This window comes from Leguminivora glycinivorella, chromosome Z, assembly GCF_023078275.1.
Source record: "Leguminivora glycinivorella isolate SPB_JAAS2020 chromosome Z, LegGlyc_1.1, whole genome shotgun sequence".
Lineage (NCBI taxonomy): Eukaryota > Metazoa > Arthropoda > Insecta > Lepidoptera > Tortricidae > Leguminivora > Leguminivora glycinivorella.
The window spans coordinates 3,590,535-3,710,344 of record NC_062998.1 but is presented as its reverse complement, the minus strand read 5'-3'; the positions used below and the strand labels follow the sequence as shown (position 1 = coordinate 3,710,344).

At 39.6% G+C, this 119,810-nt stretch overlaps 7 protein-coding genes across 7 annotated transcripts in view; 3 read left to right on the top strand and 4 right to left on the bottom strand.

Moving 5' to 3' along the window:
- Positions 1-16,599: 16,599 nt before the first annotated feature.
- LOC125241433 (116 kDa U5 small nuclear ribonucleoprotein component) lies at positions 16,600-50,359 on the bottom strand. The gene is made up of 16 exons (XM_048149924.1): positions 50,052-50,359; positions 43,721-43,950; positions 40,745-40,996; positions 40,186-40,443; positions 38,812-39,053; positions 37,860-37,993; positions 35,074-35,260; positions 33,898-34,038; positions 31,901-32,113; positions 31,152-31,287; positions 30,335-30,533; positions 29,743-29,885; positions 28,796-28,932; positions 27,380-27,500; positions 26,824-27,016; positions 16,600-16,787 (listed from the first exon to the last, which is right to left on the bottom strand). Exons 1-16 carry the CDS (start codon positions 50,234-50,236, stop codon positions 16,634-16,636), a joined length of 2,925 nt encoding a protein of 974 aa, XP_048005881.1. The 5' UTR covers positions 50,237-50,359; the 3' UTR covers positions 16,600-16,633.
- Positions 50,360-51,163: 804 nt separating this feature from the next.
- Positions 51,164-75,410, bottom strand: LOC125241740 (pre-mRNA-splicing factor 38B). Its single transcript, XM_048150354.1, has 7 exons — positions 75,230-75,410; positions 75,034-75,159; positions 73,830-73,954; positions 69,794-69,929; positions 60,913-61,126; positions 51,900-52,025; positions 51,164-51,414 (listed from the first exon to the last, which is right to left on the bottom strand). The coding sequence occupies exons 1-7, from the start codon at positions 75,243-75,245 to the stop codon at positions 51,198-51,200; spliced, it is 960 nt and encodes a 319-aa protein (XP_048006311.1). The 5' UTR covers positions 75,246-75,410; the 3' UTR covers positions 51,164-51,197.
- A 1,679-nt stretch (positions 75,411-77,089) lies between these two features.
- Positions 77,090-78,087, bottom strand: LOC125241537 (ubiquitin-like protein 5). The gene is made up of 3 exons (XM_048150065.1): positions 77,959-78,087; positions 77,695-77,875; positions 77,090-77,230 (listed from the first exon to the last, which is right to left on the bottom strand). The coding sequence occupies exons 2-3, from the start codon at positions 77,870-77,872 to the stop codon at positions 77,187-77,189; spliced, it is 222 nt and encodes a 73-aa protein (XP_048006022.1). The 5' UTR covers positions 77,873-77,875; positions 77,959-78,087; the 3' UTR covers positions 77,090-77,186.
- Positions 78,088-78,528: 441 nt separating this feature from the next.
- Positions 78,529-96,628, top strand: LOC125240613 (surfeit locus protein 4 homolog). The gene is made up of 6 exons (XM_048148572.1): positions 78,529-78,681; positions 87,173-87,334; positions 88,816-88,917; positions 92,757-92,987; positions 93,974-94,153; positions 94,580-96,628. Exons 1-6 carry the CDS (start codon positions 78,631-78,633, stop codon positions 94,664-94,666), a joined length of 813 nt encoding a protein of 270 aa, XP_048004529.1. The 5' UTR covers positions 78,529-78,630; the 3' UTR covers positions 94,667-96,628.
- Positions 96,629-97,854: 1,226 nt separating this feature from the next.
- On the bottom strand, positions 97,855-106,302 carry LOC125240611 (iron-sulfur protein NUBPL). Its single transcript, XM_048148571.1, has 5 exons — positions 106,094-106,302; positions 103,251-103,422; positions 101,069-101,234; positions 98,761-98,945; positions 97,855-98,254 (listed from the first exon to the last, which is right to left on the bottom strand). The coding sequence occupies exons 1-5, from the start codon at positions 106,154-106,156 to the stop codon at positions 97,887-97,889; spliced, it is 954 nt and encodes a 317-aa protein (XP_048004528.1). The 5' UTR covers positions 106,157-106,302; the 3' UTR covers positions 97,855-97,886.
- A 230-nt stretch (positions 106,303-106,532) lies between these two features.
- LOC125240610 lies at positions 106,533-113,660 on the top strand. The gene is made up of 8 exons (XM_048148570.1): positions 106,533-106,759; positions 106,945-107,238; positions 107,790-107,939; positions 108,577-108,665; positions 109,175-109,294; positions 110,593-110,694; positions 112,133-112,202; positions 112,976-113,660. Exons 1-8 carry the CDS (start codon positions 106,637-106,639, stop codon positions 113,150-113,152), a joined length of 1,125 nt encoding a protein of 374 aa, XP_048004527.1. The 5' UTR covers positions 106,533-106,636; the 3' UTR covers positions 113,153-113,660.
- Positions 113,661-116,618: 2,958 nt separating this feature from the next.
- Positions 116,619-119,810, top strand: part of LOC125241359 (nucleolar complex protein 4 homolog) — an 18,526-nt gene continuing 15,334 nt past the window's right edge. The window contains exons 1-3 of the mRNA XM_048149803.1: positions 116,619-116,862; positions 116,931-117,039; positions 118,881-119,086. Coding sequence (XP_048005760.1) covers positions 116,719-116,862; positions 116,931-117,039; positions 118,881-119,086 — 459 coding nt within the window. The 5' untranslated portion in view covers positions 116,619-116,718. The remainder of the gene's footprint in view (positions 116,863-116,930; positions 117,040-118,880; positions 119,087-119,810) is intronic.

Below are 119,810 nucleotides of genomic sequence, written 5' to 3'. Positions count from 1 at the left end.
AGCTCAACTGGCTTTTACTATAAACATGTATACAATTTTGATGCGAAAATATGTACCACCGTCCACGCTTTTTAGCAGTTTTTGTTATTTTAAATCTTGCAATATTGTAAGAGGACTAAGAGGTACAAACATTGATTGATGATGGCCTTTGGGTGCCTGTTTGTTGTCTTTGGCGTTCAATGGGTAACCTTATGAACCCCATGGTTTTTTATACATCAATTTATGCATCGTAAATTTTATTGATTTATTATAAGGATATTGAATATATTTTAGTGTAACCGTGGACGCGTTTGACTTTCAAGTGTTGCCTTTGTATACATGTTTATGAACGTGACTATGCCTACGACTTCCGCAACCGCCTCTATCGAACTGATCTTATCAAAAAGAGATAAACAATGTCTGTCTCACAGCCAGTTGAGCAAGAATCGTTTCTTTTGAAACTTGGTCGTACGGCTAAGTTAGGAATTGCGAATATCAAACGAAGTATTTTATTGTCCAGGCGGTATGACGAGCAGTGTGCTGCTAACATTTTTTTTATAAGACGGAGAGAAACAAGAGTAATTGAAGTTTATTTTACTTTTTCAATTTTAGTTTACACATTTATTTAAAATGCAAAGGCTCCAGCTACTTATATCGAAGTCAATTATGATGGGAGCATCTTCTTCTTCCTCCTACCCTTATCCCACGTTATGTGGGGTCGGTACAACATGTCTTTCTCTTCCATTCTCCCCTATCTTTCGTCATCTCAACACTCACATCTTTCTTTCTCATGTCCTCTTTCACACAATCCATCCATCGTTGTTTGGGTTTACCCCTCCCTCTCCATCCATCAACATTCATCTCCAACATTCTTTTGCCTATATGACACTCATCCCTCCTCATTACATGACCGTACCACGCCAACCTGCCAGTCCTCATCTTTTCCGTTATAGGCGCAACTTTCAAACTTCCCCTAATATACTCATTCCTGATCCGATCCATTCTGGTCACTCCACACATCCATCTCAACATTCTCATTTCCGCTACGTGCAATCTCCTTTCATCCTCCACCTTTGTCGCCCAGCATTCAGATCCATACAATACAACAGGCCTCACAATCGTCTTATAGATTTTCCCCTTAAGTTTAAGGGGCATCCGTCGATCGCATGTTGTCCCTGAGACCTGTCGCCATTTCATCCATCCCGCATTTATTCTATTTTTCACGTCACGGTCGATGCTTCCGTCATTTTGGAATAATGACCCAAGGTACCGGAAGTCGGAGCAGACTGGTAGGTATACACCATCTAAGGCAATAGGGAAAAACTGGATAGACCACCGAAATCGCAGAACATCTGTTCAGTTTTGGTTCTGCTGATTTTCAGTCCCACACTTTCCAGTCTTTCTTGCCATTTTCCCAGTCTGCTCTGGACCTCAAGTGCATTTTCCCCAACAAGAACAATGTCATCGGCAAACAGCATACACCAGGGTGCTTCCTCCTGTATGTCCGATGTCAGAGCATCCATAACCAGGAGGAACAAATACGGACTTAAAGCCGACCCCTGGTGTAGACCTACCGCCACATTGAACTTGTCGGTGACTCCAGCTTCAGACCTGACGTGAGTACTAGCTCTATCATACATCGCCTGAACAAGCCGCACATACTTCTCTGGCACTCCCTTCTCTCTCATACACCACCACAGAACCTTACGCGGAACTCTATCGTATGCCTTTTCCAGATCCACGAACACCATGTGCAAGTTCTTTTTGGCTTTTCTGTATTTCTCGCATAGTTGGCGAAGTGCAAATATGGCGTCCGTGGTTCCCCGGCCCGGCATAAACCCAAATTGGTTCTGTGTTGCCTCACTCTCTTCTCTTATTCGTCTCGCTACCACTATTTCCCATATCTTCATACTATGTGACATGAGCTTTATTCCCCGGTAGTTGTTGCAATCCTGTACATCACCCTTATTCTTAAAAATGGGCACCAATGTACTGCTGCACCGTTCATCAGGGATCGCCTCTTCTTGCAACAACTTATTAAAGAATAAACTCAGCCACTTCCAACCATCCGCTTTCAGAACCTTCCATACTTCCACTGGTATATCATCTGGCCCTACCGCTTTCCCATTCTTCATACCTTGCACTGCCATTTTTACTTCTTCTACAGTAATTTCTTTCACCATACCTATGTTACTTTTAGCATCATCTAGCACACCTGTCCAGTCATTCTCTTCATTCATAAGTTTATTAAAATAGTTCTTCCAGCGTTCTCTTATGCTCTTGTCATCCGTCAAAATCTTTCCTGCTTCATCTTTCATACATTTCATGTGATTGATATCTCTTGCATTCCTCTCCCGCTCTCTTGCTATTCTATAAAGGTCTTTTTGGCCTTGTGGGCTTTCCAAATGGTTATAGAGCTTATCTTGGACCTTGGCCCTCGCGATTGCAACTGCTTTCTTGGCCTTCTTTTTACTTATTAGATAAGCTGACCTCTTGTTTTCCTTTTCTCTATCATTACCCTCTTCCACACTTTTCCATTCTTTAAAAGCATTCTTCTTTTCTTTCAAAATCATTTGCACATCATCATTCCACCACCATGTATCTTTATCAATCTTTCCTTTCCCCCTTGTTTCACCAAGTACATTCTTCGCCACACTTCTTAAACTTACAGCCATTTCATTCCAGCATTCATTCATCTCTGCCATATCATTCATTTTTATCATCTTATCGACCATTCTTTTCTTAAATTCATCAGCCAACTCCCTGTCACTCAATTTGTACCACTTCGTTTTAGGTGGGGGCTTTAGGTTATTATGCTTACGTGCTACTTTATGCTTCAACTCCAGAATCAGTAACCTATGCTGGGAAACTAAGCTCTCACTTGGTACAACTTTGCAGTCCTTAGCCGAAAGTATTTTACTCCTTCTCAAAAGAAAGTAATCAATTTGGGTAGAGTGTTGACCACTACGGTATGTGACAAGATGTTGATCTTTCTTTTGATAGTAGGTGTTAACTATAGCCAAGTCAAAGGCTAAGGCTGCTTCCAGTAGAGCTTCACCCTCCTGATTCCTGACTCCGTAACCACGCCCCCCATGCACTCTTTCATATCCATCATTCATCCTTCCCACATGTCCATTAAAATCCCCACCCACGTATATCTCCTCATATTCTGGTATTCCCATAATTAACAAATCCAAATCACTCCAGAATTTCTCTTTCAAACTATTATTACACCCAGTCTGCGGTGCATAAACACTTATTACATTCACAATCACGTTTTCTAGCAACAATTTCACGGCAATCATTCTATCATTCACTCTGTTTACATCCATCACCTTGTTCTTGAGTTCTCTATCCAGAACTACACCCACCCCATTTCTTTTCCCGTCACTTCCACAATAATAAAACTTGTAACCCGCCCCAATTTCTCTTGCTTTCTGTCCCTTCCACTTCGTCTCCTGCAGGCATGCTACATTTATTCGTCTTCTTTCCAAAACATCCGCTAACTCTCTTCCTCTCCCAGTCATCGTACCTACATTCCAGCTTGCAATCCTCAGTCTTACTTCCCGGACTAGCTTCTTACGCTGCCCCCGTCCCCGGTGCAGCAACCCTCGTCCACTTCCCACAGCCGCCGGGTGCTGCGCCTGCGCGTCGCCTGCGGGGTACGCCCTAGCATTATCACATATTCCATCCGTTGCACTAATACTCATGTTGTGTGGGATTTGGCATGTCTTTTTTACGATCGGCCGCCTGCCTGACATCAACCCTCCTTGGGAATTCTTCGCTTAGAAGTATAGAAAGATAAGATTAGGTAAGGAAAAGGAAAGGATATTAAGGGCAAGGGTTTGGGATACTAGGGTCACAGAGACAGAGGGGCGTGTGACACTAGCAGCTAGAGCAGTCCGGGGTCGCGTACCCGTAGTGATTCCATTCATTTACCGGACAGGTAACGTGATGGATCCACCCTCTGGACCACTAGTGGATAAAATGCGTTTTTACCCGCTGGTATTAAAGGACAAAACACGTGTTTCCGAGCTAGTGAGGGGAAAAAGTTATTTAATAATCATGAGTCTGGCAAAGATGTAGTTGTAACGGTTGTATGAAAATATAAATAAAATGTCTAAAGACTTCGAATACTACCAATACTAGAGTAAATAAAAAAAAATAAAAATTCAGTCGAATTGAGAACCTCCTCCTTTTTTTTGATGTAGCTTAAAAATGTATTACCTTTCTTAGATAATGTTGATCATTTCCTAAGTTGACGACTTTACGCATATGTTTTGGATCATATTTGTGCTCCTCAGCCTCCTCAAGTTTCAAAATGCAATCACAAATTATGCAATTTAATCTTCCGCCGTAATATGTCCTATCAAAACTGTGAAAATGGTCACTGTAAATACTTATTATTTCATTATTCATCATTATACGTATAACGTTTGATCTTTCATTGAACTCGAAGTAACATTTACTGTCGATAAGTTTGCGAAGTTCTTCTCCATAATCTTTTATATGATAGTTTACATTTGTTTCTACTGTTTTTGTTATCTTAACGGAGTCGTTGCTATTTTCTAACATAACTCTAGCTTCGACTGTCTCTACATCACTGTTAGTAATTAGATAGTTTGGATCGTATATTGATTGAGTACTGTCAGATTCCTCTGTGCTTGTATTGTTAACTTCGTTAATGTCATCATTCTCGACGCTCAACTTCTCTACTGTCTCTGGATCGGCATTAAGATTTTCTGAATGGCAATGAGGTTCACATTTTTGTTCTAATTGATTGATTACTGTGGGGCTATTTTTTATTCTGGTGCTGTCTTCTACAATGACGTCTTCATTGGCTTTTGTAGGAACGCTTCTAGTAAACAATCTTTTGCCGAATTTATGATAAAATAATTCTTTGTGGGTTGCCACGTCTATGTTTTCAATTTTCAAATTGCATAAAATACAGTGACTGTGTGTTTTGTTGATCTCTCTAATATAATGACCATCTTTTCCTAAGTTTGCAATTTTCCGCATATGTTTAGAATCAAATTTATGATTTTCGCCAAGTTTTTCATCGAAAACGGAATCGCAAACCATACATTTTATAGTACCTTCGTCGCTCAGTCTGTTGTAACCATGAAAACGATCACTGTACGTTTTCAAAATACTGTCGTTTATCTTTATTTGGGCCATGATATAAGTTTCTTTAAATTCGAAAGAGTCTTTGTCGTCTATATATTTGCGTAGTTCTTCTCCATATTGCTGTGAGTTATATTTCACAGTATTTTTGAATTCTATTCGTTTCTGTTTTTCCTTCGGTTTCAATATTTGATTTTCTATCTTTTCCATAATTTTGTTCGTGATGTTATCTGCTAATTTAGAAATTTCGTCATTGACTTGTATAGGTATATTTTTACTATAGTTGTGATGGTCGTCGCGGAGGGCGAGCCACACATATCCTTCAGCCTGAGGGGCCTTGTGAAGGTTTCCAAGCTAACTCAGGGTAGGGAGGATGAGCTGATAAGAAACACCACTTAAAAGTAACAAACTGGCGTCTTACGCGCCTTTTATTTATAAAGAACTCTTAGGTCTAATTACACTGGTTTCGCTCCAGACGGGAGCGAGCTATATCCAACTATATATATGAATATGATACGTATATGTGATAACCCGAGGTTTGGCAGCGTGCCCTGGAAATAGTGGATAACGGAACGTTCCCCGGGGAACAAGGTCGGGAATAAACTGTCCTGGCTAGCTACGCGGGCTTCCACGCGGCCGGGATAGGTCTACGGTGGGAACGGTACTGGGGATAACCACCCTGGCTGACTACGCGGGCTTCCACGCGGCCGGGAGAGGTTATACTACGGGGGAACGGTGCCGGGGATGACCACCCTGGCTGACTACGCGGGCTTCCACGCGGCCGGGAGAGGTTATACTACGGGGGGAAGTCTCCTGGCTAACTACGCGGGGCGCCACGCGGCCGGGAGACTTATACCTAGGGACACTTGGGGCGAACGCGGGCTTCCACGCCGCCACACCAAGCGGAGCAGCCGTTGTGCCTTGCTCGGGCTCAGCACACCGACTGACTACCGGTCCGCGCTGCGCGCGGTTATATAGGCGCGCGGTGTCGGCGGGGCACGGTGGGGTGTGTAGCCGGAGTAGGCCGCTCGTCGCGCGTCGCGCTACACCGCTCCGGATGCCGTCCGTTGTGACGATGCCGGGTCGTCACAGTGCCTCCCCCGACGAGGAGATTTTTTCCTGGGGTAAAAATCACCGTTAGTGAAACTGGTTCGGCCATACCTACCCTCCTTCAGTATTATTATTATTTTATTATTTGCTAATGCACAGGCAGCTTAAAGCTGATACGTGCACGTCAATGTCCTGATGCACTTGTGTTTTGTCCATTCAATAAATATTTGTCGAGTCTGTTTTTAAAAGAGTTTGAGAGTTTGTTTTTATTCCCTTTCTTATTAATATAGTTATTTGTTCGGGTTATCTAATGTCTTGTTATGTATTTACCTACGGACTAGGCATCATTGTTACGTTAGTTTTATGTGTTTGGGGTGTTATTTACTTAATAAACTCAACTGCATATTTTAAATGTATAATAAAAAAACAACAAAAACAAAAAACAAAAAAAATAAATACACAAGGTCTTTTCCTGTGCAAAAACAACAGAAGAAAAAAAACAACGAGAAAAAAAAAAAAAAAAAAAAAAAAAAACTGGGATAGATGCTAATTCTATCGGAATGTTGTGCGTAACTTATTTTCCCCCTCTCGGGTTTTGTTTTTTTCGGCGTGATCTCTTTAGCGCGTGACGTCGCTGTGTGGCATCCCGTTTCCTTTCCATCTTTATATCGGGAACTCGGGGTTGTTTTCCCTAAGATGTGGGTATTTCTTTACTAAGGTTTTATCGACTACCCTTATCTTTTATAATGCCCGGATTTATTTATTTTCAATATTTTGTACCTATCTCATTAGTAGGTATTCCTTAGTATATGTTTATAAGTAGTTATTTAGTTAGAATTTAGCTTTGTTTTATTTGTAAGGTTTTAACCTATGTGTTTTTATTATGTTTTAATTGTTACTTGTATATTTATATGAATAAAGGGTACATAAGGTCAATTATTCAATAGTATGGCCGATTCCTGGGTTCCTGTTTACCACCGTATCCCTCATGGAAATTTCCATCCACCATTGTTGTAGGTATGTGTCTTTCCACCTTTAGGTACTAGGCAATACGATAACAACCGCGCCGTGTAGGTATATCCGATACACGGGTGGCTTAAAAACAGTGGTTTTGTTAAAATCGTATGTTAGGGTTATTCTATTATGGTTGCACTTTTAGTGGGAATATTGTTTTAAGTCTTTAATGTGTGCTGTGACGGTTCGGCCGTTTTTATTGGTCTGGCGTAGTAGGTATACCACTGGTGATTTTTTTTCCTGGATTTTGTATGGTCCTACGAACTTTGGCGCTAACTTGGCGCAAAAGTTTTTATTTGCATCTGAAATTGCGTGGTTTCTTTTTAGTACTAGATCCCCTACCGCTGGTTCCCAGTGTTTCCTGTGTCTATCATAATATTGTTTTTGAGTTTCGGATGCTTTTTTCTGGTGAGCTCGTACTAATGTGTATATTTCCTGAAGTTTTTTCTTTTCCTTCAGTTGTGGCGTCGGGAATGTGTTCTTATCATTCGGGTTCCGTAGTTCCCGGCCGTAGAGTAGGAACGCTGGTGTGTACTTCGTTGATTCGTGTTCGGATGTATTCAACGCGAAATTAAATTCTGGTAAATATTTATCCCATTGTTTATGATTTTCGTTTATAAATGCGGCGATCATTGTTTCTAGGGTTCTGTTGACCCTTTCTGTGGGGTTGCACTGAGCTGAATACGGTGGGGTTAGTCTGTGTTGGGTTCCGTACCTTTCAAGGGTTTCTGTGAATATTTTACTCGTGTACTGTCTTCCGTTGTCACTCACGATTATTTGCGGGGTCCCATGTCGCAGTGCTACGGTTTGTTCGAACGCTCTTGCTATCGTGTTTGCCGTCGCGTTTCTTAAGGGTGATATTTCTGACCATTTGGTGAACTTATCGTGGAAAACAATGATCCAAGTATAACCTTTTGATGACCGCGGCAGCGGACCGATCAAATCTGTGGTTACAATTTCCCATGGTGCTTCGGCGTTTTTTATTTGCATTAACCCGTGCGTCTTTTGCTGTATTGCTTTATGTCTCTGGCATACGTCACATTTCTTTACGTAATCTATTATTTGGTTCCTCATGCCTGGCCAGTAGTGTCTTTGTGCTATCCTTTTCAGCGTTTTGGCTCTCCCTAAGTGGCCTGCACTTGGTACGTCGTGATTTTGTTGTATTACTTGTATTCTGTCTTGTTCCGGTACACATATTCTCCACTCGGAGCTGGGGTCCGTTTGGACGTGTGTGGATTTATGTATTTTCTTATACAGCTTGCCGTCCTTCACACAGTAATCTTGTGATTGATTCGGAGTATTTTCCACTTCTGTGCGTTTTTTGTTATACCAGCTGTTATCTTCGATCATACATATAGGGTTCCTGGATAGCTCGTCTGCGATATGGTTTTGTTTGCCGCTTCGGTACCTTATGTCAAACTGGTATTGCTGTAGTTCTAGGGCCCAACGTGCCAATCTGCCCGACGGGTTTTTTAATGTGTTGAGCCATTTGAGTGCTTGGTGGTCTGTTATTACGGTAAAGTGGTATCCCTCTATGAACGGCCTCATCTTCCGGATCCCCCAGACTATGGCAAGACATTCTTTCTCCGTCGTGGAGTATCTTGTCTCTGGTGGTGTTAGGGTTCTACTGGCGTACATTATAACCTTTGGTGTTCCATTGTCTTCCTGTATTAGTACTGCTCCCAATCCGACGTCACTGGCATCTGTTTGCAGTAGGAACGGTCTCGAAAAGTCCGCTCGGGTCAGTATTGGGTCTGTCGTCATTAACTTTTTTATGCTGTTCACGGCTTCTTCTTGTTCCTTGCCCCATACAAACTTTTCGTCCTTCTTAAGTAACTTTACCAGTGGTGCCGTTAATTCCGCGTATTTAGGTATGAACTTCCTGTACCACGATGTCATTCCTAATAGTGTGCGTATCTCCTTTATGTTTCTTGGTGATTTAATACTAGTTATCGCTGTAATTTTTGCTTCATTCATTTTTATACCTTCTCTGGTGACGGTGTGTCCTAAATATTCTATCTCTGTTTTTGCGAATTCGCACTTATCTTTGTTTATTTGCAAGCCAGCCTGTCGTATTCTCCTGAAAATTTCCTGCAGGTGCTGTATATGCTCGTCGAAGGTGGCGCTGCACACGATGATGTCGTCTAAGTACACGTACGCGTTTGGCTCCAGTTCTGGGCCTATTACCTATCCAGTAGTCTTTGGAATGTGGCCCCGCTCGAGTGGAGGCCGAATGGCATGACCTTGAACTGAAATAAGCCTCTGCCCGGTACCGTAAACGCCGTGGCTGGTCTACTAGCCTCTTCTAGTTTTACATTCCAGTACCCGTTTTTCAGGTCAAACTTCGAGAAGTATTGCGCCTTTCTCAGTTTCTCTAATGTATCATCTATCTGCGGTAAAGGGTACGCGTCCTTCTCTGATATTTCGTTAATTTTTCTGAAGTCGATGCAGAACCTGTGTTTCCCATTTTCCTTTTTTACTAACACGACCGGTGAGCTGTACGGGCTATCGGACTTCTCGATTATACCTTGTTCCAGCATCTCTTGAACCTGTGCATCTATAATTTGTTGTTGTTTAGGGTTTCTTGGAAAATATTTCTGCTTAATGGGTTCCCTGTGTTTTAATTTAATTTTATGTTCAACCCATGTATTTCCTTTGGGTGACCCCTCGCATTGTTCAAACTCTCGCTGGAGTAGCTTGTTTAATTCTTTTTGTTGTGACGCTGTTATTTGGATCGGTGTTTCCCTTTTTGGACTTTCCGGCGCGGCTCGACCTTCATCGTGTTCGTCGGTGTTTTGTGCTCCTAGCGCGCCTTCTGTGTTTGTCCTGCTTTGTGTGTCTTTGTTTCCGCCAGTGCCCCCGTCCTCTCTATGGGAATCGACCGCGGCCCATGCGATGGTCATCCCGACCCGTCGTAGGATATCCATGCCTATAATTATCCACGAGGCTGAGGGTAACACCCGTACCCAATGTTTTATTCGTATTCCTTTTATTTGTACGTCGACTAGTACTTTAAATTTTATCTGCGCCCTTTCACCGTTTGCAAGAGTTACTTCCCGGTGAACCTCCTCCTGCACTGCGCCGTTCTCCAGGCACTCCCTGTATGTTTGTTGATCTATGTATGTATTTGTAGAACCCGTATCTACCAGGCAGCGGTATTCCTTTCCCATGAACTTGGCTCGTTCGTAAATACGGTTGTCCTCTCGGTCTTCTGCGGCTCCTGCTGACTCATTCTTTCCCCAACGTCCTTTTTTGCAGCAGTTCTTACTGAGTACCCCTAGTTTCCCGCATACGCTGCAGAATAGCCTCCCTTTTGATCGACATTCCTTCGCAGCATGTCCCGGTTTCCCACAAGACCAGCAACACGTCTCCGTGTCGTACCTGGGGTGTACTTTCTCCCCTTGTTCTTGTTCACTCCCCTTCCTATTCGGTCGTGACGTGTTTGTGTGACGTTCTGTCGGACGTGACATCCCGGGCTCTACGTGGGCACTCGTTGTTTCCTGATTTTCTCCCTTATTGAACCATCTATTATTCCCTGATGTTATATTTTCATACTCTGAGGTGAGTTGTAGTAAACCTGGTAGGTCCTCGAAGTCCTGTTTCTTTATGTAAAGTTTATAATTTTTCTGCATGTTCTCATATATTCTATGTAACTTTTCCTTTTGTGAGAGGCTTCCATAGCGTCTCATTAACGTTTGTAAATCAGTTAGGTAATCTATGAAGCTTTCCTTATACCTCTGTTTCCTCGCTGCGATGCTCGCGATCAAGTTTTCCTCGTAATTGGCGGGCACATAGTACAGTTTAAATAACGCTATGAACTCCTCCCACGTGTCCCATGTGTCCGCGTTGTTTCTGTACCACAGCAAGGCCTTCCCTTGCAGTATCCGGGGCAATGCGAGCAGGACATCCTCCTTTGCTATGTCACTAGCCGAGATTAGTTCTTCTATCCTTTCTATGAATTCGACTGCACTGTACCCGGGTTTGAAAGTGAGGTTCCACTCCTTTATTATCTTTCCTATGTTCTTCGGTCGGTCCATCCTTCCAAGTTGGTCCAACTCTGCGGTATGCTTTCTCTCCGGTGTGATGAGGTCGACGCGTCGGGATACTTAGGTCCTTCAGACCAGTGTTTTCGCTCGACTCTCGGTATCGGTACGGACGGATTAACTTTCTGCGGTTGCCGGCGTAATGCGGCTAAGTCTCGGTATTAATGTTTCTAAGCGGGTGGGTGGGACGCGTCGAGTGCACGCCCTAGCCTATCAAAATCCTCCTGAGCTAACGAAATTCCTAGTGAGTTTTAAAGTTGGGCGCCAAATGTGATGGTCGTCGCGGAGGGCGAGCCACACATATCCTTCAGCCTGAGGGGCCTTGTGAAGGTTTCCAAGCTAACTCAGGGTAGGGAGGATGAGCTGATAAGAAACACCACTTAAAAGTAACAAACTGGCGTCTTACGCGCCTTTTATTTATAAAGAACTCTTAGGTCTAATTACACTGGTTTCGCTCCAGACGGGAGCGAGCTATATCCAACTATATATATGAATATGATACGTATATGTGATAACCCGAGGTTTGGCAGCGTGCCCTGGAAATAGTAGATAACGGAACGTTCCCCGGGGAACAAGGTCGGGAATAAACTGTCCTGGCTAGCTACGCGGGCTTCCACGCGGCCGGGATAGGTCTACGGTGGGAACGGTACTGGGGATAACCACCCTGGCTGACTACGCGGGCTTCCACGCGGCCGGGAGAGGTTATACTACGGGGGAACGGTGCCGGGGATGATCACCCTGGCTGACTACGCGGGCTTCCACGCGGCCGGGAGAGGTTATACTACGGGGGGAAGGAGGGGGGAAGTCTCCTGGCTAACTACGCGGGGCGCCACGCGGCCGGGAGACTTATACCTAGGGACACTTGGGGCGAACGCGGGCTTCCACGCCGCCACACCAAGCGGAGCAGCCGTTGTGCCTTGCTCGGGCTCAGCACACCGACTGACTACCGGTCCGCGCTGCGCGCGGTTATATAGGCGCGCGGTGTCGGCGGGGCACGGTGGGGTGTGTAGCCGGAGTAGGCCGCTCGTCGCGCGTCGCGCTACACCGCTCCGGATGCCGTCCGTTGTGACGATGCCGGGTCGTCACATAGTCTTTGCAGTTATCTTCGGATTCTTCATTTTCACTGTTTTCTTGCGAGTTGTCAACAGGTTCTCCTTCTATGTTACATTCATCAAGTGTATTATTGAGTTTGTATTTTTCTTTGTTTTCATTATCAAAGTTATGGGTAGGTTCTTCATTATCACTGTAGTCCTCTTCATTAACACCGTGTTCTTCGTCTTCACTATATTCTTCGGCACTTTCGTCAGGTTCTTCAACTTTGCTATATTCCTCATAGCTTAGCTCGGGTTCCTTGTGGTTCTCTAGTTTGGTGCTGAAATCTTTCATTTTCATAGTTTTCCTGTATTTTATGGCCGAAATTCTCATTTTCACTAGGGTCTTCATAATCTATGTAGTCCTGTTCATAATCTTCGTGTTCCTCATTTTTGTTATTTTCTTCAGCACTATCATCAGGTTCTTCATTTTTTATGTATTGCTTTAACTCAGGTTCTGTGCATTTCGATCGTTCGGGCTTGGGTTCGTTTTCATATGTTTTCTGTACTTCAACACAGGGTATCTTATTTTGACTGTGTTGCTCTAAGTCATCAGACTCTCCATCGTCACTTAATTCCTTGAATAAATATTTGAGTTCATTATTTTCAAAGTATTTTTCCATGCTGTCATTGGTTTCTTCGTTATCACTAAATGCCTCCGAGCCATCATCAACACTAACTATGAAATATTCATCAAAACTATAATGTTGATTACATTCATCATTATAGTCTATTTCTTCATTTTCACTGAGTTCTTCCAGTTTGACATTGCACACTTCGACTTTTTTTTGTTCCTTGACAATACCAGAACGAGTGTTAGTGTATAAATATTCTTTTACGTTGTGATTTGCAGATTGCGTGTGGGATTCCAGGTCTAGGTTTAGGATTTTTAGATTACAGAGAATACAATGACTGTAGTTTTCATTTATCTCTCTTATGTAATGACCATCGTCTCCTAGGCTAGCAACTCGACGCATATGATTCAAATCATATTTATGGTCTTCGGCGTCTTTATCACTGATAAAGCAATCGCACACTATGCAGTGTAAATTGCCATCGTCACACGTTCTGTCGTAGCTGTGATAATGATCACTATTAATGTTGTTTATAATATTATCGTTTAACTTGATACTTATTTTAACTAACTCCTTGTACTCAAATACATTTTTGTCATCTATAAATTTGCGCAACTCCTCGCCATAGTTTTTTGTTTCGCGTTTCAAAATATCTTGTTTATTTGTGTTTTCTTCATTTTTGTTGTTCATGTCGATATTCTCAGCGATGATATTTGCAATATCTTCACTACATCTCTCTGAACTATCATTGTCTTCACATTTTTTCTCAAGTAGAGTCTCCTCCTGTTCTATTATATTTTTATCTATCTCTTCTATGAGAATAGTTGGTTGACTGTTGTTTAAAGTCTTGTCAATTATATCGTTATTATTTTTGTCGTTCCCCTCTACTTGATTAATATTTGATATTGGAGAAATCCTCATAAAGATGGAAACCTTTTAACATTGTAGCCGCCTCAGTATAAATCTTTGGCAGTCATATATGTATAAAAATGAATGTATGCCTTGCACCGCTCGCCAGCCTGCTCCACTCGGTGCTAACATATACTAGCACAATTTTTATTTAGCTATTAGTTTACCCTGAATCCGTTCACTATCCGCACACAGCGGAATAGGTTATCATTAGCGTATCGGTACTTTAGCACTGTCTTCTGTGGTCACTTCCTCTACGGCCAAGAGCTTGGCTAGCAATTTCTTATACATCCTGCTTTTTAATGATTATATGAGTGAAAGTGATAGAATCTCATTTTGGATTCAGAATTCTAATTGCATAGGTAGATGGAGTCGTTAATGAAATGCGCGTCCAATATTTTCTTTCTATTTAAAATTTACCCTATTTATATTATGTGATGTAAAATATGGACGACAAATCCAAATGTGGCCTAAGGCGATAGTGCTACAGTTCCTACTTTTATTATGTTAGTCTCACTTCAATTAGATTTAGATCGGACTTGAATCCTAGCATTAAGTTGATGTGTTCTAAAACATTATATCTGAGACAGTATACGAATAACGACAAATTAAAAAAAATGTTTAAAATTTTCTGAGGTTCGATGTTTTGCAAGTGCGCCGCCGAGGCGGGGAGGCTCGCGACCCCGTCGCCTGTCGTTGTGATTGTGCAGTGCCGGGCATTATAGTTAAGATATAACTATTTTATCTTTATGTCTATACTATAACTACTATAGGATAGACTGTATACTTTGACTTTAGGGAGGCTATGGGCACATATGGATACCACGGAAAGCTGCCGGTCAGAAATTGAATAAACTATAGACTTTCACCATCCAAATGTGCCTGAGGTAGCCCTTAATAGCATATAGTTTTACTTTACGCCCAGTGTTTTTTATTTTATTTATTTTAGGTACAATACCCGACTGAGAGGGCACCACTTAAAACTACAGAAACTCTGCATGTCAAACAACAACCCACATAGACACTTCTTTGCTAACAGAGTAGTCACGCCTTGGAACAAGCTACCAGAGGAAGTAGTCTCAGCACCCAACATCAACAGTTTTAAGAACAAATTAGACAAACATAATAATATGAGATAAACCTAGAAAAAGATACCAGGATACAGGCCATATCAGTTGTTTTTTCAACTGCCTGCCTGAATTATATAAATAATAATAAATAATAAAGTACCTACATATGATTTTCACGCCCGGCACCGCTGCGTGTAATAATTAGACTACACCCTGTTTGAGGCGGCGCTACACCATGTATACGATGATAAGTTCAACGTTATTGTGACCATCAGATTTGATTCAAATACATTTTTGTGTAGTTTAGCCGGTTGTTTTAATTTGTTCCCTACATTCTTACAGTCCGTGGAGTTCAGAGAGGATTACTAATATAATATATGTATAGTGTGTGACCTACATCATTTATTAAAACAAATATTAGATCATACTCCTCAATTAAACGATGATAGGTTTTATTTATAAATGAAAGTAGCGAAAACAAGATTTATGTTATCATCACATTTATTCACAAGTAAAATACACTTATCTAATTGAGCTGATCTCTGACTCAAGCAACATAATTATATTGTCGAAGAATTTGTTGATGGTCACGTCTTCATTGAGGCCCTTGCGGGCTTTTGTAGGCCATAGTTGAGGAGTGTCTTTTCAAAAGGGCTTATTTCCATTTTTTCTTTTTTTTAAACTATGAATGCAGTTTTTTTAGTATAGAAAATTACGTGTTGTTTTGAGATTAAAGCTCGAAAAGTCTCGCCCTGATCTTTAAAAAAAAGAGTAACATCAAAGTTTAGAACACATTTTGAAAAATGTGTAATGATTATTTATGTGGATAAACCAATGTATGTAGTACAACAACATTGATATCAACTAACTTAATACAAAAACCAAAAATTAAATAAAACTATTTTAAAATAATAACGTTTACGCTACGAGGCCACAACAAAAGGGCTTAATTCCCAAAAGTTCGCATCAAAAGTGCTTAATTCTCAAAAACATATGGTAATTAAATATTTATTTAGGTACACATGTTACGTTTGATGTAATCATAGCATTAACGTCAACTTACAATATTACAATTTTGCAAATTAAATATCTTATACTTTTAAACGAGCAATTCTTGTATATTTATTTATTTATATATATATTTATTTACACTGACGATCTCGGAAACCGCTCTAACGATTTCGCAGAAATTTGTTATGTGGGGGTTTTTGGGGGTGAAAAATCGGTCTAACTTATCCTTAGGTCCCGGAAAACGCGAATTTTCGAGTTTTCATGCGTTTTTCTTCGCGCGCCATCTCGTGTGCAGTAGTTGTACTGTTAAGACAGAATTCTTTCGGTCGATGTAAGTACTATTTATTGCAAACACTAGATGGCGACACAGGTCAAGGCTAAAACGAATAAAAAATACACTATTTGAGTTTTTGTGGCGAAATGCGCGCCATCTCGTGTGGAGTAGTTGTGTTGTTAAGGCTGAGAATTCTTTCGCTCGATGTAGGTACTATTCATTTTTGAACTAGATGGCGACACATGTCAAGGATACAAAACAGAACCGAGCGAAGCTCGGTTGCCCAGATATTTAATTTCAAAATCAATACCGTGGAATTATGTTTTTCTCGATTTCCCAAAAAAAGTTCAAAGTGGAAATAAGCCCTTTTGAAAAGACACTCCTCAGTTATAATATTGGACTAAAGTTACTGGGTGGTTTGGCGGTAATGGTTAAGTTAAAACCAAGTAAAAAACCACATAATTTTCTCACATTTATTGACAAGTAAACTAAACTAATTAAACTGCACGTCCTGCCGCGCCAGCTCGAGCAACATAGGGTCGTCGAAGAATTTGTTGATGGACACGTCTTCGCTGAGGCCCTTGCGGCGGCGCGTCTTCACCATGAACTCGCGCGCGAGGTGCGTGGCGGGCTGCGGCTCCAGTGGCCTGCAAATATCATACAATAAGTACAGCCGAATGGCAATCGTCGACGCCAGACGCCGACGGAAATGCAGTCTGGCTCTGTCGCGCCAATACGCAAGAGCGATAGAAATAGATAGCTACGAAACAGGATATTATCGTGAGCGTTTGTGCATTTGGCTACGTACCCCGATCAACTCACAGGAGCTAACACGAATGAGCGATTGAAAAAGATATGTATGGCGATTTGCATTGAATACGCCTAGCTGTCGCATGTTATTGACACTTGTAGATGGACGTTCCTATTGGGCTATTGTGCAATGCACGCGCATCAATTCCATGTCTGTGTACATGCAAACGCCCAGAGAGTGTTATCACGCACCAACACAACGAGAACTACATATATATGTTCAATGAGCTAACAATTACGTTACTGCAAAATACTAACCTCCGTATTCATAAACGTGCTCTAAAGTTATCAAGCCGATAAAGTTCGTTTTCATCACACCCGCACTTTAAACGTGCTATTGCGGAGCGTGAGTTAAGGTGGCTCGCTTTCCATACAAAAAACATCTACCATTTATTTAGTCACCGCACACTACAACTAAATAAAAATATGCGCATACATCTACTATACATTATCCATCGTCGCAGTATTGAACGAAATACATTGTTTCATACAGAAATCATGGACAAATCCATGTGAATTTTTTATTAATTTTACGAAAATGTGCGTGCCAAATTTTGTGTACAGACACAGAGCCGTCATATTTCGCGCATTTTTAGTTGACATTGTCATCAGTGACACTTGGCTCTTGACAAGTAATTATTTAAAGATATTGGTTTACTTAACTCAAGCAGACTCAGAAATAATGACGCATTTTGTCAATAAAGATACATATCGTGTATTTCGACATTTTCGACACTGCTAGTGTAAATCGAAATGGCGTCTCGGTCAAACGCATTGACTATGAAGCAGAAGATCTCGAGTTCCATTCCGGGGTCTTTTTTAATCATTTGAACTTTTTTTGGATTTATTAAGTTTTTTTTATATTATTTGTGCCGTTTGTATATCCGAGGTCTTATATAGAGAGAGTACGTCGTAGACGTCGCATCGGACCGATAGATGGCGCCATCGTTCGTTGTAAGTCGCTCCGGCGTCACACCGCCGCGATGTTGGTAGTCCCGTTTTCCCCACCTGCAACATAAGGCTCCTACGCGCCCCGGCCCGCCACCAGCCACCCTCATTGTTTCGTCGAACGCCGAAGTGACCGGTTGTCGCGTATTCCGTTCGAACATTTTTACAGCATGGTGTCTCGAAATTAATCTTTTAGTTTCTATTTCCTTGTTACTCCTGGTCAAACCAGAGTTATTCGTGTTTTTATTTAAAAAGTGGCTTATAACGTTTCGGAATTATGACATTTTTCAATTTCAATTTTCACCGTCAATTCTTTCTTCCCTTTTAATTTACGCTCGTTCTTCTTGAATAATGAGATATATTATGCCTCGCTAGCGATCATTATTCGTCTTTCGGGGTTCTCACGATAGAAATGAACGAGCGGTGCTTTATGATTCTACCCACTTTTTTGTAAGAAAGTTCCATGCTGCAAAAATCGTTACCGTTAATCAGTTTTCTTTTTAAACTATTCGCATTTCCGAGACTAAAGTAGGAAGTGTTATCCGCGTATTAAAAGTTTCGCGCGAGAATATAAGCGGTAACGTAGGTAAGTTGCTCCGCCGGGGACCACGTGCTCCGGGGACCACGTGCTTCGCGACCGCGTGCTGCGCGACCTGCGGGCTGCTGCGGCGGCGGCGGCGGCGGCGGCGGCGGCGGCGGCGGCGGAGGGCGCGGTGGAGGAATACCGCGCTCCAAGGAGGTTTGAATTTCTCCGACGAATGGGTGAGCAGATTCATATTATTTTAGAAAGAACATGTTCGGTTTCCGATTCGGTGCGGAGGCCCCAAACCACGTGTCGGCGCCGGAACTTACTGTAGCGCTGCGATAGCGCCACTGACCGCGGCAGTGTTGTCCGCCGCGTCGGCGCCGCCGAAGTTGCGTAGAAGTTGCCTCCTCGTTAACGATGGCCATCTCTGCGGTGCCGCCGAACAACGTTGTGGCCGCCACATAGGCGTCGCGTGCGACGCTGTAAGTATGTCTGCTGCTGCCCCGACGCGAGCGCCGCGCCGTTAGTGATCTGTCGTCAATATGCAGGCTACCAGCGCGGCCACCTTCTGCCCCCGCCTACAACGCCGCGAGCCTGCTGAAGCTGTCCACCAATATCGCTGGCCGCCACGCTTATGCTGGCGCCTCGATGGTGATGCAGAGCGTTCGTCTGCCGTGACAACGCCGCGATCCTGCTGAAGCTGTCCACCAGTATCGCTGGCCGCCACGCTTATGCTGGCGCCTCGATGGTGATGCAGAGCGTGCGTCTGCCTTGACAACGCCGAGAGCCTGCTGAAGCTGTCCACCAATATCGCTGGCCGCCACGCTTATGCTGGCGCCTCGATGGTGATGCAGAGCGTTCGTCTGCCATGACAACGCCGCGATCCTGCTGAAGCTGTCCACCAGTATCGCTGGCCGCCACGCTTATGCTGGCGCCTCGATGGTAATGCAGAGCGTGCGTCTGCCTTGACAACGCCGCGAGCCTGCTGAAGCTGTCCACCAATATCGCTGGCCGCCACGCTTATGCTGGCGCCTCGATGGTGATGCAGAGCGTTCGTCTGCCGTGACAACGCCGCGATCCTGCTGAAGCTGTCCACCAGTATCGCTGGCCGCCACGCTTATGCTGGCGCCTCGATGGTGATGCAGAGCGTGCGTCTGCCTTGACAACGCCGAGAGCCTGCTGAAGCTGTCCACCAATATCGCTGGCCGCCACGCTTATGCTGGCGCCTCGATGGTGATGCAGAGCGTGCGTCTGCCTTGACAACGCCGCGAGCCTGCTGAAGCTGTCCACCAATATCGCTGGCCGCCACGCTTATGCTGGCGCCTCGATGGTGATGCAGAGCGTTCGTCTGCCGTGACAACGCCGCGATCCTGCTGACTGTCCACCAGTATCGCTGGCCGCCACGGTTATGCTGGCGCCTCGATGGTAATGCAGAGCGTGCGTAGCCCTGACAACGCCGCGATCCTGCTGTAGCTGTCCACCAGTATCGCTGGCCGCCACGCTTATGCTGGCGCCTCGATGGTGATGCAGCGAGCTCATCTGCCGTGACAACGCCGCGATCCTGCTGAAGCTGTCCACCAGTATCGCTGGCCGCCACGCTTATGCTGGCGCCTCGATGGTGATGCAGCGCGCTCACCTGCCGTGAAAACGCCGCGACCCTGCTGAAGCTGTCCACCAGTATCGCTGGCCGCCACGCTTATGCTGGCGCCTCGATGGTGATGCAGAGCGTTCGTCTGCCGTGACAAGCCTCAGTGGTGATGCGGAGCGTAATACTGTTAACCGCTGCACAGGCGTCGCAATCCTTCTGCTGCGTCTGCCGTGACATCGCCGCAAGCTACTTGAAGTTTTCCACCGGTGTCGTCGGCCGACACGCTGATGCTGGCGCCTTGATGTCGCCTCGATCGCACGAGGTAAGATTGCAGACGCGGCGACCTTCATCGCGCCACCGAGCGCAATACTGCGGCTGCCGCGAAGGCGTCGCTAATTTTCCTGCCGCGTCTGCCGTGACGACGCCGCGAACTCTGTTGATGCTGTTCACCGATGTAGCTGACTGTCATGCTGGCGCCGGTGCCTCCCGCGCTGACTGCGGCGACCTCGAGAGGGCCACCGAGCACGATACTGCGTGACGCGACAGGGGCATCGAAGACGCCTTTCGAGCTGACGACGGCCGTCTCAATCTCACCGCCGAACGTAACATCGTCTGCTGCAGTGACAAGCTGGTAAGATTGCTGATGTGGTCCCTTGGTACTGCTAGCCGCCACGCTGATAACGCCCGTCGCGCCTAAGATGTCACGCTCACCGCGAGCACTGTCTTCCCCTACAATGGTGCCACGACCATATCCGGGCTCCGTCTGCTACGGTATCGTTGCAGACTCTATTGCTGACCAGGCTGATACTGCCCTCCAATGTGACGCCGGGCGCCGCTATCAGCTGACATCCCGTACACTATGGTATCCACTCTTCTCTTTCCAGTTCCCGTGAATTTACACTCTATTTTGACCAATGACTCCTCCGTCGCCGAAGTGAGAACAGATAAATTCTAAAGATGCTACGTCCTAACGTGGCTTGGCCACCCATAGTTGAACGAGGTAAGACGTCAATAACCGGACGAGGAGCCGCACTGCTGCGAGGGTGTCCTGACGATGTTCGCGAGCTATCTAATCGGAGAGGCGCCTCGCGAGACGACCCTGTGATTCCTGTACGTCGCTCATTGTGTAGGTCAAAGACATCGTAAAGGTTTGCGGAATTAAAAAAAAAAAAAACTCTTTCAGAATGTCCAGATCTGAATTCGAGCCAGCGTGCTGCATCCTGAGCGTGCGTCTGTTTACCGGGCGGACACCAAAACCGATCGGTAATCTGGCCGCGGGGGTTCCAAGTACACGACGATTTCCCGGAGGCTTGTGGCGCCCCCTGTCCATTCGAGAGATTAACTTATTCGCCGAGCCTCTAATAAACAAATTGGGAAAAATAAACCCGCTTCGCCTTAGTGAACTTGAGATTCCAGCTCAAAGCGAAAGGGGCCAGGAACTCAGGAGGACTTCAGTAGTTATCATCTGGCTCGACTATACTGAATTAATATAGAGCTTGATTCGATCGTAGAACCTGATTTCATCAATTTCACAACTTTCGTAGTCTACAGAGGGAGGTTGGTTTCCAGCATTACCTCGTACAGCTGCCGATAGCTGTAGGCCAATCGCTCCTGTTTTGCTTGCATTTGCAGCCCGATAAGACCTTAAATAATCGGAATATTGTACAAAGTAAAGCTCTTCCGATGGAAAATAATCTTCAACAGGCGGTGGCGCTGGCGACTGAAGTGACATGCAGCCGGATTAAGGTTCGCATAGCACTATATGCTATGCACAGTTCGGTTGTATGTTATGTTATGCTGTACGATGGCAGGACTACATCTCTTCGGTTACGAGTAACTACGACAGTAACCATGCTGACTCCAACAGACTGTCGTACGAGGTCAGTATGCACCCCCTGGGAGCCAAGTAAGTGACCTTAGGTGACCTCGCCTTCTTCTGCTTCGCCCGTCATCGTACCTCTTCGTCTGCGAGAGCCCTGCATTACGCCGTACAACGGTACGTATTAAGCCTCCGCCACACATAAAGCGCATTCCGCTTCGCTAACGCTACGCTATCAGCGCGCTGAATGCGCGCGCATTCCGCTCGCGTCCCGCGCGCGTTGCGCTCGCAATCCGCGCTCGTTAGTTCCCGCTAGTGCCCACTGGGCGCAACGCCAGCGTTTGTGCGGTGCACCGCCATTATTGCGCTCCGCCTACGCTCTCAAAGCGCGCATGTGTGGCGGTGTTTTAATTCACCCCTTGACCTGCTACCACGACGTGTTCAGCAACCACCAGCGATGCGACACGGACGTCACCTCTCAGTCTACACTGTCGACCTTCATTGCACGAAGTAGAAATCCGTCGCATCGGGTTTTGGATTAGGTAATGGATTACCCTAAGAGTCAATGACTGACTTGAAGAAATCGACTGATACCTCCGTCCAGTGTAGTAGCAATCGACAGCGCTAGTACTTTTCATCTTCTAGGCTAGTTTTACCGAGCGATCAGTATCCTCAAATGCCCTCACTAAAAAGAGTTCAGAGTTCAGGAGTCTCGCTTGTAACCGCGCTCGCTTGACGCGAAATAGTCTGATCGAAAATACCAGTATCGTAACAAATAGCCCTCGGGCGCGTGAGTGATGACCTTTTTCTGTGTTTGATATGGACGTAAGACGTTGGACTTTAAATAGTCATATCAAAGCTAATATTGATTTAGATAATTTTTACGAAGGGTTGACAAAAGCAGTATCAATTACGTTACCCTGCTACAGTACAGATAGTTACACTACTTTTACAGTTAATTTCCACACTTTGTGTCTGAAATTGGGTTTATAATAACCTGATAAAATAACGTGTCTGTTAATAATAAAAGTGTATCTAAGGTCTTTGTATCTTGTTCAAGTCAGCCTCGCCTACAATGTATAATAATGTCATTTCTCTAACTATTCGCTGACTAAAGCTAAACGTCATCACGAAAATCTCTTTAGGCGTTTCTGGCACCGAGATATTCGCGGATCGAAGGCGATTTCGACTGATACATCTGTCAAATCGGTTCAACAACCGATTCACTTATTCTTCTATGCTATGCCAATAGGGCTACCAAAGGCTTGCGCGCCAGCTGACTCGCCACCAGGAGATAATAAACAGGTCTCTATATAAGACCTCGGATATACAAACGGCACAAATAATATAAAAATTTTACCTTCCAATAAAATTGTTATTATTTTGCCTGGTATATCCGAGGTCTGAGTGATGCCTTCCTGGTAGGCTTAATATACCGTCGGCACTTCTCCTCAACAATGAGGGTGGCTGGTGGCGGGCCGGGGCGCGTAGGAGCCTTATGTTGCAGGTGGGGAAAACGGGACTACCAACATCGCGGCGGTGTGACGCCGGAGCGACTTACAACGAACGATGGCGCCATCTATCGGTCCGATGCGACGTCTACGACGTACTCTCTCTATATAAGACCTCGGATATACCAGGCAAAATAATAACAATTTTATTGGAAGGTAAAATTTTTATATTTTTTAATAGAATAAATATTCTATTAAAAAAGACTCTTACTATATTTCTTTCCTATTTTTTATTTTCATACAAAAATACAATACAATCTTTATTGTGCCTTTGTTGATAAAATAAAATATTACACGTCAGGTCAGGTACATAGGTCATAGTGTGGGCATAGTATTAGTCACAGAACTTAATTTAGATAGAAGAAACAAATTCATAATATTTGTATAGGGGCCGAGCGTGTCAAATTTTGTACTGAAGTTGATTCTCGCCTGTAATTTTAAATATGTCTCAGGCTCTTGATTGTTCATAATTTTTGTGTTGTTGCAATTGAATATCACGTAACGAGGCATTTTTTATGTTTTGGTTGACTTCAACTTACAAAAATTGACGCCCGAAAGCTGCAAGCTGCGAGTAAAGACGGACAACTCAGTGGATTTCACTGAGTTCATTTGACACGCTAAGTAGATACGTTTGCTTGATCTATGGTATATATGACATCTGTGGTATTAGTAATGTGCTGACTTCCTTACATTTACTGAGCTAGTTGACCTATGTTATTGTTGTGTGAATGTTTTTCTTCAACAACTAAATAGTTATATATATGAATATGTATGGTAGGTATGTGGGTAGCTTTTGCACATTGTAATTTTTCCTCAGTCACCCGTTGAGCTCAGAGACCACGAACGCTGTAGTGTTCGAAACGTCGGGATGAATTGTAAATTCATTATACACGATTTAATTCGTTTTCATAGTTTTTATTTCATGAGTAACTATCGCGGTAACTGAAGACAATATTAACTATGGTTACAAATAATAATTATCATCAATATAATCAGGTCCAGGCAGGCAATTATGGTCGCGCGATAAATGCACGCACTTACTAATAGTGCGACAGGGACGGCCTGATATTTTATCGTCTATCGCGCGACCATGCTACCCGTGCTGTACTAGCTTTTGCCCGCGGCTTCGCTTGCGTTAGAAAGAGACAAAAGTAGCATATGTCACTCTCCATCCCTTCAACTATCTCCACTTAAAAAACATGTCAATCCGTCGCTTCGTTTGGCCGTGAAAGACGGACAAACAAACAAACAAACACACATTATCTTTGGTGAAACAACGAATTCTTCCACTTCAGATTATAGAGTAACCAGCTTTTCCCATTTATAATAAACTAGGTTTTGACCGCGGCTTCGCTCCCGTAAGAAAGAGACAAAAAGTAGCCTATGTCACTCTCCATCCCTTCAACTAAATCCCCTGAAATAATAATCACGTCAATTCCTCGCTCCGGTTTTGCCGTGAAAGACGGACAAACAAACAGACACACACCCATTCTTATTTGTAATTTTAGGATTTGACATTATTATTTATATTTAAATAATTATATACGTATAGCCTAATTTCGTCGGTAACAGCGTGTTATGTAATGGCGTCGTTGGTGGACAGTCGCCTGTCACGCCGTGAAACTGCGTTCGAATCCCGGGATTCTGAAAACTTTTTGTATTTTTTTTGGATATAAATTTCGTATTTTTTATTGACCGAGCAAGAATGGAGAGCCGAAGGTATCAATTTTATCTTAGAGAACATATTGATTTTTTTATTGTCATTTTGATTTTCTATTTATTAAGTTGAGATATAAAACACAACTTTTGATACCCTCGCAAATATAATATATTCTCGAAATTACTCCTTAGATAAAAAAAGTCCACTTGAGTTTTTAAAGCACTACGATACTCAGTTAACTATTGCATTTTCATTTACTAATTTAAGATTTCAAAAGCGATTTGAATACCCTTGCTCCATCGAAAATAAACAATTAGAAAAAAAAATCATTCGAATCGTACTTTAGAAACTAAAATTTATCTATACTTTTTGGAATTTTTTAAAATATCAGATTAGGATAATTATGTTAGAAATTCTGAGTTCGACGAACCCAAAAATTATTACCATATAAGAGAATAGTTTTTTAATCTTTTTTGTGGAAAACGCTCAGTAACTACTGTACGAGTACATATACATTTATGTATAATAATAAAACAAAAAATAGTGTCTCATAGTGTTGTGTTCCTGCCGGTGAGTAAGGCTGCCAGAGCTCAACGAGGGTGCGGGGTGCTGACGACGGGAGGACTTACGGGACTAATTTGTTCCGTCTATTGTCCTTTGAGTCGTCGGCAACCCAAACCATCTTTTGAACTTGTACACTCCTTTTTGCTGTGCACACACAGCAAAGGGGAGTGTACAAGTTTCTAATGGGGCGGCAACGCGCATGCGACACTCTTTGAGTTGCAGGCGTCCATAGGTTACGGTGACCGCTTTCCATCAGGCGGACCGTATGCTTGTTTGCCACCGACGTAGTATTAAAAAAAAAAAGAGAAAAAGTCCTGGATTCGAACCCAGTACTTCCATGCAAATCATGCGAAAACACGTATTTACCGCAAGGCTATTTAAACAAGCTGTCGCCGCGTGAAATTATCGACTAGAAGGAATACAAGAACACTGTTTATATGTGTGAGTGGTACTTAAAAATAGTGTAAAATAGTAAATTTATCTACATTAAGGGGATTAACGTTACAATGAGAAGTTGAATGTATGTTGTAATACGTCAATTTTAATATTAAATGTTCGCGAAGCATAATTGAAAGTATATAAATGCCTGTACGACTCCACAAAAAAAATAAGACCGTTAATTTGCAGATTAACGCCATCTAACGCAGCCCGAGCTTCGGGTAACCTAGGCGAGCCACCTTAAAGAAAAATCGTTCTCCCAAGGGAATAATGAAATTTCTTGTACCGTACTTAACTTTTTTACATCTATTTACATATTTTTTACATTGCGAGTGTGATGTAAAACATTGTGTGTAACTCGGGGAGTATGAATATTACAAACTCGAGTCTTTAAATCGCTCCGGCAAGCCGTCGCGATTTAACTTACTCTTACTAATATTCAACTTCACCCCTTGTTGCACAATGTACTATAGTCCCTTTCCGACGTATTGGTGTGATAGAAAAGGACAAACGAACTTTATCGGCTTGATAACTTTTAGAGTACGTTATGAATAAGGGAGTATAATACTATACACGGTGCTCGTGAGTATTGCGAGAGGTTTTAACAGCATATTCCTGATCCCATTTTAAGACTAAAATGTCACACATATTTTTCTGGATTATGCACAGTTTCAGAGTTATTACTTATTACCAATTGAAAAAAAAAATCTTATTGTTACTCGGTACAAAAGATTTTTTTAACGACATTGATGCCATTATGGAGAATGGTCTCACTATCCTCATTGACAGATATTTAGAGATATCCTAGTTCGTAGTTACCTGATGACTATGCTCTTGTCGAGCGGGTCTCCCGGCACGATCTGCCAGTGGTGGAACACTTGCAGACAGAAGGCCTGGCCCTGCGTGTGCGTCCGCAGATCCGTCTCGAAGCCGAACGAGTCTATAGCCGGTACGAACGCCTTGATCGTGTAGAGGGGCGAACCGGGTACTGGCGCGTCTTGGGTTACGTGACCTGAGGAAAGTGGTGTTATAAATATTGTATTTTGAGTAAGAATGGCGGTAATTCTGAAAGTTACATGTAATGTTATCGTATCGAAAATTATGAGTCAAGTTTATGGATAGCCAAAGAATGGTCAACGTTACTGTCAATGATTTACGGGAGATGTCGCTAGCGATTACACAGTGATTGCAGATGGACCAATTATCACTTCTGCATGCGATCAGATTAACCAGGACAAGCGGCGTACTAAGTGTGGGGCCAAGCGACTGGTATCTATGCTATCTACTAGTGTCTACGCTAAATCTTGGTATAAGTTGCCATAGCGTAGCCCCAGGCTATTACGAGGAGATAATAATTGATAATGCTTTAGTGTACCTCTCCGCTTGGCGAGCACTGTGTACACGGCGGAGACGCAGTCAGCGGGAGCCTGCACTTCCACGAACAGGTAGGGCTCCATGAGGCGCGGCGTCGCCATTAGGAACGCTGAGTACGCCACCTGAGTACAACACAAATTATTTGTAAACTATTTAATTACACTATGTATATAACCTAACCACAAAATTAAAATTTTGAAAAACCCCGACATAGTGGACCGATTTTCATGAATCATGGCTAAGAACGCTCCCGACTAATTCAGCTTTCAAACAAAAAAACCTAAATCAAAATCGGTTCATCCGTTCAGGAGCTACGATGCCACAGACAGACAGACACGTCAAACTTATAACACCCCGTCTTTTTTGCGTCGGGGGTTGAAAATGCGGTTCAAGTTACGTTCATTAGCCAACAAACTGTTCCGCAGTTTGGCGAAGTTTATTTTGTCTTACTTAGCAATAAATTATGTCTAATATATTAAAAAAAAGTATGTCTTAGTTCCGGAACAAATATCCTGAAAATATATGTTTTTAAATGCTGTGGCTCAAGTAGTAGTCTCGAAACGAAACTGATAGACATTTTCACACTTTTTATAAGGTGTACTTGTTTGATTCGGTCTTTACACATTATAGGGAAAAGGAGAAGGTATTACGAATGAATGGAAGGTGGGTGGACTGTGTGACAGATGATATGAAACGAAAGCAAGTTAACGACGAGATGACGTGGGATAGAGATGTATGGGAGAGGAACACATGCTGCGCCGACCAGTGACTGATGATGATGAGGGAAAAGGTGGAAGTAATAGGGAACTTGACTGTTCTTAAAATAAAATATTTTATACCATGCACGAAATAAAGCATCAGATAATTATTAGAAAAACATGGACAGAAGTTATTTTTAAATCGAATTTCTATTTAATAAGTCAGGTAGAAATATATAAAGTAACTGAATTGACCGTGACGTCACTCAATTAGATTTCATATTAATTCCACTTTAGCAAGTCGTTCAAATTCGTTTTGACAGTTCTTAAAAAGAAGCAGATTTGACTAGGAGGCAAGTAGCCTATGATTGGGAGTACAGAGGCGAGCGTACTGGCACAGTATAATAAAGAGTACTATCGTACAGTATGGCCACTACCACTCCCCGCTGAAAGTGCCGCCCACCCCCTCTCGGTTACCTCACAGTTACCGCATGTCAAAAACGCGAACAGTCGACCTGTGACCTGTGATCTCACTCACACAAGCATGGTACGCGTTCACCTACACGAGCTTAGAATGTGTGCTAGGAACGCGCTTCTTTCATATATTTGATCGCCAGTGACCGAGATGTGGTACTGGCTAGCAGCAACCACATGGACCAATCAATTGAATTACTTTTTCTGGGTTTGAGAACTAGAAAAATAAATAGAGAGGTACGAACTCTTCTAGCTGTGGGAATGATTTGTCCTCCTCCTCTGTGCAGTGGCTCCTGTGCTATGACGGCGTCTAGAATCTTGAACTTCACGTTGCGGATCGGCTCTTCGCACAGTGGGCCTTCTCGTGTGCCCCATTGGAAACCTGCGACACAATACAAAAATGTCAGTGACTATAAGTGTGCCGTAAGCGTACCGTTTGGTAAAAAAGAGTAGAAATTAAAAGTGGCAACATCGTCGTGTCGTCTCGTTTTCCCACACATTTTCATAATGGCCCCTGTACACACATGGCCAACGGTTCCACCAGCCCTTTGTGAAACCCCTTGGCCAAGATAAGAGCCGCTGTTTACACATTGGCGAACCAATCACTTGGCATTGGCTCTTCATGAAAGATGGACGTGGAATCTACACGATTATTGGCATAGATAAACTTATTATTTTCGTAAATATATCACTACTGTCCTCTCTGACGGCTGACGACCAACTGAATGAAGCGCCAACGTGTAAACGCAGTTGGCCATTGGCGCCAAGATCCTTTGATGTGTGGACAAAAAACCGACACGAATCGGTTGGCCGGCAAGCGCAAGCGCCAACTGCCAACTTACGGCCAAGTAGCCCTCTACACACATGGCCAAGGGGGTTGGTGGAACTGTTGGCCATGTGTGTACAGCGGCCATAAGAAAGGGAAAAACACGGCGATGTTGCCGCTTTTTCATTTCTAATACTACTGTCTACTTTCGTTAAAAATCACACGGAAACAAAACAAATTGCACTTGAATGGGTAAAATGTAGAGTTTACTTTATAGAAAAACAGTAACCCTGCGTATTACAACACATTGACTTTAGTATGAAACAGTTTGTGATATTTCAAGTTTTAAACAGAAGTATATTTTGTTTTACCCATAATATAGGGATGGGATAACATGTCTTCACTATAGGTATTGCTTTAAAATACCTTGCACTATGCTCTCTTTGACTGACGCCAGTAGATGCTTGTCGACCTCGGAGGGCAGCGTGTCGTCGACCAGAATGTTGGGGCCGGTCGCTGTTGGACCGAACGCCCAGATCGATCGGGCGGCCAGCAAATCCCAGTCGTACCTGAGACGGTAAAAAAATAACTGTTATAAATACGCCTGCTTTGTAGGCAAAGAAAGGCCTAAACAATTATGTGTATGTAGTATGTACATAACTTAAATATTTAAAAGAATTTGTTTAAATACAGTACAGTATTTTTTTATTATTATTGTGCGCGGCGCTGTCTTTGATGGTCAAAAAGCAAAGTTAACAAAATTAAATTGTAGTTTTGGCCTTGGCAGACATTTTCTACTTGATTTGAACTTTAAAGTACCACTACTAGGTTGGCGTGACGATAACAGTGACCCTTGGTTTCCAACACAAGAGCACGCCCATGCTCAGTGAAAAGTTTACATAACAGAAGTTGGCTTGAGCTTCAAGGGCCTTTCTTGTGGTTCGGCCTAGGAACGAAATCATAAAATACGCTATATTTTCGGGACTGAACGCATTACTCAGGTTTAAAAAGAACTGACTTGTTCTGGAAGAACTCTCCCAGCTTCCTCCGGTCCCAGGTGACGCAGACGGCGCCCGCCTCGATGTCCTCGGCGAGCCCGCGTTCTAAAGGCTCCGCTATCATGGTCAGCTTGTTGCGTTTGTTCGGAGTCTCGGCGAAACACTTGAGAGATGATGTCTCGACTACCGTCTCGCAGAAGGATACTACTGGGTCCGCGACTGAAATTAAAAGTGTATATTAAGGCCCTAATTTTATTGTATTAGTATTTAGTACCTATACGAAAGTGTGAAAGTTCAGAAAACGTCTTAAATTTTAGTGGATGACATCCGACTGAAAACTGTTGCCGAAACCAAAAGCGAAAGATGGGTTTTGACTGTAATTTCGGCCGAAAGTAAACTTGCGTTCATTGGGAGTCTCTCGACTCCTGTCTCGCCGAAGGATACTACTGGGTCTGCTGGAAATGGTTTCGTTAACGAAGTGTCTTAAATCCTTAAGAGTGACCGAATCGAATTCGGTACAATGGAAAGGTTCAGTAGTTTGCCAGAATCATTGGTTGAAACATGTTTTATGCCGAAAGCTACCGACACCGAAACTTTGATCGACCGCTTTAGACTTTGAACTTCTACTTTAAGTAGATTGTAGAGTACACGGCCTCCTAGCCGCCGCGAGCACTCATACCTGATTATGAGTCCCCATATTACTCGAAACATGTCACCGAGCACGATGTATTTACGCAAGTACATTCCGTATATTTGAGTACGTCTCACGATAATTTTAACGTCTATCTATTGCTGTGATTTTTACTGATTAAAAGTAGTACTAAATAAAGAAGGTACCTTTGATGTCTATTTCCGAATACATGTCCCGTAGGTCGTGCATGACGCAGTCGAGGTACAGCTCGCCCGTGCCCAGGATCACGTGTTCGCCGCTCTCTTCTACTCGCGTCGATAGCAGGGGGTAGGATTTGTTCACCTGCAAACATGAAGGAATACAAATCGATGTATCGATCGGTCGCTGACTGCGTGCGCTAAAACATTACAGCCGTTCACAATAAGACTACACGCACAAATCCTGCATGCACAGGCTTTAAGACTTCGCCGACCGTTCATTAAAGCTAATCCTTTTAATTTCTGTGTAATTCAATATATTTAAGAGAACACATAAAAACCGTGTAAACGTGTGTAGCTCCCTCTTCGTGTTGGCACTGACAAGTACAGATGTATAGTGCATAATAGTAGTACAGTCAGTACAGATGTCGATCTATCGATCGTGCTAGTTCGGTACTTCTTGTACTGGGACTGATTGAAATAGCATGCCACATTCGTGATTTTCGTGATGAAAATAAGAAGGAAAAACATTTCGCACCATCTGTCAATGTGAGCTAGTATGTTCGGGTACGACAACATCTTCTGTGTTGTGAAAGGCCAGACTCACCTTCCTTAGTCTATCCAACATCTTGGGCAGTTCAGAAGGGTTGACGGGCTCCACAGCTATCTTGACTACAGCCTGTCTGTCGAACCGCAGCGGCCGGAATGTGTGTAGCTCCTAGCAAGGTCAATCTATGAAGAAAACAGGCTTAACCCACCTTTCTCAACCCGTCCAACATTTTTGGTAGCTCCGAAGGGTTGACGGGCTCCACAGCTATCTTGACTACCGCCTGTGTGTCGAACCGCAGCGGCCTGAATGTGTGTAGCTCCTCCGTCTCGTCGGCGCCGACGAAAGTGCACGTCTTCACTATGGGCTGGTCGATGCCTTCGACCAGGGCCCAGCAGCCGGCAGGGACGCGATTTAACTCCACCTGACGAATAATAGAAATTTAGTAAGTGCCCCTATTACACACAAATCCCATTGTACTATATCCGTCATTAGTTTGTATAATTACGACAGATAAAAGCTATCGCGTACAGACGCTGTTTAAATCAGTTCCGATCCGTAAGCGTTTATACCAATATGAGTAATCCACTAAATAGTCTACCGTTGTCCTTTACAAACGTGAATTTTCTGCGAATCGGCTGGTGTAAGAGTAGGTATATTTTCCTAAGGCAATGTTCATAATTATGCACAGAAACATGATCGCCTGCTTTAAACTAGGGCTTGTGATATACGTGTTACACGCGGAACCGTAGCTACGTAGCCTTAGCACCGGCGGTGCTAAGATCCCGTACTACACGGTCACGTCAAAGATACGTATCCGTTTCTGGATTCGGCTACGTTCCCGCGAATCTCGGCTTCGGCTCCTCTCCGCTCGGTTGTTGAAAGAGAGCTTGTAAGTGTCGAACGGACCCTTCGCATTATGTGTTATACTCGTGGTCTTTGCATTGATTTGATTCCAGATGTTTTTTTAAGTAATTACATATTGGTATTATTCTGTTCTCTGATAACCAGACATTATGAGTTTGTACAAAAAAACCAGAGGTGGTATTGGTGGGATTTTTGAATCTCACCGGTGCCTTGTTTTGTATGCAGCCGATGACTATTTAGTACGAAATAAGCCACCCGATGAGAATCAAAAATCGCACCTCAGGTAGGTACTAGGTACTACTTGGCGATGTCGATGAATATGAAAGTCCATCCAAATAAATATATTAATATCTCTAATTAATATTTACTCCCTAGTAAGAAATGCTACAGGTAGGTAGACCAATGCAACAATTTAAAAGTATTTTAAGTGAAATAATAATATACACTGTTGTTCATAAATATTATTACTGTCTGGACAACCGTCTTTCGTCGGTGAAAATACTAAGAAATAGTTGCACGTGCAGATAAAGATAACAAACAATAGTGTGCGGGCCATTGATAATAATTACCTTCAAGTAGCTTTGGGATTTACCTGTTAAGTACCATGTGTTCCTATTGTTTGTGAAGTTAAGTGAAAGCAAAAATAACAAACTATTTGACTACTTCGGATACTACCAACTATAAGACGCTGACTGTACATGTTAGATTATTTAAAAAAAGTTGATTAATTATAGTCTGTGTCATGTGAATGAAAATTAGAATTTTACCTATTTTTTTATATGTTGATTATACGCGAATTCTTTTGATATAATACACATCTTTTACAATTTGTACTGGTCTATTATTTTTGCCTCCAACATAATATTTGCATCTTATTATTTTTGATCACTCTTAAAACTTTATTTAAAATGCAAAAATATGGAAACTGAAATTAAAAACTCGCCCCTTGCATTACATTCGGGGGTCTTAGTGACACGCATAAAATCTACACTAAACGCCACGGTCACGACTGGATCCGATCTACGTATAAATAAGATACGTAATCTCCGTGTACACGTAGCTACGTATCTTAATTACACGTAGCCGAATCACACGGAGCAAACGGAGCGGATCTCCGTTGCCGAGTAACACGGCAACGGAGATTCGGCTACGGGTACACGAAACACGGTCACGACCAGGAGCTCTACTTTAAACGTTGACAAAAGACATCGCAACACACGAAATATAAAGCGTTTGTACGGGACAGCCCAATAAGCGATGTCTTGGCCACGAAATGCGGCTCAATGCTGAGAGATCTAATTGTAATCCCATCATTCCTCCCAAATTATAGTATGTACATACCTTGTATCTGGCTTCGTATATCCAAAGTCGCCCCACGTTCATTATCCTCGAGTCTTCCTCGTCCTGTGTGCTGTAGTTCTCTCCCAACACTCGCACGGACTGCCCCGCGTACAGTGTGCCCGACATTATGCGCGCGAGAACCTGAAAAACGGTTTAGGTTATCCTCTTGATAGAAGACGACGTGGATCTTTATATTATAGTGGATGATTTAAGACATAACCACAAAATTAAAATTTTGAAAAAAACCCCGACTGCTACATAGTAGACCGATTTTTCATGAAACATGGCTAAGAACACTCCCGACTAACTCAGCTTTCAGACAAAAAAAAAACTAAACATAAATCTGTTCATCCGTTCAGGAGCAGCGATGCCACAGACAGACACACACACAGACAGACAGACAAACAGATAGACAGACGGACAGACAAACAGACAGACAGACATGTCAAAATTATAACACCCCGTCATTTTTGCGTCGGGGGTTAAAAAGAGACATCAACAATTTTTGCATTGGTCTCAAACACAACGTACAATTTTGAGGTGTTTCAGGATCAAATTAAAATTTTATGTGCAATTAAATATACAGTTTTTATGGGGCTATGATTATAATTAGTCTTGTCTCCTTAGATAATAAAATTAAATGTATTTATTTATTCGAAACAACACATCTTGGCAGTTATAAGTGTAATAACAGTGGTTAATGTGAATAATAATTGTCCCAAAGAGGATGCCACTCAGCATGTGTCGGAGCACTTAGTGCCACGACGATGATTTTGAATGGATTCTTAAATGTATATGTAACAGACATGTTCTTATACTTCCTATGATAATATCTCACCAAGCGCTGGTGGCCTAGCGGTAAGAGCGTGCGACTCACGATCCGGAGGTCGCGGGTTCGAACCCCGGCTCGTACCAATGAGTTTTTCGAAACTTATGTGCGAAATTATGTCATTTGATATTTGCCAGTCGCTTTTCGGTGAAGGAAAACATCGTGAGGAAACCGGACTAATTCCAATAAGGCCTAGTTACCCTTCGGGTTGGAAGGTCAGATGGCAGTCACTTTCGTAAAACTAGTGCCTACGCCAAATCTTGGGATGTCAAAGCGGACCCCAGGCTCCCATGAGCCGTGGCAAATGCCGGGATAATACAAGGAGGATGATGGTGATAATATCTCACCAGGAAGAAGCTGCAGTCGTCGGTGGGATACATCTTGGTGGTGTGCGCGACGAGCCGGCCCGACTGGTCGCAGGTGCGCATGTCCTCGAGCAGCGCGCCCTCGGCGCCGCGGTACGTGTGCGCCACTTTGCGAGGGGCCGCGTCGAGCGGAGACGGCACGTGACGGACCACCATCTCTACGAAACCTCTGGAAACGGAGATTTTATTTAGATAATGACTACTACAAATATACTGTAATATATATTGTCCATAGCAAGGATTATTTATATCGGATACATCATACTAAGAATCGTACCTCGAGTCTTTAGCGCCACCTATTAAATACTATCAAAACTACACTGATGATGCCTACACATTTATTTTTTTCAACATGTGTATTGACGTAATATCATGATTTTAAATTATTTTTTTCAACATGTGTATTGACGTAATATCATGATTTTAAAATAAAGAAATATGTCATTTATTCTTATAAAAAATAAAATCACGCAAAAATATTTGGGAAAAATATGATTTTGGCCACTTCCAGGCTGCAAAACAGCGCCATCTAGTTTTAAGTCTAAAAGGCCCATACATTTCAGGGGTACGCTTTTTTGTATGGGCTTTTTGTCCATAGTAAGCTCTTCCGAACTGGAGAGTGATAGGACCTCTATCGTACTTTTCGGCGGCTTTAGCCAAGCCTTTATTGACCATACACCAATCCGGATACTACTTATTCCTCTGGTAAAGCGGTGTGCATTGGCCTTCAATACGACTGCTCGCCAGAGATTCCGATCCTGCTGTTTCTCGCCAATTTTCAATCTAGAACACTAGCAGATCAGAGCCTACCGCATGGGCAACGGTACTTAGGTCAACCGGCCAGCTAACATACCTACTGTTGATTTTCCCAGTTTATTTCCCCAGCCTGCATGATAGATATATCCACTTAGCTGTGTTTGTTGTAAAAATGCTCTACGACGAGCCCTGCAAAATATGACGTACGATGATACAGAAAATTTACTTATGGTCGTAAAATAATAACCTACTGAATATTGATATGTAATAGTTCGGAACCTACTAAAATAAGTCTTGTGTTTATTTAAGTGAATAATTAAAAATAAATCACCAATTTAGTCCTTCCTTTGCCTTGAACACAAGAATTATCCTAGCTCAGGCATTTGTACAAAACATCTTTTATATGTATAACAATTCTTAGTCTTTAAGAACATTCACTGTACAATTACGTTTTTATTAATGAATTATTAGTATTTGTGTCTGTAAGTAACTGCGAGGCTAGATACCGGAAGTCCCCGAAGAGGCGGCTGCACACGAGCCGCAGCAGCGGGCGCACGTTGAGCTTGGACTCCTGCTTGGACAGCTTGCGTCCAGCTCGGAACACGCGTCTACATCCGGTTACTCGTGTAACGTACCGGAAGTCCCCGAAGAGGCGGCTGCACACGAGGCGCAGCAGCGGGCGCACGTTGAGCTTGGACTCCTGCTTGGACAGCTTGCGTCCAGCTCGGAACACGCGTCTACATCCGGTTACTCGTGTAACGTACCGGAAGTCCCCGAAGAGGCGGCTGCACACGAGGCGCAGCAGCGGGCGCACGTTGAGCTTGGACTCCTGCTTGGACAGCTTGCGTCCAGCTCGGAACACGCGTCTACATCCGGTTACTCGTGTAACGTACCGGAAGTCCCCGAAGAGGCGGCTGCACACGAGCCGCAGCAGCGGGCGCACGTTGAGCTTGGACAGCTTGCAGCTTGCGTCCAGCTCGGAACACGCGTCTACATCCGGTTACTCGTGTAACGTACCGGAAGTCCCCGAAGAGGCGGCTGCACACGAGCCGCAGCAGCGGGCGCACGTTGAGCTTGACTCCTGCTTGGACAGCTTGCGTCCAGCTCGGAACACGCGTCTACATCCGGTTACTCGTGTAACGTACCGGAAGTCCCCGAAGAGGCGGCTGCACACGAGCCGCAGCAGCGGGCGCACGTTGAGCTTGGACAGCTTCCGTCCAGCTCGGAACACGCGTCTACATCCGGTTACTCGTGTAACGTACCGGAAGTCCCCGAAGAGGCGGCTGCACACGAGCCGCAGCAGCGGGCGCACGTTGAGCTTGGACTCCTGCTTGGACAGCTTGCGTCCAGCTCGGAACACGCGTCTACATCCGGTTACTCGTGTAACGTACCGGAAGTCCCCGAAGAGGCGGCTGCACACGAGCCGCAGCAGCGGGCGCACGTTGAGCTTGGACAGCTTGCGTCCAGCTCGGAACACGCGTCTACATCCGGTTACTCGTGTAACGTACCGGAAGTCCCCGAAGAGGCGGCTGCACACGAGCCGCAGCAGCGGGCGCACGTTGAGCTTGGACAGCTTCCGTCCAGCTCGGAACACGCGTCTACATCCGGTTACTCGTGTAACGTACCGGAAGTCCCCGAAGAGGCGGCTGCACACGAGCCGCAGCAGCGGGCGCACGTTGAGCTTGGACTCCTGCTTGGACAGCTTGCGTCCAGCTCGGAACACGCGTCTACATCCGGTTACTCGTGTAACGTACCGGAAGTCCCCGAAGAGGCGGCTGCACACGAGGCGCAGCAGCGGGCGCACGTTGAGCTTGGACTCCTGCTTGGACAGCTTCCGTCCAGCTCGGAACACGCGTCTACATCCGGTTACTCGTGTAACGTACCGGAAGTCCCCGAAGAGGCGGCTGCACACGAGCCGCAGCAGCGGGCGCACGTTGAGCTTGGACTCCTGCTTGGACAGCTTGCGTCCAGCTCGGAACACGCGTCTACATCCGGTTACTCGTGTAACGTACCGGAAGTCCCCGAAGAGGCGGCTGCACACGAGCCGCAGCAGCGGGCGCACGTTGAGCTTGGACTCCTGCTTGGACAGCTTGATGTCCAGCTCGGCCAGCACGGCCGGCAGCGTGTCGTCCACGTCACCAACCACCTGCATTTATACATTAAAACCTATTTATTTCCTCATACACATTGCAATGACATGCATATTAAAATTATTTAGTAACCTTTATCCTCGTAAACCTCATTTTTCAGTTCATGTCTGGATAAACCCTGACCAGAAATATATGACTATGTTATTCTGATGTATGCGGTGACAGTTCAGTATAGTATAAAGAAAATAGTTCCAATGAAATTCCGCAACATGGCGCGTAGTCATATATTTCTGGTCAGGCTTTACATGGTACATGTGAATCAACTTTATAACCAACACAATTTGTCCACAACATTTAATCACCAATTTGGCTTTTTCATGTTTGCAGATTTAGGGTCCCAACTGTCAAACATAAAAAGCCCGATTCTTGGTAACTCTAGAGCCATTTTGGAATACTGTAAGATACACTTAAAATTCTTAAAACTGTCAGCGGCACGGAGCCCTAAAGTAGGGTGTGTTATATCTGAGCGAAGATCTTGTAGAGCGGCTTAAGGATAAACTCGAGGAAGCTTCGCTGCGAGGAGGAATGAGGCTGTTTTTTCGTAAATCTTCTTGTTTTCGTGTTGAACTAAACGTCGCCCCATTGCCAGCTAACCATGTCGGCAGCACGGATCCCTAAGATATGTGTTAATATCATGACATACCTGAGCGAAGGTCTTGTAGAGCGGCTCAAGAATGAACTCGACGAAGCTTCGCTGCGCTGACGAGTGTGGCTGCTTCTTAGTGAATCTCCTAGTCTTGGTATTGAAATATACGTCCCCTCATAGTCACGTGGCCATGTCGGCGGCAGCTACGCTAAAGGTGGGATGAGTTACCTGAGCGAAGATCTTGTAAAGTGGCTCAAGGATGAACTCGACGAAGCTTCGCTGCGCGGAAGCATGAGGCTGTTTCTTCGTAAATCTTCTAGTTTTCGTGTTGAAGTATACGTCGCCCCATAGCCACGTGGCCATGTCGCCGGCACGGAGGCCGGAGGTGGGGTGCGCGGCCGCGTACATGGCCGCGAAGGACTCCAGTGTGAAGCATACGTCGTAGAGCGATGACGCGAAGCAGACGTTGCCTGCGAAGTGGATATAAGTTTACTGTTTAATGTTTACTGACTGGGGATTTTTAAAGACATATGACATTTTAAAGAGACACGTCTGTTTAGATCAAAGAGTTCACCACGACCACACCACACTGGCGATCAAATTGTATACGAAAGCGTTTCTAGCACACAGTCTAAGCTCGTACTATGCTTGTATGAGTGAAATATGACAGGTCGACTGTTCGCGTTTTTGACAGGAGGTAATTGTGAGGTAACCGAGAGGGGGTGGGCGGCGCTTTCAGCGGGGAGTGGCCATACTGTACAATAGTACTCTTTATTATACTGTGCCACGACTATAATATGCCTGGAGGGATTATTTCGCCGCTATCCATCCTTGTCAGTACTAAAATTAGAAAAAGACGAGCAACCTAGGCAGCAGCGAGTTACTGTCGCGCCAATCATGCGCAAGCCTTACTTAGCTTGTGATAGGATATACTCGTAACATGAGCCGGCCTAATATATGGCTGATATGTCCTGCCTACCATGAACTACGGTGCCGAGACATGGAGGCTCACTAAGAAGGCTGTGCACATGGTACGAGTAGCACAGAGAGCCATGGAGCGCGCCATGCTCGGTATCAAGATGCAAGATCGACTGAGGAATACCGAGATCCGTCGTCGCGCTAAGGTGCAAAACGTGGGTTTCGTTATTACCAAACTAAAAAGGAGTTGGGCGGGACATGTTGCTAGGCAGAGTGATGGCAGGTGGACTAAAATGTTAACGGAATGGTGGCCGCTAACAAATGTAAAAAGTGCCTGGCATTGCGAGTCACAACTGGATGAGACTAGCCCAGGACCGGGAGAAGTGGCGTACTAGAAGAGCGGCATATGCTCAGCAGTGGGCGATAAAGGGCTGATATGATGATGATGATGGATAATATGTCTGAGCTTGTAATATCCGTCAGCAGGCGGTAGTTTGAGCTGAGACTGTAGATCTTGATGATGCTAATGATAGTTACTTCTACGGATTTTTACTTAAAACTTACCCAGTAAAGGAGAAAACACTGTAGAGGGCTCGTCCGGGTTATCTTGAGGCTGATTTGTTTCAATGAGTGTATTCAACTCGTCTAGAGACAGTTTCTTTAAAGGATTGACTAATAACTTACCCAGTAAAGGAGAGAAGACTGTAGCCGGCTCGTCCGGGTTGTCTTGAGGCTGATTTGTTTCGATCAACGAGTTCAATTCATCTATAATATGTCTCAGCTTGTAATACGCGTCAGCGGGCGGTAGTTTAAGCTCCAGCATGAGACGGTCGATCTTGTTGATGCAGATCGTGAGAGGCACCCGCTCTTGCACGGCGTGACGGAGGAGGCGCTCCGTGTTGAGCATTATGCCTTCGGCTGCGTCCACGAAGAGCACCGCGCCTGAGCAAAAATAAGTTATCTAACTTTTTGAACGGCAAGCTCATTGAGTGAGATGCAGTATAGTAAACCTTGCACGAAAGTATATGATCGGTTAGTAGGCGCGCACGTTAGTTGAAGAAGTCTTTTAAAAAGTGTTAAATACGAAAGAATATGATGATAATACCTTGAAAATTACGCACGAATTAGGCAGATAGACATCGAAATATTTTTTTTCACATATAATTAATATTCTAATCTTCTGAAAAAGCATCATTTGTAACTGATAATGTAGACTACAAAGTTTACACGTAAGGAGACTTACCATCAGATATCCTCAAAGCAGAAGTGACTTCATCGCTAAAATTCACATGGCCCGGGGTGTCCATGATATTCAGCAGATGAGACTTTCCCTTGATATTCTTAAGCATGAGCGTGACTGGCATGGCTTTTATGGACACCCCGCGCTCCTGCTCGACGAACAGGGTGTCTGTGTATCGCATCGGGATGGTGGTCTCATTGTTCACGGTGCTGGGGTGGGTTTGGCGGATGAGACAGTCCACGAACGAAGTTTTTCCTGGAAAAAAATATTATATTAGCAGGTGTACAGATGACTTCGGAAATAGCCAATAGACCAAAATGTTAACATCAGTGTCTTGGCGCGACACCGCTCAAGACCGAGCAAAGTGGCGTGCTACTCATTTCGGATTATCGCGCCAGCCAAGTTAGTGGTAAGTAAGTATTGTCTTAAGGAACATCTGACGTAATTACAACAAATTCAAATAAAACATAGGCCTCTCTGGAAAACAATGAGGTATTTTTTTTTTAATATTTCAATTACAAATTATGATACATTAGTGGCTGAGTAGTAAGCTCTTGCTATGTGCACACATCTTATATTTTAATCCATGTGAACATGTGAACTGAAATTCAATGCTAAAAGTTTATCATAAGTACTAATATAGTCAGAAACAGCCTAAAGAATAGGCTAGTTTCCTATACTTGAAATAAAATATTTTATGCAGTGCACGAAATAAAGCACCACATAATTAGAAGAAAAATTGGGGAAAATGCACTTGAGGTCCAGAGCAGACTGGGAAAATGGCAAGAAAGACTGGAAAGTGTGGGACTGAAAATCAGTAGAACCAAAACTGAACATATGTTCTGCGATTTCGGTGGTCTATCCAGTTTTTCCCCTATTGCCTTAGATGGTGTATACCTACCAGTCTGCTCCGACTTCCGGTATCTTGGGTCATTATTCCAAAATGACGGAAGCATCGACCGTGACGTGAAAAATAGAATAAATGCGGGATGGATGAAATGGCGACAGGTCTCAGGGACAACATGCGATCGACGGATGCCCCTTAAACTTAAGGGGAAAATCTACAAGACGATTGTGAGGCCTGTTGTATTGTATGGATCTGAATGCTGGGCGACAAAGGTGGAGGATGAAAGGAGAGTGCACGTAGCGGAAATGAGAATGTTGAGATGGATGTGTGGAGTGACCAGAATGGATCGGATCAGGAATGAGTATATTAGGGGAAGTTTGAAAGTTGCGCCTATAACGGAAAAGATGAGGAGTGGCAGGTTGGCGTGGTTCGGTCATGTAATAAGGAGGGATGAATGTCATATAGGCAAAAGAATGTTGGAGATGAAGGTTGATGGATGGAGAGGGAGGGGTAAACCCAAACAACGCTGGATGGATTGTGTGAAAGAGAATATGAGGAAGAAAGATGTGAGTGTTGAGATGACGAAAGATAGAGGAGAATGGAAGAGGAAGACTACTAGACTACTACAATAAGTCTCTTCTCGAGATTGACTTATTCTCAAAGTCCCGCGCCCAGTTCAAGACAGCAGTAACAAATTTGTATAAAAGCAGTAATACAAATATCTAGCAAAGCTTTTTTGTTATTCCCTACTAGCTAAATTAGTTTTAATTAAGCACATTTACAGAAGTCTCTCTTGCTTGTAACTTGTGAACCGCATGTTAGTTTTTAAGTTTAAAGTTAAGTGTTATTCTTTCATATGTTATTCGTGAGATACGTATATGGAAGCATCTGTGTCTATAAGGATTTTTGTTATTTTAAGACTTTTTATGTTCATGTCATGTATGTCCTCTGTGTTATCTCCTTAATAAATAAATAAATAAATAAATAAGACGTGTTGTACCGACCCCACATAACGTGGGATAGGGGTAGGAGGAAGAAGAAGAAGAATAGGCTACTAGACTCGTATCGAATTTAGCACATCAAGTTATTGTTTTCTGTAGTATTTGACTTAAGAAATCAATATTTATAGCTTGCGGGCATTAAAAGTGCGTGATGACTGCGTATTTTTAATTAAAGATGTGTGTATGTTTTTTTAAAATTATGGACTCCGAAAACGGTGTTGGCCAATGGAGTGACGTCACATAATTCAGATCAACTATGGAAATAAGAGGTAGTAATCTGATCTCCATAGAAGCAACCTCTATTGTATTAAAATTCATAGTCGTTGACGGGTGTGACAATGTGAAATATTTTTTCTAAATATACTGACGTCATGTCATAGATATTCTATAGATTAATATGGCTGATGTTGTTTTTGCCTGATCACGTAAAAGTAAACTTTAAATAATTTTTTTGCGGCTTTTTAAGTCGTAATAAAATATGGTACTATTTTTTTTCGTTTAATTAGACAGTAATTAATAATATAAGACATACTTTGAAAAAGGGTCAAGTAGCCTATTAGAAGAAAAATATGGACAGTAGTTAAATATGTATAAACATAATTTCTATTTAATAAGTCAAATAGAAAGATTTAAAGTAAATGAATTGACCGTGAAGTCACTCCTCAGTATTTCATAGTAATTCCACATTAGCAAATCGTTTTGACAGTTCATAAAAAGAAACTGATTTGCCTAGTACTAGTAGGAAACTAGCCCATGCAATTGTTACAACAGTGAGACAGTCACTCATCAAATGAATAATAACATCCCATGTTCCCAGTAATCCCAGTACTTATGCATGAGACTTCTGTAGAACCTTTGTCTTCTGTAAGACCTTTAAACAAATATTTGTGAGTATGCATGGGAAAACGTCCCACTTTGTCGATTGCTATAAAGCTTTGTCAGTTTATTCATATAAATAATGGAACCTTAATGGTAACCAACAAAGTGGGATGTTTTACTAAACACACTCACATTTATTTTATGCACATTAAAAGTATGAAAATGAAATGAAAAAGCAACAATATGTCATGAGATCTAGTTATCCAGAAAAGATCACAAGCCAAGCGCTTTTTAAGATTATTCAATGCTTACCATTATGCAGATGCCCCATAAGCGTAACATTCCTCATCAGATTCGTGTTGTCCAGCATATCGGCCAAGTACTCCATATCGTACGTGGTCTCCAGCAGCTCCTGCTGCTGCATCTGGAACTTCTTGTGCTTCACCGGCTCCACCAGCGGCTTGTCCAGCGCTTGGGTGTCTTCCTCCTGGACTACTGTCTCTACGTCCGGACCGTACACTTCTACAGCTTGTGGATAGTACCTGGATTACAACCCACATAGACACTTCTTTGCTAACAAAGTAGTCACGCCTTGGAACAAGCTACCAGAGGAAGTAGTCTCAGCACCCAACACAACATCACCAGTCTTAAGAACAAATTAGACAAACATAATAATGTGAGATAAACCTAGAAGATAGCAGGATACAGGAAATATCAGTTGTTTTTTTCAACTGCCTGCCTGAATTATATAAATAAATAATAGATTAGGTTTTTTATAATGTGTTTTAGCCTAGAGAATGAAAATAAATACCGAAAATATTAATAAAATAAAATACCATGTTCAGAAGAAGAGGCTATATAGATATAGATAGATAGGGATATAAAACATTTGGAACTGGTGATGAAAAAATCTTTCTTTCTTTTTTTTTTTGTATGGAAGTAGGTAGTTTACCAACTTACAAATTGTTATGCAATTGACTTCACATCTCAAGCAATTTCGTGTGGGTTATAAAAGTATTATAATATGACTCTACTGGCTTAGCTCAAGATTACTGATGTTGTGTGTTAAGAGTAGCTCAACTGCAAGATAGACTATTTATAAACACAAATGAATAAAGTTACTTATGAGATTTCATAACACCCCAACCAATTTTTCCGAATTTGAATTTAAAAGTTACTTTTACGTCTATAAGAGTTAAAAAATTTGTATTTGTACAAGTATGCTGGGACTTATGAAGTTAAAATAGGTGTAAAGTCTAACTAAGTGGCTCAGAACTCCAACCCAGCTAACAAAAACTGCCCATTATTGGTGCAACTCTTGGCAGTGATAAAAATGAGGTTAAAAATATTATAGGTATCTCTTAGAACAAATTAAATTATTCTCATTTGAAAATATTTTAATTTGTATTTTTAAGTAGTAACACTACTATTATACTATAAACATTAAATAAATGTCATATACAAAGAAAAAGTGACCAAGGCCTCCAAGTGTTCCGAGCTGGAATCGAACCAGCGTACTCCGTTAACCGGACGGATGCCTGTAAAACCACTCGGCCATCGGATCACGAAAGCAAGGGTCGAAATTTCCAAGTATATGACACAATTACCGAAGGCTTGGCGCCCCCCGCCATCTCTGAGGTAGAACCGAAACTAGTTCGACCTCCTAACTGAATCAACACATGTGATTACGAGCTAGCGAAGAGAGATGGCGCTGCCGTGCAAATCTTAGAACAAATTAAATTATTCTCATTTGAAAATATTTTAAGAGGGCATTCAACGAAAACGTTGTAATAATGTAAAATTGATAGTTTTAATCGGCAAAATGCTACACTTTCCGTCATCTAAAAGACTTATTAAGTTCAGGATTCGATTAGGACATCTTCTTAACTTACATGTTGTGAGACTGGATTTTTAAAAACTAACTCACTTAATTAATTATGATTTTTTTTCTGGTGCATGTTTAGGAAAACCCGCGAAAAGTGCTGACTTAGTCCGTCTAATTTGTAAAATTTGGATAGTTTTGAATGCTTCAAGTGGTAAATTTGTATTATGTATATCCTGTACTACAATCATCTGAGACTACTTCTTTGTCATAAGGCTTTAGAATAGAGTAAATGAGGATATGATGAATCCAATTTGTTTCAGAAATCACCTCAGAATAAGTGTCAATTTCTTCGAAAACTTACGTGTTTTTGAAGTAGTTTTAATATAAAAATAATCTGCAACGCTTACTCAAACAGATTTTATGCAAAAGTTTTCTATTAATTGCAATTTAATATTTTTGAAGATTTTTTAAAAATGCCTCCTTATTACCGGTTACGCGCGCTTGCGATGTCAGTACCGCAGCAGAGCTTGTAGAGGCAGGACGTATGTTAGTCCACTCCGCACGCGGCTCGACGATCGCGAAGTTATTTTGTCATTGTGTGCGGCACCCGCCGTGTCCAAAACCGCACTTGTGTGCGTGTTTGGCTGTACTGTTGCATGTATACTGCGACCGAAAACTTTGATCCTTGGGTTGACGACTTTGGTAACTAACTAATTAACTTGACTAATATTTTTAGTAAGTATTATTTATTATTGAATATCATTTGAGGTTACTGACTCGTCTCAACAAAATCTTTGACAATAGATGGTACTCAGGATCTGATGATGAAGTCAGATGGTAGTCATGAGTTCTCATCAACCAGGTCTTGAAACCATTTCGTGTTTGGGCTCGTTTGATTCGCCTCAACAAGATCTTTGACAAGAGGTGATGGTACCCAGGATCTGATGATGAAGCCGGAAGGTAGTCATGAGTTCTCATCAACCAGGTTTTGAAACCATTTCGTGTTTGGGCTCGTTTGATTTGCCTCAACAAGATCTTTGACAAGAGGTGATGGTACCCAGGATCTGATGATGAAGCCGGAAGGTAGTCATGAGTTCTCATCAACCAGGTCTTGAAACCATTTCGTGTTTGGGCTCGTTTGGTTCGTCTCAACAAGATCTTTGACAAGAGATGGTACCCAGGATCTGATGATGAAGCCGGAAGGTAGTCAAGAGTATTCAACGACCAGGTCTTGAAACTCTTCTGTGTTTGGGTTCGTTTGATTCGTCTCAACAAGATCTTTGACAAGAGATGGTAATCACTCTTTTATACTCTGGCGCATCCACTGTCTCAGTGTGTCAACAGTCAACTAAAGCAGGTAGGCGTAGCGTAGAGTTGTATTTCCTTACAAAAAACTAATTCATAGATGTGGACCTTCCTGTGCTCCATGCAATTAAAACAACATAATGTGCCTACACTGAGCGTGGCCCGACACGCTCTCGGCCGGTTTTTAAAGCCGCGTTGGTAAATAGCCACTCGGCTCTTCCGTAGTTTTCCATATTTTTCAAAAACTACAGAACCTATCAAGTTCAAAACAGTTTTCCTAGAAAGTTTATAAAGTTCTACTTTTGTGATTTTTAAATATATGGTTAAAAAGTTAGAGGGGGGGGACACACTTTTTTTTTCTTTAGGAGCGATTATTCCCGAAAATATTCATATTATCAAAAAAAAACCGGCCAAGAGCGTGTCGGGCCACGCTCAGTGTAGGGTTCCGTAGTTTTCCGTATTTTTCTCAAAAACTACTGAACCTATCAAGTTCAAAACAATTTTCCTAGAAAGTGTTTATAAAGTTCTACTTTTGTGATTTTTTTCATATTTTTTAAACATATGGTTCAAAAGTTAGAGGGGGGACGCACTTTTTTTCCTTTAGGAGCGATTATTTCCGAAAATATTAATATTATCAAAAAACTATTTTAGGAAATTTCAGTAATTCATTTTTAAATACCTATCCAACAATAAATCATACGTTAGGGTTAAAATGACAGAAAAAAAATCACTCCCTACTTTACGTGTAGGGGGTACTTTACCTAATAAAACATTTTTTCCACTTTTTATTTTTGCACTTTGTCGGCGTGACTGATATACATATTGGTACCAAATTTCAGCTCTCTAGTTCTAACGGTCACTGAGATTATCCGCGGACGGACGGACGAACGGAGGGACAGACAGACAGACATGGCGAAACTATAAGGGTTCCTAGTTGACTACAAAACCCTAAAAACACATTTTAAATATAAAAAAAAAACTACTTAAAATTAAAGAAAACCGATCTTAGTTCCATTATATACAGAGTGGGGCCTGTAACAAAGGCGAAGAATTGAACTGTAGGCTATTCTCCTTATACTGATCAACATTTATTCAGTGACTTTTAAAAATTATGAAGTCTTTAAATTTTTAATTTTTCATACAAAATAGCTTCAATGTACGCCATTATTGTTGTCATTGACGTTGTCTGTCACACTTTAGACTTAACAGAATTCGCAATACATTACCTCTTAGAAAAAACTTTCAAGGGTGATAAAAATCAAAATACAAGTTATTTTTAAAAGTCGCCGAACAAATGTTGATCAGTATAAGTGCGTTTTCACATTATCCGATCCGATATCGGATGTCGGACCGATATCCCATACATTACAGGCGCCATCTTGGATTTTTTCTATTGAAATGCTTCCGACATCCGATATCGGATAGTGTGAAAACGGCTTAAGGAGAATAGCCTAGAGTTCAATTCTTCGCCTTTGTTACAGGCCCCACTCTGTATATGTACCTAGAAAACATCATCATCTTCCTTGCGTTATCCCGGCACTTGCCACGGCTCATGGGAGCCTGCGGTCCACTTTGACAACTAATCCCAAGATTTGGCGTAGGCACTAGTTTTTACGAAAGCGACTGCCATCTGACCTTTCAACCCAAAGGGTAAACTAGACCTTATTGGAATAAGTCCGGTTTCCTCACGATGTTTTCCTTCATCGAAAAGAACCTAGAAAACATATCATATACAAAATGAAATAAAACTAAGAAAACGGATTATATTCATTATACGTGATATAATCTGATTCCATAAATTTATTTCATGAGTAACTATCGCGGTGACAGAAGACAATATTATATACACAATTTATTATATTATAAAAGTTTTTTAATTTATTTCTTCCAAGGCTACACACGTTTTAATAAAAAAAATTGTGATAAGTTTAATAATTAAACTAAAAGGTCAAGTATTTATGCACGAAATCATGTATGCAAATATGTAATATGGTGGTGTTTTTACGCAAGTATCAATAATGGTTAGTCCGCAACGCCACTGACGGCGTGGCGGTACCGACCATGAATGCTATCCCTTTCGCTCTAGCCGCACGTAAGGTTGGTTCGAAGAGGATCGCACGCTATGTCTGTACCGCAGGCTCCAATCGTTATGCTTCTGGTTATAGTGTGCGTCTGCACACAGGCGCACGCCAGCGCCGCCGGCGTCGAAATGCGAGCAAGCAGATTTTTTGAAAGCGCTCTTAATTTGTATTTTTAAGTAGTAACACTACTATATACTACTATTCGCTAGCTCGTAATCACATGTGTTGATTCAGTTAGGAGGTCGAACTAGTTTCGGTTCTACCTCAGAGATGGCGGGGGGGCGCCAAGCCTTCGGTAATTGTGTCATATACTTGGAAATTTCGACCCTTGCTTTCGTGATCCGATGGCCGAGTGGTTTTACAGGCATCCGTCCGGTTAACGGAGTACGCTGGTTCGTTTCCAGCTCAGAACACTTGGAGGCCTTAGTCACTTTTTCTTTGTATATGACATTTATTTAATGATTATAGGTATCTCTCAGATTTCAAAGTACATTCAAGGCCCACTTAATATTTGCTTGCAACCTCTAGATGCCCCTTATTAATAAACATTCACTAAAGTTATTGGTCCATGAAAGAGCAAATGAAGGGTGACTTCCCAATATCTTTAAAAAGAAAGCTCATGGACATGTGCATTCTCCCCATCCTGACCTACGGAGCACAGACTTGGTCTTTGACAAAAGTTCAGAAATCCGGCCTCAAGGTCTGTCAGCGTGCCATGGAGCGTAGTATACTCGGCGTGAAGTTGACCGATCGCATCAGAAACACTGTACTACGCTCCAAAACACGGATAACTGACGTGGCTGAAACAGCCGCCAAGCTTAAGTGGGACTGGGCAGGGCACGTTTGTCGTATGCCGGATGACCTGTGGGCTAAAGCGACAACCAATTGGGTCCCACCAAATCGAACCCGGGGTCGCGGAAAGCCTCGACGGCGTTGGCGAGATGTCCGTGACGCTTTTGATGAGAATTGGTGGGAAACGGGTCAGGACCGGGATACGTGGAAAGGGAAGAGGGAGGCCTTTGCCCAGCAGTGGGACACTCTAGGCTCATATAAATAATAAATAAATATAAAAGTTATCAAGCCGATAAAGTTTGTTTGTCCCTTTCTATCAACCAATGGGTCGGAAAGGAACAAACAAACTTTATCAGCTTGATAACTTTAGTGTACATTTATTAATAAGGGGGTAGAGTATAAGAACCCTTTTGGATTTGGGAAATGTTCCATTGGGAAGCATTCCATCAGTAATTTTTCGGTTTTTAGTATGCATATAAAGTTATTTAGACCAAATTAACTTCCCATAGCATCTGCAAACACAATTTCCATGAAAATGAAGACTTTCCCTCATTTTGGGACTTTATAGTCTTAATTTAAGCTGGTTGCAGAATAGACACCAAAAACATGGTTCATAACGCCCTTAACTTTTAACACTCACCGTTTGTCCTCGTGCAGCACGACCGACATGGGAGCAGCCTCCGGTTCCGCATCAGCGTCTTCATCATCGTCCATGGCATCCTCATCACCTTCACGGTTATCATAGACGCTCTGGTCATCGTCAGAATCCGAATCCAGATCCGGCCCTATGTAATTCCCGAACTCGTCGTACAAATCACCGTCCATCTCGACGACGATTAGTTTGTTATAACTGTATTAAAATTAAAACTAAACTCTTGCAAATTATGTAAAAACAACAATCAAAACAAAAGCCGCTGTGGATGGCGATTTTTTCAAGATAACCTAAAAATGTACAGCTCGTTGCGTTTAGTTTAGCGTCACTTGTGTTGACAGTGCCACAGATAAAACATAATCGGATTTACACGTAGCAATAACTAAACGCTTGTCATGCACAACCACAGATAATAAAATATTGATTATTTGCGCCATTGCGCAAACCGCTACAAAATTTAAGAAATGGGCAAAACAAATGTTTGTTTTGTTTCTCAAAACAAGTGCTTCATTAAAAATAGCACACATGTATAATAGCATTTCTTTAAAAATATTGATGTAAGTGAGAGCGAGAAAGAAGTATTTTTTTTGTCGCTCGCTTATGTGAAAAAACATTCCAAGGTCGTGGTGCAGTGCAATCGTTTGCTAGTCTGTTTGGAAAGAGAAGAGTCGTGAAATGTATGGGGCCCACGACTCCTCTTGGTAAGCGACAAAGTAGCCTTCGAGACAACTTCGGTGAAGAATCTAAACTACTCTCCACTCATTTCGGAATGAGACTGATAATCTGGGGATGCTAGGAAACCATAATTATATCAATTATTCTTTATTTATTCCCCTTGAGTTCCCATTGCCAAATCCATAGAAATGAAATCGTAGGTTATAGGAATTTGATCAACTGTTTATGATAGCCGGATCCACACAGAGCGAGGCAATTTCCTCGCGCAACGTGTTATGTAGACATCCCTCGGCTGTGGCTGTGCCTGCGCTTTGCTCAGCGGAGGTACGTCTACATTGGACGTTTGCCGCGCGAGCATATTGCCTTGCGACATCTGGATCCGGATTACAAGATTGAAATTGGGTTTGCGGCAGTAAAACAACAGGTAAAACATTATCAATTATCTTTATTAATTCCACGTTATCTATATCTGCGGTCGCGTGATCGCGACCGGTGCCGGTCGCGGTCTCTGCGGTCGCGGTCGCTGCGGTCCCGGTCGCGGCGGTCACGATCTCTGTCGCGGTCCCGCCGGTCACGGTCGCGATCACGATCCCGCTCTCGCTCGCGGTCGCGTGTGCGGTCGTGTTCGCGCGATCTGTCGTCGCGCTTTGGGGGGTCGCGTTGTCTGTCTTTTGATCTGAAACAAAGTATGGAAATTTATATATATGGATACCTATAATTTTTCAGGACACGTCTGCTGGACGTCCTGTGGGCCAAGACAGCCACGCGTGACGAGCTTGGCGCCTTTGACAAAGATTGGTGGGAGACTACAGGGAGGGATATGTAGAGGAAAATTTGAGGGAGGGTAAATTTGGTTTCGCCAGTAAACCCTCGATATGGGCTCATAAGCCATACTAATATTATAAATGGGAAAATGTGTGTGCGTCTGTTTGTTTGTCCGTCTTTCACGGCAAAACGGAGCAACGAATTGACGTGATTTTTTAAGTGGAGATAGTCGAAGGAATGGAGAGTGACATAGGCTATTTTTTGTCTCTTTTCTTACCCTTCATTTCCTTAAAAATGGGGGAAAGAAGTTTGTATAGAGCATTGCGCAATTTTCCAATTTAACGCGACCGAAGCCGCGGGCAAAAGCTAGTGAATAATAAATTAAGAATGTGTGACCTGTCGTCGCCATAATCTCTGCGGTCGCGGTCGTCGTGGTCGCGGCGGTCGGGCTCCGCCCTGCCCGGGTTGTACGCTCGCGCCACCGGCTTAGCTGGCGCTGTGTTTCTGTTGTGCTCTCCTAACCTGTACAGAAATAAGTTATTACGAGTATGTAGTAGTAGTATACAATACAGTTCTACCGTAGGTATGAAAACCTATGCATTATAAAAAAAAAATACAAAAACGTTATACATTTATTATAAAAATAAAAGGCTGGGTCGACTATGTTTAGTCAGGTAGCGATAGCTTTTGAGGTTTCGATAATATTCACGTTGCTTCTTTTTTGCATATAGTTTTTACACTATTGATCAAATATAAAAATAATATTTTGGGTCGTCCTAGGTACCTGCTTAGCTCGAAATTTAGGTATTTCTATTTTTAAGCAGTGTTCAGTCAAAGAAATATTCGAGAAGAAATTATTTGTATCTATATAAAAACAACGTGGTTGCCGATGTACATATGCATTTTGGGTCATTTTCATCCATGGGTTTAATGATATTTTAAAAATGTCTAATATTGGCCCTAAAACACCTAACAAAATATTAGAGTTGGTAAGTGAAGTCTTATACCATTCAGGACATTATTATATATATATTTTGTTAAAGTGTGTCACATTTTATCCATTGCTTATATATAAAAAAAATTTTTTTTAATAAAAACCCTGTCAAAGCCTGAAAAAAAAATTCATGTTAATAAGTTGACGTCTATATTATTATAAAATGATATCAAGTCATCATTTTTAATTTGGGTCACTTTCATCCATGGGTTTTCAATATTTGGCAGAATAAAACGCAACGTAATAGAGTAGTATTTTAAATTTTTGCGCTGTGTGGCGCGCAACCGATAGCCAATCAGGTTGGCGCATGCCGCTGGCGCGACGCCGCGCTGTGACACGAGGCGTAGGTACCTACTTCTCGTGCGCAGTCATACATAATTTAAGATTGCCAGAGGGTCGGGCTTTGGCGGGATTCTCCCGATTTTTTTGTAAGTCTTCCCAATTAAAACTTATACATAGTAGGTAACCTTAAGAACTTTATTACATTAGTAACGAAAACAGACCAATTATAAATGTCGAAAACACGTAAAGGTCTACTATCCAAAATAAACGAAGTAAACTAGCTAAACTATCGTAAATTTTTATTATGGTGCATTAGGGTAATTCCGAATGACAAAAATGCTCTGGTAATTCCGAAGAGGGAATCTTGATATGATGGAAATAATGGTGATTTTTATGTGACTTTCGTAATTAGACGACTTTCGGAATTACCCTAATGCACTATTATTTTACATTTCCCTACGAAATCCTCGAAACTCCAGAACCTTTTGTCCCGATATTGAAGTACCTAATTCGATCCGGCGCTCCTATTCATACACCGTGATTATATTATTGTAACTATTGATTTCAGTTTTTAGTTCCACAATACAGGGTGTAATTTTTATGACGGGAAATATTTATGGATGCAAATGGATACAAAACCCAAAAACAATAAATTGTAACTTGAATATTATTTCCTATATTTTCCTTAATTTTCATTTATAATGAACACGAAGCGCACGGCGGCATAATATATCTGTACACCTTATAAAACAAAGTCCCCCGCCGCGTGTGTCTCTGTGCGCGCGCGTGTGTGCAAACACAGGTGGTGAGACTGCGGTAGCCATTATTGTAATTATTCTCATTATATGGCATTAGTATCCTTTTTACAGATTTTCGACATTACCTCAATTGGTTTCGAATTTAACCCTACCTTAGAAAAATGGTAATCAAAATACGTATGTATTTTTTTTACTTACATTTATCTATCCATACTAATATTATAAATGCGAAAGTATGTCTGTTTGTTTCTCCGTCTTTCACGGAAAAACGGAGCGACGAATTGACGTGATTTTTTAAAGTGGAGATAGTTGAAAGGATGGAGAGTGACATAGGCTACTTTTTGTCTCATTCTAACGCGAGCGTCGCCGCGTGCAAAAGCTAGTGTAATATAAAGCTGCAACACGACTGACATTTTTCAAAAAACAGCCAGAAGGAGGTTCCGCCGGTGGCAGTGTTTGGTGTGGCCGTATAGAGGTTTGTCCTGCAACCCTGTAAAAATCCGACCGTCGGTCTACCTGTTCCAGGTAAAAAAATGTTGGACGACCTGACCAAACGGCGGGAAATAGCCAAGGGGTGTTCGACCAAATGTCATAGAGGACCCTGGGTTGTTTTTGACGCTGCCATTTTTTTTCAAAATGACCGTCTTTTTTAGACGATTTTTCAAGTTTGTCGTAGAGCACTCTAATTTTGGTCGTAGAATCTCCAAGCAGCCTTGATTAGAATGAAATAAAAAAAAATTGAAAAATGCGACAAATGTGAGAAAACTGGCTACTTTTGTTTTGTATGGCAACTTTTAAATCGTAAGAGATAGCCGGGGGTGCTCGACCAAATGTCATACAGATCTCGGAGTAGAAAAAAGTTGTATTAAAAAAATTCAAAATGGCCGACTTTTTTTTAAATTTCAAAATGGTCCTAGCGCGCTGAGATTTGGCACACGAGTGGACGGCCGACGGATTAGTATTCAAAAAGAATATTATTGAAAAATTTCAAATGGCGGCCTTTGTGGGCAAATTGAAATTTGTATGGAAGATTTTTTTAATAACCATATCTCCGTAACGGTAGGAAAAAGGTCAAAAAAGCTTGAACTACACAATTTCAAAATGACCGACTTTGATTTTGGGAAATTTGACTTTGTCCCCTCTCGCCGCCGTTTTTGACTTTTCCAAAAAAAAATTCTCATTCCTATTTTTGGCCCCCGTTTTTACCACGTGCCAAATTTTACCGCGCTCGGACCGAAGATAAAAAAAAATAATTCAAAGTCGGCCATTTTGAAATTTTGTAAATGCTATTCGATGGACCTAAGATAACTGTACAACATTAGTTCAAGCACTTTAACCTTTTTCCTACCGTTACGGAGCTATGGCGATTAAAAAAAACCTCCATACAAATTTCAATTGGCGTTCAAAGGCAGCCATTTTGAATTTTTAGAAATTTTCTTTTTATATACTAATCTTGGGGCGGCTATCCACCCGTGTTGCGACGTACAGACTTGCAATTTTGAGTTTTAAGTATGTTATTATAGCTTACTAGACGACGAAAATTTCTGCGTTCCGGTTCTCAAATAGGGGCCTGAAAATGCGGCGAAATGGTTCCAGTAAAGGATGGTACGGCAGTGTTGGCTTCGTGCTCGACTTGGCGGGGGTACTGCCGTGCCCCCAGATTAAATTATAAGATAGTTAAGTTTAATGAAAATGTTTATCTATTTGTATTCTTTTGCAGCAGCGTCTCAGCGAATCACAATGAGTTGTCTTGCCTTCGGCCGACCAATCGTATTAGTCTCTCGTACTATTCTCGTATTAGTCTAAGTACTATTTAACGATGTTATTATAGCTTACTAGACGACGAAAATTTCTGCGTTCCGGTTCTCAAATAGGGGCCTGAAAATGCGGCGAAATGGTTCCAGTAAAGGATGGTACGGCAGTGTTGGCTTCGTGCTCGACTTGGCGGGGGTACCTACTGCCGTGCCCCCAGATTAAATTATAAGATAGTTAAGTTTAATGAAAATGTTTATCTATTTGTATTCTTTTGCAGCAGCGTCTCAGCGAATCACAATGAGTTGTCTTGCCTTCGGCCGACCAATCGTATTAGTCTCTCGTACTATTCTCGTATTAGTCTAAGTACTATTTAACGAGAGCTGTGATAGGCCTGTTTAAAATTATGGATATATATTAAAATCATAGTTCAAAACGATGGTTTTTGCCATACCTTTAACAGGCTTTAACACTGGCGTGTTTATTTTTGATAGGGGATGATTTTATTATTTCATAGTATAATTCCTCAATAAGGAAATGATGTATCTATTATTTTCGAGATACCTACAGTATCAACCATTTCAAAAGCTTTAACTGTTGTTTTGTGAAAACTTTTTATATAGTACTTTGGAGACTAGTTTCGAAGTCGTGACAGTTTTCAGACGTCCGTGACTGGCATCGCCTCGGCCATTTTGTACAACCGCGTTAAGAGCAAACGTCACCCAGCGTAAAAATCAACAAAACAAATCATGCAGTGATATCATAAAGAGATACCCAAAAACGCTGGCTACGCTAACAGGACTCAGGGTTCAGCATGAGCTAAAGCTTAGGTACTACTTTCCCAAGCGCTTATCATGATGAGTCGTACCAAAACAGCGTGTCTTTATATAATCTCTATATTGTACCAAACCTGAGTTCTACTAGGTACAGCCGAGCCAGTGTCAGCTCAGTGTCAGCTCTATCTTGGATACTGCTCACCCACGAACTCACCGTGACGATTTCTTTAATTACGATGATAATTTGTTTGTTATTTTTCGAAATACATTAACTTTAATGACAATTGGCGTTCATTAATTTTTAATGGTTAATGACAATTAACCTTTTGACTGTGTAATTTTTGTTAATTACCGTTCGGCCAATACTCCTAGGCATTTCTTGCAGCCAATCAATAAATAATATCCTAAAACATCTGGACGACCGAGCTTCGCTCGGTTCTATTTTATTATATCACGTCTTTAGAAAAAAAAACTTATAAATACAAGAACAAAAAAAAAAACAAAACAAAAAATTAAAACTTAATTTCTGGCCGGGATTCGAAACCCTGACACCTGCAATCTGTCTGCGAACATTAGACCGACCTCGTACGACTAAGCTAAGCGCAGCCGATGTGCGCGGGGCGAAATTAACGACCATATTTAACGTTTACTAACGCGAAAGAAAAACTCATTAAAACTCCATAATTCGCCGTTTTCCGGGACCTAAGGCTACGCTAGATCGATTTTCCAACCCCGAGAACCCCTACATAACAAATTTCAGCGAAGCTAATCTTCGGGTGGCCGTCCACCCGTGTGACAAATCTCAGCGCGCTAGGACCATTTTGAAATTTTTCAAAAAAAAAGTCAGCCATATTGATTTTTTTAATGAAACTTTTTTCTACTTAAAACCCTGTATGACATTTGGTCGAGCAGCCCCGGCTATCTCTTACCGTTTAAAAGTTGCCATACAAAACAAAAGTGGCCAGTTTTCTCACATTTGTAGTATTTTTCAATTTTTTTTATTTCATTCCAATCAAGGCCTCTTGGAGATTCTACAACAAAAATTTGAGCACTCTACGACAAACTTGAAAAATCTTCAAAAAAAAGTCAGCCATTTTGAAAAAAAAAATGGCGGCGTCAAAAACTGCCCAGGGTCCTCTATGACATTTTGGTCGAGCACCCCCCGGCTATCTCCTGCCGTTTGGCCAGACCGTTCAACATTTTTTTACCCGGAACCGGTAGACCGACGGTCGGATTTTTCCGGGGTCGCAAGATCAACTTCTATACTACCACAGCCACACCAAATACTGCCACCTGCAAAATCTCCTGGCTATTTTTGGAAAAATGTCAGTCGGGTTGCAGCTTTATATTATATAGAAAAATAGAATAGAATATAGAATTGATAAATAAATGAATATACAAGAATTGCTCATTTAAAAGTATATGATATTCTTAAAGAAAATATATAAGTTATATTTAACCAAATTAACATGCAAAGAACTAAGTTATTTTATTTCATCTTTGTTTAAACGACAGGTAGGATAGGATAAGATTGGCTTAATAGTAATTTGAGGAAAGATTTCGTGTAGGTGTAAAAACTACTGAACCTATCAAGTTCAAAACAATTTTCCTAGAAAGTCTTTATAAAAATTTTTTTCATATTTTTTAAACATATGGTTCAAAAGTTAGAGGGGGGGGACGCACTTTTTTTTCCTTTAGGAGCGATTATTTCCGAAAATATTAATATTATCAAAAAACGATCTTAGTAAACCCTTATTCATTTTTAAATACCTATCCAACAATATATCACACGTTGGGGTTGGAATGAAAAAAATATCAGCCCCCACTTTACATGTAGGGGGGGGGGGGGGGTACCCTAACAAAACATTTTTTTCCATTTTTTATTTTTGCACTTTGTTGGCGTGATTGATATACATATTGGTACCAAATTTCAGCTTTCTAGCGCTTACGGTTACTGAGATTATCCGCGGACGGACGGACGGACGGACGGACGGACGGACGGACGGACGGACAGACAGACATGGCGAAACTATAAGGGTTCCTAGTTGACTACGGAACCCTAAAAACACTACGTGACGTCACGCGAGGCAAGTCCATTGGGCGTTTAGTGTTTTGTATTCGATATCAGTTATATGACTTCACCACGTTAAATATTGCCGGTTATAAAAAGTACATCCTGTATTTTGCTTTATAATCCTGTATTTTTAACCGACTTCAAAAAAGGAGGAGGTTCTCAATTCGACTGAATGTTTTTTTTTTTTTTTTTTTTTTTTTTTTTATTTTTTTTTTTGTATGTATGTTACTCGATATCTCCGAGAATCGTGGACCGATTTTCAAAATATTTTTTTTGATCGAACCGGTATAACCCCGAGATGGTCCCATTGGCACCAAGTCGGGGTCTGATGATGGGATCCTGGAGAAATCGAGGGAACTCTTCAAATGTTATAGGCACATGTAATGTTTTTAGTCTATTTTTCAAAGGTACACCAGTATTTACGTCTGATGGTAATAATTTTATGTGGCTGAGCTGATGATGGAAGGTCAACTCCTCAATGGTTAGGAGTTTAAGGATAATTCTTTCACTACTGTACATGTATTCGGACTGATACATATAATATCACTAGGAACCACTAAAAATCAACTGAGCTGATGATGGAAGGTCAACTCCTCAATGGTTAGGAGTTAAAGGATAATTCTTTCACTACTGTACATGTATTCGGACTGATACATATAATATCACTAGGAACCACTAAAAATCAACAAATAAATAAACTTTTTAACAAAAAATAAAACCGCCTTCAAAAATAAGCGCGTTACAAAACACGGAGAAACTAAAAAGCCAAAAATAATAAACCTTTCAATTCAGATTTCTTATCGTATTGCAATAAGCTAAACATCCAAATTATAAACAAATCAATTATTTTTGGAGTCGGTACCAGCCTGTGTATGGTTGGGTGGGGCAAACAGGCAATAGCAAGGCGACGAACAGGTCTGGTACCGACTACAAAAATAATTGATTTGTTTATAATTTGGATGTTTAGCTTATTGCAATACGATAAGAAATCTGAATTGAAAGGTTTATTATTTTTGGCTTTTTAGTTTTTCTACATATAAATTCCTCACCATTTTACGATATAATATGATCTCGTACCAACGTCGATCCCCACATGTACTTCAAAATAAAATATGAATAATCGGCGGCGCGTGTGTTAGCTCATTGAATTATATATATTTTATGTATGTGGATTCATATTGAAAGATAAGCGCTCAGCTACCTGCATAGTGAGTGACACGCTTAAATATAAGTCTAAAGTACTTAGATGATAAATCGCATTATTTTATTTGGCAGTAGTAGTAGTAGATTCCACGATGTATACTAAATTTATTATTTCTAATTAAATTATTTACTGACGCATGTGGAAAATAGGTATATTAAGTTAAAATTGTTACTCTAGTAGTCTTATCAAATACAACCCTTTCAGGCTTAGCATTAAATAGCGTGATGCGCACAGTTGAAATAAATTTTGGCGTTTTGTACACAACGTGCGGTTTGTCGAATGTCGAGATTCATTGCCTTTCCCCGCTGCCGCGCCACGGCCGCGCGGTCGGTATCATAATACCTACACTACCCGCGCCACTGCGCTCGCTTGACTTGATCGAACGCAAATATTAATACCGTATTATTTTTCGAAGCATTCTATTAAACTTACCCAAATTCACGTATCTTATTTATCTTGTCTTTTTAGTTAATAAGATAAGAACTCTAGTAACTTTAATATTTTTTTGGAATGGTAAAAACCTATTTTTGCTAAATTATCGCAAATTTTATCAAGCACTGGAGTAGGAAAACACAATTTCAGTTTATTGATATATTTAAAGGAGGCAATGCGACGTTTCTTATTTTTTTTAACATGAATATTTTTTTGTGTCTGTTTCGCTAGGTATGACAAATTGTCATATAGCACTCGAGTAAATTGACCCAAACTACGTATACACGCTAAAAATATCATTCTAAATGCAATACAGTTACATTTTTTCTCTCGAATATTTTTTTTACCACATTAGGTCAAATTAAAAATTATAACCACAAATTACCAAATTACTAAAAAAGCACCCTAGGAATGTGACCCAAAACGAAATGTTAAATTTATATGTTATCAATGTATTTATAAACGAAAACAAAATCGACTTTAATATTTTTTTAACTTAGGGCCCAAAATATAGCCAGCGCCGCAGGACTATGTTTACCAAACAGTTACATTTGTCTTTCTACTCCCGTGCTGTTATTCGTCATTTACAGTGTCGTGCATAGATCTTTAAAACCATACATAAAAGATGCCAGCTCGCCGCGCACCCACGCAATACGTTATCGTTATAGCCTTTAACACATCGTTAGGAAGCCTTTAATGGATATAGCGAGGTGCGCGGGGAGCCGGCCGGGGGCTGGGGGCGACATCGGGGAGTGAGAGCGACCGGTTGAGTGCAGGAAGTGAGGGGAGGCCGCCGCGTCCAAATACAGGAAACAATGTGAATTTTACGAAACGTATTCTAGAAAACTAAAGTAAGTGCATGGTCGTAGAAGAAGTACCTATTGTATGCAACGGTGTTTAACCGAGTCGAAAAATTCGGCTTCGCCTCAAATTGTTACCCACGACACTCTCCTTTTTTAATCTCCTTCAAACGCCGGTTGCATAAAATACTATAATCTTAGTCAAAATCATAATCATTTATTCAGCAAATAGACCACGGGGCACTTTTGTGAAAACATGATCTGTTAAAACCCCCAGCATAAGGACTCCAGGATCTATTCTCCTCATCATCCAAACAGATCCTAGTTTGAAACTTACTTGAGCTCGATCTGCTTCTGTATAGAGACCGGTATCCTCGGGAACAGTGTGTTGAACCAATCCAGCTTGATCAGCATCTGTCTGACGAGCGCTCCTATGGTGGTGGTGGTGCCGCCGCCGGCGCGAGGGTCGATTTCCTCCTCATCTTCGAGGTAGTCGGCGAACCAGTCGAACAGGTCGGCCGGCGGTTGCGTGTAGCGGATATACATGAACCCTGAAATAGGTCACCGGGTTAGTACTGACCAAAGCGGATCGGGTATATAAAGAATTACTGTAACAAGTGTAGTCACAGTGCATAGACTGCCATTTCGACACAGGCTTAAAATTTTTGAACCTGAGTTTTGACAATTTGGCCCCTATTCTTGACTTGATATGTGTTCAATTTGTCAAGTATTAATATTAGCGTCATCTAGCCCAGACCAGGGGCGGCTCACTCCGCGATTCTATCGCCGCGCTACAAGTACATGCTGGCGGCCGCGAGTTCGCGGCCTACTCAGGGGTGGCGCGCGTTCTCACAGAACGCACGTTCACATTTTCTATTGTTACTTTACGTCGTGAAAATTATATGCGATGTCCGCATGTGGAATGGCTAATAATGCTTAGTTAAATAGACATAATTAATAAAATAAATACCATAGGACATTATTATACAGAATTACTATTGATTAAGTCCCACGGAAAAGTTCAATAAGGCTTGTGATGTTGGTATTTCAACCAAAAGATATACATACGGTATATATACCTAGAAAGTACCCAAGACTTGAATATAATTAGTAACATTTTATCTGAGTATTAATTCGTTTTAATCAATAGGCAACCCTATCGCCAGACGCCGCGCACGTGCGGCTCGTTTCTTTGTAAGAATTTTGTAGGCATTTAAAAAGGCGGCATTCCGTAAACATCAAAGCAGTGGGCCTTCTGTACTTGTACTATTATATATTCTGTGCCCAGACTTAACCAAAGGTGTAGCGCTATCTAGGCGGCCGCATGCGCATATTTCTCTAGACGATTCGGAGGTGTTTTTAGGGTTCCGTAGTCAACTAGGAACCCTTATAGTTTCGCTATGTCTGTCTGTCCGTCCGTACGTCCGTCCGTCCGTCCGTCCGTACGTCCGTCCGTCCGCGGATAATCTCAGTAACCGTAAGCACCAGAAAGCTGAAATTTGGTACCAATATGTATATCAACCACGCCGACAAAGTGCAAAAATAAAAAATGGAAAAAAATGTTTTATTAGGGTACCCCCCCTACATGTAAAGTGGGGGCTGATATTTTTTTTATTCCAACCCCAATGTGTGATATATTGTTGGATAGGTATTTAAAAATAAATAAGGGTTTACTAAGATCGTTTTTTGATAATATTAATATTTTCGGAAATAATCGCTCCTAAAGGCAAAAAAAGTGCGTCCCCCCCCTCTTACTTTTGAACCATATGTTTAAAAAATATGAAAAAAATCACAAAAGTAGAACTTTATAAAGACTTTCTAGGAAAATTGTTTTGAACTTGATAGGTTTAGTAGTTTTTGAGAAAAATACGGAAAACTACGGAACCCTACACTGAGCGTGGCCCGACACGCTCTTGGCCGGTTTTATTATTCAATTTGAATCTGTTATATTATACACCGTGTTTTTTTTTCCGTTAAATTCGACATGTCGTTTGGTTCGTTATCAGGAACCACACTGTATATCACTTTTAGTTAAATTCGCCAAAAAAATGTTTTCATCGTTTTCATACATATTAAATGAATTGATTAGTGTGAGAGACCCTTAAGAATATTATTCAAGTTAGTGTCAAGTGATTGACGGCACATGGCAAAACAAATAACATTGGGATGTGGTAAAGGCTGTCACACGTGTTGAGTAATTTTTTTTTTCTTTTTAATAACTCGATAACCGTAAGAGTTAAGACGCTAGTTTCTTAGATAAATTAATTGTATTTAGTGTAAAGAAACATCCCTTAACAGGAAAATGAAAATGAAAATGAAATATTTATTTTTCAAGTAGGCATATTACAATGCGCATATGAACGTCAAATAAAGCTACGCCGGCTCTAACCCTACGCCTCAGCCTCGAGAAGATTTCAGTCCCCCCTCAGTTGGGAGGGGGGTATCCACTATGGGACCGGCAAGAAACTCGGCGGGCAACTTCTTTTCAAAACATTACATCTTATAATTAACATGCATTAAATAACAACATACAATTTAACATGCAAAAGTATTCATCAAAGAATATGAACAGACTAGGTACTCTATGGAAATCAATTTCAATAAATTATATTATTGCTTAATAATACGTCGTTCTTCTTCAGAGAAAACATATCAAATTGTCATAGAAGAAAAAGATAATATGAATCTCAATATCATTAAATATGTAATTTACCTACACAACATAAAATATAAAATATTTGATGTGCTTTCTTATCTGAAGTGTCCTCTATACATAATACAATTATTTTAATTGCTATTCGTTTTTTGTAGTTTCTGGTTCGGGCCATGCATGTTTGTCTGTCAAATAGTCCTCGACTCTGTAATAAGCCTTTAACATCAATGATTTTTTTAAGTAGTTCTTAAGAGCTGGGAGGGGTAATCTCAAAGCAGTGTCAGGTAACTTATTATAAAAATGAATGCATTGCCCAACAAATGACTTCTGTACTTTACGGACACGAAACTTCTTTATGGCAAGCTTATTTTTGTTTCTAGTGTTATAATTATGGATATCAGAATTCTTAGTGAAACAGTCTAAATTCTTAACAACATAAATTATACTATCATAAATGTATTGGGAAGCTACAGTTAAGATATTAATTTCTTTGAAGAGTTCTCTTACTGATTCACGTGTTCCTAAGTTGTAAATAGAACGAATGGCTCTCTTTTGTAATACAAAGATAGTCTGTATGTCAGCTGCTTTGCCCCAAACCAGAATACCGTATGACATTACACTGTGAAAATAACTATGATACACTAGGCGAGCTGTCTCAACATTAGTCAGTTGCCTGATTCTCCTAACGGCGTATGCGGCTGAACTTAATTTGCTTGCTAGTTTCTTTATATGAGGACTCCATTGTAGATTTTTGTCCAATGTTAAACCAAGAAACAGTGTTGTATCTACCATCTCTAAGCATTCATCATTCAAAAGTATTTTTGTATCGATGTATGTCTTTGGTACTAACTGAGGCCGATGGAGTATCTAATTTTAGTTGGGAATAGGAATATTTTTTATGCGAAGCTGACTACTCGCAGACGACTGGATAGATTGGGATTTATATTGTTGGCTCTATATTCAGTTACCTCAGTAAAGTTTTCATTGTTCAAATAGAGAGTTAATCACAGTACCATGCTTAGAGAGCCGCAGTTACAGTACCATTAACATCAGTTAACGATTCGGGTTTTACATCTATCTTGCTCGCACTTATGCGATCCCGATAAAAGCGGAAGCCGAAGGGTAAAAGCCGAATCGTTAACTGACTTTAATCGTACTGTACTGGTTCGTCAATACATATACATTTTCATCAAAAAATCCTACATTGTTCAACCGAATTTATTCGTTATAGTTTACCTAGAAAGATTAGATACTGAGAGCTTGAGCTTTATTTATCTTTTAATTAATTCCCAAAATATAATTATTACAATCTAAATATGGTTTTTAAATTCAGGTTTGAAGAAAATAAATATCGCATAGGAGAGCTACTTACTTTCTAGTTTGTACCACTAAAGATCAGAGTCAAGCCGCTGGCAGACCTGCATTAGATGCCTTCAGAAATTCGCAATGTTGCCCCTTGCAATTATTAATATCGTTTAATTCGCTAAAGCAGCTAAGGCAAGTAAGGCAATCAGCATTTTATAAGAACAAAATAATTTATATAAAACATTTTCTTTGCATTGATGTTGTTCGCAATGGCAATAACTTGCCTTATCCATACTAATATTATAAATGGGAAAGTGTATGTGTCTGTTTGTTTGTCCGTCTTTCACTGTAAAACGGAGTGACGAATTGACGTGATTTTGTGAATGGAGATACTTGAAGGGATGGAGAGTGACATAGGCTACTTTTTGTCTCTTTCTAACCTCCCACTTTCTCAAAATGGGGGGCCGAAGTTTGTATGGAGCATTCTGCAATTTTCTAATTTAACGCGAGCGAAGCCGGGGCTAAAGCTAGTTGTTTTATATTGTATCGTGACGGGGTTCCTGAGGCAAGGTCTCTGCTTAGTAATAATGCCAAGAAATGGTGACAACCATATGAACTGACGTAAACTGGAGTAAATTTTAACTTCTGATTAGCAGAAACGTCTGCAATCGATGCCTTAGTGGAAAATTTCGCTGGCTTGGTTGAAGTCTTGGTGGCTCAGTTGGCAGAGCGCTGGAGTATCGATCCAGAGGCCGTGAGTTCAAGTCTCACCCAGGGCAGACATTTTCCACTTTTGCCATGCATATTAGGTATTCATAATCTAATCACAGGTATTTTAAGGATCGGTTCACACCGGAATGGTAGCGACGCGGAGAGCACTTTTAGTGTGAAATAATTTTAAACTTTATCTACATATTTCCATTCCGGTGTGAGCCGACCCTAATGGTAGGCGCTGCAATGCACATTGGCATTAGTAGCACAATGTTGTAGACTAAGTGATGCTGCATTCTCAATAAATAAATAAGACTGAAATGACACAGTTCGCAAATGCCAAAGGTGACTGTCAAATCGCATTGCAAAGGGAAATCTGGTGATACAGATAAGAATACTGCTAGGATCCTATCAGTGTTCGTTCAATAGTTATCTAAATAGATTCTCAATCGACAATAAATAACTATTTCTAACGGTAGTTTGATTGACATGCATGTCTAATGCAAAAAACGGTCATTCAGTTGGTTTTAGCTTAGCATTACTCATAATGTAGGCACATCTAAATATACATTCCACTAGATTTTGTCCATGACTTCGTCTACGTATTTTATTTTCAATAAGGAAAACATCGTGAAGAGAGCCTAAAAAATGTAGTATGCTAATCATTATCATTTGATACAGAATTTCAGAGCACTGACGTTCGCAATGCAATGAATATGGTAAAATAAATCGCTTATGCATGACTATACGGATTTATTATACGTCGCATACAATATTTATGTCTTTACACAGTTGAATTAAATAATACAGGACAACAATAAACATGAGTTCGCCATGCGGAGAAAAACGTGAAAAGTAGAATTTCAAATAAAAGCAATCATGACATGATAGTTTACTCTTACCAATAAGAACAGTCTCAAGAAAAAATAAAAGAATTAATAAAAAAATACAGCTAGTAAAAAAATAAGCGCGTTACAAAACACGGAGAAACTAAAAAGCAAAAAATAATAAACCTTTGAATTCAGATTTCTTATCGTATTGCAATAATCTAAACATCCAAATTATAAACAAATCAATTATTTTTGTAGTCGGTACCAGACCTGTTCGTCGCCTTGCTAAGCCTGTTTGCCCTACCCAACCATACGCAGGCTGGTACCGACTCCAAAAATAATTGATTTGTTTATAATTTGGATGTTTAGATTATTGCAATACGATAAGAAATCTGAATTCAAAGGTTTATTATTTTTTGCTTTTTAGTTTCTCCGTGTTTTGTAACGCGCTTATTTTTGAAGGCGGTTTTATTTTTTGTTAAAAAGTTTATTTATTTGTTGATTTTTAGTGGTTCCTATTGATATTATATGTATCAGTCCGAATATATGCACACTAGTGAAAGAATTATCCTTTAACTCCAAACCATTGAGGAGTTGACCTTCCATCATCAGCTCAGCCACATAAAATTATTACCATCAGGCGTAAATACTGGTGTACCTTTGAAAAATACACTAAAAACATTACATGTGCCTATAACATTTGAAGAGTTCCCTCGATTTCTCCAGGATCCCATCATCAGACCCCGACTTAGTGCCAATGGGACCATCTCGGGGTTATACCCGTACGATCAAAAAAAAAATTTTGAAAATCGGTCCACAATTCTCGGAGATATCGAGTAACATACATACAAAAAAAAAAAACATTTAGTCGAATTGAGAACCTCCTCCTTTTTTGAAGTCGGTTAAAAAGCTGGAATCGCAATTCATACTTGTTTATGTTATAAGTACTTAGCTAATTACCACCAATACCAAGTCACATTGTTCTTAATAACGTGTTTAAACTGTTTAAGAGTTTTTTTTATATCTTGACAGTTATGTTTAAAGACTTTATTTGATATATCTCTTGATAGTAGCACCAACTATATAGAATAGTATATTTTCCAACCTAACAACTTATTTCCTATTCGATCCAGCGTCTTTGAGATACATCTGAAATTTAGTGCAAATTACAAAACAGACCTATTGATTTATGATGGTTATGTTATTCTTATGGTAGTAGCTAGTAAGAAGTCTACTTATTTATTAATAATGAATATGGCAACCATGTCCATAGTACCAATACCTTACACATAAGACTTCAGACAATATAACCTGGCCTGGACCATAAAATCGAATAATTTATGGCTATCAAATCAATGCCAATTCCAATTGGAATTGTAATGATTGGACGAAATTAAGGTTAGTTTTAGTTTTGTACTTCGTTATTTTTATTTTATTGTAAGTTTCTTTATACTAATGATACCATGATTTGAACAATTGTATTATAACCAGAGATCGGACGGATTTGCGACATTCTTAGTGACTTACGTCATTTTAATGACTTTTAGTATGAGGTGACGCACAAAAATCCGATCTCTGATTATAACACAGAATATATAATAGTACAAGTACAGAAGGCCCACTGCTTTGATGTTCACGAAATGCCGCTTTTTTTTAAATGCCTACAAAATTCTAACAAAGAAACGAGCCGCACGTGGGCAGCGTCGGATGATAGGGTTGCATATAGATTAAAACGAATTAATATTTGGATAAAATGTTATACTATTATATTCATGGCTTGGGTACTTTCTAGGTATTACGAGGGGCGTTCAATAAGTAATGATAATGAGTATTAAAACATAAGAATGTAATTATCCTTATATTTTTATAATTAAAAGTAACTCTTTTGTGATTTATTTACATATTCAATTTTTTCAATTATTATTTTTTTGCCCCCTTTAAAAATTAAAATCTTAACGATAGTCTAAATACCATGTCAGTAAGCACTTCACTTCATTATACTTCAGAGTAGCGATTATTTTACAATTTTATTTAAAGGTCCGGTATAAAATATTAATGATCCTTATATTACCTTCAATATTAGGTATGTCACTTGTAGCTTTAAATACACTAACTTGAGCAGCACCCTCGGCAATTTGAGGGTTCGGTCCTGTCGACTGTCATTTTGAAGGCCAAAAACATTATTATTTGTTTGTTTAAAATGTTCTTATTGTAACTAATCATTTTTTTAATATTAAAATGATTGTATGTTCTTCTTTAATACTAACGTAATTTTGTTTCCAATCTATATTCTCAATTTTCGTGATAATCTGTAAAAATCGTGAACATGACCCAAAACGGAACCTAGAGTTTTTTTGGATACCATACCGTTTGAAAATGTATCTATACGACCTTTTACATTGATGTTACTAACAAAGGATAAACCCAGCTTTAATTTAAAGTATGATTATTTTTGATATTCATGTCAGAAATGAACTCACGACATGTCAAATATTCATGAAAACATGCTCTTATTTTACTGAAAATTTTCATTCCCCACCTTGTGTCAATTATTTACATATCAAAGAAAAACAAATGAAAGTAGTAAAAATTTGAATTATGCAATTTCACTTTAATGAGTACTGCTACATGGACAAGTTAAGAAAAATTAAATCAAGATACAGGAACATATCCATTCTCATTACTTTTTGAACGTCCCTCGTATATACAGTATTTATATATTTTGTTTAAGTCCCAACATCACAAGCCTTATTGAACTTTTCCGTGGGACTCAATCAATAGTAGATCTATGTAAGATTATGCTATTTTATTCATGATGTCTATTTAACTAAGCTTTATTAGCCATTCCACACGCGGACATCGCATATGAAACTTAAAAAAAACTCGCGACGTAAAGTAACAATTAGAATGTGCGAACGTGCGTTCCATGAGAATGCGCGCCACCCCTGATTAGGCCGCGAACTCGCGGCCGCTAGCATGTACTTGTAGCGCGGCGATAGAATCGCGGAGTGAGCCGCCCCTGATTATAATATAACCATTATAAGGGTTGGCTATACTATAATATTATATTTGTATGTATTGTTTCCTTTTTTGACATCATGAACAAGCTTTGATTTTTAACTAATCTTCGTAATTACCAGTATGGACAAAAATGTAGTTTGTAAAATACAAAGATACTTCACAAACGAATGCATGTTTGCCTCAACTATACCCTACGAGTGTAGATTCCCACAGAACCGACACACCTTCAGTAGGTACCATAATCATGACCAACTCGCAAGGAGCTCGAATGTTCGATGTTTCAGTTTCCTGCAGCAGTCTGTTCACTTGCTTCCTGGTTAGATGCGGGGTGTACAGCTTTTACAGGAGACAGTAGACTCTGTTATACCATGTTAAACCATAGATTAAATATAAGAAGATTATCTGTTTGTTGGTCCGCCTTTCACGGCAAAACGGATCGATGAATTGTCTTGATTTTTTAAGTGGAGATAGTTGAAGGGATGGAGAGTGACATAGGCTACTTTTTGTCTCTTTCTAACGCGAGCGAAGCCGCGGGCAAAAGCTAGTATCTCTTATATTTAATTTATGGTTAAACTCACCAAGAGTGTCAGTTTGGTACAGTAGTCTGTTGACCTGCTTCTCACTTAGAAACAGGTTACACCACTTGCACAGGAGACAGAAGGTGGATGAACCTGTTATATCATGGGAATGAAACTCACCAAGTGCTCGGATGTACGGTGAGTCAGTGTGCTGCAGTAGCCCATTGACCTGCTTCCTGGTCAGACGCAGGGTGTACAGCTTGTATAGGAGGCAGAAGGCAGTTGACACGATGCCACCGGCGCCCACGCCGCGAACCTGAACAATATGTGTTATCGTTACTACTTCTGCTAAAGTGAATTTACAAAATAATTTGTTCCAGGGAACTCCTATCTTTCTATCGAATATAATTATAATCTGTCTCATTACTAATATAATACATAAATTTGTAAAATACAAAACGAACCACTAACGTGTCAGGTTTTTTTATAATAAATTTTTGTAAGTGCTCACTCAGTCCACACGTTTTGAGAAAGTTAAAAATGTAAATATCTTACGATTTGTAGCACCTAAGACACTCGAAAGTACTTCAACATTTAGTAAAAATTTTTACTAAATATCCACCATCTAATATTTTATATTCGTTGTCTGGTTTTAAAGATATTCAGACATAACTTTTCTCATACAAATGTATCAAGTAGGGTGACCACACTATATCGGCTCCTGATTTTCCCCACCTTCCCATTGTCATATTGAGCTTGGGGAGTTTCGTTCAATTTTGATAATAGTTTACCGGATTTGTAAGTGGGAGCGAGAAAAGAATAACTATTTCTCGCTCCCACTTACAAATCCGGTACGCTCATCTGTTAGCGCGATTAGATTACCAGGTTCTGGTTTCTTACTAGTGAAGTATTATATTCTTTGTTTCTTACCAATTATTATTCATGTCCTTTTTAATGCATGCATGTCGATATGGTTATTATCCTGACGTCGATAAAAATTACACAATACACATCATCACTAGGCCAAGAACATAACCTAAAAACAGTTTGCAGATGGAGAATTAATATGGTATTAGTTTAATATTATCAAAATTGAACGAACGAAACTCCCCGATCTCAATATGACAATGGGAAGGTGGGGAAAATCAGGAGCCGACATAGTGTGGTCACCCTACTTGATACATTTGTATGAGAAAAGTTATGTCTGAATATCTTTAAAACCAGACAACGAATATAAAATATTAGATGGTGGATATTTAGTAAAAATTTTTACTAAATGTTGAAGTACTTTCGAGTGTCTTAGGTGCTACAAATCGTAAGATATTTACATTTTTAACTTTCTCAAAACGTGTGGACTGAGTGAGCACTTACAAAAATTTATTATAAAAAAACCTGACACGTTAGTGGTTCGTTTTGTATTTTACAAATTCCCATTTCACTTTTACTAAACTATACACATATAATAGCGGTCTAAATCTTATGTTTTTCATCAAAATTCGGCTTTTCAAAAGTGTGTGGATTGAGTGAGCATAAGAAACTATTTGTAAAAAATTTAATACGTCACTAGGTGATCTAATATTTATAGAGGTAGGTTGGCCTATTTTTTACTAAATGTTAGTATATAAATATTATATGTTAAATGAATATATTCACTGTTTTCGTTGGTAGTTTGTGAGAACTGAGTGAGCACATGTTAATGGCTGTATCTTTTGATTTATCTTTTTACAAATTCAGAGATTCGTTTTACAATTGTTTTAGAACTTTTACTAAATGATCAGCATATTTTTTTTTATTTTCGGAAGGTGCTCACTCAATCCACACACACACTCTCTTTCTTTATGATGAGCTTAGTGATGAAATTAAAGAAGAACTTTGTACCAAACGCGATCGTCGGCTATAGCTGTATCAAACTCATTTGGAAATGCCTTTTGCTTATTTGGCCACCCTTTGACTTGCCCGCCGGTGCTCAAAGATGTGCCATGTAAACTAATAAACTAGAAATCGTTTTGTTGGTTACTTTATTTTCAATTCGTAGTCTTTTTGGTACAATCCAGGCCCGAATTAGCGCTGCTTGGGCAAAATGGCGAGAAGTAATTGGTGTCCTCTGCGATCCCAGGATACCGGTGAAGCTTAAGGGTCTTGTGTACAAAAGCATCATCCGACCAGTCTTACTATATGGTAGCGAGACCTAGCCTGCTCTCGGAAGGCATGTCCAGCAGCTACACGTCACAGAAATGAAGATGTTGCGATGGATGTGTGGCGTTACGCGACTAGATCACATACGTAACGAACACATCCGTGGCAGCCTCGGAATCCGTGACGTTGCGAATAAGCTGCATGAAAGTCGCCTACGATGGTATGGCCACATACGCCGCCGAACGGTAGACTACGTCGGAAACAGATGCCTCAACCTCACCGTCCAAGGCCCTAGGTCACGCGGCCGCGGTAGGCCTAAGAAGCGCTGGCTGGACGTCGTGATAGCGGACATGGAAGAGAACCATCTCTAGCCACAGGATGCCGAAGACCTGGCAAAGTGGAGAAGGCTGAGCAGGAAAGCGGACCATGGCGCTAGACCGGGAAAACGCTAGGTTGAAGAAGAAGAGTCTTTTTGGTACAGTACAGAAGGAGTAGTATAAAATGGACTTGAATTGATGAATGCCAATCTTTCGAGCAGGCCAAGATGCAAGACGTGGGTTTCGTCATAAAACCAAACTAAAATGGAGTTGGGAGTGGGGCCCATGTTGCTAGGCAAAGAGATGGCAGGTGGACTAATATTTTAACAGAATGGCTTACAAATGAAAGAAGCGCTTGTCATCCGTTGGCTCGCTGGGTGGACGACATCCGGAAAATTGCGGGTCATAACTGGATAAGAGTAGCTCAGGATCGGGACAAGTAGCGTACTAGAAAAGAGGCCTATGCTCTGCAGTGGGTGAAAAAAGGCTGATATGATGATGATGATGATGATGATAACGGACTTCTTTGATCGGGTCACGCCAAAGCTGATTTTTATGAGGTTGGGTCTACGCCAGAAGGGTAAGAAAGCTGAATTTACATCGGTGGCCTGAGTGGCCTTTCAAAAGCATACATCGGCAAAATTCCAATGATACCGTCGTTATCTGTGTCGAGGAAAAAAGAGCTTTACACGCTGAACTATGCTGGAAACGAATGTCCGGCGTATAGGCCTCGGCATTTTGAGTTGGACGCAAACAGTTTATTAGAAAATGTGGTTCTGTTTTTTGCGTCTTGGAACCACTGAATAATTTTCCATATATGCTATACGATACGTGCAGGACATGTTTGCACCTGATCGGTGGGTTAAAGTAACAACTGAATAGTTACCGCAGCTTCGCCGGGGAAAGGCAGACCAAAAATAGAGATATCACTCGGACGGCGGGAGCAGGCATCAAACCGTGATGAGTGGACGAAGGAAGAGGAGGCATTTACCCAGCAGTGGGACACATATTAGACTTTAAAAAAAACACGATTCTATCAAATGAAGTTTGACACTTGCCAGTGATTGGAACCACAGAGAATGGAATGAAAATCTTCATTTCCTGCAGAACCAGATCAGCAACGAAATTAGGATCATGCAAATTGAAGCAAACCTGGGTTACCTGCGTGCGTAGCCGAATGGCATTTCTCCGACGCCAAACGAAAACGAAACGCCGCGCCAGTTAGTCTGGCTCTGTCGCGCCAATACGTACGAGCGATAGAGATAGATATCTACGAGCGTTTCGTTTCGTGAGCGTTTGTGCCATTCGGCTACGTACCCTGGGGGCGTAAGGCGCAAAAAACAATCGCCTCCTATTCAATCTGCTGATTTGCAGTCTTACACACAGCGACTATAAGCAATTTGCCGACGCGGTGGGCACGTGGGTATTTTGGAACGGACAATATTTCGAGGAGCCATGATATCTTGAATGGATTCAATGGTGATCTAGAAATACGAACATTGAAAAACTTGCCGAATATGCCGAATACCGAATATTTACCGAATATTCGGCCCATCTCTAATACATACATACATTAGTTCACGCTATTCTACTGCTATTTTGTAATATAATAATATAAGTACTGACTATGTTGTGATCAATATAGTCAGTACTTATTTTTTTTCCAGAATTTTGGTAAAGGTTATCTGTGAATGACTAGTCACTATACTCTGTGAAGGATAAAATAACTTAAAACTAAATGTTAGATTCATACTCATACTCACACCGCCGCACATGCCTGTCTGGCCAGCGGTCTTCCTGCTGCCCCTCTCCCAGGGCTCCAGGTGCTTCACCTGGTAGTAGATCTCGTCCACCACCTCGTGGTACGTTTTCAGCTTGAACAAGTGAACTGGAAACATGAAACTGGTTAGAAATGAAGATTTGATGATTTATTTGGTCTATTTACTAAGAATACTTATAACTAATTGGAAATGTAAAGAAAGTTTCATAGATATCTAAAGCAACATGTTTAGAAGGTGAATATTCAATACAGTAATTTTGTGACAGAACATAAGTATTTGGCATTAAGTCCGAACTAGGGAAGATGTACTTGGGCAAGGATATATAGAAATAGGTCATTTGTGTAAACTACAGAAGAACACACTTAAAATTATTTCCCACATATTACACTGATCCTTGCAAGTTTAGTTTTATTTTCATGTTTAATATGATTTCCACATGCTTTATTTACTATGTCCCATTAGGACTGTCTTAAGCAGGTTCTACTGTATTGTATGTACGTCATTGCAATACCATATAATGTTAAAATGAAATCGGGTTGGTGAAATGTGTCAACCTAATTCACAATATATCAGAGTGACGGCTAATAATTATGGTAAGTAAAAAGTAATGTGAATAAATGGTCTAATAATGTGTGTGTGAACAAAGAAATTATCTATCTATGCTCCTGACAACCGAGGTTCAAAATTTGCTAGATTGAATTTTTAACTCTATCAAGTTTACTAAGAGTCGTAACTTATTTGGATTCTATGTAATATGAGTTAGATGTAGGTTCAGAAGGTTGTCAGAAGTTTAAAAAGCCAAATGGGTCCAGCATTAAAAATACTAATAGTATGACAAAGATAGAAGATAATACATTACTTAAAATATTGAATAGAAGTGGCATGAAGAAGTAACTTTATTTATTTTGGTAAAGGCATTTTTACATGATTATATTTTACTAAAAGAGAAGAATCCAGTGAGCTGGTCGATTAAGTGTTTATAAATCATGAAATTTAAGATTAACTGAGAGAATTTTACAAAAATATCACTGAACTGAACTAAAACTAATTTACTAAGACTTGTATTGCGTTTAATCACATCTAAAAGTATTAAGAATAAATATTTTACCGAATAAAAAAGTGAAAGTAAAAAAAATATGTGTTCTGTTGTCGAAACTCCACTGCGTCGTTATGTTTGCTTACCTACCTTTGAAGTAACTCGAACCTTGTATATTAGCTAATATTAAATGGTTCAAATTCATGGTTTCCTGACTACCCCATATTGGTAGTACGTTGTGTTGCTTGCTCGTCTTCGCAGCCTTTTGCTGTTGATCTGAAAATCACATCACGTTAAAGCATCAAACAACAAACATTCTCACTAAATAAATTGGTACGATATCTACCTTCGGTTTCGGACATTGTAATATACTTATCGTTAAAACTTGTTGTGAAAAGTCTATAGCACCCTATTAGCTAAATGAAAAACGCTTCAAAGACAAAATCAATCAATATAATACAATTAAAAGAGTTGTACAATTATGAGTCTTCACTACACACGCTAAGTCGACATGACGTTATGCAGTAATGGCGGCGAACGAACTAAACCGGAAATAAAGACTGAATTGACCGAAATCATGTCTCATGTTGCCAGCTGTAAATAAAAATTACCCCATTTAGACTCCGCGCACACGGGCGACAAAGTTGCTCGGCGACTTTCGTATTTGTATGAAAAGTTGCGTCGCCTCGTGTGCGCACCTTCATACTAGCACATAGACCGAGCGACGGAGACAAAACAGTTTTGTTGCCCGTGTGCGCGGAGCCTTAGCTAACATCGAATTCTTAAGCTAGGAACATACTACGCGGACGTCCGTCGTAAAACGGCCGCGACCGCGACATATCAGTGTGCACGGAACAAAACATCCAGAGAGCCAGATTTCGATCGGACGTCCGTGCGCTCAAGGCCTCGTCCGCGTCCGTCGACCGATAGTTTGCACGGTTATGTGTAATGTCATTGTCCAGATTCCCGTCCGCGGTCGTTTTACGACGGACGTCCGCGTAGTGTGTTCCTAGCTTTAAAGGAGGTCCCGACGGGATGATGTAATCGACCGATTTTATTATATGTCATAATCAGTATTATATTCTTTGTTCATAATAATCATAATGGGCAAGCCAAATTGCCGTTAGCGATTTCATCTCTTAGGAAAATCGAAACAGTGGCGATTTGTCTGTCTTACTTCAACGACGAGGCGATCGTAATAAAATAAGAGCAAATACTATATAAACTCTAGAGTTAATACGTGCAGCTTCTGACGTTTCCCATACAATGGAGCGGCAACAATTTTACTAGCGCCATCTAGCGGTACGAGTTGTTCAAAGTAGTTTGTCAGACTTTTATTTTAGTAAATTAAAATAGAAAATGCGATTACTTGATCTACTTTAACATTTTTAGACGGAATAAAACAAAAAAATAAGAATGTGTGACTTTTTTTAATTTTATACTGTATGAACTAAACTATTTTGATCAACTCATGCCGCTAGGGGCGCTAGTATCGCATGTTGCCAACTTTGGCACCAAGCTGCACGTATTAACTCGTAGAGTTTACATAGTATTTGATAAGAGTGACATGACCAAGACATGAGCATGACAGAGAAAGTTGCGCGTAATTGGCTTTCACAGGCCAATCTTCTCAATCCATGTTACATCTACCTCAGAGTAATAAGATCTATACGATAGTACTCTTTATTATACTGTGACGTATATTTACAATTTTTTTATGAAATAGGAGGTAAACGAGCGGATGGTTCGCCCACTGGTAGGCGGTTACCGCCTCCCATGGACACCTGAAACACAAGACGGTATACCGACAGGTGTAAAGTAATTGAGCCTGATCTCTGAAAATACTTTTCCAAATTTCAAGTTCCTAACTCAAAATGAAATTTGATCTCCATACGAACTTTCACTACTTTTTTAATCCCCTTAGGAGTGGGATTTCTTAAATCGCTTCTTATCTGTTGTACACTCTAGCAAATTTTAACTTTCTAGCTGAACCCAGGTTAGAAATCAGGATTTTTGTCTACATATGTACATACAATACAATCATGCCTGTTTCCCAGAGGGGTAGGCAGAGAACACAGATTTCCATTTACTATGATCCTGACAAACCACTTTCGCTTCACACACTTTCATAATGTCTACAATATAATACTATAATGCATGTAGTGCATTCCATAAAATGAAGGATGAAATAAAATAAAAGAGTATAAATTGTCAATTATTATGTTATTAAAGTAATGCTACGGTATAAAAAGAAGATTATAGATACATTTAAAGTTAACTTAAAAGTAGTGTTGATTAAGGACTTATTGGTAGTAGAGCTCCAGGTTCATTCCGTCGTGGATTTCATCTGTGTAATAGAGTTAAGAAAATATGTTTGTAGAACAAATTATTCAAATATCAAAAAATCAAGTTCAGCAACCATAAGTGGATTTTGGTTTCCTATACATATGTATAAGTCTTCTCCATTTGTGAAATTTTGATTCTAGCTAAATGTTTGGTTGGTTTTGCGCTGAAAGTCAAACTTTGGTTGGACTCAAAAATAAAATACAAACAAAAGTTCATAATAAAAAAAGTAGTTTAAGGCTCAAATCTGTTAAATGGGTATGTTCTCAGTCTATCTTTCAACTCTGGTGGCAAGAAATAATATATTTTTTACAGATGTTGTCATGGAAAATTGCAACAGATATAGAAATATTGCTGAAATGTAAATTTTAAATTATTATGATTAATTGAAGACAGTATTATAACTTAAAACGAAGTTGGGAAATGCAAAATCACTGGAGATATATGCATTAACTGTGAAAAGGATACAATCCGATAGTTTGATGTGGTCTTTGAACACGGTGTACCATTTCTTCAGAACTATCTTGTCGTATCGCGTGCCGGTCTGCGCTGCAATCAGCTTCTTGAGGTCCCCCACAGTGTCGTCGGGATTGCATTTCACCCTCACCTTCTTCCCAAGACGATCGTTGCAAGTTACTTCTAGCATTTTCTAGGACAACGAAAACAAAAGTTAAATAGGTTGTTTTCTAGAAGTAAGTTTCATGTATGTTGTATAAGTTGTATTTGACTTACAGATTGGATTATTGGTGACAATATTTAGTTGCTCTTGGAGCAAAACTCTTGAGGATATAAGATGTTTGGCTATATCAACAATACAAAAACACGCAGCGACATCGATGTCGTCTGACAATAGATATCAGCGTTTAGATATTGCTATAGATCGTTGTTCATGTCATACTTGGATTTGAGCTTATTCGAAATAAAGGTTAATTTATTGAATTGAAAAAACTGTTCCAAAATTATCATGCTATTTTTAGTTATTATTTTAGACTCGTTGTAGAAACCATTTACATTCTCGTATGAGCATAATTATTTTTAATTACTCTTCTGCAGCAAAAATTTCACTTTCATTAAGTTACTTTGAGGAGTCGAAACGCCCGTATTTTTTTTACATTCTTTTAACGTCACATCCCAGTTGAGAAACTTTAATGATGTTGAAATTAGTTCATATTACATATATTACAACACAAATTTCATAGAAACGATTTAAAAATGCTGATACTATATACCAATTCACAACTTTGTGACTGATGTCATAAACAAAGTTATAAAGTCAGTTACTTGAACCGGAAGGGTCTTCCAACTATCCACACGTCACTCACTCGCAGCGACAGTGAGAAAGACAGTGTAGTGAATTTTCTTTTCAGTGAATGTGGTCTTGTGGTTGTGAATACGCCGAGGAAAATGCAAATTCCAAATGAATACGTCTCTACTGCGGAAGATGTGGCAGATCAGGTGAGGACTAGCATTTTTTTGACTGTTTTAATATAATCGGTGCTAAGTCAGTTCGTACTTTGGATAGGTGCTGTCACGTCACCGAACTTTTTCTCTTGGCTTGCACCCTGTTGCTCGGTTTTATGAATGTAAATAATAAAAATAGTTCCGGCACGTTTTGCTGCGTGTGCCAAAAAGATATCTGCGAATTACACAGTCTTCCGTGTCCACATTACATTCGGGCTTACAGATGTTTGCCCCTTTTAACCTACTTATCTTCTTATTGGATTGACGTATAAACTGATAAATTACAATGTTAAATGTAATTGATGTCCTTCTGCAGCTTAGCCAAAGCATGATGTTTTAGACAGTTAAGCCTGTAGTCAAATAACATGTATTTTTTATGCTGAAAAACTTCTTTAAAAAGTTAGTCCTTTCGCGCGAAACTCGTTCAGGATGCAACATTTATAACTTTCACCATTACGTAAAAGCGAAATGTAGGTAGTTTGATATTCATGCATCAATATGCCATCTCTAGATTACCAATAACTTTGTCCCTTGACATTATTGCTTTGAAATGAACACTAAAATCAGCCACTACTTGTAGGCCAGTGAAATCTGAAACTCTTGTCTGTGTTTGTTTAGGATCCAATTTTTTTAACATCTGCACATATAATGCATGATTTCATAGCTTCAACCCTCTAGTTTCAACTTAAGCCTTAGTTGTATAAATTTAACTTTTAAGTAGTTTTCTTTAAAATTGTAACTAATTCAGTAACACAATGTAAATGGTTCCCCGCGACACAGGCACAGCCTAGTGCGGAGACCCCTGGAAATGCAGAAACCTAACTCTGTTAATAAACTTTCTTTCTTCCTTTCAATGAACCTATAATTTAAACTATTTATTAAAACAGAAAGCTTTAAGTTGGCTAAGTATGAAATAACACATTACACAATTAAAACACCAATCTATTATTAACAAATTTCACTAACTAACATTTATTAACTAACTTAACTAACATCAGTCAAAAATACCCCCCCCCCCCCCGCAATTTGGCTAGGAGATACACATATTGAGTTCAAGACACCCTACAACTTACTTAATGTCACTTTCTATTTCATTAGACTTCATTAGAGTAAGGCAGACAGAACCTATATTATATTAGTCCATTTAATTGAGTATACTGCCTCTATTAATATGTAAAATAAAAAGGGACAGCTGGTAACTACAGTTATCAAAAACAATTGAGCAGCTATGAACAATACAATTTCAATATCCATAACTTATGAAGACCATCTAAATACCACTTCCATCGTTCCTACTGTAAAGCTCCAATACTGTGCACTAGTAAAACTTCTTCATTGGCTGAGAATTATTTGGAATTATAACAATATTTTAACCAGACATGCAATGTTAGCCAACCGTTTAACCTAGTTAAACCATATTAAAAGTACAAAATTTAAGTTAAAAGTGGTTTATACTCTACATAAATTGGGCTAAAATTGAGGTACCACATGAGCAACTTTCTCTTTATGCTAATAACATTGGCAAATAGCTACACATAACAGTGCAGTGGACAGTAACTATACTGGGTAACTATAACTATACATTACAAGTACTGTCAGTCTAACAAGTTATGTACACATTTGCTATGTTTATAAATGAAAACCATAACAAGCTAGAGTTATAATGGCATGGTTTTCATTATATGTCAACATAACAACCTAGCATCTGATAAGCGTAAGTACATGGGCACAGATTAAATAGTACTACCATATGGAAAGGAGACAAGTGATTCTGTGATTCAAGCATGTAATGTGTTGTCCCTTTCATTTCTATGCCATACTAGCTTTAGCCCGTGGCTCCACTCGCGTTGAATTCGAAAATTGTGGAATGGTCCATACAAATTTCCTCCCCCTCCATTAGGGAGGTGGGGATTTAGAAAGAGACAAAAAATAGCCTATGTTACTTTCCATCCATTCAACTAACCCCACTTAAAAAAATCACATCAATACATTGCTCCGCAAAGATACAGGCACTTTCCTATTTATAATTATTGGCATGGATATCACTATCCCTTTCAATAGTTCAAATAATTATGTTTAGCCGATCCTCATATTTGATGAGTGCTTTATGCTTTGACAAGCATAATGGAGCCGAAATTGCTTGAAAGACCTAGTGTGCACCACTGATATAGATCTTGGTGCCCAATGATAACCTCATCATCCTCCTTGCGTTATCCCGGCATTTGCCGCGGCTCATGGGAGCCTGGGGTCCGTTTTGACAACTACTCCCAAGATTTGGCGGAGGCACTAGTTTTTACGAAAGCGACTGCCATTTGACCTTCCAACCCAAAGGGTAACTAGGCCTTATTGTAATTAGTCCGGTTTCCTCACGATGTTTTCCTTCACTGAAAAGTGACTGGCAAATATCTAATGACATTTTGCACATAAGTTTCGAAAAACTCATTGGTACGAGCGGTTGTTTGAACCTGCGACCTTCGGATTGAAAGTCGCACGCTCTTACCGCTAGGCTACCAGCGCTGCCCAATGATACCTAATGATTGTAAAAAGCTGTACCTTTCACAAGAATCACGCAAGTGATGCGTGAAAAGAGGGAAAACCAGCCATTCGTTGTTTTTGAGTTTTGCTGAACATACAGACATACTGATAGTAGGAGACTTTGTAAGATGTTAGTGAATTGCTACAGCAGATGGATACCATGTTTGCAAAGAATTTGTAAATTGAAAACAAATCTACAAACTATAAGTTTTCCCAACAATATTTTCCCATAAATAGGTATAAGGTACAGCGGGACAAATCTCGACTGGGGGGCAATTGTAACTAATCCATTATTACACTATGATGTTGAGTTCTACATGTATCCACTGAACATGCCTACTATATATAACCGGTGGACATTCTATTTAATAATGCAAACATTGTAAAACATGAAAAAAATGGAGTAGTTACATTTGCCCCCCAGTCGAGATTTGCCCCGCTGTATAGGTAATTCCACGGAGGTTGAAGTGAATGATAACACACACACCTAAATGAAGATTAGTACTGATTGCAAAAAAAATAATGAATGAAATGAGTGAGTGAATGTAAAAAAAACGATTAATATATTTTTGAAAAACATTATTATTTATTGATATACTTATCATTAATGGTATTAAAAGCAGTAAAACATAATGAACAAATCCTTTTATAAACCACCGTCACTTGGCATATCTTCATCTGATTCGTTAGGATTGATTATAAGGTTTTGGTTTTCGGTTAAATCATCTACAATACAATACAAATACTCTTTATTGCACACACGAAACAACATATCATAGGTTCTCTTTCCCTATATCTTTCTTCGTTTTCTTGGGTTTTTCTGAAAATACTGTGAAACGTTTCTTTATCAAGTTTCTTTAATTTTCTCATGACGCTATTAAATGTGAACTCAGTATTACTAGCTGGAAGTCGCGGTGGCACGAATAAAATTTTGCTACGGACAAACGATATTATTTTATTAATAGTTATTTGTTATACAAGGGGGCAAAGTTGTATTTTAACGCTAAGTGTGGAATTGAAAAACGAGTAAGTGAAAGGATTCTATAGTTGAACCACGAGCGAAGCGAGTGGTTCGAGAATAGAATCCTGAACTTGCGAGTTTTTTAAAACACGAGAAGTAAAATACATTTGCACCCGAGTGTAACACAAAACTTTTCCCCTCACTATAGCGAGGAAACTACAACGCAAAAAAATGCGTTTATCACTGCTTCCAGTAGTTCCACAGGTGGTAAATCATCTTTATTACTAGATTCACCTACTTTTATGAATTTTAAACCAGTTAATTTGACTTTATTCAAGGTCAAATTACTTTACCCACTAGTGGATAAAATGCGTTTTTACCCGCTGGTATTAAAGGACAAAACACGTGTTTCCGAGCTAGTGAGGGGAAAATTAAATTATCCGGTGAACTTTATAGCTCATATGAAATTTCACTTCTAAATAAGTATTCAGCTATCGATATATTTTATATCGGAAGGATGTCCCTATGTTACTTTGAAATTTGTGTAATTTTGAAAATCGCTAATGTCTACTCTCTCTATCTACACCATGTTTTTACGTAGAACAAACATTAAAAAAATACAGAAGAATTGAGAACCACTTTCCTTGAGATTTGGGGCGGCGGTTAAAATAGTAACGAAATGGGAAAAATACATTGGGACACTTTTTTCTTATATGTATTAGGATTGAAAGAGCTCGCGATTCCGAGTGGAAACCTCATAAAAAATTCCAAATCTAAAAAAAGTAGGGTGGACTTCTTAAAAAAAATGGCCCATATGTTTACTTTACCATTGCATTGGACTCAAACGGCTACACCTGCTACGCTGTACTTTTCGTAGCCCGTAGCAGCATTTCGTAGAGACAATCCGTAGCAATAAATAAATCAGGTTGAAGTATATTAAATATACTTCAACCTGATTTATTTATTTATCAATTATTGATGTTATTACTACTGCGACTTCTATGTCTGCTAATCAGTAATGAAAAAATAGGTAAACACCATTTTAACAGCTACGATGATAAAATAAGGCAATTTATTACATATTATCTTTGATTTCTACGATTTTTATTACAATCATAATCTGACAATTAATCAATCACATACGAGATAAGTATTTTATTTTCTGGTTTGAAAATTGTTCTATAGACGTAATTCTTAACAAAATAGTAAATAGAAACTTTTTGGTCTTTCTTACAATCCACTGTTGAATCTGCAGTCGGTACACGGTAAGAACACTAATTTCAAAATCTCGTTGTCATTACATGACAGTGTTATAGTGTGCGTGGCCTCAACTGAGTTGAAACTACCTATACCTTATGTATAAAATTACCTAAATATTTATGGGTGAACGAATGAGTATATTGAAGTGACCAGCACAGGCATAAATGTGTCGCTTAACTTCAAATTGGCTAAATCCATTCTGCTATAAGGTTGATTATGTTTCAGATCATATTATATTTTTTATATATTCAAACTTAAAGCAGAATTGATTTACCCAGGTTTGTAGTTAAGCGATCACCTAGAGTTTGAAATTCTTAGTGTTTACATTATTGATATTTTTCACCACCTAATATCTAATGGGGATGAATTTTTTTTGTAGCAAAATCGTAATAAAAAACATACGGTACCTTCGTAAAATTGAGTAGATTATATTCGGGGCTATTCAGACTTTATATTTAGTCCCGAGTCTAATATAGATCACATTGTGTACAGTCAATATTTATATATATTTCGGCTATATTTCCGAGCTCATATAACCCGGCAACCTTCAAATCAAGAGTGAACAGGCATCTTCTGGGCGAGCTCACTCCATCGTAGGCCACGTCTTTGCCTGTGGCTAGTCTGTGGCCAAGAGTAAGCCCAAGTTTGAATGCTGAAAAATGTACAGTGCTACAAGTTGGTAACCGCAATCCACATCTTGCTTACACCCTGGAAGGAACGAAACTTACACCAGTTAAAGTGCAAACAGACTTGGGAGTCAAAATTACTGAAAACCTCAAGTGGGAAGAACATCTAACAAGTATCACCAAAAGAGCTAAATCTTTAATATACCTCGCTAGAAAAGCCTTTGGGATACTAACGCCTGAACTCATGCTTAAGATATACAAGACATATGTTAGACCCATCTTAGAGTACGCTTTCCAAGTCTGGAACCCTTATTTCGCCAAAGATGTTGAGATGCTTGAGAAAGTGCAACGTAGTTTCACAAAAATACCCAAACAACTAAAAAAAATGTCTTACGAAGAACGACTTAAAGTGCTGAAGCTTACAACGCTAAAAGGACGCCGAGAGCGTGGAGACCTCATTGAAACGTTCAAGATTTTAACGGGGCACTATGACATAGACCAGTTTCAAGACCTGTACAAGCGCAATAATAACACCCGTCTGCGAGGCCACCAGTACAAACTAATATCTGAACTGTCTAAAAACAACCCTCGCAAACATTTTCTCAGCAACAGAGTGGTCAAAACATGGAACAAACTACCAGAGGACGTGATCTCAGCACTGAATGTTAACCAGTTTAAGAACCGACTAGATAACTACTTAACAAATTTAAAGAACACATCTTAAGAAAGAATTGTTGATACAGGCAACTATCAGTTGTTATAAATAATAATAATTTATAATAATAATAAAAAAGTCAAGGTATTAAATATAGATGCGGACAAAGTGCCTTAAATATGTATCCACATCTTAACATATCAGCAATAAAGTCGTGTATACATACCGGGTGTCCCTAAAACCAACGTCAAAATAAAAGGGGTGATAGGACATCTTATTAGCTATCATTAAGCGAATTTGACCTTAATGAAAATGTCTTGGTTTTTGAGATATTGCCACTTTTTTACTTTTTCTCTTTACGTTTTTTTAAACGGCCGGTTGTATCGCCCAGTCTTTATAAAGGGTTAATACAGGATATATGACATAACCGCGTAATGGAATCACAAACGGCGTCTAGGTAATTGACTCGGCCAAAGGTCAAGGGTACTCAACCGATTGTAGAGTAAATGGCTCAGATGTGTTCATTTCGATCTTTCGCAATCAGACATATCGGAGCGGCTGAGACGTTCACAAATATCTAAACACGCGCCCTAATGCCGTGACAACGGGGGCTCATGGCGTATTCATATATTTGTGAGTATCTCGGCTGCTTCGATATATCTGGTGGTGACTGTATGTAATATTGCACGACATAAACCCTTTGAATGATAAGAAAACAGGTTGACTATGCACTATACTGTTCGTTTTAAAGTTCTCCTCTCAATCCCAATCCCTCTAGGAAACAGCTCTCCTCTCAATGAGGTCTAGTTTTTCAGTAGCTTCAGAATAATCTATCTATCTACGTATCTATTAAACTTTTCCTCATACATAGCATCTACACGAACACATTCGTACATATTTAAGGTCGTCAGTGTCATTACAATAATTATTAAGCATTGTTGTTTTTATTTCGAATTAACCCAGTTAGTGCTGGTTCATGCTTTATCGGCGTATTTTTTGCCGCCGCCGCCGGTATAAAAACCGTACACTCGGACTTCGGGACAAAAAACCATAATCTAGTTGGTAGTAGTCATTGGTTGGTTTTTTATACTGACCCGATAGAAAGTGAAGATAGTACCGTATATGAAGAGTAATATTATAAAAATAGACCATTCATGCTTCTTTGCCGTTTTTCTGCGAGGCCAGTAGGCGATTGTGCTACAAATCAAATTTAGTCTAGACTTTAGAAATTGCGTATTTGGCACCAGTCAATGATTGGGTCACCCATATCACACTTTATCGTATAACCTTGATTATAATATAAAACTGGTAACATTTAAATATTTATTTCTTTATTACCTAAAGATAAGATAAATATCGCGTATCATGCTTGTGTGACAGTATTTTTTTATCGGTATTACTTAATTGTCATTACACGTGTAATTTCTTGTGTCGTTTGTTAATAGTCATGATGTTGCCTCAAGTTTCCTAATGGCTTGTCAAGGTCATTATTAGGTACACAATGCTATGTTGACACATGCTGAAATTTACCATTTTATTGGTTGATTGCATTTTTTACATGGCGTAAGACTGTATTTCAAGCACATTTCAAGGCTTTTTTCGAATTTAATATTGTATACTTTTTTGGGTTTATAAACTTTATAAATTCAGGTCTAAGTAAATTTATAATGCTATTAGCACGCCATACTAAACACCAAAGTAAGCAATAATGTAGCTTATTTACAGAAATTAAATTTCATGTTTCAAACACGTTATCTTAATCATACAAGAGCGATCTATCATCGGAAGTAAACGCAGGTCACGCAGGTCGTACCTTTAGAGCGAAACCGACCTAAAGCTAAGCCAAACCGTTATTGAGTTGGGTCAGTTTCGTTCTAAAGTGTTCTGGTTCTTCATGTATTTTAGCAGTTAGTCTAAGTTACATTGTTCTAGGTAGGTATGACAAAATTGTAAAAAGAGGGCGAACATTTATTTACTAACATGAAACATAGTTTGTTGTACTTTCGTGAATATTTTAACATTTTTAACCGTTGTTTGTGATTATATTCCTGTAAGGTAAACGTACCAGTGCTCGACACGCTAATGCCCAATAACCAATACTACTCGATGAGACCCTTCTGTCATATTTACTGATACTTAACATTGAAAGTGGCATCTATTGGGACACTGACGAGTACTGACTTTATCTTAATATGATTATGACTTACACAATACCTACATTATTTCTAAGTACACAATTGAAGTCGATTCACAAGAGTTGGCACGAAGGGAACTAATGAGTGAATGAAAAATATCTATGTGTCTGACAGATTCTCCAATAAATTAGTGTCTCTTGAGCTCTTGACAGTTACGACTGCATACGACTGCAGGTGTCACTCACACAATAAAAGTGTCAGCTTTCATGAGTCAACAGCAGCCGATACTATATAGTTTTTTTTTGTTGTCCAGGTGATACGCAAAGGCAAAAATATCCTGCCCACAGTGGCACGGCTGTGCCTCATCAGCACGTTCCTGGAGGACGGGCTCCGCATGTGGTTCCAGTGGTCGGAGCAGCGAGACTACATGGACATGTCGTGGGGCTGCGGCAAGTTCCTCGCCACCATGTTTGTGGTGAGTCTCAGTTGTAGTAGTATCGGAGACAAACGACGACTTACCAGCCCTTCTAGCACAACTTGCCTTGTCGCGCGCGAGTCCATACTTGAAGTCGAGTCCAGCTTGATGTATGGACTCGCGCGCGACAAGGCAAGTTGTGCTAAAGGGTCAGTAAGAACCTTCTTGCATTGCGACAAAGGTCACGAAGACGCGATGCGCACGATAGAGGCTATAGAACTAGTTCTTCCTAGTTCTGCATAGTTCAAACTAGAGTCAAAATGAGCTGGTTGTGAATTTGATGGGTCAAACAACAAATAATTTTGACGTCTGAAATAACTTTGGTGTAGCTTATTGGGACTCGTTTCAAAATCGTTGCCAACAATGGCAACTTAGTTCTGGCTGTCTGTAACAATTTGAAAACGTAAATTTTTTCAAAGATTTACTCCTTATTCATAAACGTACTCAAAGTTATCAAGCCGATAAAGTTCGTTTGTCCCTTTCCGACGTATTGGTGTGATAGAAACGAACTTTATCGCCCTGATAACTTTATAGTACTTTATGAATAAGGGGATAAGTCTTTAGCCTATGTTCACGATGTTGGTATACGTAAAAGTAGTTAGAAAAATAATTGAAGACGCTATTAGCTAAAACTTGCATTGAATTTGTGTTTGGATAAGCACTTTTTAAAGTAATAATACAAATGGAAGTCGTGACATTAATTACAGATAGGAATCATTAATTCACTATTTTCACCAAGATTCTGCAGCGAGGAAATACACTGAATAATACGGTCAGCATTAATTAAGTAATAACGATCCGTACCACAACTGCACCACAATTACCAAAGAACTAACCCAAATGACATAAAAACAATGACCGTCACAAATACAAACAATAGGTACTTACTTAATTATTCAATAATTCCAATTATAAAATAAAATAAGAATAAATACGATCAGGTTTCAATTAACCATCATACATTTTTACGGTATTATTGTTCATTTAAGCGGAATCGTATTTAATTTTATTTTCACGAAAACCAAAAAATAATAGGTTTAGAGATGTAAAGGACCTTTGGGCCCTTTGATCAATAATTGATTTATGCGGGCGTCTTTTTGTAATTTAATTTGAATAGATTTAATACGTTCCAGACTTCCAGTAGATTAAATAAATGATCGCCTAACAATAGCTATATAATTTATATCCATTCCCCAAGTTGTTCACGAGATCATTAATGAATTGGTTAGGCAAACATAATAGAAATACACGTCTCATTTCATTGAAATCGTACTCAAAAACCACCGACAATTTAGAAAAATAATAGTTATTTTTTAACAATAAGCTTGTTGACGGTGAATACGTGCCCACGCCGCCGATTTTTTTCCCAAATCGCCGCTGCCGTTTATTTTTATGCGGCATATCTGCATTCGGCATCAAAGGGTTCAGTTGCTTTGTGGAAATATTATCACAAGGTGTAAATGAGTGTATTTTTGTTACAGATTGTAAATCTGCTCGGTCAGATCGGTGGCTGCGTGATGGTTCTCGGGAGGCTGAAGGTGGACATCGCTTGCGGTGTGCTCTTCTTCATTGTAGTACTTCAGGTAGGTGTGCCTTTTTAAGCTATTACTGCCCAGATTCGCTGTGGCGATGATGTTAAAGATTGTGTGATCATAATCAAATAACTGGCGGAGCTTCGCACAGGATCGAGACAACCGCCGTACACTTGTGTCGGAAGCCAATACTCATTTTCGGTCTCTGCGCCATTGGGTAGCAGTAGCAGTATACAATTTACTAAGATTCATATATAAAACTAGCTTTTACCCGCGGCTTCGCCCGCGTAATAAAAGTATTCTTATTGAAACGTTTACAAAAAATAAGATTTTCATTTGGATCCGTAGGTTTCTTTGTAGGTACATCTGTCCGCGATTATTTCGATTAAGGTAAAGCGGGGCAATTCTCGACTGGTAGTTGTAACTGATCTATTTGCTGTACGGTCAGCCATGAAAGTGGTTTCCCACTTTTCGACTCTATTGATCAAAAAGTGGTAAACCACTTTTTTGGCTGACTGTACCTTACACATATTACTATTGTTTTAAAAGAAATTCTTGCAATGATTGTAGAATTGTTACACAGCGACCATAGCGTAGGTAGTAGGTACGAATATGTATGTATTTTACCTATATAAATATTTATACTGGGGAAACTTCATACAACCCACATAGCCAGTATCTCGACGCTATGGTCGGTAGGGTAAAAAGTACTTCCTTGCATTATCGCTTACAATTTTTTCCATTTTGCTTATACTTATTGCAAACGTAAACATATAAAAGGCAAGCAAACAACGATCTTCTTACAGCACATTGAATGTAATAGTTATTACAGATGCAGGATACTCGCCGATGCATACTTACTAATCCCTTCCCACTGAGCCGCCTGCATTTTACACTGCCTAGATATCGATTGCCGACCGATTATTCCGACCCCAATCCCTATTCTTATCCCCGTCCCTATCTCTATCCTTGTCCCCGTCCCCGTCCCGTCCCTGCCCCTGTCCCTCCCCTATCCCTATCCCCGTCCCCTATCCCTATCCCTATCCGCATCCCTATCCCTATCCCTATCCCTATCCCTACCCCTACCCCTTCCCTACCCCTACCCCTACCCCCTACCCCCTACCCCTACCCCTATCCCTTCCCTATCCCTAACCCTATCCCGTTCCTGTCCCTGACCCTGTCCCTGTCCCTGTCCCTGTCCTTGCCCCTGTCAAATTATCATGCTAGGAGGTGAACTTTGAAAAATCCTTTCTTAGTGCTCCTCTAAGGAACTTCCGTGTCAATTTGAAATCTCTTGAACCAGAAGTAAAGATAAAAACTAAACCTATACTTATGGCTATTTTGGATATTTTAACCCCATTGCACAACAACAGGGGAGAAAATTTCTTTTCCACCTCGTTCGATTTTAAATATTTATCGTGATCAGCGACCCGATAAACCATAAAAACGATACCCATATTGTGTTTTTGACTTTACCCCCTTGCACCCCTTTAGGGGTCAAATTTTCAAAAAACCTGAAACATGTCTATAGGAATCCTCCTGTGAAGTTTCGAATAAAATAGTCAAACTAAACTTGTTTCCCGATACAAACTTTGAACCCCCATTTCACCCTTTTAAGAGGAGAATTTTGAAAAATCCTTTCTTAGTGCTCCTCTACGCCATATAAGGAACCTATGTGCCAAATTTGAAATCTCTAGGACCAGCGGTTTCGGCTGTGTGTTGATATGTCAGTTAGTCAGTCAGTCAGTTTCTTCTTTTATATATTTTTTGATATTTAAACCCCATTGCACTACAACAGGGGAGAAGATATTTCACTTCCGCCTCGTTAGATTTTAAAAGCGTTGTATTTATCGTGATCAGCGACCCGATTAATCATAAAAACGATACCCATATTGTTTTTTTTACTTTATCACCCCCTTTTCACCCTTTTAGGGATTAAACTTTCAATAATCCTAAAACATGTATTTAGTCTGTCTTTGGGAATCTTCCTGTGAAGTTTCGAATAAAATAATCAAACTAATCTTGTTTCCACATACAAAATTTGAACCCCCATTTCACCCCCTTAGGAGAGGAATTTTGAAAAATCCTTTCTTAATGCTCCTCTACACTATATGAGGAACATATGTGCCAAATTTGAAATCTCTAGGACCAGCAGTTTCGGCTGTGCGTTGATATGTCAGTCAGTCAGTCAGTCAGTTTTTTCTTTTATATATTTTTTTGATATTTAAACCCCATTGCACCACAACAGGGGAGAAGGTATTTCACTTCCGCCTCGTTAGATTTTAAAAACGTTGTATTTATCGTGATCAGCGACCCAATAAACCCTAAAAATGATACCCATATTAGTTTTTTGACTTTATCACCACCTTTTCACCCTTTTAGGGGTTAAATTTTCAAAAAACCTGAAACACGTCTTTAGTCATATGTTTTTAGGATCCCTCTTGTGAAGTTTCGAATAAACCAGTGAAACTAACATTGTTTCCCCATACAAACTTTGAACCCCCATTTAACCCCCTTAGGAGGCGAATTTTGAAAAATCCTTTCTTAGTGCTCCTCTACACTATATAAGGAACCTACGTGCCAAATTTGACATCTCTAGGACCAGCGGTTTCGGCTGTGCGTTGATATGTCAGTCAGTCAGTCAATATCTTCTTTTATATATTTTTTTGATATTTAAACCCCATTGCACCACAACAGGGGAGAAGGTATTTCACTTCCGCCTCGTTAGATTTTAAAAACGTTGTATTTATCGTGATCAGCGACCCGATAAACCATAAAAACGATACCCATATTGATTTTTTGACTTTATCACCCCCATTTTCACCCTTTTAGGGGTTAAATTTTCAAAAAACCTGAAACACGTATTCAGTCATATGTCTTAAGGAATCTTCCTGTGAAGTTTCGAATAAAATAGTCAAACTAATCTTGTTTCCCCATACAAACTTTGAACCCCCATTTGACCCCCTTAGGAGGTGAATTTTGGAAAATCCTTTCTTAGTGCTCCTCTACACTATATAAGGAACCTACGTGCCAAATTTGAGATCTCTAGGACCAGCGGTTTCGGCTGTGCGTTGATATGTCAGTCAGTCAGTCAGCTTCTTCTTTTATATATTTAGATGTAAAGGCGTGTTTCGTAAATGTTTAAATAGTCAGGTTTACACTGTCATTTTTTGATAGTTTGTATTGGTGTAATGTGGTCCATTTAGAGGAATCTACAAAACTGTCAAATTATATCGGACCGAAAACGTTATCATATATTGGAATGGTAAGGTATTGATATCTAATAAAAAAATACACGTTACGTCATACGAGAGGTTAATAAAACTTACCATCGAGCCTGTTGTTTATAAATTTATACTTATTCAGAACTGCATACGACCATCACCAACGTTCTTATAAATATTTAATGACTAATGACACTAAGTATAAATTTCCATATGGATAATATTAACAGATTGATAATGAGGCATTCTCAAGATTCTTTTTTCAAAGGAAGCACTTTAATTAGAAATAAAATTATAATATAATTAGTATTCTAACACTAAGCATTCGTAATTAGGTACAATATAATAAATAACTGTATTTATATTTATTTCACAAAACAACTAGTACATGTAACGGAAATTTATTGCTTAGATTATCTCGAGTCAGATTTATGAGTACTCTGTATGTTGCTCTCATATAATGCCATATAATTGTAATTGTATTGTACACTACGTTTATAGTCTAATTAGTATATCAAACCGTTTTCGTCATATGGAAAAAGTCGGCAAATAATAAAATGGCGGGAATGTTTATCGTCCTATAGAACATTATATTATAATTCGCTCATTTTTCTAATGACCAACTTTTTCTACCGGCTATATCTAAAATTGCAACCTTCCTTCCAGACTTTAGCGTACAGCATACTATGGGACATGCAATTCCTGCTCCGCAACCTCGCGCTCATCGGAGCCCTGTTGCTAGTGGTCGCGGAGGCCCGAGCGGAAGGCCGGAGCCTGTTCGCCGGCGTGCCATCCCTGGGCGAGAACAAGCCCAAGACGTACCTCCAGCTCGCTGGCAGGGTCCTGTTGGCTTTCATGTTCATCACGCTGCTGCGATTCGAAGTGTCATTCCTTCAGGTGAGTGCAATTTCAAAACATTTATTCAGCAAGTAGGCCACAGGGGCACTTTAACAGCTATTTATCTTACAGCCTTTTAGAAATGGTCGCTGAAAGTCGACCCTCATTTGTGTTTTATTGAAACACGAAAGTAGCCATGTAATGTCAATATTTAATCTAGACTTGTGATCTCTTATGTTCTGGTTCTTTATCTTAAATCGATGCAGGTAGATTCAATAATGGAATAATTTTACATCATTAAGTCTCATTAAGTTGGCCAACCCACGTATTTAGCAATTATTCATTCTGACGTTGGACGAGTGACGTCAGCCGCGTCTTGATGACGTAGTTAGCTAAATAGCGTTCAAATTTGTTTCAACATTGCCGGTTTAATTCGTCCCGCTTTTGATAATTCTAATTTATTCATAGCATGGGTTGCGTTTGATGAAATCATTTTATTTTAAGATTGCGAGTGTTACAATCAAATTTTTACGTTAGTATTTTTAGGCTCTACGTAAGTTGCCTGTTTTGAATTGTCAGAATGTATTAAATTTATAAGAAAGTTAAAGTCGAATTGGGCGTTCGGTTATACGATTTTCTCTTGTGTTATTGTTATATAAAATACTAGCTTTTGCCCGCGGCTTCGCTCGCGTTAGAAAGAGACAAAAAGTAGCCTAAATCACTCTCCATCCCTTCAACTATCTCCACTTAAAAAATCACGTCAATTCGTCGTTCCGTTTTACCGTGAAAGACGGACAAACAAACAGACACACACACTTTCCCATTTATAATATTAGTATGGATACTTAACTAACCTAACTTTATAATATAACACATATTTTAATTTCAAAATGTCGCGCTTTGATATGAGCTGTTCACTGATATATTTATTTTTAATTTTGAAAAGGATTAACGTGATAAAACGCTTTCATTGCTTCGATGCATAATCTAAAGCCGTCCATCGATATTTATAAACAAAGAGTTAATGATAATTTGGCCTCTTCCAGATCGTGCAAGACCTCCTAGGCAGCATCCTCATGGTGCTCGTGACGATCGGGTACCGCACCAAGCTCTCCGCGCTGATGCTGGTGCTCGTGCTGAGCGTGCTCAACCTGTACCACAACGCGTGGTGGGCCGTGCCCAACTTCAAGCCGCTTAGGGACTTCCTCAAATACGACTTCTTCCAGGTAGGGCCATTATACAATTCAGTGCTAATTGTTGTTATTGGACGCCAAAAGGGTACCGTACCAAGAACTCTGCGCTGTTGATTCTCGCCGTACTCAAACCTGTACCACAACGTGCGGTGAGCCCGGAGCCGTGCCGATATACATAGGGACATTAGGGACTTCGTTAAATACGACATCATCCAGGCAAAGCCAGGAATATAGCCATTTCCATAAAGTTGCAGTTAGTCTCTCATTTTAGAACAACTTGACGAAATTACATTTCGTATGTTAGTTTCCAGTATATGCCGGATAACTATGTAATAAATTTTTATTGCATAAAAGTGTAATATAAAGAAAATGGAACAATGTAGATGTTTTGTAGCAGTATGTAACTTCCACTCTTTTTTGTGGTTGCTTGTATCAGTATTTTTTTTATTTTCTCCACAGACACTATCCGTGATCGGCGGTCTGCTCATGATTGTGTACCTGGGCCCGGGCGGCGTCAGCATGGACGAGCACAAGAAGAAGTGGTAGGCACTGTGACGGACGATACGGTGCGATATGTTGACAGAGGAGCGTCGCGGCCGCCTGCATGTGTACATACAAGTTTATAAAATAGGAGCGACTCTACAACTCTAGTGTGTTTGTGTACAGGGACCGGTATTTAACCTGTATCCTAAATGGTATGTCTGTGTTAGTAATTTTTAAACCCTTTTGAAAAACCTTTTTGGGTTACCCTTTTCTTTTTACCAAGGGATATCGGTATATTTACCGGCTATCGTAATGTTTATTTATAGGTCCCTTTTGAAATGTTTTATGTGTGAACGCCGACGCCGTCTAAAAGATGGCTACGGCGCCCAAGTCAGTTCAAGCATCACCTTGTTCAGAACTGTTTCAAGTAACAGAATAGCTAGTATAACGCAAGACTGCATCGTAAAGGAATTGTTGGGAATAATATAAGCTGTAATATTATACGAGTTTTAATCTTAGACATATTCAATTGTACTGGCCATCATGCGGCCGCGGCCGCTCCCTAAGTTTTGTGACTAGCCCGCGCATGCGGGGCTCCATAATCGACTGTAATATTAAGAATAAGATTCTATTTTCAATTGCCGACGCGCGGGTAATTATTATTAGTTGATGAGGCGACAATAATAATGTGGGCACAGTTTAGTTGACGATGACCACAGTTTCCAAGCACTCCCCATTATTACTGGGTCTCAACTTTATTGTTAAACAGCCATGTCATTTTGTCTTCTTACGTAGAGGCGAAGCCTTCTTATTTTTTGTTTTGATCAGTATTTCATAGTTTCGTGGTGGTGTGTGCGAATGTCTCATTTTTTGCGAATAATATCTTACACATAAACAGCTAAGCGAATTGCCGGTTACTGTCTTGGTCGGTCAATATTGATATAGCTTTTACCAGCAATAGATATTTCTCTTTGTCGCTCAAATTGAATCTTACGCTTTGCTCATTCCAAATTATTTTAGTTTTATGTTAATGTAACTCAAGTCTGTTTTGAAAAGATATTCCCGAGAAATTTCAAATTATATAATACTGTAAGTGTGTTGTCGTACTCTACGAGAGTGATATCCCAGAATATCATTAGACTACTTCTCGAGGTTCTTTGAAACAGACACAATAAGCGCGTTTAACTTTGTGCTTAATAGCTGCATACAATCTAATAGGTAGGTGATAAAGTAGTATAACCTTAAATGTGATTCGCACATATAACCACGCTCCATATACTTTGATTTTTAACTGATTTTTTTCCATAAACGAGTGATATTTTGAAATCGGATTGTTTATATATAAGCGTAATGACTGAGGGATCCCTTTACGTAGGTAACGATAAGACTCGCCATTTTTGAATATTTGTATTTGACGCGCCGCAGTAGCGTGCTATTTTGAATACTTACTGTAGTGAACACGAATTTCCAAATGGCGCCGTCGGCGTGAGTCGGCGTGCACGTGTAAAAGTCGGCGCGCCCGTCTGAGAGTCGGCGCGTCGGCGTGTATAAACTGTCGAGCCTTATCTAGCAATATGTTTCATTCCGTGTACCCTGTTGTGATGTCGTTGTAAATATATATTTTGTACTTATCGTGTGGACCCTTAACAATTGTTTAAATTTAAGGTTGTAAGAGCTAGATAGTCTGCTTATTTTGTAAAGATTGTATTTGAAACGTTACAATTACTCGTATTGTTTAGTAACCTTCCTTGGCGTTCAAAATAAGCAAAATTGATAGATGTAATCTTTATGAAATAAGCAGTTTTAATGTAAATGGGTATAATTCCATTAGCCATAAGTTAACCGGGCTGGCATCACACGACGTTACATTTTAAATGCAAGATATATGATTTAAAACAAAAAATATATTTTCAATTTAAAAACTATAATTATTATATTTATTTTTATATTTTTTTTATTATTTTGATTTAATCTTCAAGATCCATTTGGAATCCTCGACTTGTTCTGAATAAAAATTACATTAATTATTGCTTTTTTATTTTACCTTCGTGCCACCCTTGCTTCATACATTTTACTTACTAGATAAAGCTATAAGATAACATACTCGTAATATTGTAATGAAAATCTGACTTCCAACATTTACATGAGTTTTAATATTTAAAAATTTGCATAAATTCTAACAGACACATTCATAATATTGTTAGCGCATACATCAAAATAACTGGATGTATAAAAAAACATGATTTGAACGCATATTAGCGCCCGTTCAGTGACTATATCCAGAATGGGGGCTAAACAGTGAAATAAAATAATAAACATTTGATAGAATTTGCTTACTTGTAATCTAGTCTTTAAGAGAGTATATAAATTATTAATACATAGATATACATGGTAATGTCTAGAGATTCACAACCAAATAATAACATAATTTACTAGTCACAACATTGTTTGTGCGTTTACTGTCATTGTTAATTAATCAACCTATCGAAAACATTAATTTTTAACAATTATTTAAAGGTATTTTCTTATTTGAAACTTTGAATCATAACTTATTATGGTAAATTGGTCTGCAGACTAATTTAGCTGATCCTATTTTATCATTTATCAGAGCAATAACAACAGTTCCTATAAAGAAGCAGCAGAAATTACAAAAAAAAAACATTAGACAGATTTAGGATAAAACTTTCAAATGTACAGTCAACCAATCTGAATCCTAGGCCACCGTAGAACCCTTTCACAGTAAAAGTAAACTGACTTCTATATCAAATAAAGCACGGTGTCAATACGACAGGGTTATTTGACACATTCTTAGGTTATGGCTCTATTTTTGTGCGATGTTATTGCCGGTGACTGTACTAAGTAATTAGGCATGTCACTAATATAATGAAGTACATAAATATTTCCAGCAGCAATAACGGTATGATACCTACACGATATAACTGATATAAGGCACAATTTTGCCCTTATACATAAATAAATAACATTAATCTTCTCGCTGGCAGGTGCATGGTATAAAATATTTTATTTGAACTACAGTCAAGTTCCCTATTGTTGTATAAGAACTGAGTGCGCGCTCATATCTCATATTGTGCGTACAGCTGTACGGGGCGTGCGTCGTGCATTTCCAACAATTGAAGTTCATACAAGTGTCCTGAGTCGACGCTGCATAGCCGTGCCTACCGAGCGTCCATTCAGGCCTTACACTTTGTGCCAACGCCGTTGGTCTAATTACAACAAATAAAACACCAATCTAACAACATAAAGGAACAAAATGTATTCAGAACTATTGCTCAGCCTCAGCCTTCTCCTTCCTACTGTCCACATATTTAAACACCTTATTCGCTAGCCGCCTATACTTCTCCGCATGCACACTATCAGGGAGCGCGTATATCGCTGGTTTCCCGCTATTAATGCATTCCGACATGTTCTGATCCACTTCGAAGCTCTCGATAATCTCGAGGTTCATGTCCTGGGCTGTTCTTTGGGTCTCGTTGCCGAAGATGTAGTTTCGTTCTCCGCATTTGGAGCAGATGGCGTGGGACATGTTCTCGACCATGCCTATGACGGGGACTTTGAGCTTTTCGAACATGTTGACGCCGCGCTTCGTGACTTGGAGGGCGGCGGATTGGGGAGTGGTTACTATTAGGGCGCCTGGAACAACATTCAGGCTTTGAGGATGTGGTATGGTAATGCAACAAAGCCAATGGAAGATATTTTTTTATGTTAGTTATACCAAAGACATATGTAACTCCGTATAGACGGATAAAGTCTAAGAAAAAAAACGTACCTCAAAGCCATAGAGAAAAAGCTAGGTACGGTGACCTAGATGGCGTTACACCTTTGGGGAACGCTCGGCTAGATGGCGCTAATATTAATATTTCACATTTTAACACATATCAAGCTAACAATATGGGCCAAATTGTCAAAACTGAGGTTCGAAAGTTTTAAGCTTGTGTCGAGAGATGGCAGTCTTTGCACTGTGATTACACGTTTTACTTTGACAGTAACTCTCTATAAAACTCGATCCTCTTTGGTTATACATATTATTATATGGCATCATTGTATTTTCATATGTTTAAATCCTAAAAATAAGAATGTAAGTATGTCATGTGCCTAGTTACTCGTAGTTCTGTGTCACCACACTACTCCATACTGACCGTCGATGGGCAGGTTCTGCGCCAGCGACAGGTGCGTGTCGCCAGTGCCGGGCGGCGTGTCCACCACTAGCACGTCGAGCGGGCCCCACGCCACGTGACGGGTTAGTCGTTCCAACGCTTGCATCACCATCAGACCGCGCCATACTACCGCGTTCTCACCGGATACCAGTAGGCCCATTGACATGCTGCAACAAATGTAACACTAGTAAGCCAACAATCAACAGATGACTTCGCAGGAGTTCTGATCTGGAGTTTTGGACAGTATGGTCAAGACATTAGATCTGATTGGAGGTAACTTGTGCAGAGACGTATTTTAAGGATATGACGCCCGGGCCAGTTAGCTTTGCCGCCCTGTTAGGGATCATCCCCACACAAGAGACGCATGTCCTGAGGCGCGGAACCGACGTCCGCGCCACGCCGGCTGAATGTAATTTAAAAAACGTCTCCTCAGTACATTTTGTATAAGAAATTTAATTTAATTTTATTTTATTCGGAAAACCAACAGCTTAAGATCTAAGACTAAGTTAGCAAAAATGTGTGTCTGAAAAGCCAATTACAGGTTTCCACAAATAGGATGCGAAGGTAATTTACAGGCTAGCACAAAACAATCAGAGATTAATGAGATAGCAGCGTCAGGACATGCCACGGAAAAATAATGAGGTATTGATTTAATACATATTAAACTTATTAAAAACGAGACCTATCTTAATCTTCTGCTGGCGGGGGAGCAAAGAAACTAGATACTATAAGGTTCTTTATTAATGCGGGTTTCATTAGGTGCAAATCCAAATGATCATTTTTATGACACAGCTCATTCATCGACCTCGCTGCTCGGATAAAATATGAATTTTTACGATAGTTGGTTTTGGTCGGTGGAAGAGACAAAGGTCGGTAATGTCTAGAGGTAACAGCTCTAAGGGACCCGATAATTGATTGAAAGACATAAGACGCGCCCCCAGGCGACGCGTCGCTTGGCGCGCGCCGCGCCGCCTGGAGCGCGCCAAGAGTCGTCTCTTGCGCGTCCTTCCTATACCAAATGTACTGAGGAGACGTTTTTAGGGTTCCGTACCAAAAAGGTACAACAGGAACCCTTATGGTGCGACTCTGTCCGTCTGTCTGTCCGTCTGTCACATTGTTAAATATCTCGAGAACTACTTATGCTATCGATATGAAATTTGGAATAGTTATAAACATTGTGAACCTCTACAAGTTGAAAGTATTTTTTTTTTTAATTAGTTAATATAAATGATAGAAAATGGCCAAAATGAAAGGGGGCAAACTGAAAATTTCAAGTAACTAGGTCAAGTGGGGTATCGTTAGAAAGAGCTCAAATTGTACATATCAAAACTATTTTTTATAATTTTTTGGTTGTGGAAAAAAAATGTTTTTTGAAAGAAAATGTAAAAAAAAATACCGTTCCCCCTCCCCTTATCTCCGAAGTTTACCAACATAAATTTATGAAATTTTTACCAAACATGGCTATTATAATGAATTTTACAGGAAAAATAAAATCGTACATGTATCTTGAAAACATTTTTTTTATTTATAAAAAACCTTTCAGATTTACATTTTCAATTTCAACACCCTTGCGGGTGTTTATTGTACCTGTATTTTTTAACAAAATAACAATGAAATTACCTGCTTTCAAATAGAGACAAAATGGTTAAAATCGGTTCACGCAATAAACTATTATTCCATTAAAATCATCTTCCATACTAGCTCGCGCGCATTAGTTTACTCAATTTGCCGATAGATGTCGCTGTACGTTGAAAGCTCATTTCCTACATCGCGTTTTTCCTGATATAATGAGGTCGGTTCAGGAGCGTCCTTGCGACATGTCGTAAGTCGTAAACTATTGAAGTCGAATGGTCTTGATTTTATTTGGACGTTGTCTAACAATAAAATTGTATAATAAAATATTACTTGTTATGTGGGAAATTGAGTCTTGAGGGATTTATTCAAATCTGTAGAGTTTTATGAATTACATTTTGATGATTCAACTATTGAAAGTTTGTACGGAACCCTCGGTGAGCGAGTCCGACTCGCACTTGACCGGTTTTTTTTTAAATTACATTCAGGCGGCGTGGCGCAGACTCTTGAGTGGGGACGGTCCCTTAAGCGACGATGAAGTAGGTACTTTATTTTTTTTAATCGGCTGTGTTTATATGGCTTAGTGTAAGTGCATTAAGGCCTGAGTGGATGCTCGGCGGCGGGGCGGGCCCGCCTTTGTGCACGCCATACAACGACGCCTCAGGACACTTGTGTGAATTTCATCATGTGAGAAAAACCGATAAAAAAATACACCCACCATTTGACGCCGTAGTTGAGTAGTGGCTCGATGAGATGGTCGTCGTTCAGCATGGGTTCGCCGCTGATGTTCATCATGAGAGGCACCGAGGGACCGAACACGTCGGCGTCCAGAAGCCCTATGTCCTTGTCGGGCTCTATCACTTTCATTGCGCAGGCGAGATTCACTGCAAAATAAACACCCTAATTTGATTGCTGCATCTACACATCTGGCCGTCCCTATCGCGCCTACAAGTAGTGCGATAGGGACGGCCTGATGTTTTATCATTTATCGCGCAAATAAAAAAAAAAATCAAAATAATTTATTCAGCAAATAGGCCACAGGGGCACTTTTACACGTCACATGTACATAGGTATTTAAAAAAATATTTAAAATTGAGTTGAAATTACAATTGATACTATTATATACTAATTCTAAGTTCTAACTAAAGTTAACCCTATACAATTAATTAGAGATGTAGAAGGTCTCTAAATGTCGAATTACAACCAAGAACTACACTAAATTTTAATATAAAAAGTACAAATACAAAAAAAAAAGTCTAAAATTACTTTAGAGGTGCAAATGACTCTAAATGTCACAACTAAAAATAAAATGTATATCTACTTAATCTAATTCTCCTTAGATATGTATATGGTCTCCATGAGTCAAAATCATAATATATTTAAAATATTCACAAAAAGAAAGGAAACAAACGACAACCGAACAAAGTGTCCTAATTTAATAAAAATTAGAATTAAAGTTACTAAGTTATAACAGCCCCAGTAAGCTTAAACAGACCGGTCTTCACAGACGGCACCCGTTCACGAGTATGACGCGTATCTCAGGCATCTCAGCCATCGCCTCCCTCAACCTTTATTCGGGAAGGTGGCGACCCGATCAACGACGCCACCGCAGCAAAGACTTTTAAGTGTGCATGACATGTTCAAGCTGCCAGGCTAAATTAAATATTCAAATAATAAAACATAGCTGTAAGACACTATATTCTGTGCTCGTATGTTACAAAGGAAGGAAATATAGATTTATACAATAAAATTGAAGTAAGATAAACATTAAACACATAATCTTGGAGATGTATAAGGTCTCCAAGTGTCCACAACTAAAATTAAATAAAAACAATATAATCAGACGAGAATATGTTCTCATACGTCAATTGAACACTAGTATGCTTAATTACACAATGCAGAGAAAATTAAAAAATATATACGACTTCATTCATCTATTGACAAGCAACCACCTTAAAGGCATCCCTATCATCTATAAAATCCTTCACAGTGTAGTACGCCTTACATAACAACAAACGCTTAATGCGTGCCTTAAATTTGTCAAATGGCAAATCCACTATATCGGTTGGTACTTTGTTATAAAAACGTGTACAGTTCCCGACCATATACTTGCCTGCCTGAGGTGTGTGAGCATGCTTAGTGAGACAGTGATGCCTAGTATATTTTTTGGATCCAATACCTTTAGTGGATTTAAGTTTTAACCCTTTGGCCGCCACGCCTATCGCGAGCAATCTACCAAAAGTTACGTACTTTTTCCGTGACTATTTATTATTTTTATTTATTATTCAAATAAGTCTCACGGCATAACAGTAAAACCAAGGCACTGTGAAACTAAAAAAAAATACAAAATAAAGAAAACTTTAACATCAAAAGTACAAAGTAAAGATACAAACAGAAGAAAAACGTATTCGGGCGACGACATAACAGCGTGGCTCCGTTGCGTCATCTGACTCGGCGTAGGATTCGGAACATATCCTAATATTGTACTTATGTCAAAATATCACCACAGAGGTTCCCGTCATAATACCGTAAGTCTTTTTACTTTAGTGGCACATCAGTTGACATCTTTAGTGGTTAAATAGATAAAATACTCACCAGTAGTGGAAGCGCGGTAAGAGCGTGCGACTTTCGCGGGTTTTGTCGCGGGTTCGAACGGGTTTTTCGAAATTTATGTGCGAAATGTCATTTGATATTTGCCAGTCGCTTTTCGGTGAAGGAAAACATCGTGAGGAAACCGGACAAGCAACACAAAGGAACCCTTCGGGTTGGAAGGTCAGATGGCAGTCGCTTTCGTAAAACTAGTGCCTATGCCAAATCTTGGGATTAGTTGTCAAAGCGGTCCCCAGGCTCCCATGAGCCGTGGCGAATGCCGGGACAACGCAAGGAGGATGAGGACTCACCGGCAGTGGTAGTTTTCCCCACACCACCCTTCCCCGAGGCCACCAGGATGATGCTCTTCACGCCGGGCAGAGCCTTCTTCTCCGGCAGCCCCCGCGCCATCACCTTGGCCTTGTGCTGCTCCAGATCATGCTTGCTGTGCTTCAGGCGTACTTGGCTGAAGCAGGAGAGAGACTGCAGCAAGAGATCAACTATTACAATGATAGTTTCATACCATTTTTAGGGTTCCGTAGTCAACTAAGAACCCTTATAGTTTCGCCATGTCTGTCTGTCCGTCCGTCCGTCCGTCCGTCCGCGGATAATCTCAGTAACCGTTAGCACTAGAAAGCTGAAATTTATACCAATCACGCCAAAGTGTATATCAATCACGCCAAAGTGCAAAAATAAAAAATGGAAAAAAATGTTTTATTAGGGTACCCCCCCTACATGTAAAGTGGGGGCTGATTTTTTTTTCATTCCAACCCCAACGTGTGATATATTGTCGGATAGGTATTTAAAAATGAATAAGGGTTTACTAAGATCGTTTTTTGATAATATTAATATTTTCGGAAATAATCGCTCCTAAAGGAAAAAAAAGTGCGTCGTCCCCCCCTCTAACTTTTGAATCATAAGTTTAAATAAAAAATATGAAAAAAATCACAAAAGTAGAACTTTATAAAGACTTTCTAGGAAAATTGTTTTGAACTTGATAGATTCAGTAGTTTTTGAGAAAAATACGGAAAACTACGGAACCCTACACTGAGCGTGGCCCGACACGCTCTTGGCCGGTTTTTAACCCTTAAATGCATGAATTTTTCTTTTAACGAGATATTAATATATGTGATAGGCAATGGTTTTCTGACTGTAATAAAAAATAATAAAAAAAATATTTAAGATCGATTTTGATACTAAATCAGTGTTAGAAGTTAAATAGACCGAATCTTATTTACATAAATATATCGAAATTGGGACGTTTTATTTAAAAAAAATTACTACTATTAAAAAGGCACACTATTTGTGGAACCTCTATGATAAAATGTTTAAACATAAACTAATTACTAACTCTGAAAAAATCAGCCTAAATCACATACTAAAAATCGCCATCGTCCCGTTTTTTCACACTTTTCCGCCATTTCATCTTTATCCTTAAATAATAAATAGTAAATCATTATAATTATTATTTAATTTATTTAATTGTTTATTAAATAATAATAAATAATGAACAATAATTAAGCAATAAATGTGATTTTAGATAGCTACATATCGAGCCACGGGCCATAAAATATTATGATGCATAATATATACATCACCATGCATTTAAGGGTTAATACTCTTGCTTTTACTCTCTGCCAATTTGCACAGGGTGAATTTGCCAATGTTGGTGTTGTTTCATACCTTGTTGAAGCTACAGTCTGTTTTTTTTAGGATTAGAAAAGTCATGCGATTTTTAGAACCATTCCAAGTCATCTTATTTCTGTTTTCTAGAGATGACTGAAATATTTGATGACACTTAGGTAAAATCAACTGTTATTACTCTAATCTAAACCTTAATAAAAAACGGACTACAGTTTATGATCAATCGTTTGTTTGAATTTAATTGCAAAAATAATCAAAGATCTATGTTATTATCTAATTTTTATTTTTAAATAAATCATGAAGAGAGAAAAATAAATAAGAGCAGTTTCATGTGCTGCCTAACCTACTTTAGGAATACAGATGGAATACAGGTATGAGTAAGTTTATATGTTACATGTGTTAAATTAAAATAGACTACCCCCTTATTCATAAACATTCACTAAAGTTATCAAGCTGATAAAGTTTGTTTGTTCCTTTCCGACATATTGGTGTGATAGAAAGAGACAAACAAACATTATCGGCTTGATAACTTTAGTGAATGTTTATGAATAAGGGTGTACAACTACATACAAAAATATATTGTAATATTTAATATTACATCATTTTGGCATACTAAGTGTGTTTACACAACAAATCACAGCAGGATGATACATAGCCACTTAGTGTCAGTGATCTTGAAAATCACCATCAAGACTTACACAAATTATTTGACGTTCAGTGTACCTGTTTAAAGAGTACTCTAACTACTGAATAAAGAAGGTAACAAACATCACAACCATCATAAAAATACAGTCTATAGAAATGTATTTATTGTTTATTTATCATATGGCAAATCGTTTCTCCACTTTTAGATGCTTAAAATGTCAGACTTCAGATACTGAGATTCAGTTATAGACTGCAATAGGCTAGTTTCCTATACTTAAAATATAATATTTTATGCAGTGCACGAAATAAAGCACCACATACTTAGAAGAAAAATATGGACAGTAGTTATGTTTAAACATAGTTTCTATTTAATAAGTCAAAGAGAAAGATATAAAGTAAATGAATTGACCGTGACATCACTCCTCAGTATTTCATAGTAATTCCATATTAGCAAATCGTTTTGACAGTTCTTAAAAAGAAGCTGATTTAACTAGTAGGAAACTAGCCTATTGTCGATAAGCTCTTAAGATCTGCCAATTATCCATTAAATTTGGTGATGGGACACTCAAAGAAAATATTTATAGTAAAAGTATGAAAGAGCAGGAATAGCTTTAACTAGGCAAGAGAATTGACACAGTTACCACTATACATATGAACAGAATGCTAGAAGTGGAAATGCACACTTAAATCCAGATTTATCTGCTATCAATGTAACTGGAATGGTTTGGCGTCACTCTAGCAGTTGATATAAGATCTAAGGAAGCTACAATCTCAAATCATGTAGTTCCCAAAGGTAGCTAGCAGTGATGAAAACAAATTCGTGTATTTAATAAGTGATATAATGAAGAAAAAACAATAGTCTTACGCTGTAAGTATTGCAGATCAATAGTTGTCCGTGTACTCGCTGGAAAACACGTTGCACGTTCATGGTTTGGAGCCAACGTCCACGATTATTATTATATACCTCTAATTACGCGCTAATGTGTTACAATTTTAAAATCGTAGAAATACGGTAAAATTAGTATTAGTTTGGGTTGCTACGATCACCAGCGCTCAGCTGACATTTGACTGACTTCTCTGTTCGCTAATGCAACTGCGAAACGAAACGCAATATTGTTAATAATATTACAAAATGAATCATGAATAAACTTATAGATTTAGTTTGATTAATTAATATTATGAATATCACGTTTTGGGTTTAACGATATTTGCCTAAATTTCCAAAATAAAATTCATAAAACTCGTGTGGCTGTATGACAAATACCAACGAAACTTAAAATGATTTCAAAATTAAAAAAAGAGAACATCTGTCATGTGTTTATGCGATATGTCTGATTTTTCTACGACACATTTTCGAACAATTATCGAATTTCTTGTGCAATTTAGTGAATAAACGATCGATGTGAAAATGGCGCTATGCTTGCGCACGTTTTCCCACAAAATTTCACCTATAAACGGTATTGTTTCCACGAAAAACCATTCCAGCCGATTGTCTAGAAAAATCCCTGTGCGGGCACAATTTCTGGAAGATGTGAGTATATTACAATTTATTTACTATAAATATCTTTCTTGTTTAAGCAATGGACAGTTATTAACTTTGACTATGTTGTAAAAAACGGTATATTATGTGTTTAACCACGTTATTTTTATCATCATGTGCCATATAGGATTCCTTGACATTGACTCAATTAGAGGGTGTGTGTTACAAATTCGCAGTTCCTTCATCGGCGGCGCATCTCGAGCTGCCCGGTGCCGGCAAGATGTGCCGTGGACTCGAACATAGACAATCTTTACATTCACGAACTGACGATGGCGACGTCACTTCGAGGTTACCGCGAGGAGCGGCCGGAGCGCGACGGCTACCACAGACAGAGCTACAAAGATGGCATAGCCGTGAGGTCTCTGGGGCTGACGTCGGACGACTATGTGGAGAAAACCTTGCCTTTTGAGTTTAATGACACACACAATAGTATTAGAAATATAGATTTATCTAAATTTGAAGATATAGAGGTAAGTTTGTTGATATGCACTTTTTATCAATTAATAATAAATACCCGTTTAAATCTTCACATTATCACACATTGTTTACATGATGCAATTCATTATTTTAATGAATACAATTTTTGTCTTCAATATGTCAATAGGTCACTAAGATAGTACCTTAACCCTTCGTATGCTTAGACACGGATAATACAGTTAAGAAAACATTCAACCACACACCTGAAATATTAGTACAAGTTTTTATACTAAAATCACATTTCTTTTAAACATAGAATGAAGTACGGTATTGGAAATAACTCATTTGAAAGTCAGCTGTGTTTCAAATCTATCTTAGAATGAATAGATGTTGAAGTATGTAGTTGTGGACCTATTTGAATTCAAATAACTCATACTCAAATATTCTCAGTAGCATTAAACATGGCTCTCAAGAAATACATATGTGAGTGTGTTTAGTAAAACATCCCACTTTGTTGATTGCTATTAAGCCATTTTGTCAGTTTATTCATATACTCTCGTCTTTATGGAAAAAATCTTGTCAACCTAATTGTATGTTCCCCCAGTCACTGCAACCAACTTGCCTCTCTGCCTTCGAGTATAATGCGGTGTACAGCACGGGAGGCACCCCGGCGCCGGCACCTTCCGAAATAGACAGAGAGGGCAAGCCCAGTGAGGAGCAGCTCGCTAAAGTGTTTCATGTGCTCTCAGAGACGGTGAGTTTTTCTACATTTTTATTATTTCCCTTCTTTGATACCTCTAGCCTTATAAGGACTAATTTACACATTAAAAAAAATTATACGATAATCAAATTTTAATTTTGTAAGTTGGATATAAATATATAAAGTAAATAAGTTGACTGTGACATCACTTGACACAGTGTCATATTAATACCATATAGGCAAATCATTAAAATTCGCTGACAGTTTTTAAAAGGTAAGTAGCCTATTGGATGTAACATCAGTCTACAATGTTACTAAATGCAGATGTGTGCTCTCCATGCCAAGTATTTGACGACCGGTCTGGCGCAGTCGGTAGTAACCCTGCCTGCTGCGCCGCGGTCCCGGGTTCGAATCCCGGTAAGGGCATTTATTTGTGTGATGAGCACAGATATTTGTTCCTGAGTCATGGATGTTTTCTATGTATATAAGTATTTGTATATTATATATATCGTTGTCTGAGTACCCACAGCACAAGCCTTCTTGAGCTTACCGTGGGGCTCAGTCAATCTGTGTAAGAATGTCCTATAATAATAATATTTAATATTTAAAAAAATTTAAAAAAAAAATTTAAGTACTTTATAAATTATTCCTTGTTAGATACCTCTCATTCATGTCACCTTGTTATTTGCAGATGCCCAAGCTCTTCATTAAGCCTCTGGACTACTCCATATACCACCCTAACCTGATCTTCGTAAACAACATCAGAGGAATGACCACAGTGTATGTATACGGACCTTTTTAGTAGAAATTGAGGAGTCTTATTTTAAATGGGCTTATTTTGTGTGGTTACTATACGAGTCCCTTTGAAAAGACACTCATCAATTGTGTCGCTTAACTTCAAAATTGGGTAATATAATTCATTCTGCTTTAAGGTTGGATATATAAAAAATATAATATGATCTGAAAGATAATCAACCTTATCGTCAGCTTATCACAGAACAGATTTAACCAATTTTGAAGTTAAGCGACACAATTATTAGAATCTCATTGAATTGAATCATTGTCTTGTCATGAAACTAATTAGCATTGGGGTTTGTAATAGTTAATAATCTCAACCATTGAGCAAATTGTTGGTTAATGAAGTTAAAATATTTTTTTGTCATTTTTAAATTAGATAATTCTAGATTTTGATGTATTATTTATATTATATTATATTAAATGAAAATTAATAATAGTTAAAATAAATGAATACTTTATGTTGGTAAATCTGACGAATTCTCAAATTGCAGCGGTCTAATACACTACGTAAAACAAATCGCCTTGCTGCGTACTGTAGGACATCTCAAGTTCGCGTACGTGCGCTTCGAAGTGATGAAGATCACTCAACACCCGGAGGACTCTACTGTCAAGTAAGTCCATTTTTTTCTTAGGTTTTTAGCTTGTTTATGGATGTATAGATTTGGCATAGGCACTAGTTTTTACGAAAGCGTCTGCCATCTGACCTTCAAACCCGAAAGGTAAACTAGACCTTATTGGAATTAGTCCGGTTTCCTCACGATGTTTACCTTCACCGAAAAGCGACTGGCAAATATCAAATAATACTAGTCATCATATCATTAAAAAACAAAACTAGCTACTTATTTATGTATACTTTGTTTTTCAGACGGTTTTTTAAACATGTAACTTTTTATTGAGCAGTAACAGTTAATAACAACTTATAAATTGATAATTGTTACCAAGGATACCTTCACAGGAGTTCTTACAGAATGATGATGATGATTAGATCCTGTTGTCCCTCATCAGGAGCATAGGGTTCTTAGGCTCTTACAGAATAGTTATTAAACATTCCTAAATTGAATTAATAAATAATAAAATAAATAAATATTGGGGGACACCTTACACAGATCAACCTAGCCCCAAACTAAGCAAAGCTTATGCTATGGGTGCTGGGCGACGATATACATAGGTACTTATATAGATATAAATACATACTTATATACATAGAAAACCTCCATGACTCAGGAACAAATATCTGTGTTCATCACACAAATAAATGCCCTCACCGGGATTCGAACCTGGGACCGCGGCTTAGCAGGCAGGGTCACTACCAACAACGCCAGGCCGGTCGCCAAATTGTTAAAACTATTAAGGGCGTCCCCTGCGCCAATGACCTTCGATTTGATTCTATTGATATTATGATAGTTTATAAAGCCTATGATATTAACAGCATCGTCTTTAAACAAAATAGTATCACATAATTCCTTCAAAGCTCATTGTTTCTGTGATATTTGCCATCAAAGTTGAACAATTTTACGGTTAAAAACTGGTTTTTTGGTCATAACTTTTGTTTTAATTACTTTAAAATTGAAATCTCTCTTGAAAATTTAAGTCAAAGGTAAATCCAAACATGTCGATTTTATGTATGTGACACCCTTCACTAAAATCTAATTTCGATAAAAGTTTTTTTTAGAACATGTTTAAAAAAAATCATAAAAAATAAATATTAACACTATTAACTATTTTCAAAATATGGCTCTTACGAATAGAGATAAAAGATTGAAGAACCGATGGCCGTTAGAGTAATAATTCTATTTGTAGTGAAAATTTAGGAATTTCAACTCAAAACTTGTCAAAAATCGATGAAAACACTGTGTAGCCTCTTAAAAGGCCTTTCTATAATTTATGTTATGAAATATGACGTGTTCAGGATGAGGTGGCGAGTGCGCGGCATCTCCGGCTTCAAAGTGTTCTTCATGTTCTGGAAGTACAAGCTGTGGAACATGAAGGAGGCCTTCGCTGATCAGGAGCTGTAAGTCAAACCTTATGCCTACTGTAGGGCTAGCAGGTCTGTTTCTAATAGGCGAGACGACTACAAAAAACTAATTAGTCCGTCAGTTAGATTATCAAAGAATTTTAGACACGCATTTTTTCTTTTTTCTCGTAAACGAAAAATGACAACGGTACAGTGCGTTGAAGTTTCGCGTGACGTCACGCCGAGGTACAATTTTTACTTAGAAGTGACATCACAAGCCCCCGGAACTTTGATGCTCTATATCTTTGTATTTTTTAATTGATTAGAAAAAGCGAAAAATATGTGTATAAATATTTTTGGACGATCTAACTGACAGACTAAACAGAATGCCTTTTTAGGGTTCCGTAGTCAACTAGGAACCCTTATAGTTTCGCCATGTCTGTCTGTCCGTCCGTCCGTCCGTCCGTCCGTCCGTCCGTCCGTCCGTCCGTCCGCGGATAATCTCAGTAACCGTTGGCACTAGAAAGCTGAAATTTGGTACCGATATGTATATCAATCACGCCAACAAAGTGCAAAAATAAAAAATGGAAAAAAATGTTTTATTAGGGTACCCCCCCTACATGTAAAGTGGGGGCTGATATTTTTTTTCATTCAAACCCCAACGTGTGATATATTGTTGGATAGGTATTTAAAAATGAATAAGGGTTTACTAAGATCGTTTTTTGATAATATTAATAGTTTTGGAAATAATCGCTCCTAAAGGAAAAAAAAGTGCGTCCCCCCCCCTCTAACTTTTGAACCATATATTTAAAAATTATGAAAAAATCACAAAAGTAGAACTTTATAAAGACTTTCTAGGAAAATTGTTTTGAACTTGATAGGTTCAGTAGTTTTTGAGAAAAATAAGGAAAACTACGGAACCCTACACTGAGCGTGGCCCGACACGCTCTTGGCCGGTTTTTTTTTATGTAGTCGTCATCCCTATAGTATTTATTGACAGGACTGGTAGACTTCTGTCGCGGCGAGATAATCCCCCTCCAAACATGTGTTAGCCCTGCTGATGAGAACTTGATTAAAATGTTCATCGATTTGTCCCAGTCTGTATTCGTCACTTTCGTCAGAATAGAACATATTTAAGAACTCGACGATAACGGAATGGGATGATTTAATACAGCGTTCTTCAAACTGTGGGGTGCACACTGTGAACAGCAACATTTTAAAGTGGGCGCGGGGCCTTGCGCCAAGTGCACACTACACCACAAATTATCTGTCTACAAATTAGTACTTAAGAGGCTAGGGGGCGTGGACATTTCATTTTTGACGAAGGAGGCGTGCATAAAAAAAGTTTGGGAACCCCTGATCTGAAACGATAACTTTGAAAACACTTGCATTTACAACAGTTACGTCAGTTACAATACAACAATAACATTTCAATTGCATGCTTTTTGTGAAATTGTTTTTTTTTTGTCTTAAATATAATCAATACTTGTTTTAGGTGGTATGACGGCTTCTCCACATTCTACGTTGGAGGCGATGGACTTGTCCAGAAACACGTTGCTGATAAGGTACCCTACTACATTAACTATAGCCTCATAAGTCTAATGATGCCCAACACAAAAAAATACCACATTTTTTTTTGTACCATTGGCAACAGCTGTACATTTGTAATCCTTATTACAAGTTTGAGATAAAATGTAGATATTGACGATGCAAAAGCGGTCTATTTGATCCTACTTGAATAAATGAATATTTATCTTTATCAAGGGCATAACGTCTAGCGATGGTTAGCTAAGTGTTGCTGTTAGTATATTGTATTTTTAAATTGCTTGAGTTTCATTTGTTCGAAATATTTCCGAGACAAAATTGCAAAACTATATTTTTTTTGCTTCAGGCTTCGGAAATTGTTGAAGCAATCGTTACAGGTACAATGACATAAGTTACAGCAGGGCAATTTCGACTGGGGGGCCAAAGGCACCGGATCCATTTTCTTTTTCAAGTTTTACTATGTTTGCATTATTAATTAGAGTGTCCACTTGTTGTATATGGCACGCGTGTCTAGTGGATACATGGGGAACTCAATAGTGTAATAATGGAAAAAATGGATCAGTTACCAGTTGGGATTTGTCCCGCTGTACTTTATCGTAAAATATTCCCGGCAATATATTTCGGAATATAACCCGGCAACCTTCAAATTAATCAAGAGTGAACAGGCATCTTCTGGGCGAGCTCACTCCATCGTAGGCCACGCCTTTGTCTAGTCTGTGGCCAAGAGTAAGCCCATTTATTATTTAAAAAAAAAATTACTTAGTTTGCATTCAATCATTGTGATTGTCACCAGGTAATGCCAGACCAGGACACAATAATCGACGACGAAGAGAAAGCGCCCATAGCAGCCAAGATAGCGCTCCTCATAGGCCTCATACCACGGAACTATCTCTCCGACGTATCTCCTTACTTCACGACTTCACCCGGCACGGACGAACTCACCGCTCTGCCGTTCAAAACCGTCGAGTAACTATTTATAGGCGAATTAAGATATATTTGAGACTAGGGCATTTTAATTTTTGGCCGTCAGACGTCAACAGTCTGAAAAGAGTAGAAATTATAAAACATAGTCGTTCCCTCAGAGCATAACTAGAGAGTGGACAGTCCGCCTGCGGACGTTTCTCAGTTAGATCATACAGTTGTCGTTGTGTGCGTGCGTGATGACGCGACTCGCTGGTCGTTCGCATGTACACAGACATGGAAATGATGCGCGTGTATTGCGCAATAGGAGCGTCCATCTACGAGTGTGTGTCCAAGAACTTGCGACAGGCGTATTTGATACAAATCGTCCGGCATTTTCGATCTCCTTCCTTCCTTTCCTATATTTGTTGTTGTCCCTTTCAAATCAATAGGTATACGTAAGATAACGGGACTTTTAATTTCTACTCTTTTTTACCAGACTGCGCAATATCAAACATAGTATCGCGTCTGCTGACATCTGTCGGTCAAATTATTGAACCAAATTACTTTAGCCCTATCAGGAAGAGCCTTTTTTAATAGGTGGTTAGATTATGCAAGCCCTTTTTATATACACCGTGTCCAATAAGTCCGAATACTCACATTTTACCTCAGTTCTAAAGATATAGGGATCACAGGCCATCAAATTCTTATTTAAACTAAAGAGTATATTCCTCTTAATAAAATACAAGCACAAAGTACATGAAATTTCCGAAGTGTCTAAGAAAAACAAAGAGGTAAAGTGCCAACAAAATACTTGCTCGGCACGCAGGTGACGAGTTATTTTTTATAAGGAGAATCTGTATGTGATAAAACAGACGCCACGTGTCCAAAATAAACTATTATGGGTACCGAGGATAGATAACGTTCCGGGCAACTAGAAAAATGTGCCTAGGTTCCAGAGCTCACCATCGGCCCAGGTGTGGGATGCAGTATGTAAGCGAGGTATACTACCTTCAGTACTTACAGATAAAAGCGTTAAAATCAACGTTTTTTTCTTTAAAACCAAGGTTTTGGAGAAAAAAATGCCTTAAAGTTAAAAAGGATGCTTGGGAATGAGTATCATGTGTCCCAACAAGACGCACCTCCAGCACATTCGGGAAATGGTATTCTAGCGTAGTTTCAGACTAATTTGGCAGTTTTTTATCCGAAACATGAGTGGCCACCCAGGCCTCCAGGTTTAGGCGTATTGTGTATATCTGCTAGCATTTCAAATAACACGTTAGATTATGATGGCGCTTTTCTGAAGTTTTTGTTAATACGTCAAATGGCAGAGTAGATCTTATTGGCTAAACTCAAGTTTAAGGATCCATACCTAAATGTCAGATTGCATTTTAAATTAACAATGTAGATTAGTTGTGCCTATTGTTAAATTGTTTACTGGCATTTTTGCATGGTTACCTTTTTATTATTCGACCATTTTAAAGGCACGGAGTTAGCCGCGAAATGTGCCGCATTACTTTTTTTTATGTATACTGTTGCTAAAACCTTCGTTTAAAGTGACCTGTATCGGGTTTGCTTTAATCCTTTGAACGCCAGGCGAAGGAATATGCCATGTCTCGGGACGAGGGACGTACTCTATTATTTACGCTAATCTCGTCGTTGACGGCCTGACGATCAAAGGGTTAAAGATTAATTATAAAAGCGATTCTAAACGATATGACTATTGTTATTCGATATATAAATAATGTTACGAACAAAAATATCTCTTTTATATACTTACGTGATTGGCAGAAATACAAACATTCACGGTATTCATGAGCAATATCTGTGTACATTGTAACTATCTAAGTGTAAGCGCACACGGACAACTTTGTCGCCGCAACTATTTTGTCTGTTGGATGTGATTCTCTGAAAAGTTGCGTCACTACATGTGCGCACATTCGTATTAGCTACAGTCCCTAGACCGGATGTGTGAGAGACAAAGATGCCCGTGGGCGCATACTCTAAATCACATTGTATTATAGTGTTTTTTATTAATTTATTAGAACTTCAAGGTTGTTTTAATGATACTCTGATGATTATCATCCTTAAGTAAATTGGAATATTAAAATTTTGCTTTTTATTACTTTACATTTTTATTATTTATTCAAAATTGACATAATGAATCATCCTGTTGAACTTCATCTTGCATGTCTTAAATTTTTAATGAGTTTTAGCTTGATATATGCGAATATCTGAGTTTATATGATAAACAGTCTGGCAAAAAATATAAAAAATTGGCAACATTGTCATCCCTTCCCTCGTCCTCGACGTCGTTTCGTCGTCATCCCTTCCTTTATTAATGGGTGTGAGAAAATGGGACAACACGACGATGTTACCACTTTTTAATTTCTCTTTCTTTTTGCAAAGCTGCACAGTTATATTAGGAACTTACTATGCATAGGATTATAGGCTTTTGTTATAACTACCTATCATACCTATGTATGCCACAAGTACCAATTAATAATCCGATATAATATGTATAAAGCTGACAATGCCCAAATACATTGGTCTTCCCTCGAAGTCTAACACGCAGATGATGACTTTTAAGGTAGAAAGAGATCGAGATTAGGCTTGCTCTCTCTAACACAACAGGTCATAATCTTTTCAGGTTAGCCCAATATAAGCATTAGACTTTAGAACTTAGATATTATAATTTGCTTGAATCACCGATAAATTTATAGATATTCCACTCAAAATTATATAACGTAGCTATAGTACAATAAGTGTAGCATTAGCCCGCCGTCAAGGAAAAATGTATTAAGGATGTATAGTCAACATAAATGCTAAATATCATTAATGTATCGTTTTAGCCGATTTTTGAATTTTATTATAAATACAACACCTTACGTGTTTTTGTAGATAACTGTTTCATACTTAATACATTTTATGCTTACGGCATTAGTGATAGTAACTAAACTGTGAATGCTTTGTATTAATTTAAATGAAGAGATGTGTTACAATAAACTATAACGTCATTATTGGGTTTATTCATTAAGAAATATATTTACCTCCCTCTTTTTTTGCCCTCTTTTTTTAAAAGTCGGTTAGCTTTTGCTTTCCTACAAAACAAAATGGTATCCATTGAACCGTTAAAACCGCAAAATTGTACCGTATGTCGCTAGCATGTATGTTTAGGACGTGCTACTTTTGAGCACGCTAATAAATTGTGCACATAGAAATAGAAATCTTTATTTCTTAGGATATACATGAACAGATAGTGAGCATCTAAGAATATAATACTCACTGTGAGCATCTAAGAATATAATACTCACTGTGAGCATGTTATTTGAAGATAATGTAACACATATAATACTATTTGATGTAACGTATGTGTAGCTTATTGCAAATCATAATCTGTAACATTCGCTAGCACGGATTTTTCGCATCGTATTATGAATCGATTGTGAAGCATCGATTACTCGATGCTTTTATATGTTTTATCTGTGCCGAGCATGACTGACAGCTGACATTGACACTTGACAGCTTTATCACTGCGCAACGTGCGCGCGGCGTGCGCGAAACTTTACGTTCCCTGTTGTCGGCAAATAACCAGATAACAGATAACCGGTCATTCTGTAGTTGACCGGCCTCGAGATGCGTCCTGCACTCATCTACACCTTCAACTCCCGGCCTCAGAAGCCGAGGAAAGTGCCCAACGAGCTATTCGCGAAGGCCGAGCTGATTCTCGAGTCGAAGAAAAATGCCAATGTTTTGTGCGAAGTTTTGGAGATGTTCAACGTGAGTAAAGTGTTTTTTATTCTTTGTTTTCGTTTAGAGTGGTTCTATATAAAACTGCTTTATTGCAGAAAGAAGAGAAGAACTATACACCGCTGCTGTTAACTGTGGAATTGATCTTCACGACGTTGCTGAAGCGTGGAGAAATGTTCGAGACAGGGAAAGGGACGGGTCCAGACGGTGAGTTTTTATTGTTTTATTTGTGTAGCCTTCCCTGAAGTTATTGATTATTCCCAGGTATGCACTATTTGTAGGTATCTAGGTCGTCTAGGCTAGCTGTATTGATTTTCTCATGCTGTTGCACTCTGACAGGCTAGACTTGCATCTACTTGTTGCACATTTTGCAGGTTACCAACATGTTGTTTCGTGAGTTATGGGGCACTGTTTTGTTTTGAATGGCCATTTCAAGACCTAATGTTTTGTAGGAGTGCAAGAAAGTTTGTTTTTTAAAAGACACTTTGTTATTTTAGGGTACTAGTACTAAACTCTCAAATAACAATAGGTTTAGTTTCATATAGCTTCTTGTTACTTGTTAGTTGAACATCTTTAAATATAAATGTGTTGCTTAACTACAAAACTGGGTAAATCCATTCTGCTATAAGGTTGATTATCTTTCAGATCATATTATATTTTTTATATATTCAACCTTAAAGCAGAATGTATTTACCCAGGTTTGAAGTTAAGCGACACAAATTATTTCTGTTTCTTAAATTATGATTCAAAGTATTTATTCAAATAAAATCAGTACATCTGTGTTAAAACATAAAAAGATATGTTTGTTAAATTAGTTTTTAGTAAAACAATAGACACAATAGTTTTTCTTTAGAAGATTAGATTATTCTTTAGAGTTAAATAAAAATTGTAGCAGCTCCTCCCTAAAAATTGGGCTGCATGTTATTCTTAACCTAGACTGAGCTATTTCCACGAATTCTAGGACAGGTACTTACATGAGTGGGGGCACTATTGATTACTACCCACCTTATGTCTGGGATATTGAAGCTACATTGATTTTATCCAAGCTGGGATCCAGGGGGGAGGGAAGGTCATCGTGGGGGCCATGCCCCCCCCCTCCCTGGCTGGGATGACTACGTGCCCCTCTCCCTTCTCCCCGCCCCTGGAGTCTAGGCTGGGCATATAAAGTAACAATGTGACCCCCTGAGTGTGAGTACAGGTTGTCCTGTGATTCACAACAACGCAATGTGAGTGTGGCAACTATTTTATCTTGCTTCAATATTTTTGTTTCAGTGGATTTACATTTGTTTTGTCATCTCTATTATAGCAATAACTATTGAAATTAAACCTGAGGAATTAATTATGTGTGTGACTAAAGAACTTACTAGCCCAAACAATGGATTTAACATAACAATTTAAAACTTAAATCTTCATCAACTTGATATCAATTCATCAATTTTAAAAATACACAGTGCTAGAATATTTGATATTTGCCAGTCACTTTTCGGTGAAGGAAAACATTGTGAGGAAACCTTACTAATTCCAATAAGGCCTAGTTAAGTTGTTAACTAGTTACCCTTCAGGTGGGAAGGTCAGATAGCAGTCACTTTCGTAAAACTACTTTTCCTAAACTCGTGTCTATGCCAAATCTTGAGATTCATTGTCAAAGCGAACTCTAGGCTCTCATGAGCCGTGGCGAATGCTAGGATAACGCAAGGAGGATGATGACAGTGGCAGAAGAAATGACTGTTACATAGTAGAAATAGATAGCGCTCGCCAGATAATATGCTTCCTAGCGGTGACATATTGATCATTGTTTTCTTGTAAATATGTGTAGTACATTTTTTTAATTAGCGTACAATTTAGTACAATTCTCGTACATTTTTTTGATGTGACTTTGGATTCCGTACGATACCATGTCACCGCTAGAAAGTATGACACCAACTGTCACCAACCACGACAACCGGGGACAGAGCGTCCTGGCCCCGAGCCATAAGAAGGCCCAAACCCAACTAGCGAGCTTTGACCAGGGACACAGAAAGAGAGAGACTAATAAATCATCTTTACAGGAGGCGACCCTGGCCTCATCCATTGCCGCTGGCTCCGCGAGAACTACCAGCTGGCCTTCAAACGCGTGCTGGCCTGCATGAGTCGCGGGGAGGACAGCTCTCGCAAGCAAGCGCTAGCCTCGTGCCTCAAGCTCATGATGGTGGAAGGGGAGAACCCGACACTGTCCAAGCATGGCGTCATTTGCTTCCCGGACTGGCGGCTCCAGGTAAGTCCTCCATTAACTTTTTCAAGTGTGTGCTAGCCCAGATGATTTGCGGCGTTGTAAGCTCTGGCAAGCAAGCACTGTCCTCGTGTTGAAGCTGTTGAAGAGGGGGAGAATCCAACATTATCAAAGTGTCCAATCAGGGATCATCTGCTTTAGAGACTGGCGGCTCCAAGTAAGATATTATTTTAATTACAAAGACAGGTGTGGATCTGGCAGGCCCAGATGGCGATGGCAGGATGACCTGGACGTGTATCTCAACGACTGGCCAGAGATCGCATCGTATTGTATATTGAAGCGAGAACTGCAGAAAATAAGTTCCATATTATATCCAGAACGAATGTGCTAACTGCAATAAATTTTGTGAAGCAACCATCCCTGGTTGTTAAACAAATTGTATTTCAAGAGATGACGCTAGTATAATTTGTTTTAGTAATAAATTAAATTGTACTTATAGGATATAACGCTAAAGCTCACACATTTCCTTTCGTGATAAGTAAGTAGTATCTTAGTATTTATAGTTCTACGAGTACATAATGCTTTGCGACTGAAACTTTCAATAAAAACGGATCTAACAGAAAAAAAAATCTAGTGCAAGATTAAGCGAAATGTTTTATTTATGCTAAGCATTGTAATATTCTTAACGCAGTGCGACATTATATTATTTTATAAGTATGCTGTGCGAATTAACCTTACATTAACATTATTAAATAATAATAATTATTAA

Excerpts from the sequence above, each read along its gene's own strand:
- LOC125241740 (XM_048150354.1), bottom strand. Across the intron at positions 52,026-60,912 it reads CAGAAGCAGATCGAGCTCAA|GTTAGGAGAGCACAACAGAA; the intron begins GTAAGTTTCAAA and ends ATTTCTGTACAG. Across the intron at positions 51,415-51,899 it reads AGAGATTATGGCGACGACAG|ATCAAAAGACAGACAACGCG; the intron begins GTCACACATTCT and ends ACTTTGTTTCAG.
- LOC125240613 (XM_048148572.1), top strand. The coding sequence starts at position 78,631 with ATGCAAATTCCAAATGAATACGTCTCTACTGCGGAAGATGTGGCAGAT. Across the intron at positions 92,988-93,973 it reads TCGAAGTGTCATTCCTTCAG|ATCGTGCAAGACCTCCTAGG; the intron begins GTGAGTGCAATT and ends GGCCTCTTCCAG. Across the intron at positions 94,154-94,579 it reads TCAAATACGACTTCTTCCAG|ACACTATCCGTGATCGGCGG; the intron begins GTAGGGCCATTA and ends TTTTCTCCACAG.
- LOC125241537 (XM_048150065.1), bottom strand. The coding sequence starts at position 77,872 with ATGCTAGAAGTAACTTGCAACGATCGTCTTGGGAAGAAGGTGAGGGTG. Across the intron at positions 77,231-77,694 it reads CCACATCAAACTATCGGATT|ATGAAATCCACGACGGAATG; the intron begins GTATCCTTTTCA and ends TCTATTACACAG.
- LOC125240610 (XM_048148570.1), top strand. The coding sequence starts at position 106,637 with ATGGCGCTATGCTTGCGCACGTTTTCCCACAAAATTTCACCTATAAAC. Across the intron at positions 107,239-107,789 it reads CTAAATTTGAAGATATAGAG|TCACTGCAACCAACTTGCCT; the intron begins GTAAGTTTGTTG and ends ATGTTCCCCCAG. Across the intron at positions 110,695-112,132 it reads GCCTTCGCTGATCAGGAGCT|GTGGTATGACGGCTTCTCCA; the intron begins GTAAGTCAAACC and ends TACTTGTTTTAG.
- LOC125241433 (XM_048149924.1), bottom strand. The coding sequence starts at position 50,236 with ATGGACGGTGATTTGTACGACGAGTTCGGGAATTACATAGGGCCGGAT. Across the intron at positions 40,444-40,744 it reads TGCTTTGAGGATATCTGATG|GCGCGGTGCTCTTCGTGGAC; the intron begins GTAAGTCTCCTT and ends ATTTTTGCTCAG. Across the intron at positions 39,054-40,185 it reads AGTCTTCTCTCCTTTACTGG|GCAACGTCTGCTTCGCGTCA; the intron begins GTAAGTTATTAG and ends TCCACTTCGCAG.
- LOC125240611 (XM_048148571.1), bottom strand. The coding sequence starts at position 106,156 with ATGAACGTGCAACGTGTTTTCCAGCGAGTACACGGACAACTATTGATC. Across the intron at positions 103,423-106,093 it reads TGATCTGCAATACTTACAGC|TCTCTCTCCTGCTTCAGCCA; the intron begins GTAAGACTATTG and ends CTCTTGCTGCAG. Across the intron at positions 98,946-101,068 it reads CTCAACTACGGCGTCAAATG|CATGTCAATGGGCCTACTGG; the intron begins GTGGGTGTATTT and ends CATTTGTTGCAG.